The sequence below is a fragment of the Salmo trutta genome, chromosome 39, assembly GCF_901001165.1.
Source record: "Salmo trutta chromosome 39, fSalTru1.1, whole genome shotgun sequence".
NCBI lineage: Eukaryota > Metazoa > Chordata > Actinopteri > Salmoniformes > Salmonidae > Salmo > Salmo trutta.
The window spans coordinates 5,184,257-5,328,435 of record NC_042995.1 but is presented as its reverse complement, the minus strand read 5'-3'; the positions used below and the strand labels follow the sequence as shown (position 1 = coordinate 5,328,435).

The window sequence follows — 144,179 nt, the reverse complement described above, 5'->3', positions numbered from 1 at the left end:
TGGGTCGTACATCAAGCGTTAAAAGCAAACCCTTTGGCATCTGAAACCTGAAATTTCAGGACTCTTCCCCCCCAAACAACCCAGCATAGAGTTGGCCTCAGCCACCTATTGTCTTCACTATATCTGTGGGGGCGACTTGACAAGGGAGATGGAATCTGCAGATCTACTTATTTTGCTTCTACGTCAGGCTTCGATCCTCACAGTTTTGATGTGTTATCAACATCTATATACTATATTTATATCTGCTGTGTTTGTGTTATCTACATACTGTATATCTATCTGCTTTGTTTGTGTTATCTACATCCTGTATATCTATCTGCTGTGTTTGTGTTGTCTATATACCGTATATCTATCTGCTGTGTTTGATACTATGACTATGGAGGACTAAGGAGGACAGGGCTGCTGAACCATTTGAACATGGACCTTGAAAAATGAAAATAGTTAATTCTCATCATGCTGTGTTTGAGAGCACATTCGCACATGTTTCTCATTATAGATGTTTTATAGCACGTGTCAAGTCATGAACCACCAGAGATGTCAGTACACATCCAAAACGACATCGGAAAAAGTGACGCAATCCACTTCGATCAATCGATGAAGACCACATTATGACTTCATCCACTAACTGGCCTTCAATAAGCGACCTCAGCTGGCTATAACAGCCTTACGTCACATGTTATAATAGACCGGCCCAGTTCACAGGCCCCTTCCATACACAGTGATCTCAGCTAGAGAAACCCATGATCTACATGCCAGCCCTGGCCTGGCTGGGTGCCAGCATATGGGGCTGCTGGGTGATGAATGTGCAGCGCTCCGCCATTTGACATTTCCCATTAAAACCAAGCAGTGCCTGATTTCCATTCCACGTGCACAGTCACAGGCCTCATCACTTTCTGTCCATGCATTATTATTGGCTGGAGCAGAATGGATCGCCTCATCACTTCTGCTGTCCGAGTGTTATCATTGGCTACTGGGAGATAGATTGCCTCGTCAGAGAGTATTCAGCATTGAGAGTTCTGCATCTCAGAGAGAGAGGGGGGGAAGGAGGGGGGAGGTAGAACAAGGGGGAGAGGCAGAGAGAGAGAGAGAGCGTGAGAGAGAGAGAAAGAGAGAGAGAGTGTATGTGAGGCTGAGTTTCTATGACGACAACAAATGAAGCTAGATTTTTACTTAATGGTATTGACCCAGTAGTGTATGTTATATTCTGTGATCAGGCCTAGGCGATGCGGACACAAATCCATAGGACGATAATTCAAGCAATGATCAGGATAACGATAGGCTATGAAAGACTATATGACATGAGGATTTCTATTGGAAAACTGCCATTTGAATAAGACTGCTCCTCTGATACAGGTAAAGTAGCTAGCATTTAGATACAGTACCAGTCAAAAGTTTCCACACACCTACTCATTCAAGGGTTTTTCTTTATTTTGACTATTTTCTACATTGTAGAATAATAGTGCAGACATCAAAACTATGAAATAACACATATGGAATCATGTAGTAACCAAAAAAGTGTTAAATATATTTTAGATTTTAGATTCCTCAAAGTAGCGTTGATGACAGCTTTGCACACTCCTGGCATTCTCTCAACCAGCTTCATGAGGTAGTCACCCAGAATGCTTTTCCAACAGTCTTGAAGGAGTTCCCACATATGCTGAACACTTGTTGGCTGCTTTTCCTTCACTCTGAGGTCCAACTCATCCCAAACCATCTCAATTGGGTTAAAGTCGGGTGATTGTGGAGGCCAGGTCATCTGATGCAGCACTTCATCACTGTCCTTCTTGGTCAAATAACCCTTACACAGCCTGGAGGTGTGTTTTCGGTCATTGTCCTGTTGAAAAACAAATGATAGTCCCACTAAGCGCAAACCAGATGGGATAGTGTATCGCTGCAGAATGCTGTGTTAGCCATGCTGGTTAAGTTTGCCTTGAATTCTAAATAAATCACTGACAGTGTCAACAGCAAAGCATCCCCACACCATTACACCTCCTCCTCCATGCTTCCCGGTGGGAACCACACATGTGGAGATCCTCCATTCACCTACTCTGTGTCTCACAAAGACACGGCGGATGGAACCAAAAATCTCACATTTGGACTCATCAAACCAACGGACAGATTTCACCGGTCTAATGTTCATTGCTCGTGTTTCTTGGTCCAAGCAAGTCTCTTCTTCTAATTGGGGTCCTTTAGTAGTGGTTTCTTTGCAGCAATTCGACCATGAAGGCCTGATTTACGCAGTTTCCTCTGAACAGTTGATGTTGAGATGTGTCTGTTACTTGAACTCTGTGAAGCATTTATTTGGGCTGCAATCTGAGGTGCCGTTAATTGCCAATTTCTGATGCTGGTAACTCTAATGAACTTATCCTCTGCAACAGAGGAAACTCTGGGTCTTCCTTTCCTGTGGCGGTCCTCATGAGAGCCAGTTTCATCATAGCGCTTGATGGTTTTTGCAACTGGACTTGAAGAAACTATACTATTTCTTGAAATGTTCTGCATTGACTGACCTTCATGTCTTGAAGTAATGATGGACTATCATTTCTCTTTGCTTATTTGAGCTGTTCTTGCCATAATATGGACTTGGTCTTTTACCAAATAGAGTTATCTTCTGTAAACCAATGCTACCTTGTCACACCACAACACAACTGATTGGCTCAAATGCATTAAGAAGGAAAGAAATTCCACAAATGAACTTTTAACAAGGCACACCTGTTAATTGAAATGCATTCCAGGTGACTCCCTCATGAAGTTGTTTGAGAGAATGCCAAGAGTGTGCAAAGCTATCATCAAGGCAAAGGGTTCAGTTGACATACCACACACAGGAGCTTTTGTAGACTTTTCTCAGTGTGTTTTGGATGCCATATCTTAGGAAAGCTAATGGGTGTAAGTACTGGATCTGATAGAGCTCGGCCTGCAAACTCCACAAACATTATCCCAGGGCTTATGTTCCAGCTAATACAAACAGGGAACATTCAGTTAAGAGGGAACAGACAGGGGGACTTTTTCTGAACAAACTGAAGCTTTTCTCCTAAAGAGATGATACCAGAGACTCTGCACGTCATACCACTACATCATCCTAATAGAAGGAAACATACAATATGTATCATATAACGTTGGGTACATTATAACATAATTGGGAAAACCCCACGTCTGTTTACAGATGAATCCTATAGTCTTAGTCCTGGGATCAACTGGGATATCAATCCCCAGTATTAGATTACTGTAAACAAACCACACAATGAGAAAACTCTGATTGTGACGTCATCTCAGATATCCCACAGAATCTGTGTGGCTGGTCTGATCCAGGACCAACTGATCCTATACCCCTGACACTAACATGGTAGAAATATAATTACTATCCATAGAAATAGAATTACTAGAATGGGTCACCCATAGTAATTATATTTCTAAGAAGATAGTAACCAATAGCAAAACTGACCTTAGATCAGGCCTTAGGGCTGGAATTTATCCTGTGGCACCATAACATGCCTTCTCTTGCCAGACGCCAGACAACAGATTTTCATTTAAAGAGGAATGTTGTGGCATCTACTGTTACATGCAGTGGTGGGATACAGTACAGATGAAGGACCTTCATTTGATCACCCTGTTGAAGGAGAACTTTCCTGCAATGAAGGAAATGTTACATTTGTAGTGTATTTGAGGTTTAAAAAGGCTTCTGAAATTTGTAATATCTACTTTTAAACTTTTACCTTACGCAAAATGTATCACCCCCTACAAAAACATCCATTCATTATAATCCACATGATAATTCACATTTCCTGTTGCTGCAGGATTATTTTCCTGCTGTAGTAAACTGGCTCAAACTAAGATTCTACATCTGTATGTGGCGGGGGGTTAAAATATGAAATACACCAAATGTTTAGTGACCAGTGGGAACCTCCAACACCCGGACAGCTGAAGTGCTGAGGCAATCCATGGCTCCAGGGTTATAATGTGACACCGTTTCAGGTTGTAGCATGTTTGTTTGGATGGATTAGTGTACGCTAAGGCCTCACTTTCACACTACGTATTTTAGATAGCTCTCCCATAGACAATGCATTGGCGGTCGGCAGAGTCATACAGTACATGCAGAAAATGGGAAAATGTCTAACCTGCATGTTGGCACCAAGTGGAATTAGACAGAGCTCAAGCTCACACTAATCCAAAATGTCTCCAAGGTGGATAGGGGATGGATTTAGGATTGGGTGTGTTTATCTCGGTCTCATCACAAATGGCACCCTATTCCCTTTTAGAGTGCACTACTTTTTACCAGGGCCCATTTGGGACAAACCCTATAGAAGTAGGATCTTAATTTGATCACCCTTTTGTTGCTGAGAATTTCCCTGCAAAGCAGGAAATGCAAACATGTAGTGGTTTTGAGTTTTAAGGGGCTTCTAAAGTTTGTAAATTCAGTCTTGCCCTAACGAAAAATGTATCAACTCCATTAATTATAATCCACATAATAATTCACATTTCCTGTTGCTGCAGGATTATTTTCCTGCTGTTGCAAACTGGCTCAAATTAAGATCCTATATCTGTATAGCTCTGGAGGCAGGTCCCCTCAGCCACCTCTGAATGGACGGAGTCACCGTGTCTGTTCCACCAATCCCAGTCCCCGCCACTGACACATGACATTCCATTCAGAGCACCTAGGCAACAGCATGCCCAGGGGAAATATGTGGAAAATATGGAAACCTTTCTTTAGCTAAAAAACACAACAACAGAAGAGCTAGAATTAGCACAGACTCCAGTCATTTGTCCTCGCCAGTTAGGAGGAAAAGAACAAAATTGAGGTTTTTCTCTGTGTTTATTCAAGGTAAATGGGGCATGTAAAAGAGGGATTTAACAACCTTCTTGAGTGAACACTTCCAGTCCAGTCATGAAAGCATGATTACAGGACAAATAACCCCATAGGCCTGCTAGCACTCTAATCTTCCAAAAGAACCAGAAAAGGACATGGGAAAAGAGCCCACAGACAACAACGACATGTTATGTAGTAATCAGACTGAGATAGCCTGAAGACAAATGTCCATTTATGACAAAGATAATTAATAAATTATTATATTCTAGCTTGTTACTAAATAAAGGAGGTGCCATTGAAATAGGGGTGTAATTACAATATACTTTCAGTTTCTTTACCTTCATCATGTAATTAATTACCCACTTATCCCGAGCGGTAAAGTGCGCTGTGACTTAATCCAACATCTTAACGTTGACTTTGATGGGATGGGGATTATGGAATGAAATGGGCAGGAGCATTGGGAATTCCATGTGGAAGATGATCCCTCAAATCGGCTGTATTCACACAACCCTCTTTAAGATGATGGGGTGGAAACCTACGCTATTGTACTAGCTTTCATTTGAGCTTTCCGTCCGTCTCAATGAGAGGTTTAAAGCATTCTCTCTGACCCACTGACAGATAGGCCAGCTGGATGTAACTACAGTAGAAAGCTCTTCAGAATGCGTATCATGTATCTGCCATTGTTTCATCTAGAGACCTGTGTGTAACAGTGAAACAATGGGACCTCAGCCCAGGCACAAACAACACACACACACACACACACACACACACACATTAGTGTGAGTGTGATTGTGTGTGCTCACATTGTGTGTGTGTGCGTGTGTGTGTGTGTGTGTGTGTGTGTGTCAGGTAAGAGTGAGGCAGGGGTTGCCGTGGTAACACAGCACAGAAGACACTGTGTTTCCCTGTAGAGCTAGCAAGTGAGAGGAATGTGGCACGGCATTGTGGGAGAACGGGAGAGCAACACTCGTACGCATACCTTATCAGATAATTACACAACCGCTGTGTGTGTGTGTGTGTGTGTGTGTGTGTGTGTGTGTGTGTGTGTGTGTGTGTGTATGCTTATGTGACCCTCTCAGGGAGGAGCTGTCAGTTTGTATGATAATGTTAAAAAAATGAGTCAGAGAGATAAAGTCAGTGAAAATGTGTGTACACGTGGTTCTACATAAACATTACTCTGGATGTCTATAGTGTCCAGCTTGCTTTGTCAGCCTTCTCTTTCTCCTGTATTGATATGACTCTTTCTCCTGTATTGATATGACTCTTTCTCCTGTATTGATATTAGAGGTCGACCGATTAATGGGAATGGCCGATTAATTAGGGCCGATTTCAAGTTTTCTTAACAATCGGAAATCGGTATTTTTGGACGCCGATTTGGCCGATTCTTTTATTTATTTATTTTTTACCTTTATTTAACTAGGCAAGTCAGTTAAAAACACATTCTTATTTTCAATGACGGCCTAGGAACAGTGGGTTAACTGCCTTGTTCAGGGGCAGAACGACAGATGTTTACCTTGTCAGCTCGGGGATTCAATCTTGCAACCTTACGGTTAACTAATCCAACGCTCTAACCACCTGCTTTACATTGCACTCCACGAGGAGCCTGCCTGTTACGCGAATGCAGTAAGAAGCCAAGGTAAGTTGCTAGCTAGCATTAAACTTATCTTATAAAAAACAATCAATCAATCATAATCACTAGTTAACTACACATGGTTGATGATATTACTAGTTTATCTAGCCTGTCCTGCGTTGCATATAATTGCTTAGGTACACGTTGCTCCAACCATAAACATCAATGCCTTTCTTAAAATCAATACACAAGTATATATTTTTAAACCTGCATATTTAGTTAATATTGCCTGCTAACATGAATTTCTTTTAACTAGGGAAAATGTGTCACTTCTCTTGCAAACAGAGTCAGGGTATATGCAGCAGTTTGGGCCGCCTGGCTCGTTGCGAACAGTTAAGACTATTTCTTCCTAACAAAGACAGCCGACTTCGCCAAACAGGGATGATTTAACAAAAGCGCATTTGCGAAAAAAGCACAATCGTTGCACAACTGTACCTAACCATAAACATCAATGCCTTTCTTAAAATCAATACACAGAAGTATATATTTTTAAACCTGCATATTTGAATAAAAGAAATCCAGGTTAGCTGGCAATATTAACCAGGTGAAATTGTGTCATTTTGCTTTCATTGCACGCAGTCAGGGTATATGCAACAGTTTGGGCCGCCTGGCTCGATGCAAACTAATTTGCCAGAATTTTACATAATTATGACATAACATTGAAGGTTGTGCAATGTAACAGGAATATTTAGACTTAGGGATGCCACCCGTTAGATAAAATACGGAACAGTTCCATATTTCACTGACAGGAAAAACGTTTTGTTTTCGAGATGATAGTTTCCAGATTCGACGATATGAATGACCTAAGGCTCGTATTTCTGTGTGTTATTATGTTATAATTAAGTCTATGATTTGATAGAGCAGTCTGACTGAGTGATGGTAGGCAGCAGCAGGCTCGTAAGCATTCTTTCAAACAGCCCTTCGCAATGCATTGCGCTGTTTATGACTTCAAGCCTGTCAACTCCCAAGATTAGGCTGGTGTAACCGATGTGAAATGGCTAGCTAGTTAGCCGGGTGCGCGCTAATAGCGTTTCAAACGTCACTCGCTCTGAGACTTGGAGTAGTTGTTTCCCTTGCTCTACATGGGTAACGCTGCTTCGAGGGTGGCTGTTGTCGATGTGTTCCTGGTTCGAGCCCAGGTAGGAGCGAGGAGAGGGACGGAAGCTATACTGTTACACTGGCAATACTAAAGTGCCTAAAATAAGGGGGGAGGTGGAGGAAGACGCCTTCCGTCCCGACAAATATTCCCATAGTCCAATAGTCAAAGGTATATGAAATACAAATCGTATAGAGAGAAATAGTCCAATAATTCCTATAATAACTACAACCTAAAACATCTTACCTGGGAATATTGAAGACTCATGTTAAAAGGAACCACCAGCTTCATATGTTCGCATGTTCTGAGCAAGGAACTTAAACGTTAGCTTTTTTACATGGCACATATTGCACTTTTACTTTCTTCTCCAACACTGCATTATTTAAACCAAATTGAACATGTTTCATTATTTATTTGAGGCTAAATTGATTTTATTGATGTATTATATTAAGTTAAAATAAGTGTTCATTCAGTATTGTTGTAATTGTCATTATGACAAATAAAAAAATATTTTAAAAAAATCGGCTGATTAATCGGTATCGGCTTTTTTGGCCCGCCAATAATCGGTATCGGCGTTGGAAAATCATAATCGGCCGACCTCTAATTGATATGACTCTTCCTCCTGTATTGATATGACTCCTTCTCCTGTATTGATATGACTCTTTCTCCTGTATTGATATGACTCTTCCTCCTGTATTGATATGACTCCTTCTCCTGTATTGATATGACTCCCTCTCCTGTATTGATATGACTCTTTCTCCTGTATTGATATGACTCTTTCTCCTGTATTGATATGACTCTTTCTCCTGTATTGATATGACTCTTTCTCCTGTATTGATATGACTCTTTCTCCTGTAGTAATATGACTCTTTCTCCTGTATTGATATGACTCCCACTCCTGTATTGATATGACTCTTTCTCCTGTATTGATATGACTCCCACTCCTGTATTGATATGACTCTTTCTCCTGTATTGATATGACTCTTTCTCCTGTATTGATATGACTATTTCTCCTGTATTGATGACTATTTCTCCTGTATTGATATGACTCCCTCTCCTGTATTGATATGACTCTTCCTCCTGTATTGATATGACTCCCTCTCCTGTATTGATATGACTCTTTCTCCTGTATTGATATGTCTCCTTCTCCTGTATTGGTATGACTCTTTCTCCTGTATTGATATGACTCCCTCTCCTGTATTGATATGACTCTTTCTCCTGTATTGATATGTCTCCTTCTCCTGTATTGGTATGACTCTTTCTCCTGTATTGATATGACTCCCACTCCTGTATTGATACGACTCCCTCTCCTGTATTGATATGACCCTTTCTCCTGTATTGATATGACTCTTTCTCCTGTATTGATATGAATCTTCCTCCTGTATTGATATGAATCTTTTTCAGTGTGAGGAGCTCTGGTCATAAGCTACTGTTCGTCTCCAGCCAAACATGGACTGACACCCTGTGTCTAACACTGGCCTGTGGTCTGCCACTGAGCTGACAGACGGAGAGAAAGAGAGAGCAGCCTGTACACAGCCAGATCCCTTCTGCATCCCAAATGACACCCTATTCCCTGGGTAGTGCACTACTTTTGACCCACAAGGCCCTGGTCAAAGGTAGTGCACTATAAAGGGAATAGGGTAGTTTGGGGATGTAACCTATCTCTCACTCAATCTCTTTAAGAGATAAAGTAGGAGGATTCCTGTAGGAGACACAATAGCATAGACATGTAATAAACAGTGTGTGTGTGCATTTTATAAAAAGAGTAGGTTTTATTTTATTTTATTTCACCTTTATTTAAGCAGGTAGGCTAGTTGAGAACAAGTTCTCATTTGGAACTGCGACCTGGCCAAGATAAAGCGTAGCAATTCGACACATACAACAACACAGAGTTACACATGGAATAAACAAAACATACAGTCAATAATACAGTAGAACATAAGAAAACAAAAAGTCTATATACAGTGAGTGAAATGAGGTAAGATAAGGCAATAAATAGGCCATGGTGGCAAAGTAATTTCAATATAGCAATTAAACACTGGAATGGTAGATGTGCAGAAGATGAATGTGCAAGTAGAGATACTGGGGTGCAAAGGAGCAAGATAAATAAATAAATACAGTATGGGGATGAGGTAGGTAGATGGGCTGTTTACAGATGGGCTATGTACAGGTGCAGTGATCTGTGAGCTGCTCTGACAGCTGGTGCTTAAAGCTGGTGAGGGAGATATGAATCTCCAGCTTCAGTGATTTTTGCAGTTCGTTCCAGTCATTGGCAGCAGAGAACTGGAAGGAAAGGCGGCCAAAGGAGGAATTGGCTTTGGGGGTGACCAGTGAGATATACCTGCTGGAGCGCGTGCTACGAGTGGGTGCTGCTATGGTGACCAGTGAGCTGAGATAAGGCGGGGCTTTACCTAGCAGGGTCTTGTAGATGACCTGTAGCCAGTGGGTTTGGCGACGATTATGAAGCGAGGGCCAACCAACGAGAGCGTACAGGTCGCAATGGTGGGTAGATATGGGGCTTTGGTGACAAAACGGATGGCACTGTGATAGGTAACCTAGAGGTTAAGAGTGTTGGGCCTGTATTTTTTATTTAACCTTTATTTAACTAGGCAAGTCAGTTAAGAACAAATTCTTATTTACAATGACGTTCTACCACGGCCAAGCCTTAACCCGGACGACTCTAGGCCAATTGTACGCCGCCCTATGGGACTCGCAATCACGGCCAGTTGTGATACAGCTTTGAATCGAACCAGGTCTGTAGTGACGCCTCTAGCACTTAGATGCAGTGCTATAGACCGCTGCGCCACTTGGGAGCCCAAGTGTAACGAAAGGTTGCTGGTTCAAATCCCTGAGCCAACTTGGTGAAAAAGTTGTTGATGTGCCCTTGAGCAAGGTACTTAACCCTAATTGGTCCTGTAAGTAGCTCTGGATAAGAGTGTCTGATAAAATGTATATGATGATGTGTTTATGTTTTTATCCTCACAACATTCCACTGGGCAAAAACTGGTTGAATCAAGGTTCTTTCCACATCATTTCAACAACAAAAATGTAATTTGAAAACGTTGAATCAACATGGAAAACTGATTGGATTTGAAAAAAGTCATCAACGTCAGGGAATTTCGGCTTTTTTTCACCCAACTTTTTACCTAAATCCAATAACATTATGACATTTTTAGATGATTTCAGGTTGAATTCACGTTAGTTGACAACTCAACCAAATGTAAATCCAAACTAGACGTTGAACTGATGTCTGTGCCCAGTGGGATGTGAAGGGATGAAACTCAGTAAATCATTTTTAAGGCCCTGCCCACTTCTGCCATGTCATGACATACCTGGACCACCTATTGAGATGTGCCTTTTGTTTAGTAAATCAGTTGTCAAATAAGGTGATAAGGAGACTGGACGAGGACTTTAAATCAATGAATTCATCGATGTAAATGAAATGAGCACTTGACTTGACTGATGTGAAGGGTGTGCTGTTAGCCTTGAGTCCATCTGTCAACCATACTATTACACAGCACCTTGGCCAGCTCTCCCCAACCCACTCCACACACACACACACACACACACACACACACACACACACACACACCTGAAGCCCAGGTGCAAAGGAGTTTTTTTGGTATGAAGACCAAAGAGGTCTCCCTCTCACACACACACACACTTCATAAACCCCAGTTAGGAGGTGGAGGGTGGTTGAAAGGTAGCTTTTGATCTGACAGGCCAGGGTGTAAGGTGGAGAGGAGGAGAAGAGGAGGAGGAGCCACTGTCCAGGAATGACATCTAAAAATGTAATTAACTCACAACATGAACCTCATGAGTAAGGACCTGTGTCACAATTAAGTCACTTCCTTTATATATCTCCTTTCCTTGTCTACTCTCCTTCCCATAGAGACTTTGACGATTATAACACTGTCCATTCCACCAAAACAAAGCAGCATCTTGTTACCCCAGCTGTACCTCCCCTTCCCCTCTTCATGTTATCAAGCCAAAGACCAGACACCCCAAACCAGACCACCCCAGTCCAGCACAGCCAGCAACGCCCACACCGCTAGTGGAGTTGTTCTGCCAACTTGGATGTCTGCCGAGTTCTACACATAGGTTTTGAAAACAGCTTGACTGTTTGGGGTTTGAACTACTTTCACAAAAATATGCAGGTAATTGGCATAGACTATTTATAGTCGCCATATGCCAACCTGAAAATGCGTCATATTGCCTGATTTGCCTCTTGTCTCAGCGCATGACAGAAATGATAGAGTCCAGTAGCCTACCAGTGTAAACAAGGAGGGTGGATTTTATCTTGAGTTTCAAGCTAAGGTAAACCTTTCTAAACAAATGGAGGCTAACAAGGAAAGTTGCGTGGGTGATAGGAAGACTGCGTGACAGTGACGTCGACGGTGTTATAAGAAACGATGGTTGACAGGTAAACAAACAGACGTCAAAGCAAATGTGCCCAGAAGCCAAACATACAGACCTCCCTTTGATCCATTGTCAAGTCAGATCGTGTACTCGAACTACCTATTTTTACTTAAACGACTCAAGAATATCATCCAAAATCAGGCCAAATTCGTTATTTTTCTTACCTTTGATAAGATTGTGGATTCTTCTTTCTCTTTCTCATCATAGCGACCGAGGGGCACCAACAACTCGTCCTCACAACAGATCAAACTCACAGTACATCCCATATAGACGAATTCAGCGCACAATGATCCATTCAATTCAAATCAATGTCCCGATATATCGTGTTGCGGCTCTGCTCTATTTTTTCAAATCAAAGCTTACGGTCGCAGTTTCCAAAAGACACACTGAAAAGTCACGCAGGTGAGACAGGCGCGAGTAGGCTACAACTCGTGCTCCAGTCAGTCTCCTCAATAAGTCTCGCATTGAGAAAATACTCCGTTTTCCCGCTGAGATTTGGTGGATAAAATCCGTCGCCTACCTTTACCTAACCCACGCTGGTATGGAGTGGAGCAAAGGCACCCGAAAATGTGTTTGTAATTCAACTCTGCTCATTCCTCCCTCCCTCAGCCTCTCATAACCTCCCCAATACTACACCTTCCAAAGACTGGTCCCCGTGTGGAATATAGGCATGCTTTCTTCAAATCGATGGGTGTTAAAATATGTTTAGCCTTGAAACGTGTGTTTATTAATGATGATGACGATGAATATTATTATTGACCTAATATTTAACTATCGATGAACTACAGTACTTCATCCCCATACTGTATTTATTTATTTATGTTGCTCATTTGCACCCCAGTGTCTCTACTTGCAAATTCATCTTCTGCACATCTATCACTCCAGTGTTTTATTGCTATATTGTATTTCGCCACTATGGCCTATTCATTGCCTTACCCCCCTTTTCCTATCTCCTTTGCACACACTGCATATATACACTTTTTCTATTGTATTATTGACTGTATGTTTGTTTATTCCATGTGTAACTCTGTGTTGTTGTTTGTGTCGCACTGCTTTGCTTTATCTTGGACAGGTCGCAGTTGTAAATGATTGTAAGGGGTGGTAACTGGTGGAAGGGAAGTCAGACGCAGGAGAGCAGAACTAGGTAATAGCCGGAGCAGTTTAATTGCAAAACCAACGGCATAAAGAATAACAAACATGGGTACAAAACCCGTCACGCACCAGTAAGCATGTGCACAAGCACTTACAACAAACAATTCCACACAAAGACATGGGGGGAACAGAGGGTTAAATACACAACAATTAATGAGGGAAATGAAAACCAGATGTGTAGGAAAACAAGACAAAACAAATGGAAAATGAAAAGTGGATCGACAATGGCTAGAAGATCGGCGATGCCGACCGCCGAACGCCGCCGGAACAAGGAGAGGAACCAACTTCGGTGGAAGTCGTGACAATGATAACTTGTTCTCAACTAGCCTACCTGGTTAAATAAAGGTGAAAAAAATATATCTAATTATAAACCCTAGGCAATCGCCATATTTCTATTGTCCTTTGTAGCTTTCCAAGTTGTGTGATAAGAGATTAACAACCACCTGCAACATTATTCTATGATTCCATGTCTGCGTCTGAAATGTTTCATCTCCATTTTAGTCATTTAGCCGACACTCTTATCCAGAGTAACGTACAATTGGTCCAGGTCAAAAGTAGTGCACTATATAGTAGGGTGCCATTTCAGACTAATCCCATGTTTGCCTAGTTTACCTGACTTGCCGAGTTAAATAAAGGTTAAATAAAAATGAATACAAAAATGTGTTGTTTATACTGCAACAGCCAGATAATACTGAGACTGTTGGAGCCATCTGAACAGGGGTGTGGGGTAATTCTGTCCCCACACCCAGTTATGACGACTTAGGGAGAGTGCTTTACTGTGAGCTCATGACAGTAAAACAGAAACTCTCAGATTTTTCAGGAATGAAAAATGGGACACTGAGTGTGTGTATGTTTTCCTTTATATGTGGTGTGTGTGTTTATGTGTGTGTGTACATGGTTGTGTGAGCGTTTGCATGCGTGTCTGTGTGTGTTTTCCTTTATGTGGTGTGTATGTGTGTGTACTGTATGTGAGCATATGCCTACATCATGTGTGTGTTTGACCTACTCTGCTGGCTTCCTCGTGCTGATTGGTTCAAGGTTGGTAAGGAAGTCCTTAAATAAAGACTTCCTCTAATTTAGTTTATTTATATTCCCATATTATTTGAACTGCGGTTCTCTACTCTGGCTTTCCTATCATGGCATATCAGCTACCCTTTCTAGGAGTCAGAAATGACCTGGTATGTACTAAGAAACAACATGGTCAAATTATAATTGCACAGTAATAACACATGCCCTACTTGTTTGTTTCTTTGGGATTCATCCCCAGTGCATGTTTGATTGAATTCCACCCATGGTTGTTTTGCAGGTTGGAGGAGGGGGTTGCAGTTGCATCAAAGTGACCTCATCACGTTGCTGGGTTGGATAATACCTCTCTGGGGGGAGAAGTTAAGGATAGAGTGTTCTGTTGGGAACCGAGCCTTCTCCTATACATAGGCTGAAGGACCCTCGCTGCTCCTGCTTAAAACTTTTCATGTTTACAGCTCATTGGTCAAGCCTGACCAGTAACAGAATCAAAACATTATATCACATACAGTCACACATATGCTCTCTCTCTCTCTCTCTCTCTCTCTTTCTCTCTTTCTCTCTCTCTCGCTCTCGCTTTCTCTCTCTCTTTCTCTCACACAGGGGTGTGGGGGAATTCTGTCCCCACACCCAGTTATGATGACTTAGAGAGAGTGCTTTACTGTGAGGTCATGACAGAAAAACAGAAACTGGAATAACAGTGTTTGGAATGAGGCCTATAAAACACATCTGTCCAATCCCCGGAGTAAGATCAGGTTCATAATGAGGTTGCTATGCAGTGGTTATGGAGTAGTATATCTGTAGGTCTTTCAGTCTCTCTGGGGGACTGGTTCAATGCCAGAACACCACTCATACAGAGAAGAACCAACTTTTCTCTCATGTTTATTTGCTCTAACGTTTAATGTGATAATCACTGATAATGAAACTGTACGTTGACTACAGTAGCTGAGAACAAGCATCTGTGCTAGTTGAAGAGGAATATGGAGCATCTGGCAGAGTGTACCATGTGTGAAATGGGTGTCTCACACACACCTTCTCATGTTTATACACACACACACACACACACACACACACACACACACACACACACACACACACACACACACACACACACACACACACACACACACACAGAGAGAGAGAGAGAGAGAGAGAGACACAGAGAGACATCTACTCATGTTCAGCCACACACCTCTCATGTTTATCTGACACCCTGTTGTGCTGGGAGCATGTCCGGTGCATCAGCAGGGTGCCACACATACACGCACGCACACACACACATCTGACACTCCGTAGAGCACAAAAAAAAGTTTGGGACATAAAAGACTGTAAAAACACCATCAAATCTGCTGAAGTGATTTACATTGTTAAAATCCGTTCCTATGTATTCCCACTCATAATAGATGTGATCATATACAAATTTAAGCAAGGTTTTAAATGACTATGTTTTAGTCAAATATGATATCTGTTTGGGTCCATTTGCAGTCTACAAATGATTTGTAATTATGTTCTGGCCCCCTGACCATCCGCTCAAGAACAAATTGTCCCGCAGCTGTATTTAGTTGGTGATCCTGCCCTAGAGGCCAGAGTGTGTTTGGTCTGTCAGCAGACTGTCCAGGGCTGATGACATGCTTGAGGCCACCCAAAGACCTTGGCACCTTGGGAAAGAACATGGCGGGTTCATATTTCTGTGTTTTTTTAGGTGTGTTTGTGAGTGTGTGTAAAATTAGTACGGCTTGCGTCATGGACAAATCTTTTCATGGCCTAATTCTGAATTTCCAATTAGTTCATTAATTGAAAATGTGTCAAAGTAAATTTTGGCACTGCTCAATTGTATTGTCCATCTTTTGCAGCCATAAGCAAGTGAAATGGCCACAGAAACAGACTTTCCTTCCAGGCTGTTAGTTTAACATCTTCCTAATGCACCCTTAAAGCAACGATATGTACCTTTTGAGGCAACCCAACCGTAATTCACATAGAAATGTTAGTTATAGATCTGTCATTATCATTGAAAGTAAGTTTAAGAAGCGGTAGGTCTGTTCTATGTGCGCTACTTTCAATGCTTCCCATTCTTAAGTTTTGTTATTTGCGTCTTTTAATTTCAGTTTTGTACAATAACTTGAAAAATATTTTTGGTTCTGGAAAATCTATTAGGTGAACTATTAAAATTTTAGCAACCAGGAAATGGCAGAGCATCTCTAAAGCCCTTGGGGAGCATTTAGGTGATGAGTGCTGCGTCGTTGTGTTGGGGTTAGGAACCTCTCTGTCAGTGGGAATCATCCCTCCCCCAGGGGGCCCCTATCTGATAATTATATTGGTCAGAGGTCAGGCCCAGGAATTTGTCTTGGATGTATTACACAACGGCCGCTACAGGACTGTGTGTGAGGTAGAGGTGGAATACTCCGGAATACACAGCGGAAACTGTGGCCACCTGCTCCAAACCTGTAGTGTTGGACTAGAAGTCTTGTACAGGGGATGAGAGAGATACAGATTAGTTTTAAAGGACGACAAAAGAACTTTTGTTTTGTCTCCCTCCCCCCTCTGTCTCTCTCTGTCTCTCGTACTCTCTCGCGTGTTTCTCACTCTGAGATGTTTTGATAGATGTGCAAGGTGGAGAATAAGGCTGTGCTTTCTCTACAAATCCCCTTTTATTCAATATACACACACCGCTGTTCTGGAGTAAAGCTAGAGGATATGCCTTTGTTGTTATTGAAAGCCCACCACAGGAGGTTGGTGGCACCTTAATTGGGGAGGACGGGCTCGTGCTAATGACTGGAGCGGAATAGGTGGAATGGTATCAAATACATCAAACACATGGTTTCCAGGTGTTTGATGCCATTCCATTAGCTCTGTTCCGGTCATTATTATGATCCGTTCTCCCCTCTGCAGCCTCCAATGAAGGCCACCTCTCCATTTGATTTGTCACAGACATTTGTTTTGTTTGTTTCCAATTTCATCTGCAGTCCTGAAGTTATTCCTGACACTCCGAAAGAAACTGTAACATTTTAGTTTTTAACAACTTTAGAAGTTAGTTCCAGATCAAGAACTGAAAGACAAGGCATTCTTCCCCGAGGACAGACCCTCAACTCCATACCCAAAACAGTTCTTTAACTGTGCTAAGGTTACCTTTCTGAGTTTGTGTAAACACTGAAAACCATTCAGCCAAGACCTTATAGAGGTACAAGTACTTTCAGTCCTAGTGCACTATGACCCTAAGGTCAAACTAAACTGATCATATCTGCACCTTGGGGTTAGCTACGGCTAACCTGAGCCATGACCTGGGTGTGTGGGAAGGTCATAGGTGAGGGTCAAGCTAGTGTTACAAGTGGACATTTGAGGACAGCGGAGATTGACATGGGGATATCCTGTGGTGGCTCGGGGCTTTGTGATCATCCCAAGGGGAGAAGAGTGAGAAAAGAAAGAGCATGAAAGAGAGAGAGAGTAGAAGAGATGGGTGAAGAAGGACAGGAATAGGGTGCACTGAGGAAGAAGGGAAAGGTGTAGCCAATAAAGAAAGTGAAGGAGAGACAGGAAGAGGGATGAGGAGATAGAGAAGGAGAGACAGGAAGAGAGAGGAGGTCATGTGAAGAGGGATGAGGAGAAAGAAGGAGAGACAGGAAGAGAGAGGAGGTCATGTGAAGAGGGATGAGGAGATAAAAAAGGAGAGTCAGGAAGAGAGAGGAGGTCATGTGAAGAGGGATGAGGAGAAAGAGAAGGAGAGACAGGAAGAGAGAGGAGGTCATGTGAAGAGGGATGAGGAGAAAGAGAAGGAGAGACAGGAAGAGAGAGGAGGTCATGTGAAGAGGGATAAGGAGATAGAGAAACAGATGAAAGTAGGGAGGATTTAGTGATAAAGAGATACAGGAGAGAGAGATTGTGTGAGGGTGAGGTAGAGAGTGATACAGGAGAGAGTGTGTAAGGGTGAGGTAGAGAGTGATACAGGAGAGAGAGATTGTGTAAGGGTGAGGTAGAGAGAGATACAGGAGAGAGATTGTGTAAGGGTGAGGTAGAGAGTGATAAAGGAGAGAGAGATTGTGTAAGGGTGAGGTAGAGAGAGATACAGGAGAGAGAGATTGTGTAAGGGTGAGGTAGAGAGTGATAAAGGAGAGAGAGATTGTGTAAGGGTGAGGTAGAGAGAGATACAGGAGAGAGAGATTGTGTGAGGGTGAGGTAGAGAGAGATACAGGAGAGAGAGATTGTGTAAGGGTGAGGTAGAGAGAGATACAGGAGAGAGAGATTGTGTAAGGGTGAGGTAGAGAGAGATACAGCAGAGAGAGATTGTGTAAGGGTGAGGTCGAGAGAGATACAGGAGAGAGAGATTGTGTAAGGGTGAGGTAGAGAGTGATAAAGGAGAGAGAAATTGTGTAAGGGTGAGGTAGAGAGAGATACAGGAGAGAGAGATTGTGTAAGGGTGAGGTAGAGAGTGATAAAGGTGAGAGAAATTGTGTAAGGGTGAGGTAGAGAGAGATACAGGAGAGAGAGATTGTGTAAGGGTGAGGTAGAGAGTGATAAAGGAGAGAGAGATTGTGTAAGGGTGAGGTAGAGAGAGATACAGGAGAGAGAGATTGTGTAAGGGTGAGGTAGAGAGTGATAAAGGAGAGAGAGATTGTGTAAGGGTGAGGTAGAGAGAGATACAGGAGAGAGAGATTGTGTGAGGGTGAGGTAGAGAGAGATACAGGAGAGAGAGATTGTGTAAGGGTGAGGTAGAGAGAGATACAGGAGAGAGAGATTGTGTGAGGGTGAGGTAGAGAGTGATACAGGAGAGAGAGATTGTGTGAGGGTGAGGTCGAGAGAGATACAGGAGAGAGAGATTGTGTGAGGGTGAGGTAGAGAAAGATACAGGAGAGAGAGATTGTGTGAGGGTGAGGTAGAGAGAGATACAGGAGAGAGAGATTGTGTGAGGGTGAGGTAGAGAGAGATACAGGAGAGAGAGATTGTGTGAGGGTGAGGTCGAGAGAGATACAGGGAGTGAGGACAGGAGGGACAGAGTTCCTTGGCTGTCTTTTTTTTGTCATTAGCCCACTGTTGATACAGTCCCAACATGTTTTCCTGTCAGCAGTCAAGTTTTCAAAATATCAAATCAAATCAAATGTATTTGTCACATACACATGGTTAGCAGGTGTCAATGCAGGTGTTTTAATGCAAGTGTAGCGAAATGCTTGTGCTTCTTGTTCCGACCAAGCAGTAATATCTAACAAGTAATCGACCAATTCCACAACAACTACCTTGTACACACAAGTGTAAAGGAATGAATATGAATATGTACATAAAATATGTTTGGTTGATGAGATGCAAAACATTTTGGGACTGTATCAACAGTGGAGTAATGATTAAAATAATATCGCTTTGATTGGATTATTCCTTCAACGCTCACACAACACACTGACTCACAATGACAATGATGCCCCGAAAAGGAATCTCCTTCCTTCCTTCCTTCCTTCCTTCCTTCCTTCCTTACTTCCTTCCCTCTCACCACTCCCTATCCACATCATCCAAACAGAAGACCGGTCCAATACCATAACTGTGACATACTCTGGGCAGCTTTCAAATAGTAGTGACCTCATTATGGCTGTCTTCACCAGCTAGCTAATCAGGAGGCCTATGGTGCAGAGTCAGAGCTGGCATCGCCATTCAGACCCATGTAATGACTGCCCTCTGCTGGTGAATGGGGGTAAAAGTTGTTTGGTAATAACAGATAGAACATATGGGTAATAAACCGGCTGTAGGGCCTTCTTAATACCAAACACTAGAAGGGAGCCAAATATAGCCTTTTGAACTATGTATGGTGAGATAGCTTGCCTGAGACCTAAAATACATCTGCTGGCCCCTGACTGGAAGGTAAATTCTGTTGTTTTTTGACTCTGGAGTGTTGAAAGATTTAGAGTTGAGTTTATTGTCATTATTCCCTTTGAGGAAATGTGTCTTGTGTCTTATCAAGCAGCTTTGGACAAACAACAACAGCACAGGGGATTTATTACCAAATACAACAGACAACAGAGGGCATTATATACATGTACAGACACCAGGGGCATTAGCATATGGAGGGACATTAAAGAACACATACATACAGGATCTGAGTCTGCAGCTGGATAGTGCCAGCACATATTCAATGTCAGGCAAGGAATGTTAGGCTACAATATGTTACAAAGGGACAATCTTGTACGTTATTCAAAGCAGGGTTGGAGTTAATACCATTTCAATTCCAGTCAGTTCAGAAAGTGAACCAAACTCCAATTTAGATTTTAAAAATGTCCTCATTGAAAAGCATTGAAGAGAATTGGAATTGGAATTTAGAGTACTTCCTGAATTGAGTGGAATTGAAATGGAAATGACCCCAACCCTGATTCAAAGTAATGTGGGGACAACCTGCCAGATCAATCATAACAGTCCATTCCCTTCTGAGGTCTGGGATGTGGACCTGCTAAATCGAGACGACGACCCCCTCTCTGGTCCCCGTGACTTCCTGACCAGGGCACCCAGGTTCCCCCTGAACTTCTCCCCTACGAAGGCATACAGCACTGGGTTAACAAAGCTGTGGACCAGGGCCAGGCTGTGGGTGACCTGGAGGGCCAGGTCCACCCTGTTCCTCTCAGCACAGTCGAAGCGCACCAGCTTGGCCCTCATCAGGGTGTCGACGATCACCGTCATGTGGAACGGCGTCCAGCACAGGAGGAAGGCGAACACCACGGCAATGATGACCCGCATGGCCCTGTGCTTCTGGAAGCCGCTCGTCTGCAGCAACCGGGCCACGGTGATGCTGTAGCACGCCACCATGATTACTAGTGGGAGCAGGAATCCTAGGATGTGGCGTCGGCCGCGAGTAACGAGCCTCCAGTGGGTGGCGCTGTCGAGGTCGAAGCGCTCAGCACACCTCGTCGGCCCACCGCCGAGAGGCTTGAAGGCGTCGTTGAAGAGGGCAGGGAGAGAGAGGGCGCCCCCCAGAGCCCAGGTGAAGGTGCAGGCAACCCAGCTGCAGGCCCTTCGGCGGCCCTTACGGGACTTGGCAGAGCGAACGATCACCAGGTAGCGGTCGACACTGATACACACCAGGAACAGGATGCTGGTGTAGAAGCTAGCCTCCATAACCAGGCTGAGGAACTTACACAGGAAGTCACCAAAGATCCAGCCGTGGAGCGTGGCAGCAGCCCAGAAGGGCAGGGTCAGAGCCAGCAGCCCGTCGGCTACAGTCAGGTGAAACAGGAAGACGTCGGATGGGGTCAGGGACTGTTGACTGAAGCCAATCACGAGACCCACAAGTAGGTTACCAGGAACAGCCAACAGGAAGATGGCGATGTGAAGGACACACAGGAATATGACGGCACTGGGACCCAGGGGCTTAGCTGCACAGAACAAGGTGTTAGAGTTCAGGTCAAAGGAGGTGATGTTGAAGTAATAGGAGTCGTTGGTTGAATTGTAATCATAGTCCAGGACGTATGATTGTTCTAGCTCTGTTGGAGATGGGGAAAACAGTAGTCAGTGGGGATCTTTTTATGATATGATCACTTAGTCTTATACTGTTATTCTATCTAAACTTCTTATTCAGTCAACAGATATTCTGTACATTTATTTCTATAGATCTATCCATCCCGTCCTCCATCCACCCAAACCCATCCATCCATCCATCAACCCACTCAAACCCATCCATCCATCCACCCACCCACCCAAACCCATCCATCCATCCATCAACCCACCCAAACCCATCCATCCATCCATCCACCCACCCAAACCCATCCATCCATCCATCCACCCACCCAAACCCATCCATCCATCCACCCACACCCATCCATCCATCCACCCACCCAAACCCATCCATCCACCCACCCACCCACCCAAACCCATCCATCCATCCACCCAAACCCATCCATCCACCCATCCACCCACCCACCCTCAAACCCATCCATCCACCCACCCTCAAACCCATCCATCCACCCACTCAAATCCATCCACCATAACCCATCCATCCATCCACCATAACCCATCCATCCATCCACCATAACCCATCCTTTCATCCATTCATCCACCCAAACCCATCAACCCAAATTCATCCATCCTTCCACCCAAACTCATCCATCCATCCACCCACCCAAATCCATCCCTCCATCCAAATTTCGACAAACTATATAGGTTCTCACCTGTCATCTTTGCATCCAGCTCTATGATAATGAAGAGGGAATTGCCACTGTTTTGAAGACATCACAGCTGGGATGGAAGTGTCAAGACATCCTGTTTAGAGAACAATATTGTGTCACTGTACATGCGTCATTTGTCAGCCTCAAATTCTGCTTCCTCAATGATCAAAAATGAAAGTTATACACTCCACTTTTTCATTGAATTATCAAAAAGATAAGTTTTACAGCAGTTTGGAACTTTTTAGCCAGTTACCTTTTCTGTCAGCTGTTGGTGGATCTGAGAGCACATTACTAAATATATTACGGTAAGATAGAGACAGACAGAGAAAGACTAGCCTTTAACTTCTGATGCTCTTGTCTTTGTAGAGACATCTTCACTTAAAGACATCCTCCAGTGATTTTTGAACTTTTACTGTTTTTAAAGCAATATCCCAAGTATAAATAAATGGCGCCGGAAGAAATGGCAGCAGTTTTACGGGCTGCAAACCAATTGTGCTGTTATGTGTTTTTTTTGTTGCGTTATTTGTAACTTATTTTGTATATGTTTCTGCAACCGTATCTTACGGCAAAAAAATGAGCTTCTGGATATCAGAACAGCGATCACTCACCTCGGATTAGACGAAGATTTTTTCTACAAGGAGGGTGCACAACACATTATCCGAACACCCCCGTTATTTGCAAGAGGAAGCGAAGCAGGTGCAGAGGACAAAGAGCCGGATGCCTGGTCAGGACCCGGATAAGGCGAGTGAGAAAGCTTACGTTACCGTCAATACTACTCGCCAACGTGCAATCATTGGACAATAAATTAGACGACGTACAAACACGAATATCCTACCAACGGGACATCAAAAACTGTAATATCCTATGTTTCACGGAATCGTGGCTGAATGACGACATGGATATTCAGCTAGCAGGATATACTCTGCACTGGCAAGTTAGAACAGCACACTCCGGTAAAACGAGGGGGGGGGCGGTCTGTGCATATTTGTAAGCAACAGCTGGTGCACGAAATCTAAGGAAGTCTCTAGATTTTGCTCGCCTGAAGTAGAGTATATTGTGATAAATTGCAGGCCACACTACTTGCCTAGAGACTTTTCAGCTATAGTTTTCGTGGCTGTTTATTTACCACCACAGACAGATGCAGGCACTAAGACCGCACTCAGTCAGCTGTATAAGGAAATAAGCAAACAGGAAACCTCTCACCCCGAGGCGACGCTCCTAGTGGCCAGATACTTTTTAATGCAGGGAAACTTAAATCAGTTCTACCAAATATCTATCAACATGTTAAATGTGCAACCAGAGGGGAAAAAATTCTAGATCACCTGTACTCCACACACAGAGACGCATACAAAGCTCTCCCTCGCCCTCCATTTGGTAAATCTGACCACAACTCTATCCTCCTGATACCTGCTTACAAGCAAATATTAAAGCAGGAAGCACCAGTGACTCGGTCTATAAAAAAGTGGTCAGATGAAGCAGATGCTAAACTACAGGACTGTTTTGCTATCACAGACTGGAACATGTTCCGGGATTCTTCCGATGGCATTGAGGAGTACACCACATCAGTCACTGGCTTTATCAATAAGTGCATCGAGAACGTCCCCCCCACAGTGACTGTACGTACATACCCCAACCAGAAGCCATGGATTACAGGCAAAATTCGCACTGAGCTAAAGGGTAGAGCTGCCGCTTTTAAGGTGCGGGAATCTAACCCGGAAGTTTACAAGAAATCCTGCTATGCCCTGCGACGAACCATCAAACAGGCAAAGCGTCAACACAGGGCTAAGATTGAATCATACTACACCGGCTCCAACACTCGTCTTATGTGGCAGGGCTTGCAAACTATTACAGACTACAAAGGGAAGCACAGCCACGAGCTGCCCAGTGACACAAGCCTACCAGACGAGCTAAACCACTTCTATGCTCGCTTCGAGGCAAGCAACACTGAGGCATGCATGAGAGCATCAGCTGTTCCGGACAACTGTGTGATCATGCTCTCCGTAGCCGACATGAGTAAGACCTTTAAACAGGGCAACATACACAAGGCTGCGGGGCCAGACGGATTACCAGGACGTGTGCTCCGGGCATGTGCTGACCAACTGGCAGGTGTCTTCACTGACATTTTCAACATGTCCCTGATTGAGTCTGTAATACCAACATGTTTCAAGCAGAACACCATGGTCCCTGTGCCCAAGAACAGAAAGGCAACCTGCCTAAATGACTACAGACCCTTAGCACTCATGTCCGTAGCCATGAAGTGCTTTGAAAGGTTGGTAATGGCTCACATCAACACCATTATCCCAGAAACCCTAGACCCACTCCAATTTGCATACCGCACAAACAGATCACAGATGATGCAATCTCTATTGCACTCCACACTGCCCTTTCCCACCTGGACAAAAGGAACACTTTTGTGAGAATGCTATTCATTGACTACAGCTCAGCGTTTAACACCATAGTACCCTCAAAGCTCATCACTAAGCTAAGGATCCTGGGACTAACCACCTCCCTCTGCAACTGGATCCTGGACTTCCTGACGGGCCGCCCCAAGGTGGTGAGGGTAGGTAGCAACACATCTGCCACACTGATCCTCAACACTGGAGCTCCCCAAGGGTGCGTGCTCAGTTCCCTCCTGTACTCCCTGTTCACCCACGACTGCATGGCCAGGCACGACTCCAACACCATCATTAAGTTTGCAGACGACACAACAGTGGTAGGCCTGATCACCGACAACGACGAGACAGCCTATAGGGAGGAGGTCAGAGACCTGGCCGGATGGTGCCAGAATAAAAACCTATCCCTCAACGTAACCAAGACTAAGGAGATGATTGTGGACTACAGGAAAAGGAGGACTGAGCATGCCCCCATTCTCATCGACGGGGCTGTAGTGGAGCAGGTTGAGAGCTTCAAGTTCCTTGGTATCCTGTGGCGGAAGAATCAGAATTAGTTGTGTAACATAGATAATTAAGATGTCTTATCTACATAATATGCTTATGTGATATACTTTTTATTAGAATGTATCCCTTCGGACTCTGGTGCTGGCAGTTGCACTTCTTCCCTCAGCTGGGGCTCAGTTACCTGGGGCCCAGAGAGGGGAGAGGTCAGGCTTGTCTTTCACATGTCCCTGGTGCTATGCAGAATATCAGAAAGGGAAGAGGACAGGAGGGAACATTGTCTTCATATGTGAATGTGTCTTTACCTATTCTTAAACCATGTGAAGGGATGGCGTGATTAATGGGGAACCAATTACTTGTCTCCACAATGTCTGTGCGCCAGTCACTCCCTCCTTTGGCATTGGGGGATGTGTGTGGTAGTGTCTGGAACCATTGTATGTCATCTCTGATGTTGCACTTATCCTGGGATAGTGTATGACCTAGAGGCTCACTCCCCTCAGTGAGCTTGTCCAGGAGAGTGGTCAAGAATGGGTTTTACTTGAGATGGGAGTATCTGGAGTTGACAATTGATTTATGCAATGGTCAAGTTAATGTTTCTGTTCTATACCGTTCTATACCGAGGGCCAGACACTGGTCTATACAATGAAAACTGTTGACACAGCAGATACGGTCTGCTATGTATTATAGGTATCTTTCATACAGATCTTAACCTTGTGACCCATTCTATATATCTGTTGTTCGTCATGTAGGTTGAAAGGGGTGTATCTTGGCTATAAAATACTTTTGTATTGCCGCTCTCAACGGATCATCAGAAACAGTGATTCGTCGACCAGCCATCGATATTGCAAAGCTCTCACTATTAAAGATTTAGTTTAAGTATAACTCTGACTTGTGTGATAAGTTTGTCTCTCCTCATTTGATAGTAAAGAAATTAACCACCACATTTGGCGACGAGGATGTGATGTGAATCTTCACTTGGTGACCGCTCCTGACGACATGGGTAAATCGTGCACGAGGGATCCCTCAAACTTGGGATCTCAGGGAAACCACACTTCGGGAACGGAGCAAATGGACCCACCTTTGATCTGAGATGCAGCGAGCCAAGTGGATACCACATCTCGAACTTAGTATTTTTTTTTAAGAAAGAGGTGAGCGAACCACACTTAAAGTTGAGTTTTTGAGAAAAGCCTCTGTTACTTAGGCTCTGAGTGTGTATTCCTGTGTGAGGGAGGCACCTTGGAGGCGTAAACAGGGCTAAGTCAGTGGAGGATGATCTGAGAGTTAGTCGACTCAAAGACACCTATCATTGGTCGGTTGCGGGCGACCGAGAGCCGTCCTGACACTGACTTGATCACAGTGGGGATTGGTGCGGTTTGTAGGGGTGAGGGGCCAGGGTGACTGGGTTCTGTGTGAAGCACGGTAACTGGTGAAACCCTATTGGAAGAATAGGGTCTGTGTGACTGTCTAAGTGACCCTCAGAAGTGGTGAATTCCAATTATTTTAAATGTGCTAGCCAGGTATGCCCTGGGTTTGGTAATTTAGTGTTAAATATCTAGAATCTGTGTGAACTAGTTTTGGCCATTTAATGTTAAAACATCCGGAATCTGTGTGAATTAGTTAAGACCATTTATGATATAGTATAAGATAGTAAGGTGCACCTGTACTTGTTTTAGACCTGTACTTGTTTGAAACCTGTAATTGTTTTAAACCTATACTCCATTTTAGAAGTATTGAAAGATGCAAATGTATGAGTTGCATTATCCTAGGAACTAATCATGAGATAGAAATTAGAAAATATTCCTGCAGGTTAAAATATTGTTGAAAAACAACTAATTGATTAGGTATGTTTGAGAATAGCATTGTGTGAATGTGATATGAGAGTTGTGTGAATATGGAAATGAGTCTTAATCTGACGTTTGGATAGTAACATATAGAAACACAACAATTAATGAGGGAAATGAAAACCAGGTGTGTAGGAAAACAAGACAAAACAAATGGAAAATGAAAAGTGGATCGACGATGGCTAGAAGACCGGCGATGCCGACCGCCGAACGCCGCCGGAACAAGGAGAGGAACCAACTTCGGTGGAAGTCGTGACAATGATAACTTGTTCTCAACTAGCCTACCTGGTTAAATAAAGGTGAAAAAAATATATCTAATTATAAACCCTAGGCAATCGCCATATTTCTATTGTCCTTTGTAGCTTTCCAAGTTGTGTGATAAGAGATTAACAACCACCTGCAACATTATTCTATGATTCCATGTCTGCGTCTGAAATGTTTCATCTCCATTTTAGTAATTTAGCCGACACTCTTATCCAGAGTAACGTACAATTGGTCCAGGTCAAAAGTAGTGCACTATATAGTAGGGTGCCATTTCAGACTAATCCCATGTTTGCCTAGTTTACCTGACTTGCCTAGTTAAATAAAGGTTAAATAAAAATGAATACAAAAATGTGTTGTTTATACTGCAACAGCCAGATAATACTGAGACTGTTGGAGCCATCTGAACAGGGGTGTGGGGGAATTCTGTCCCCACACCCAGTTATGACGACTTAGGGAGAGTGCTTTACTGTGAGCTCATGACAGTAAAACAGAAACTCTCAGATTTTTCAGGAATGAAAAATGGGACACTGAGTGTGTGTATGTTTTCCTTTATATGTGGTGTGTGTGTTTATGTGTGTGTGTACATGGTTGTGTGAGCGTTTGCATGCGTGTCTGTGTGTGTTTTCCTTTATGTGGTGTGTATGTGTGTGTACTGTATGTGAGCATATGCCTACATCATGTGTGTGTTTGACCTACTCTGCTGGCTTCCTCGTGCTGATTGGTTCAAGGTTGGTAAGGAAGTCCTTAAATAAAGACTTCCTCTAATTTAGTTTATTTATATTCCCATATTATTTGAACTGCGGTTCTCTACTCTGGCTTTCCTATCATGGCATATCAGCTACCCTTTCTAGGAGTCAGAAATGACCTGGTATGTACTAAGAAACAACATGGTGAAATTATAATTCCACAGTAATAACACATGCCCTACTTGTTTGTTTCTTTGGGATTCATCCCCAGTGCATGTTTGATTGAATTCCACCCATGGTTGTTTTGCAGGTTGGAGGAGGGGGTTGCAGTTGCATCAGAGTGACCTCATCACGTTGCTGGGTTGGATAATACCTCTCTGGGGGGAGAAGTTAAGGATAGAGTGTTCTGTTGGGAACCGAGCCTTCTCCTATACATAGGCTGAAGGACCCTCGCTGCTCCTGCTTAAAACCACACTTTTCATGTTTACAGCTCATTGGTCAAGCCTGACCAGTAACAGAATCAAAACATTATATCACATACAGTCACACATATGCTCTCTCTTTCTCTCTCTTTTCTCTCTCTCTCTCTCTCTCTCTCGCTTTCTCTCTCTCTTTCTCTCACACAGGGGTGTGGGGGAATTCTGTCCCCACACCCAGTTATGACGACTTAGAGAGAGTGCTTTACTGTGAAGTCATGACAGAAAAACAGAAACTGGAATAACAGTGTTTGGAATGAGGCCTATAAAACACATCTGTCCAATCCCCGGAGTAAGATCAGGTTCATAATGAGGTTGCTATGCAGTGGTTATGGAGTAGTATATCTGTAGGTCTTTCAGTCTCTCTGGGGGACTGGTTCAATGCCAGAACACCACTCATACAGAGAAGAACCAACTTTTCTCTCATGTTTATTTGCTCTAACGTTTAATGTGATAATCACTGATAATGAAACTGTACGTTGACTACAGTAGCTGCGAACAAGCATCTGTGCTAGTTGAAGAGGAATATGGAGCATCTGGCAGAGTGTACCATGTGTGAAATGGGTGTCTCACACACACCTTCTCATGCTTATACACACACACACACACACACACACACACACACACACACACACACACACACACACACACACACACACACACACACACACACACACACACACACACACACACACACAGAGAGAGAGAGAGAGAGAGAGAGACACAGAGAGACATCTACTCATGTTCAGCCACACACCTCTCATGTTTATCTGACACCCTGTTGTGCTGGGAGCATGTCCGGTGCATCAGCAGGGTGCCACACATACACGCACGCACACACACACATCTGACACTCCGTAGAGCACAAAAAAAAGTTTGGGACATAAAAGACTGTAAAAACACCATCAAATCTGCTGAAGTGATTTACATTGTTAAAATCCGTTCCTATTTATTCCCACTCATAATAGATGTGATCATATACAAATTTAAGCAAGGTTTTAAATGACTATGTTTTAGTCAAATATGATATCTGTTTGGGTCCATTTGCAGTCTACAAATGATTTGTAATTATGTTCTGGCCCCCTGACCATCCGCTCAAGAACAAATTGTCCCGCAGTCAGATCGGGGTCCCCAGTTCACGTCGAGGGTCTGGGGGACGTTCGTGGAACATCTGGGGGTCTCGGTCAGCCTTACCTCAGGTTTTCACCCCGAGAGTAACGGGCAGGTGGAGAGAGTTAACCATGATGTGGGTAGGTTTCTGAGGTCTTATTGCCAGGACCGGCCGGGGGAGTGGGCAGCGTTCGTGCCCTGGGCAGAGATGGCCCAGAACTCGCTCCACTACTCCTCCACTAACCTCTGCTCTTCCAGTGTGTATTGGGGTATCAGCCGGTTCTGGCTCCTTGGCATCAGAGTCAGACCTAGTTTCTTCTGCAGTGGACGACTGGTTCCGGCGTGCGGAGGAAACATGGGACGCCGCCCGTGTCCACCTTCAGCGCGCCGTTTTGGCGCAGACCGTCATCGTAGTGAGGCCCCGGGGACCGGGTCTGGCTTTCGACCCGAAACCTGCACCTCCGCCTGCCCTGTTGGAAGCTGGGTCCGCGGTTTATGGGGCCATTTAAAGTCCTGAGGAGACTGAACGAGGTTTGTTATAGGTTACAGCTTCCCCCCGATTACCGTATTAACCCCTCGTTCCATGTGTCTCTCCTCAGGCCGGTGGTGACTGGCCCGCTCCAGGAGTCTGAGGTGCGGGAGGTTCTTCCGCCCCCTCTGGACATCGAGGGGGCCCCAGCGTACTTCGTTCGTTCCATACTGGATTCGAGACGTCGGGCGAGGGGCCTTCAGTACCTCGTGGACTGGGAGGGGTATGGTCCGGAGGAAAGGTGCTGGGTTCCGGTGGAGGACGTGTTGGATCCTTCATATTTCTGTGTTTTTTTTTAGGTGTGTTTGTGAGTGTGTGTAAAATTAGTACGGCTTGCGTCATGGACAAATCTTTTCATGGCCTAATTCTGAATTTCCAATTAGTTCATTAATTGAAAATGTGTCAAAGTAAATTTTGGCACTGCTCAATTGTATTGTCCATCTTTTGCAGCCATAAGCAAGTGAAATGGCCACAGAAACAGACTATCCTTCCAGGCTGTTAGTTTAACATCTTCCTAATGCACCCTTAAAGCAACGATATGTACCTTTTGAGGCAACCCAACCGTAATTCACATAGAAATGTTAGTTATAGATCTGTAATTATCATTGAAAGTAAGTTTCAGAAGCGGTAGGTCTGTTCTATGTGCGCTACTTTCAATGCTTCCCATTCTTAAGTTTTGTTATTTGCGTCTTTTAATTTCAGTTTTGTACAATAACTTGAAAAATATTTTTGGTTCTGGAAAATCTATTAGGTGAACTATTAAAATTTTAGCAACAAGGAAATGGCAGAGCATCTCTAAAGCCCTTGGGGAGCATTTAGGTGATGAGTGCTGCGTCGTTGTGTTGGGGTTAGGAACCTCTCTGTCAGTGGGAATCATCCCTCCCCCAGGGGGCCCCTATCTGATAATTATATTGGTCAGGGGTCAGGCCCAGGAATTTGTCTTGGATGTATTACACAACGGCCGCTACAGGACTGTGTGTGAGGTAGAGGTGGAATACTCCGGAATACACAGCGGAAACTTTGGCCACCTGCTCCAAACCTGTAGTGTTGGACTAGAAGTCTTGTACAGGGGATGAGAGAGATACAGATTAGTTTTAAAGGACGACAAGAGAACTTTTGTTTTGTCTCCCTCCCTCCCCCCTCTGTCTCTCTCTGTCTCTCGTACTCTCTCGCGTGTTTCTCACTCTGAGATGTTTTGATAGATGTGCAAGGTGGAGAATAAGGCTGTGCTTTCTCTACAAATCCCCTTTTATTCAATATACACACACTGCTGTTCTGGAGTAAAGCTAGAGAATATGCCTTTGTTGTTATTGAAAGCCCACCACAGGAGGTTGGTGGCACCTTAATTGGGGAGGACGGGCTCGTGCTAATGACTGGAGCGGAATAGGTGGAATGGTATCAAATACATCAAACACATGGTTTCCAGGTGTTTGATGCCATTCCATTAGCTCTGTTCCGGTCATTATTATGATCCGTTCTCCCCTCTGCAGCCTCCAATGAAGGCCACCTCTCCATTTGATTTGTCACAGACATTTGTTTTGTTTGTTTCCAATTTCATCTGCAGTCCTGAAGTTATTCCTGACACTCCGAAAGAAACTGTAACATTTTAGTTTTTAACAACTTTAGAAGTTAGTTCCAGATCAAGAACTGAAAGACAAGGCATTCTTCCCCGAGGACAGACCCTCAACTCCATACCCAAAACAGTTCTTTAACTGTGCTAAGGTTACCTTTCTGAGTTTGTGTAAACACTGAAAACCATTCAGCCAAGACCTTATAGAGGTACAAGTACTTTCAGTCCTAGTGCACTATGACCCTAAGGTCAAACTAAACTGTCTTTAGGATCATATCTGCACCTTGGGGTTAGCTACGGCTAACCTGAGCCATGACCTGGGTGTGTGGGAAGGTCATAGGTGAGGGTCAAGCTAGTGTTACAAGTGGACATTTGAGGACAGCGGAGATTGACATGGGGATATCCTGTGGTGGCTCGGGGCTTTGTGATCATCCCAAGGGGAGAAGAGTGAGAAAAGAAAGAGCATGAAAGAGAGAGAGAGTAGAAGAGATGGGTGAAGAAGGACAGGAATAGGGTGCACTGAGGAAGAAGGGAAAGGTGTAGCCAATAAAGAAAGTGAAGGAGAGACAGGAAGAGGGATGAGGAGATAGAGGAGAGACAGGAAGAGAGAGGTCATGTGAAGAGCGATGAGGAGAAAGAAGGAGAGACAGGAAGAGAGAGGAGGTCATGTGAAGAGGGATGAGGAGAAAGAGAAGGAGAGACAGGAAGAGAGAGGAGGTCATGTGAAGAGGGATGAGGAGAAAGAAGGAGAGACAGGAAGAGAGAGGAGGTCATGTGAAGAGCGATGAGGAGAAAGAAGGAGAGACAGGAAGAGAGAGGAGGTCATGTGAAGAGGGATGAGGAGAAAGAGAAGGAGAGACAGGAAGAGAGAGGAGGTCATGTGAAGAGAGATGAGGAGAAAGAGAAGGAGAGACAGGAAGAGAGAGGAGGTCATGTGAAGAGGGATGAGGAGAAAGAAGGAGAGACAGGAAGAGAGAGGTCATGTGAAGAGGGATGAGGAGAAAGAGAAGGAGAGACAGGAAGAGAGAGGAGGTCATGTGAAGAGGGATGAGGAGAAAGAGAAGGAGAGACAGGAAGAGAGAGGTCATGTGAAGAGGGATGAGGAGAAAGAAGGAGAGACAGGAAGAGAGAGGAGGTCATGTGAAGAGGGATGAGGAGATAAAAAAGGAGAGTCAGGAAGAGAGAGGAGGTCATGTGAAGAGGGATGAGGAGAAAGAGAAGGAGAAACAGGAAGAGAGAGGAGGTCATGTGAAGAGGGATAAGGAGATAGAGAAACAGATGAAAGTAGGGAGGATTTAGTGATAAAGAGATACAGGAGAGAGAGATTGTGTGAGGGTGAGGTAGAGAGTGATACAGGAGAGAGTGTGTAAGGGTGAGGTAGAGAGTGATACAGGAGAGAGAGATTGTGTAAGGGTGAGGTAGAGGTAGAGAGAGATACAGGAGAGAGAGATTGTGTGAGGGTGAGGTAGAGAGAGATACAGGAGAGAGAGATTGTGTAAGGGTGAGGTAGAGAGTGATAAAGGAGAGAGAGATTGTGTAAGGGTGAGGTAGAGAGAGATACAGGAGAGAGAGATTGTGTAAGGGTGAGGTAGAGAGTGATAAAGGAGAGAGAGATTGTGTAAGGGTGAGGTAGAGAGAGATACAGGAGAGAGAGATTGTGTGAGGGTGAGGTAGAGAGAGATACAGGAGAGAGAGATTGTGTAAGGGTGAGGTAGAGAGAGATACAGGAGAGAGAGATTGTGTAAGGGTGAGGTAGAGAGAGATACAGGAGAGAGAGATTGTGTAAGGGTGAGGTAGAGAGTGATAAAGGAGAGAGAGATTGTGTAAGGGTGAGGTAGAGAGAGATACAGGAGAGAGAGATTGTGTAAGGGTAAGGTAGAGAGAGATACAGGAGAGAGAGATTATGTAAGGGTGAGGTAGAGAGAGATACAGGAGAGAGAGATTGTCTAAGGGTGAGGTAGAGAGTGATAAAGGAGAGAGAGATTGTGTAAGGGTAAGGTAGAGAGAGATACAGGAGAGAGAGATTATGTAAGGGTGAGGTAGAGAGAGATACAGGAGAGAGAGATTGTGTAAGGGTGAGGTAGAGAGAGATACAGGAGAGAGAGATTGTGTAAGGGTGAGGTAGAGAGAGATACAGGAGAGAGAGATTATGTAAGGGTGAGGTAGAGAAAGATACAGGAGAGAGAGATTGTGTAAGGGTGAGGTAGAGAGAGATACAGGAGAGAGAGATTGTGTAAGGGTGAGGTAGAGAAAGATACAGGAGAGAAAGATTGTGTAAGGGTGAGGTAGAGAGAGATACAGGAGAGAGAGATTGTGTAATGGTGAGGTAGAGAGAGATACAGGAGAGAGAGATTGTGTAATGGTGAGGTAGAGAGAGATACAGGGAGTGAGGACAGGGGGGACAGAGTTCCTTGGCTGTCTTTTTTTGTCATTAGTCCACTGTTGATACAGTCCCAACATGTTTTCCTGTCAGCAGTCAAGTTTTCAAGATATCAAATCAAATCAAATGTATTTGTCACATACACATGGTTAGCAGGTGTCAATGCAGGTGTTTTAATGCAAGTGTAGCGAAATGCTTGTGCTTCTTGTTCCGACCAAGCAGTAATATCTAACAAGTAATCGACCAATTCCACAACAACTACCTTGTACACACAAGTGTAAAGGAATGAATATGAATATGTACATAAAAATATGTTTGGTTGATGAGATGCAAAACATTTTGGGACTGTATCAACAGTGGAGTAATGATTAAAATAATATCGCTTTGATTGGATTATTCCTTCAACGCTCACACAACACACTGACTCACAATGACAATGATGCCCCGAAAAGGAATCTCCTTCCTTCCTTCCTTCCTTCCTTCCTTCCTTCCTTCCTTCCTTCCTTCCTTCCTTCCTTCCTTCCTTCCTTCCTTCCTTCCTTCCTTCCTTCCTTCCTTACTTACTTACTTACTTCCTTACTTCCTTCCTTACTTCCTTCCCTCTCACCACTCCCTATCCACATCATCCAAACAGAAGACCGGTCCAATACCATAACTGTGACATACTCTGGGCAGCTTTCAAATAGTAGTGACCTCATTATGGCTGTCTTCACCAGCTAGCTAATCAGGAGGCCTATGGTGCAGAGTCAGAGCTGGCATCCCCATTCAGACCCATGTAATGACTGCCCTCTGCTGGTGAATGGGGGTAAAAGTTGTTTGGTAATAACAGATAGAACATATGGGTAATAAACCGGCTGTAGGGCCTTCTTAATACCAAACACTAGAAGGGAGCCAAATATAGCCTTTTGAACTATGTATGGTGAGATAGCTTGCCTGAGACCTAAAATACATCTGCTGGCCCCTGACTGGAAGGTAACTTCTGTTGTTTTTTGACTCTGGAGTGTTGAAAGATTTAGAGTTGAGTTTATTGTCATTATTCCCTTTGAGGAAATGTGTCTTGTGTCTTATCAAGCAGCTTTGGACAAACAACAACAGCACAGGGGATTTATTACCAAATACAACAGACAACAGAGGGCATTATATACATGTACAGACACCAGGGGCATTAGCATATGGAGGGACATTAAAGAACACATACATACAGGATCTGAGTCTGCAGCTGGATAGTGCCAGCACATATTCAATGTCAGGCAAGGAATGTTAGGCTACAATATGTTACAAAGGGACAATCTTGTACGTTATTCAAAGCAGGGTTGGAGTTAATACCATTTCAATTCCAGTCAGTTCAGAAAGTGAACCAAACTCCAATTTAGATTTTAAAAATGTCCTCATTGAAAAGCATTGAAGAGAATTGGAATTGGAATTTAGAGTACTTCCTGAATTGAGTGGAATTGAAATGGAAATGACCCCAACCCTGATTCAAAGTAATGTGGGGACAACCTGCCAGATCAATCATAACAGTCCATTCCCTTCTGAGGTCTGGGATGTGGACCTGCTAAATCGAGACGACGACCCCCTCTCTGGTCCCCGTGACTTCCTGACCAGGGCACCCAGGTTCCCCCTGAACTTCTCCCCCACGAAGGCATACAGCACTGGGTTAACAAAGCTGTGGACCAGGGCCAGGCTGTGGGTGACCTGGAGGGCCAGGTCCACCCTGTTCCTCTCAGCACAGTCGAAGCGCACCAGCTTGGCCCTCATCAGGGTGTCGACGATCACCGTCATGTGGAACGGCGTCCAGCACAGGAGGAAGGCGAACACCACGGCAATGATGACCCGCATGGCCCTGTGCTTTTGGAAGCCGCTCGTCTGCAGCAACCGGGCCACGGTGATGCTGTAGCACGCCACCATGATTACTAGTGGGAGCAGGAACCCTAGGATGTGGCGTAGGCCGCGAGTAGCGAGCCTCCAGTGGGTGGCACTGTCGAGGTCGAAGCGCTCAGCACACCTCGTCGGCCCACCGCCGCGAGGCTTGAAGGCGTCGTTGAAGAGGGCAGGGAGAGAGAGGGCGCCCCCCAGAGCCCAGATGAAGGTGCAGGCGTACCATCTGCAGGCCCTTCGGCGGCCCTTACGGGACTTGGCGGGGCGAACGATCACCAGGTAGCGGTCGACACTGATACACACCAGGAACAGGATGCTGGTGTAGAAGCTAGCCTCCATAACCAGGCTGAGGAACTTACACAGGAAGTCACCAAAGATCCAGCCGTGGAGCGTGGCAGCAGCCCAGAAGGGCAGGGTCAGAGCCAGCAGCCCGTCGGCTACAGTCAGGTGAAACAGGAAGACGTCGGATGGGGTCAGGGACTGTTGACTGAAGCCAATCACGAGCCCCACAAGTAGGTTACCAGGAACAGCCAACAGGAAGATGGCGATGTGAAGGACACACAGGAATATGACGGCACTGGGACCCAGGGGCTGAGCTGCACAGGACAAGGTGTTAGAGTTCAGGTCAAAGGAGGTGATGTTGAAGTAATAGGAGTCGTTGGTTGAATTGTAATCATAGTCCAGGACGTATGATTGTTCTAGCTCTGTTGGAGATGGGGAAAACAGTAGTCAGTGGGGATCTTTTTATGATATGATCACTTAGTCTTATACTGTTATTCTATCTAAACTTCTTATTCAGTCAACAGATATTCTGTACATTTATTTCTATAGATCTATCCATCCCGTCCTCCATCCACCCAAACCCATCCATCCATCCATCCACCCACCCACCCACCCAAACCCATCCATCCATCCACCCACCCAAACCCATCCATCCATCCATCAACCCACTCAAACCCATCCATCCATCCACCCACCCACCCAAACCCATCCATCCATCCATCCATCAACCCACCCAAACCCATCCATCCATCCATCCACCCACCCACCCAAACCCATCCATCCATCCATCAACCCACCCAAACACATCCATCCACCCACCCACCCACCCAAACCCATCCATCCATCCATCAACCCACCCAAACCCATCCATCCATCCACCCACCCACCCACCCAAACCCATCCATCCATCCACCCACCCACCCACCCACACCCACCCACCCACCCATCCATCCATCCACCCACCCTCAAACCCATACCCATACCCATCCATCTATCCATCCATCCACTCACCCAAACCCATCCACCCACCCAAACCCATCCATCCACCCACCCAAACTCACCCATCCACCCACCCAAACCCATCCATCCAACCAACCACCCACCCAAACCCATCTATCCACCCACCCAAACCCACCCATCCTTCCACCCACCCAACCAAACCCATCCATCCACCCATTCACCCAAACCCATCCATCCATCCACCCACTCAAACCTTCCTTCCATCCATCCACCCAAACCCATCCATCCACCCACTCAAGCCCATCCATCCATCCAAACCATCCATCCATCCACCCAAACCCATCCATCCATCCATCCATCAACCCACCCAAACCCATCCATCCATCCACCCATCCACCCACCCAATCCCACCCATCCATCCATCAACCCACCCAAACACATCCATCCATCCACCCACCCACCCAAACCCATCCATCCATCCACCCACCCACCCACCCAAACCCATCCACCCACCCACCCACTCACCCAAACCCATCCACCCACCCAAACCCATCCATCCACCCACCCAAACCCACCCACCCATCCACCCACCCAAACCCATCCATCCAACCAACCACCCACCCAAACCCATCTATCCACCCACCCAAACCCACCCATCCTTCCACCCACCCACCCAAACCCATCCATCCACCCATTCACCCAAAACCATCCATCCATCCACCCACTCAAACCCATCCATCCATCCACCCAAACCCATCCATCCACCCACTCAAGCCCATCCATCCAAACCCATCCATCCATCCACCCAAACCCATCCATTCCACCCAAACCCATCCCTCATCCACTCAAACCCATCCATCCAAACCCATCCCTTCATCCCTTCATCCACCCAAATTCATCCATCCATCCATCCATCCACCCACACCCATCCAACCATCAACCCAAACTCATCCATCCGCCAAAACTCATCCATCAATCCACCCAAACTCACCCATCCATCCACCCAAACCCATCCATCCACCCAAACTCATCCATCCATCCACCCAAACCCATCCATCCAAACCATTCCTTCATCATCCGGCGCCGACAGAGATGGCTGCCTCGCTTCGCGTTCCTAGGAAACTATGCAGTATTTTGTTTTTTTATGTGTTATTTCTTACAATGTTACCCCAGAAAATCGTAGGTTTTATTACATACAGTTGGGAGGAACTATTGGATAGAAGAGCAACGTCAACTCACCAACATTACGACCAGGAATATGACTTTCCCGAAGTGGATCCTCTGTTTGGTCCACCACCCAGGACAATGGATGGGATCCCAGCCGGCAACCCAAAACAACGGCGCCGTAGAAGGGGCAGACGGAGCGGTCTTCTGGTCAGGCTCCGTAGATGGGCACATTGCGCACCGCTCCCGAGCATACTACTCGCCAATGTCCAGTCGCTTGACAACAAGGTAGACGAAATCCGAGCAAGGGTAGCATTCCAGAGAGACATCAGAGACTGTAACGTTCTTTGTTTCACGGAAACATGGCTCACTCGAGACACGCTATCTGAGTCGGTACAGCCACCTGGTTTCTTCACGCATCACGCCGACAGAAACAAGCATCTCTCTGGTAAGAAGAAGGGCGGGGGTGTATGCCTTATGATTAACGAGACGTGGTGTGATCATAACAACATACAGGAACTCAAGTCCTTTTGTTCACCTGACTTAGAATTCCTCACAATCAAATGCCGACCCCATTATCTACCAAGAGAATTCTCTTCGATCATAATCACAGTCGTGTATATTCCCCCCCAAGCAGACACATCGACGGCCCTGAAAGAACATTCGACTCTATGTGAACTGGAAACCACATATCCTGAGGCTGCATATATTGTAGCTGGGGATTTTAACAAGGCTAATCTGAAAACAAGGCTCCCCAAATTCTATCAGCATATCAATTGTGCTACCAGGGCTGGCAAAACCCTAGATCACTGTTATTCTAACTTTCACAACGCTTATAAGGCGCTCCCCCGCCCTCCCTTCGGAAAAGCTGACCACGACTCCATTTTGTTGCTCCCAGCCTATAGACAGAAACTAAAACAGGAAGCACCCGCGCTCAGGTCTGTTCAACGCTGGTCCGACCAATCGGATTCCACGCTTCAAGACTGCTTCAATCACATGGACTGGGATATGTTCCGCATAACGTCGAACAACAACATTGACGAATACGCTGATTCGGTGAGCGAGTTTATTAGCAAGTGCATCGGTGATGTTGTACCCACAGCGTCTATTAATTAAAACATTCCCCAACCAGAAACCGTGGATTGATGGCAGCATTCGGGCAAAACTAAAAGCACGAACCACTGCTTTTAATCAGGGCAAGGTGACCGGAAACATGACCGAATACAAACAGTGTAGCTATTCCCTCCGCAAGGCAATCAAACAAGCTAAGTGTCAGTATAGAGACAAAGTGGAGTCGCAATTCAACGGCTCAGACACGAGAGGTATGTGGCAGGGTCTACAGTCAATCACGGACTACAAAAGAAAAACCAGCCCCGTCACGGACCAGGATGTCTTGCTCCCAGACAGACTAAACAACTTCTTTGCTCTCTTTGAGGACAATACAGTGCCACTGACACGGCCCGTTACCAAAACCTGCGGGCTCTCCTTCACTGTAGCCAATGTGAGTAAAACATTTAAACGTGTTAACCCTCGCAAGGCTGCAGGCCCAGACGGCATCCCCAGCCGCGTCCTCAGAGCATGCGCAGACCAGCTGGCTGGTGTGTTTACAGACATATTCAATCAATCCTTATCCCAGTCTGCTGTTCCCACATGCTTCAAGAGGGCCACCATTGTTCCTGTTCCCAAGAAAGCTAAGGTAACTGAGCTAAATGACTACTGCCCTGTAGCACTTACTTCCGTCATCATGAAGTGCTTTGAGAGACGAGTCAAGGACCATATCACCTCCACCCGACACCCTAGACCCACTCCAATTTGCTTACCGCCCCAATAGGTCCACAGACGACGCAATCGCCATCACACTGCACACTGCCCTAACACATCTGGACAAGAGGAATACCTATGTAAGAATGCTGTTCGTCGATTACAGCTCAGCATTTAACACCATAGTACCCTCCAAACTCGTCATTAAGCTTGAGACCCTGGGTCTCGACCCTGCCCTGTGCAACTGGGTCCTGGACTTTCTGACGGGCCGCCCCCAGGTGGTGAGGGTAGGTAACAACATCTCCACCCCGTTGATCCTCAACACTGGGTCCCCACAAGGGTGCGTTCTCAGCCCTCTCCTGTACTCCCTGTTCACCCACGACTGCGTGGCCATGCACGCCTCCAACTCAATCATCAAGTTTGCAGACGACACTACAGTGGTAGGCTTGATTACCAACAATGACAAGACGGCCTACAGGGAGGAGGTGAGGGCCCTCGGAGTGTGGTGTCAGGAAAATAACCTCACACTCAAAACAAAACAAAGGAGATGATCGTGGACTTCAGTAAACAGCAGAGGGAGCAGCCCCCATCTACATTGATGGGACAGTAGTGGAGAGGGTGGAAAGTTTTAAGTTCCTCAGCGTACACATCACAGACAAACTGAAATGGCCCACCCACACAGACAGCGTGGTGAAGAAGGCGCAGCAGCGCCTCTTCAACCTCAGGAGGCTGAAGAAATTCGGCTTGTCACCAAAAACACTCACAAACTTTTACAGATGCACAATCGAGAGCATCCTGTCGGGCTGTATCACCACCTGGTATGGCAGCTGCTCCGCCCTCAATCGTCAGGCTCTCCAGAGGGTAGTGAGTTCTGCACAACGCATCACCGGGTGTAAACTACCTGCCCTCCAGGACACCTACACCACCCGATGTCACAGGAAGGCCAAAAAGATCATCAAGGACAACAACCACCCGAGCCACTGCCTGTTCACCCCGCTATCATCCAGAAGGCGAGGTCAGTACAGGTGCACCAAAGCAGGGACCGAGAGACTGAAAAACAGCTTCTATCTCAAGGCCATCAGACTGTTAAACAGCCATCACTAACATTGAGTGGCTGCTGCCAACATACTGACTCAACTCTTGCCACTTTAATAATGTAAAAAATTATGTAATCAATTTATCACTAGCCACTTTATATAATGCTTACATACCCTACATTACTCATCTCATATGTATATACTGTACGCTATACCATCTACTGCATCTTGCCATCTTGATGTAATTAAATGTATCACTAGCCACTTTAAACAATGCCACTTTATATAATGTTTTCATACCCTACATTACTCATCTCATATGTATATACTGTACTCTATACCATCTACTGCATCTTGCCTATGCCGTTCGGGCATCACTCATTCATATATTTATATGTACATATTCTTATTCATTCCTTTACACTTGTGTGTATAAGGTAGTTGTTGTGAAATTGTTAGGTTGAATTACTTGTTAAATATTACTGCATGGTAGGAACTAGAAGCACAAGCATTTCGCTACACTCGCATTAACATCTGCTAACCATGTGTATGTGACAAATACATTTGATTTGATTTGATTCATCCACCCGAACTCATCCATCCATCCACCCACACCCATCAATCCACCCGAACTCATCCATCCGCCCAAACTCATCCATCAAACCACCCAAACTCATCCATCCATCCACCCAAACCCATTCACCCACCCAAACTCATCCATCCACCCAAACCCATCCATCCAAACCCATCCATCCATCCACCCATCCAAATCCATCCACCGATCCATCGACTCAAACCCATCCATCCATCCCAACCCATCCATCATCTACCAAACCCATCCACCCACCCATCCACTCAAACCCATCCATCCATCCATCCATCCAAACCCATCCATCATCTACCAAACCCATCCATTGACCCACCCACCCATCCATCTATCCATCCACCAGAACCCATCCATCCATCCATCCACCCACCCACTCAAACCCACCCATCCATCCACCCAAACCTATCCATCCACCCACTCAAACCCATCCATCATCCACCCAAACCCATCCATCCATCCACCCAAACCCATCCATCCATCCATCCACCCATCCAAACCCATCCAGCCATCTACCAAACCTATCCACCCATCCATCCACACAAACCCATCAATCCACCCAAACCCATCCACCCCTCCATCCACCCAAGCCCATCCATCCATCCACCCAAATTCATCCACCCAAACCCATCCACCCATCCATCAACCCAAACCCATCCATCCATCCATCCATCCACCCAAACCCATCAATCCACCCAAACCCATCCACGCACCCATCCATACATCCACCCAAACCCATCCATCCATCCACCCAAACCCATCCACCCAAAGTCATCTATCCACCCAAACCCATCAATCCATCCACCCAAACACATCCATCCACCCAAACCCATCCATCCAAACCCATCCCTTCACCCATTCATCCACCCAAACCCATCCACCCCTCCATCCACCCAAGCCCATCCATCCATCCACCCAAATTCATCAACCCAAACCCACCCATCCATCCACCCAAACCCATCCACGCACCCATCCATACATCCACCCATACCCATCCATCCATCCACCCAAACTCACCCATCCACCCAAACCCATCAATCCATCCACCCAAACTCATCCATCCAACCAAACCCATCCATCCATCCAAACCCATCCCTTCATCCATTCATCCACCCAAACCCATCCATCCACCCAAACCCATCCATCCACCCACACTCATCCATCCATCCACCCAAACTCATCCATCAATCCACCCAAATCCATCCATCCATCCACCCAAACTCATCCATCAATCCACCCAAATCCATCCATCCATCCACTCAAACCCATCCATCCACCCATCCATCCGTCCACTCAAACCACTCCATCCATCCCAACCCATCTATCATCTACCAAACCCATCCACCCACCCATCCACTCAAACCCATCCATCCATCCAAACCCATCCACCCACTCATCCATCCATCAATCCATCCACCAAAACCCATCTACCCACCCACTCAAACCCATCCATCCATCCATCCACCCAAACCTATCCATCCACCCACTCAAACCCATCCAAACGTATCCCTTCATCTATCCAAACCCATCCATCATCCATCATCCACCCAAACCCATCAATCCACCCAAACCATCCCTTCATCCACCCAAACTCATCCATCCATCCACTCAAACCCATCCATCCATCCATCCATCCATTCAAACCCATTCATCCAGCCATCCATCCATCCACTCAAACCTATCCATCCATCCATCCATCCATTCAAACCCATTCATCCAGCCATCCATCCATATATCCACCCAAACCCATCGATCCACTCAAACCCATCCACCCATTCATTCATCCATCCATACACCCAAACCATCCATCTATCCATCCACCCAAACCCATACACCCACCCACCCACCCATCCATCCATCCACCCAAACCCATCCTCTATCCATCCACCCAAACCCATCCATCTATCCACCCAAACCCATCCATCCACCCAAACCCATCCACCCAAACCCATCCATCCACCCACCCATCCATCCATCCATCCATCCATCTATCCACCCAAACCCATCCATCCATCCACCCACCCAAACCCATCCACCCACCCACCCAAACCCATCCATCCATCCACCCAAATCCATCCCTCCATCCGAATTTAATGAGTATTCTACAAACTATATAGGTTCTCACCTGTCATCTTTGCATCCAGCTCTATGATAATGAAGAGGGAATTGCCACTGTTTTGAAGACATCACAGCTGGGATGGAAGTGTCAAGACATCCTGTTTAGAGAACAATATTGTGTCACTGCACATGCGTCATTTGTCAGCCTCAAATTCTGCTTCCTCAATGATCAAAAATGAAAGTTATACACTCCACTTTTTCATTGAATTATCAAAAAGATAAGTTTTACAGCTTTTTGGAACTTTTTAGCCAGTTACCTTTTCTGTCAGCTGTTGGTGGATCTGAGAGCACATTACTAAATATATTACGGTAAGATAGAGACAGACAGAGAAAGACTAGCCTTTAACTTCTGATGCTCTTGTCTTTGAGACATCTTCACTTAAAGACATCCTCCAGTGATTTTTGAACTTTTACCGTTTTTAAAGCAATATCCCAAGTATAAACACAGTCAAATACACACACTAAAGGGTACAAAAATATGCTTTAAGCAAAATAGTGTTTTATAGGCTGCAAACTTGAAGGAGTTGGTCTGATGAGAATGTGTTATGCCATCCTCATGACATGTGACATGCCTGGACCATCTATTTAGGTGTGCCTTTTGTTAAGTAAATCAGGTGTTAAATGAGATGAAAATGAGACTGGAGTACCACTTTAAGATGAGCACCAATGGGACTAATAGTTACACACACGTTAGTCCAGTACAACTGCGGCTATGATCCATTGCTCCTCTGCTTGGCCTAACATGTCACGCTCTGATCTGTTTCAGCTGTCCTTGTGCTTGTCTCCACCCCCTTTATACCTGTGTTTTCTGTCTCTCTGTGCCAGTTCGTCTTGTTTGTTCAAACCAACCAGCATTTTGTGTCTCAGCTCCTGCTTTTTCCAGTTTCTCTTTTCTCGCCCTCCTGGTTTTGACCCTTGCCTGTCCTGACTCCGAGCACGCCTGCCTGACCACTCTGCCTGCCCCTGCCAACCTGTACCTTTGCCCCTCTCTGGATTACTGAACTCTGCCTGACCCTGAGCCTGCCTGCCGTCCTGTACCTTTGCTCCTACTATGGATTATCGACCCCTGCCTGCCTTGACCTGTCGTTTGCCTGCCCCTGTTGTTACATTAAACATTGTTACTTCACACAGTCTGCACTTGGGTCTTACCTTAATACATGATATAACCAAACAAAATATTCACCAGAGAACATTTCAACTACTTCCTAAACAAGTAACTGAGGCTGCGAACTACCACCTGTACAGAGAAAATTCCCCCCAGCCACAAAGTGGCAATAAATGTGGGCATTCACACACACAAACACACAAACGATCACAAATAAACAAAACATAGAGTTTGTCAGTAAGTGATATCTATTGTTAAGGTGTCAGAGAATAATGGTAATCTTGGGTAGAGCTGCTGTGGGATGAGAGGGTCTACATGTCTGTCATTAACATCCCTGTGACCTACATTACACCATGTCAAGGTCCTGTCCACTAAGTGTCACTTACGTGATATGCTCAAATTGCATGAACGTCAATTACTGTCATATTGCAGAAGACACTGTGGTCTTTGGTCAGTGTTGCAAACTCTTTGTACAGGGAAGGATGTGAGGTAAGATGGCTGGGTACCTTACAACATTATGCTCCTCAGGTCCATCAAGTGTAAAGCTTCTTAGAATGTGGAAATATTTTGTTCTCAAGCAATGAGCACACACAAAAAAGTAGACAAGAATATTGCAGATATCAATGGTCAACAAACACATTTGCGACAACAATATATCTTCAATTGATAAAATACATGCCATGATCTTGGTGATACTGTGTATCTTGTTTAAAATACAACTCCCTAGTTGTTCAGAAACATAATCAGTTACCAAGAGAACTTTGGCTAGAGTGTTCTGAACTGCCTCTTTTCCCCTTTACTCTACAAAGCATTCTATGAGTTTCACTATCTGAGAGGGCACTGCCCTGAGTACATTGTGATGTATGTTTTTGGCCAGGCCAAGTTGTCACCCTATCATCTTCCTATTTGTCAAATACACACACACACACAAACACACCATTGTCGTGTCTTTGGCATCATTAAAACTGAAGACTCATTTATCAAATAACTCTCTGTAATTATTATTACGCAATTAAACTGATTAATCGTGTAACTGTAATTAACTAAGAAGTCAGGGCACCAAGGAAAATATTCAGATTACAAAGTTATAATTATCCTAATATAACTTTCAGATATTTTAATATCTTATCAATTAGTCTTCTGATTAATGACGTATTCTTTACCTCACGTCAGTCTCATTCCAAACGTCGTAAATTGTTGGTTATCTGCACGAACCCAGTCTTCACTATGATTCATCCATACATCAATTGTCTTAAAATCCTTTATTTACTAACTAAGTAATTCACAGAAATGCATAACAAACAGTAGATATGGTTACAAGGAAATCATAGGGGAATGTTCCCTAGTGGGCTACCTTACAACTCATAGTGAAGACTGGGTTCGTGCAGATAACCAACAATTTACGACTTTTGGAATGAGACTGACGAGGTAAAGAATACATCATTAATCCGAAGACTAATAGATCAGATATTATGATATCTGAAAGTTATATTAGGAAAATTATAACTTTGTAATCGGAATATTTTCCTTGGTGCCCCGACCTCCTAGTTAATTACAGTTACACGATTAATCAGTTTAATCGCGTAATAATAATTACAGAGAGTTATTTGATAAACATGTCTTCCATTTCAATGATGCCAAAGACACAACACATCCCACCATCTCACAAATAGCTTCATCCTTATTCATTCATTTTATACAACCATTAGATGTAAGTCTCATACCTGAGACTCTTCTATAAACATGGTTATGGTAATGTAGCGGTATTGTCTCTCATAAGTTTCACAAAATTGTACCAAACGGACCAGTTCGTAGCTGGATTCTTCACCGATCTTTTATACCTTCTCCAGAACATAAATGTCGTTCGGTTCTCCAGTTCTGTGAGGTGGAAGAAATTCCTTTGTCTTCTCTATGAAAACTCACTCTCTCTCTCTATACTGTGGCCATGAGGAGAGGGTCTCCTCATAGGAATTTACGACCTCTCTTACAGAGCCTGGTGAAGGGGGTATAGAGAGGGAGAGGGGGATGGTGCTCGCTGTACCCAAAGAGGGCAACGTCATGACACCATTCTCACAGTCAATGAGGTGCTCCCCCAAGAGGTCCTAGAGAGGAATCATTCATTATGTATACATCTTGTCTTGAGAAAGGCCACTAGCCCAAAACGTTGACCAAAGTACCATGTCCACCATTATTAACAATGAATATTACACCTTTGTGAACAATAAGATACACCTTTGTGAACAATAAGATACAGATCTCGAGCATTTTTGTCTCTCAGCCTGTCATTTTTATAGGACGCTACAGGACAGCATCTTCAAATGTAGTCTACTAGCTGTAGTCTGTTGTAGGCCTACTGTAGTCTACTCATCAACTTTTTATGGAATTATGTAATGATTGTTATCTTCAATGGGAAACGTGGGACGTCAGCGTCCCACTCTATTCAACAGCCAGTGGAATCGCGTGGCGCGAAATACAAATACCTCAAAAATGCTATAACTTCAATTTCTCAAACATATGACTATTTTACACCATTTGAAAGATAAGACTCTCGTTAATCCAACCATGTTGTCCGATTTCAAAACGGCTTTACAGCGAAAGCAAAACATTAGATTATGTCAGGAGAGTACCCTGCCAAAAATAATCACACAGCCATTTTCAAAGCAAGCATATATGTCACAGAAACCAAAACCACAGCTAAATGCAGCACTAACCTTTGATGATCTTCATCAGATGACACTCCTAGGACATTATGTTATACAATACATGCATGTTTTGTTCAATCAAGTTCATATTTATATCAAAAAACAGCTTTTTACATTAGCATGTGATGTTCAGAACTAGCATACACACAGAAAACTTCCGGTGAATTTACTAAATTACTCAGCATAAACGTTCACAAAATACATAACAATTATTTTAAGAATTATAGATACAGAACTCCTTTATGAAATCACGGTGTCAGATTTTAAAATAGCTTTTCGGCAAAAGCACATTTTGCAATATTCTGAGTACATAGCTCGGCCATCACTGCTAGCTATTCAGACACTCGCCAACGTCGAGGCTCAGTAAACTCAGAATTACTATTACAAAAATTGGATTACCTTTGCTGTTCTTCGTCAGAATGCACTCCCAGGACTTCTACTTCAACAACAAATGTTGTTTTGGTTCCAAATAATCCATAGTTATTATCCAAATACCTCCGTTTTGTTTGTGCGTTCAGGTCACTATCTGAAGGGTGACGCGCGGGTGCATTTCGTGACAAAAAAAATTCAAAATGTTCCTTTACCGTACTTAGAAGCATGTCAAACACTGTTTAAAATGAATTTTTATGCAATTTTCCTCGTAAAATAGCGATAATATTCCAACCGGACAACCTTGTATTCATTCAAACAGGTGAAGAAAAAAATGGAGTAGTCTCGTGCCCGCGCATCTCCTGTCTCTGAGCCACTAGGCTGACTACTCACAAACAGAGCTCCTGAACCTTGCCCAGAGACAGCAGACACCCCAATCCACTTTTTGGCGCCTTCCGATAGCCAATGGAAGCCTTAGAAAGTGTCACGTAACAGCAGAGATACTGTATATTTGATAGAGAGGCAACAGAAGGCCCAGAAATTGTCAGACAGGCCACTTCCTGTATGGAATCTTCTCAGGTTTTGGCCTGCCATATGAGTTCTGTTATACTCACAGACACCATTCAAACAGTTTTAGAAACTTTAGAGTGTTTTCTATGCAAATATATGAATTATATGCATATTCTCGTTTCTGGAAAAGAGTAGTAACCAGTTTAAATCGGGTACGTTTTTTATCCGGCCGTGAAAATACTGCCCCCTAGCCCCAACAGGATATTATCCAAGGAAATTGTGAACAAAAGCATGCTCCTGTGTTGTTAGATTTGAGGAACATTTGCTAGCTATAGAATGTGGAGCCTACATATTTGGCGTGTTTGCGTGAGGAAGAGAGTGTACATGTGTGAGAGAGAAAACATGTCCAAGTCTTGAGAAAATAAGAGAAGAACTGAATTCTGTACTATTGAGTCTAGGGCCGATTGGCTTTATAATCAAACGCTTAGCGTGTCATACCTGTGGGACCACAGACCAGGTAACCACCAATAAGCAATAATAAAACACCTGTTCTTTCAATGACATCACCTCAATCATTAAACTAATTGTCACATCTGCCCCTGCAACGCCCTCTACTGCTCATCCTGTGTCTCCTTGACCTGCCACCACTCCCCCAGTACTCTCTCCCTCTCTCTCTCTCTCTCTCTCTCCCTGTGTGTGTGATTGTGTGGGAGGAGACAGGTGTGCTGGAGTCAGAGCAGATCCCCACCAGCTTCAATCTGTTCCATAATCAAGACCTCTACAAATACTCAGTCCTGCCACTTCCACACTGCCAGATCGTAATCTCTGCTCAGTCAGTGTACGCTTTTAGCCGTTTGTTACGATTAGATCATGGTGTGCCTGTTTTCCTTGCCTGACAGTGTTTTCCTCTCCACTATAGTTCTGCCCGCTCTGACTCTAGTCCCTGTCTCCAGTTCCACGTCTCGTCATCCTGCTACTCTGTCCTGGAAATCCCCACTCTACTACTTGTAATGAATCCCGCTTCCTGAGTCTGTTTTCTGCCTAAGCTGACTGTTTTCTGTTTTGGAGTCTGTTTTCTGAGGTTCCTGAATGCACCCTGTCTGGTTGCCAGGCGACGAAGCTAGGCGGGAGATCTCTCGATTACCCGCACCTGCATCTCATCAGCTATCTGCACACCTGGTCCTGATCATCACCTCTTCACTTTATAAGCTCTGACCTGACATCCATTCCCTGCCGGATCATTAGCAATGAACAGTATGTTGTGTCAGCGTATCAGCCTCAAGTCACTAGAGTTAGTTTTGTTGTTCTGTACTTTTTACCAGTTACTCACCTTCGTTTACTCTGTCTACAGTCATTCTCCCGGAACATTCACCCCCCCCTGCCTGGTCGTCGGTGGCTTCTGTGACATCACCTATTCACTCTCATCAACTCACCTCCGCTGCCGCTCCGTCTCCTGGATTATTCTGCTTTCACCTTGACTCTGTAAATAAATACTCACCTTCATTTTACTCACCTTGTCCTGGTCGGCTTCTGGGTTCTGCTTTAGAGAATCATGACACTACTCCCTTGGATTCTCCTCCGGACCTGCTTACCCTGTCCCAACCCCTCTCGCTCCAGCCTCAGCCTCCGCACCTGGTTTCCTGCAACCCACCCAAACTTCCCCTGGCCTGCACTCCATCTTCCCCCGTGTTTAAATAAATACCTTGGTTACTTCATCCCAGTCCCCTTGTCTGAGTCTGTTCTTGGGTTCCACTCTGCGTAACACTAATGCCCTGTCTGTCTCAGTGGCTCAAGGAATCCATTATCAAAGGACAATATAGCAGTAAAGAATTGTTTTGAGAACAAAAATAAACTGACCTGTTTGATAGGTGGCTATCCCAAAATAGAGGCTGTTCACAAACAAATTACAGTTCAAATATGCATGTTTGACAGACAGCTACTGCTTGAGAGGAATTCTCTACAGTCTCTGACTTGGATACTCTCATGCAAAAGTGGTAAGAAGCTTCTTGAAGTGTAGCCTACCAGTCTAGGAGGTCATGGTCCATACGGGGTAATGGGTCTCTTTCCCCTGCTGTGCTAAAACACAGGCCCGTGGTGCAGCGGTCTAAGGCACTGCATAGCGGGGCTAGAGGCGTTACTACAGAACCGGGTTCGTTCCCGGGCTGTGCCACAACCGGCCGGGAGTCCAATAGGACGGCGCACAACTGGCCCAGCGTCGTGCGGGTGAGGGGAGGGTTTGGCCGGTGGGGCTGTACTTGGCTCATCGTGCCCTAGTGACTCCTTGTGGTGGGCCGGGTACCAGCAGGCTGACCCCGGTCCCCAATTGAACAGTGCTTCCTACGACACATTGGTGCAGCTGGCTTCCGGGTTAAGCTGGCGGGTGTTAAGGAGCGCGGTTAGGCGGGTCATGTTTCGGAGGATACATTCGCCTCTCCCGAGCATGTTGGGCAGTTGCAGCGATGAGACAAGATCAAAATTGGGGAGAATACAAATAAATAACACATAGGCCCTAATCCAAGGACTATGTATATATTATCTAATCCCTAACCAGGAGAATAAAGGGAATTGAAAGCAGTTAACACCTACAACAGATTGTAATCCCTGGATGGTTCCCCTCTCCACTAGGATTCTCTGCCTCTGACCCTATTACAGGGACTGAGTCACTGACTTATTAGTGCTCTTTCATGCAGTCCCTAGGAGGGGTGCGTCACTTGAGTGGGTTGAGTCACTGACCTGATCTTCCTGTCTGGGTTGGCGCCCCCTTCGGGTTCGTGCCGTGGAGGAGATCTTCGTGGGCTATACTCAGCCTTGTCTCAGTGTAGTAAGTTGGTGGTTTGCGGATATCCCTCTAGTGGAATAGGGACTGTGCTTTGGCAAAGTGGATGGGGTTATATCCTGCCTGGTTGGCACAGTCTGGGGGTATCGTCGGACGGGGCCACAGTATTTCCCGACCCCTCCTCTCTCAGCCTCCAGTATCTATGCTGCAATAGTTTATGTGTCGGGGGGCTAGGGTCAGTCTGTTATATCTGGTGTAATTCTCTTGTCTTATCCGGTGTCCTGTGTGAATTTAAGTATGCTCCCTATAATTCTCTATCTCTCCCTCTCCCTCCCCTCCCCTCCCAGAGGACCCGAGCCCTAGGACCATGCATCAGGACTACCTGGCCTGATGACTCCTTGCTGTCCCCAGTCAACCTGGTCGTGCTGCTGCTCCAGTTTCAACTGTTCTGCCTGCGGCTATGGAACCCTGACCTTTTCACTGGACGTGCTACCTTGTCCCGGACCTGCTGTTTTCTAACTCTCTCTCTCTCTCTCTCTATAGCACCTGCTGTCTCAAGCTCTGAATGCTCAGCTATGAAAAGCCAACTGACATTTACTCCTGAGGTGCTGACCTGTTGCACCCTCTACAACCACAGTGATTCTTATTATTATTTAACCCTGATGGTCATCTATGAACGTTTGAACATCTTGGCCATGTACTGTTATAATCTCCACCCGGCACAGCCAGAAGAGGACTTGCCACCCCTCAGAGCCTGGTTCCTCTTTAGGTTTCATCCTAGGTTCCTGCCTTTTTAGGGAGTTTTCCCTAGTCACCGTTCTTCTACATCTGCATTGCTTGCTGTTTGGGTTTTAGGCTGAGTTTCTCTATAGCACTTTGTGACATCGGCTGATGTAAAAAGGGCTTTACAAATGCATTTCATTGATTGATTGATAAACATTCTGAGTGGACCCTGTGGTTTTCCTTACCTGCAATGGGTTTAAGTGAAGATAGACTTTTGTTTACTGTTTTTCACTTTCTTGGGCCTCATTTTATATTCCTTCTCACCTTCTTGAGCGGTAGGCCTGTCCCTACTTGAATTGAGATTCCTCTGGTCTGCCCAACAGTGAGGACTTGAGGGAGGGGAGATGAGGGGAGATAGATGGGGAAGGAAAATGATTGGATCCATAGCCCACACCCAAGAATCCAATTCAATTCTCTGTAATTATTATTACGTGATTAACTAATCAGGTAGATGTAATTAACTAGGAAGTCGGGGCACCAAGGAAAATATTCAGATTACAGAGTTATAATTTTCCTAATATAACTTTCAGATATTTTAATATCTGATCAATTAGTTTTCTAATTAATGATGAATTATTCTTTACCTCACGTTAGTCTCATTCCAAACGTTGTAAATTGTTGGTTATCTGCATGAACCCAGTCTTCACTATGAGTCATCCATACATCAATTGTCTTAAATCATTTATTTATTAACTAACTAAATAATCACAGAAATGCACAAACAAACAAGTAGATATGGTTACAGGAAATTATAGGGGAATGTGCCCTAGTGGGATAAACCGGCATGGCGGCTTGGTGGACAAAAGGGAAGTGGGGGTCGACTGAGATAAAAGACACTACAAAGTTGATAATTATAACAATTGAAATGCTAATCCTTTGCACATGAACGCTCACTCATTCGGGAATAATGGCAATCAATGTATATATTTACGCTCAGTTTGTCGTCTTGATCTCTATTGGAAAGTTCATTTCTGTTGGAGAGTTTGTCCGCCCTCTCTCTCTCTGCCGTGGTTAGAATGGATAGTTCAGAGTAACATTCAGCAATGTTGTTATAGAATAGATTTGTTCTTATTCTGTCGGTTAGATAGTCTCAGAGTTTAACCACGTGGTATGGTTAAGAATTCAGCAATGGGTTCAAACCTTAGCCCTCTCATAATTGAGGTAAGCATGGTCTCTACTCAAACCTTAGCCCTCTCGTAATTGAGAGAAGCATAGTCTCTACTCAAACCTTAGCCCTCTCGTAATTGAGAGAAGCATGGTCTCTACTCAAACCTTAGCCCTCTCGTAATTGAGAGAAGCATGGTCTCTACTCAAACCTTAGCCCTCTCGTAATTGAGAGAAGCATGGTCTCTACTCAAACCTTAGCCCTCTCGTAATTGAGAGAAGCATGGTCTCTAGTGGGAAACCCCGGGTGGGGGTTTTATTCGGAACATAGAAAAGGGCTGTCCCATGACGCCAGGTCCTGTCTGTGCTCCTGGGGGCGTGCCAATGACTTAGTGAAACTTTAAACAGAAATACAATTCTCTCACATTAACATCATTACATAGCATCACATCATTTCAGAAATAGTTTCATCTTTACTCATTCATTTTATACCACAATTAGATGCAAGCCTCACAACTGAGACTCTTGTATAAACAGGGTTATGGTAATGTGGCTGTATTGTCTCTCATGAGTTTCACAAAATTGTACCGAACGGACCAGATCATAGCTGGCTACTTCACCGACCTTTTATACATTCTCCAGAAAATGAATATTGTTCAGTTCTCAAGTTCTGTTGTTCATTTGTTCTCTCTATGAAAACTCACTCTCTCTTTATACTGTCTGGCCATGAGGAAGAATCTCCTCCAGGAATTTACGGCCTGCCTAACAGCAGCCTGGGTGTAGGAGAGAGAGAGAGAGAGGGGGATGGTGCAGAGAGAGGGGATGGTGCTCGCTGTACCCAAAGAGGGCAACGTCATGACAGTAGGAAATAATGTCATGTAATTAATTACTTGAAATAAAACGTTGTGTCTCCTCATTAAACGTAACCATTACACTCAGTCTATATTATCAATCAATCAAATGTATTTATGAAGCCCTTTTTACATCAGCAGATGTCACAAAGTGCTATACAGAAACACAACCTAAAACCCCAAACAGCAAGCAATGCAGATGTGGACTGAGTTATAGTGGATTGAGTTAGTCGTGAGTTGATTGAGACGGGGTTGCTGTTTTAAATGATAGCAAGTATATGACTTGACTGTAAGATATTTATGAGGGAATCAGCTGAACTATAAGAATGTTCGGATAATTGTATTCTGAAACCAGTCTTCCAAATCTTACAAATATCTAGACAAGGCATGTCACAGCTGTCTTCAGAAATGGACCAAAATGCAGCAGAGTTAATATTCATCCTTCAATTTAATTAGAACGACCACTATACAAAAACAAGGAAACTCACAGCCAGCAGTCCTGTCAGGTGCAACCACACTAAACAAGAAACAATTACCCACAACCCCAAAGAAAAACACACACTACTATATAGGACTCCCAATCAAAGGCAACTCAACACACCTGCCTTCAATTGGGAGTCCAATCACCAACACAACACTTAACACACACAAAAACCCTGCCACATCCTGACCAAAACTAACACAATTAAGCCCTCTGCTGGTCAGGACGTGACAAGGCATTTCTGGATTGTGGGTCGGCTGCAGTGATGTGCACATAGAGAGAGGACAACAAGGTGTCACAGCAGTATCTGGCAGGCACATATTTATAGTTATGATCTGATGGGAAGCATCATTTAATGGAACAGTTTTTTTCACCTTTATTTAACCAGGTAGGCCAGTTGAGAACAAGTTCTCACTTACAACTGGGCCCTGGCCAAGATAAAGCAAAGCAGTGCGACACAAACAACGCAGAGTTACACATGGGATAAAAAAAGTACAGTCAATAACACAATAGAAAAATCTATATACAGTGTGTGCAAATGTAATAAGATTAAGGAGGTAAGGCAATAAATAGGCCACAGTGGTGAAATAATTACAATTTAGCAATTAAACACTGGAGTGATAGATGTGCAGAAGATGAATGTGCAAGTAGAGACACTGGGGTGCAAAGGAGCAAAAAAACAAAAAACAATTAAGGGATGAGGTAGTTGGGTGGGCTATTTACAGATGTGTACAGGTGCAATGATCGGTAAGCTGCTCTGACAGCTGATGCTTAAAGTTAGTTAGGGAGATATAAGACTCCAGCTTCAGTGATTTTTGCAATTCGTTCCAGTCATTGGCAGCAGAGAACTGGAAGGAAAGGCGGCCAAAGGAGGAATTGGCTTTGGGGGTGACCAGTGAAATATACCTGCTGGAGCGCGTGCTACGGGTGGGTGCTGCTATGGTGACCAGTGAGATGAGATAAGGCGGGGCTTTACCTAGCAAAGACTTATAGATGACCTGGAGCCAGTGGGTTTGGCGACGAATATGAAGCGAGGGTCAGCCAACGAGAGCATACAGGTCACAGTGGTGGGTAGTATATGGGGCTTTGGTGACAAAACGGATGGCACTGTGATAGACTACATCAATTTGCTGAGTAGAGTGTTGGAGGCTATTTTGTAAATGACATTGCCGAAGTCAAGGATCGGTAGGATAGTCAGTTTTACAAGGATATGTTCGGCAGCATGAGTGAAGGATGCTTTGTTGCGAAATAGGAAGCTGATTCTAGATTTAATTTTGGATTGGAGATGCTTAATGTGAGTCTGGAAGGAGAGTTTACAGTCTAACTAGACATCTAGGTATTTGTAGTTATCCACATATTCTAAGTCAGAACCGTCCAGAGTAGTGATGCTAGTCAGGCGGGCGGGTGCGGGCAGCAATCGGTTGAAGAGCATGCATTTAGTTTTACTTGCATTTAAGAGCAGTTGGAGGCCACGGAAGGGGAGTTGTATGGCATTGAAGCTCATCTGGAGGTTAGTTAACACAGTGTCCAACGAAGGGCCAGAAGTATACAGAATGGTGTCGTCTGCGTAGAGGTGGATCAGAGAATCACCAGCAGCAAGAGCGACATCATTGATGTATACAGAGGGAAGAGTCGACCCGAGAATTGAACCCTGTGGCACCCCCATAGAGACTGACAGAAGTCCGGACAACAGGCCCTCCGATTTGACACGCTGAACTCTATCTGAGAAGTAGTTGGTGAACCAGGCGAGGCAGTCATTTGAGAAACCAAGGCTGTTGAGTCTGCCAATAAGAATTGATTGACAGAGTTGAAAGCCTTGGCCAGGTCGATGAAGACGGCTGCACAGTATTGTCTTTTATCGATGGTGGTTATGATATCGTTTAGGACCTTGAGCGTGGCTGAGGTGCACCCATGACCCGCTCTGAAACCAGATTGCATAGCGGAGAAGGTACGGTGGGATTCAAAATGGTCGGTGATCTGTTTGTTAACTTGGCTTTCGAAGACTTTAGAAAGGCAGTGTAGGATAGAAATAGGTCTGTAATAGTTTGGGTCCAGAGTGTCTCCCCCTTTGAAGAGGGGGATGACCGCGGCAGCTTTCCAATCTTTAGGGATCTCGGACGATACAAAAGAGAGGTTGAACAGGCTAGTAATAGAGGTTGCAACAATTGTGGCGGACTGTACCATCAGAAGATCCTTGCCCATAAAATTATGTTTAATGTGGGGGTAGTATTGGCTACACATGACTCCTCATTCTAGCTAGGCCATGCTACTCGGATTGTCGTATTTTCAAATCAACCATATGAACCCCTACTATTGACTGTTACATTTTATAACTGTTTCCTCAGTTATAAAATATGGCAGTCATCAACCAGATGGCTGTCCTCAACCAAAAATGTCTGTTTATCTTTATTAATTTTGTTTGAGATAGACACTTGGATACATGAAGTTGCATTCATTTGCATAAGCCTACATATAGCATGCATTCATTTTATATACTGTATACAGTACCAGTCCTACATTGTAGAATAATAGTGAAGACATTAAAACTATGAAATAGCACATCATGTAGAATCATGTAGTAACCATAAGTGTTAAACAAATCAAAATATATTTTATATTTGTAACGTCAGCTTCCAACTCACACCCTCAAACACGTAGATCCCCTGAAAGCAGCTCACTTTCCAGCTCACACTCCAGATCCCAATCACCTGAATTCTAATCACCTTTTCACACGCCTGAATGTCATTATCACACACTATTTAGTTCAGTTCTTTGCACCCCATCACTGTGAGGTATTGTTTGTTTTGTGACACATGTCTTTCAGAGCGCACTGTGTATGATAGTTTTTGCCTATTCCCTGCCTGTACTTTAGCCTATTGGATTTCCTGTTATCTACCTATTGCCTGATCTCCCAGACTACGTTACTAGCCTTTTCCCTGCCTGTACTGTTGCCCTTTTGGACACCCTGTGTATGACCTGCCTGCCCCTGGACACAGCTACCTGCCTCCTCCTGTGGTCTTTTGCAATAAACACCTTCTGCACCCGGCGAATGAAACTAGCACTCTGTCTCCCCTTGTGTTCATTACAATATTTTAGATTCTTCAAAGTAGCCACCCTTTGCCTTGGTGACAGCTTTGCCCACTCTTGGCGTTCTCACAACCAGCTTCATGAGGAATACTTTTACAATCTTGAAGGAGTTCCCACATATGCTGAGCACTTGTTGGCTGCTTTTCCATCTCTCCCCGGTCCAACTCATCCAAAACTATCTCAATTGGGTTGAGGTCGGGTGATTGTGGAGGCCAGGTCATCTGATGCAGCACTCCATCACTCTCCTTCTTGGTCAAATAGCCCTTACACAGCCTGGAGGTGTGTTTTGGGTCATAGTCTTGTTGAAAAACAAATGATAGTCCCACAAACCAGATCGGATGGCATATCGCTACAGAATGCTGTGGTAGCCATGCTGGTAAAGTGTGCCTTGAATTCTAAATAAATCGCTGACAGTGTATTTGCATTTATTAGGGATCCCCATTAGCTGCTGCCAAGGCAACAGCTACTCTTCCTGGGATCCAACATTACATATAAAACAAAAGATAAAACAGTGAACTATGTTTGTAATGAATGAGCTAAAGATAAAACAGTACATCATATAACATCTCTACACCACCACATATCCACAACACAAAATGTTCAGTACCACCATACAACAATATCACAATGTGTGCATATGCATGTGTCTGTACCTTTGTGTGTGTCTTTTTACAGTCCCCGTTGTTCCATAAGGTGTATTTGTACCTGCTTTTTAAATCTGATTCTACTGCTTTGCATCATTTACCTGATGTGGAATAGAGTTCCATGTATTCATGGCTCTATGTAGTACTGTGCGCCTCCCATAGCCTGTTCTGGACTCAGGGACTGTGAAGTGACCTCTGGTGGCATGTCTTGTGGAGTATGCATAGGTGTCTGTGTGCTAGTATTTTAAACAGACAGCTCGGTACATTCAGCTTGTCAACACCTCTTACAAAAACAAGTAATGTTGAAGTCAATCTCTCTTCCACTTTGAGCCATGAAAGATTGACATGCATGTCATTAATGTTAGCTTTCCGTGTACTTTTAAGGGCCAGCCGTGCTGCCCTGTTCTGAGCCAACTGCAATTTTCCAAAGTCCCTCTTTGTGGCACCTGACCACACTACTGAACAGTAGTCTAGGTGCGACAAAACCAGGGCCTGTAGGACCTGCCTTGTTGATAGTGTTGTTAAGAAGGCAGAGCATCGCTTTATTATGGACAGACTTCTCCCCATCTTAGCTACTGTTGTATCAATATGTTTGACCGTGACAGTTTACAATCCAGGGTTACTCCAAGCAGTTTAGTCACCTCAACTTGCTCCATTTAAACATTATTCATTACGAGATGTAGTTGAGGTTTTGGGTTTAGTGAATGATTTGTCCCAAATAAAATGCTTTTAGTTTTGGAAATATTTAGGACTAACTTATTCCTTGCTACCCATTCCGAAACTAACTGCAGCTCTTTGTTAAGTGTTGCAGTCATTTCAGTCGCTGTAGTAGCTGACATGTATACTGTTGAGTCATTCGCATACATAGACACACTGGCCTTACTCAAAGCCAGTGGCATGTCGTTAGTAAAGATAGAAAAAAGCAAGGGGCCTAAACAGCTGTACTGGGGAATTCCTGATTCTACCTGAATTATGTTTGAGAGGCTTCCATTAAAGAACACCTTCTGTGTTCTTTTAGACAAGTAACTCTTCATCCACATTATAGCAGGGGGTGTAAAGCCAAAACACATATGTTTTTCCAGCAGCAAACTATGATCGATAATGTAAAAAGCTGCACTGAAGTCTAACAAGACAGCCCCCACAATAATTTAATCATCAATTTATCTCAGCCAATCATCAGTCATTTGTGTAAGTGCTGTGCTTGTTGAGTGTCCTTCCTTATATGCGTGCTGAAAGTCTGTTGTCAATTTGTTTACTGTGAAATAGCATTGTATCTGGTCAAACACAATTTTTTCCGGAAGTTTACTACGGGTTGGTAACATGCTGATTGGTCGGCTGTTTAAGCAAGTAAAGGGTCCCCAGCAAAGCATCCCCCACACCATCACACCTCCTCCTCCATGCTTCACGCTGGGAACCACACATGCGAAGATCATCCGTTCACCTACTCTGCGTCTCACAAAGACACGGCGGTTGGAACCAAAAATCTCAAATTTGGACTCATCAGGCCAAAGGACAGATTTCCACCGGTCTAATATCCATTGCTCATGTTTCTTGGCCCAAGCAAGTCTCTTCCTCTTATTGGTGTCCTTTAGTAGTGGTTTCTTTGCAGCAATTCGACCATGAAGGCCTGATTCATGCAGTCTCCTCTGAACAGTTGATGTTGAGATGTGTCTGTTACTTGAACTCTGTGAAGCATTTATTTGGACTACAATCAGAGGTGCAGTTAACTCTAATGAACTTATCCTCTGCAGCAGAGGTAACTCTGGGTCTTCCTTTCCTGTGGCGGCCCTCATGAGAGCTCGTTTCATCTTAGCGCTTGATGGTGTTTTGCGGCTGCACTTGAAGAAACGTTCAAAGTTCTTGAAATGTTTCGCATTGACTGACCTTCATGTCTTAAAGTAATGACGGACTGTCGTTTCTCTTTGCTTATTTGAGCTGTTCTTGCCATAATATGGACTTGGTCTTTTACCAATAAGGCACCTCGAGTGTTTGTGGTATATGGCCAATAAACCACAGCTATGGGCTGTATCCAGAAACTCCACGTTGTGTCGTGCATAAGAACAGCCATATACCACACCCCCTTATTGCTTAAATAAATAAGTGCTCCCCTTCCTTCTGTGTTTTTGTCAGATAACAAAACACATTTAAATCGTTCATTTTTCCTTCTTACTCCTAGTAATAGACCAACCACAAGTTTGTAATGTAGTAGGCTATGTAATGCATGTATTAAATATACTGTATATATACAGTATCAGTCAAACGTTTGGAAACACCTACTCATTCAAGGGTTTTTCTTTTTATTTACTATTTTCTACATTGTAGAATAATAGTGAAGACATTAACACTATTAAATAACACATATGGAATCATGTAGTAACCAAAAAACTGTTAAACAAATCAAATATATTTTATATTTGAGATTCTTCAAAGTAGCCACCCTTTGCCTGGATGACAGCTTTGCACACTCTTGGCATTCTCTCAACCAGCTTCATGAGGTAGTCACCTGGAATGCATTTCAATTCATTTGTGGAATTACTGCGCTTGAGCCAATCAGTTGTGTTGAGCCAATCAGGTAGGGGTGGTATACAGAAGATAGCCCTATTTGCTATTATAAACTGGTTACCAATGTCATTAGAGCATCAAAAATAAATGTTTTGTCATACTCGTTGTATACGGTCTGATATACCACGGCTTTCAGCATTCAGGGCCCGAACTGAAGCAATCAGTGTGCACATTTTATATCTAGACCAATATCAGCCACAATCTTACAGGCAGTGCTGTAAGCAACCTTGCTTTAGGGTCCGGAATGAAATAAACTGAAGAGCCGACAGGCGGAAGACTCGGCGGAAGCGGTCTGTCAGGGAAGAAATATTTGCAGAATTTGACACAAAGAAGCCTTAGGATCTAAAATACATTTTATATTTCGATTTAAACGTATTCCCCAGTCCGCTGCAATGATTCTGCTAGAAATCAACAACCGGATTATAGAAGAGACGCTGACGTTGAAATTTGACAGCGCATCCAATGGGTGAGAAATCATTGTTCCAGACTAGCTTGCTAGCTACTGAATAGCTAACAGTAGCCTTATCTTAATGCCTGGCCAGTATTATTTGTTCGACAATGAATGATGGATGGAAAATGTGTGGCTGGTGGAATTGACAGAACAGTGACTATAGATTTGACACGTACAGTAATATTCTGATTTAACTGAATCAAGTGGCACGCGCCTCTGCAGGAGACATCGTTTAGCCGGAATAACGGGGTGTGTCTGTCACTGGTTAGCTTTGGCTAGCTAGACTAGCTGGGCAGGGGAAGCGTTTCTGACAACTGTCTAGCCCCAAAAAGGGGGTAAAGCTAAGCGAACTCTAGTTCACGTGTGCTTGTCGGCATCCCCTCGTTTATTGTCCCAATGAACTGCCAATTTTTCAATTATGATGGTGGCTTTCCATAAAATATGTCCAGCCGTGTTGTTAGCTAACTATACATATCACTGGCTACTATGCTAATCACCGCAATAAAAGGGAACCTGCTTTTCTAGTTCGTGGTATAGTAGCTAGCTAACTAGTTTGCTTTCATCTCTCCTCGCTTTGAATTGAGAAAGAGAACGTATCGTTATGGGTTAACCTTGTATTAGCTAGAGTCGTTCAATTTCAAGAAATGAATAGAGAGTAATCAGACTAGATAGCTGCTAACGAGTATAGCTAGCAATATATTAGCCATCGCATTGTTGGCCTCTTCCGCATTCCAGCATCCCCAAGTTGGGTCTTGTCAGTGCAACTCTCTGGGGAGAGGAACTGCAGTTATAGACAACCTCTAAACCCCAAGGAGTGCTTTCTTGAAATACAATTGCAAGTTGCACGAATATGCCAACATGGTAACTGCTGCTGCAGAATATTATTATACTGGCAGCAAATTAAGCGTTGTCTATAGTTAAGCCTACTCAACAAAACATGGCCGAATTTGTTATATTATCATTCATTCAGTTTTATACATATTTGAAATATAATCCTCTCTATTTGTAGGACTAAACCAGAGGCAGTGGAGGTGACATTTGCAGGTGAGTTAAGGACTAGTGGTTATTAATATTTCCACGCAATACCATGCAGTTTTAACAATATTATGCTATTTTCAGGAGTGAGTTGTCCAGGTGGGTGCTTGTTTGTAACTGATGGCTTTTCTCTGAACTGTAGATTTTGATGGTGTCCTCTACCACATCTCCAACCCCGATGGGGACAAGACCAAGCTGATGGTCAGCATCTCCCTCAAGTTCTACAAGGAGCTGCAGGAGCACGGAGCTGATGAGGTGACACACACACCAGCATCTGTACCTCCCTTGCCCTCCGTTCAATCTACAGATATGTCCCGTGTAGCTCAGTTGGTGGAGCATGGCGCTTGCAACGCCAGGGTTGTGGGTTCGATTCCCACGGGGACCAGTATATGTGATCGACCAGCCCGATTTGGTCTTATGTAGCAAAATTTGAAATTGTGTTTTTTACATTGGATAAAGGAAGAGACTCAGAGCTAGAACATGGTATATCATACACTACAGCTGAGGAACTTTGGGAAAGTAATTCTGCTTTGAAAGTTGATAAACATGTAACCTCACTTTTGAGAAAATGGCCCTTACTCTATCTTACTCTAATTCCACTGATTTCAGAACTCAGTCCTCCAGAAAGAGGAGTGCAACCCTTATGCAGTTCTACTACCTGATATATATATATTTTTTAAATCAGCATTAAAAAGGATTATCTACATATACTGACCAGCTCATATTATAGACAGAAGCGTACTACATGGCAGACCAATCCGAACTCATCTCGCAGCATGTCCAGCCCACTCCTTTTCTCAGCCAATCATTGCTAGCTGGAAGGATGCTGTCTCTTTCCATGGCTAAACCAACTAGGCTCGTAATTTAACAACTTTATTTGTATTTCCATATGGCATTCAAGTCTGTTAAGGCAATGTTCCAGAATGCATTTCTTGCAAAAAAAAAATGCATTTTGATAAAAAAATAAACAAAAGTTTACGTTGAAATGGAGCTCCTGTGAAGTAGTGATGTATTTTTAAGGATGAAAATGTATGCACTCACTACTGTGAGTTGCTCTGTATAAGAGTGTCTGCTAAATTACTCAAATGTAATGCTTGAAAACTAACCCATGGCACTCATCATAGCTTCAATTGTCGTTTAAAATGTGTGTCAGAGTAGATGTTTATTTTATGTGAAAAAGGAGAAATGTCTGTAAAGCAGGATGTCAGGGCTTTGTACATCCTCACCATGTATGGAAGAAAGCAGCAGCAGCAGCAGCAGTGGTTTCTTATAGAAACAGGAAGTGCTTTCTGACTCACCCTATAAGGAGGAAGTGCTGACTGAGACAGCTAAATGTTGCCTAATGAACACCATGACTGCTTTCCTGTAGTCTACCAGTCCTTGTTTTCTTACTCTCTGAGAGCACTACTGGATCAAAGGACTGGATAGGTTTTAACAGTATTGCTTTTACCTGTCGAGCACTTTAAGATCATGGAGGAAAAGAGCTGTGGAAAGGAACACCTAACACTTGCTGCACAGTGGTGTGTTTTTTAAAGGACCAGATCATGTCCCAGTCCTGTCACCTGACCATAGAAAGTTAATGTCTGCCTTCATTGCCTTGTCTCCTACTTCAAGCTCTGTTCTTCATTGTAGTGGTATAGAAAGCTAGTTTAACTACTGCAAAAACAAAGTGGCCTTGTGAGAACATGTTCAGCTAATCAAGTCTTGTCCTTTTCAGTCACTCAATGTACATTTGGTTCACCTTGTCACCTTTCTTCACTAACCCACAACAAAACACATTTTTCGTGTAGAATGTTCCGCTTTACGTGTTACATAATAGATTTACCCAATACATAAATACATGTGTCACAATGGTGCACTCTTGCAATTTTACTGTAAAGGAAACTGAGTTGCAGTACAGCTTCTTATAATAGAAGTTGTCATCTCCTCTGTTTTGACATGTGGAAGCTGGATTTGCATATTATTGCCTTTTTTGTTCAGAACATGGGCTACATTCCAGTGATTCCACATTGACAGGTAACCGTTGTTTTAGGGGAAGGCTTATGATCTCCCCTTACCATTATCTACACTGAGACATCCATCCCTACCAGTCCACTCTAGCTCTCTGATGTTGCATAGCTGGTGTCTGACTCTGTTGGTGCCTTTGCTCTCTGGCCCTAATAACACACCAAATCCCTCCCTCCTTTCAGCTGCTGAAGCGGGTCTATGGGAACTTCCTGGTTTCACCCGAGGCGTGTAAGTATTATGTAACTACTGTCCACTCTCCCTATGTAAGTTAACACTGTCACAATGTTAATGACTCCAACTACTCAGAGAATTATCAACAGCGCGTCATATAGCCTATCCCTTACGGAGGTCCAACACCCACACTTATATTACTACCACTGACTTTGCTGGTAGCTACTTTATTCAGGAAAAATTTACTAACTATTACTGAGATACAATATGTGGTTGTGACACCACCAAGCTGTGACTGAGATAGTGTATGTGGTTGTGACACCACCTAGCTGTGACTGAGATACAGTATGTGGTTGTGACACCACCTAGCTGTGACTGAGATACAGTATGTGGTTGTGACACCACCTAGCTGTGACTGAGATACAGTATGTGGTTGTGACACCACCTAGCTGTGACTGAGATAGTGTATGTGGTTGTGACACCACCTAGCTGTGACTGAGATACAGTATGTGGTTGTGACACCACCTAGCTGTGACTGAGATACAGTATGTGGTTGTGACACCACCTAGCTGTGACTGAGATACAGTATGTGGTTGTGACACCACCTAGCTGTGACTGAGATAGTGTATGTGGTTGTGACACCACCTAGCTGTGACTGAGATACAGTACGTGGTTGTCCCACCACCTAGCTGTGACTGAGATACAGTATATGTGGTTGTGACACCACCTAGCTGTGACTGAGACAGTATGTGGTTGACACCACCTAGCTGTGACTGAGATACAGTATGTGGTTGTCCCACCACCTAGCTGTGACTGAGATACAGTATGTGGTTGTCCCACCACCTAGCTGTGACTGAGATACTGTATGTGGTTGTGACACCACCTAGCTGTGACTGAGATACTGTATGTGGTTGTCCCACCACCTAGCTGTGACTGAGATACTGTATGTGGTTGTCCCACCACCTAGCTGTGACTGAGATACAGTATGTGGTTGTGACACCACCTAGCTGTGACTGAGATACAGTATGTGGTTGTGACACCACCTAGCTGTGACTGAGATACAGTATGTGGTTGTCCCACCACCTAGCTGTGACTGAGATACAGTATGTGGTTGTCCCACCACCTAGCTGTGACTGAGATACAGTATGTGGTTGTGACACCACCTAGCTGTGACTGCGATACTGTATGTGGTTGTCCCACCACCTAGCTGTGACTGAGATACTGTATGTGGTTGTCCCACCACCTAGCTGTGACTGAGATACTGTATGTGGTTGTGACACCACCTAGCTGTGACTGAGATACTGTATGTGGTTGTGACACCACCTAGCTGTGACTGAGATACTGTATGTGGTTGTCCCACCACCTAGCTGTGACTGAGATACTGTATGTGGTTGTCCCACCACCTAGCTGTGACTGAGATACAGTATGTGGTTGTGACACCACCTAGCTGTGACTGAGATACAGTATGTGGTTGTCCCACCACCTAGCTGTGACTGAGATACAGTATGTGGTTGTGACACCACCTAGCTGTGACTGAGATACAGTATGTGGTTGTGACACCACCTAGCTGTGACTGAGATACAGTATGTGGTTGACACCACCTAGCTGTGACTGAGATACAGTATGTGGTTGTCCCACCACCTAGCTGTGACTGAGATACAGTATGTGGTTGTGACACCACCTAGCTGTGACTGAGATACAGTATGTGGTTGTGACACCACCTAGCTGTGACTGAGATACAGTATGTGGTTGTCCCACCACCTAGCTGTGACTGAGATACAGTATGTGGTTGTCCCACCACCTAGCTGTGACTGAGATACAGTATGTGGTTGACACCACCTAGCTGTGACTGAGATACAGTATGTGGTTGTCCCACCACCTAGCTGTGACTGAGATACTGTATGTGGTTGTGACACCACCTAGCTGTGACTGAGATACTGTATGTGGTTGTGACACCACCTAGCTGTGACTGAGATACAGTATGTGGTTGTGACACCACCTAGCTGTGACTGAGATACAGTATGTGGTTGTGACACCACCTAGCTGTGACTGAGATACAGTATATGGTTGTGACACCACCTAGCTGTGACTGAGATACAGTATGTGGTTGTGACACCACCTAGCTGTGACTGAGATACAGTATGTGGTTGTGACACCACCTAGCTGTGACTGAGATACAGTATGTGGTTGACACCACCTAGCTGTGACTGAGATACAGTATGTGGTTGTGACACCACCTAGCTGTGACTGAGATACAGTATGTGGTTGTGACACCACCTAGCTGTGACTGAGATACAGTATGTGGTTGTGACACCACCTAGCTGTGACTGAGATACAGTATGTGGTTGTGACACCACCTAGCTGTGACTGAGATACAGTATGTGGTTGTGACACCACCTAGCTGTGACTGAGATACAGTATGTGGTTGTGACACCACCTAGCTGTGACTGAGATACAGTATGTGGTTGTGACACCACCTAGCTGTGACTGAGATACAGTATGTGGTTGTGACACCACCTAGCTGTGACTGAGATACAGTATGTGGTTGTCCCACCACCTAGCTGTGACTGAGATACAGTATGTGGTTGTGACACCACCTAGCTGTGACTGAGATACAGTATGTGGTTGTGACACCACCTAGCTGTGACTGAGATACAGTATGTGGTTGTGACACCACCTAGCTGTGACTGAGATACAGTATGTGGTTGTGACACCACCTAGCTGTGACTGAGATACAGTATGTGGTTGTGACACCACCTAGCTGTGACTGAGATACAGTATGTGGTTGTGACACCACCTAGCTGTGACTGAGATACAGTATGTGGTTGTGACACCACCTAGCTGTGACTGAGATACAGTATGTGGTTGTGACACCACCTAGCTGTGACTGAGATACAGTATGTGGTTGTGACACCACCTAGCTGTGACTGAGATACAGTATGTGGTTGTGACACCACCTAGCTGTGACTGAGATACAGTATGTGGTTGTGACACCACCTAGCTGTGACTGAGATACAGTATGTGGTTGTCCCACCACCTAGCTGTGACTGAGATACAGTATGTGGTTGTGACACCACCTAGCTGTGACTGAGATACAGTATGTGGTTGTGACACCACCTAGCTGTGACTGAGATACAGTATGTGGTTGTGACACCACCTAGCTGTGACTGAGATACAGTATGTGGTTGTGACACCACCTAGCTGTGACTGAGATACAGTATGTGGTTGTGACACCACCTAGCTGTGACTGAGATACAGTATGTGGTTGTCCCACCACCTAGCTGTGACTGAGATACAGTATGTGGTTGTGACACCACCTAGCTGTGACTGAGATACAGTATGTGGTTGTGACACCACCTAGCTGTGACTGAGATACAGTATGTGGTTGTGACACCACCTAGCTGTGACTGAGATACAGTATGTGGTTGTGACACCACCTAGCTGTGACTGAGATACAGTATGTGGTTGTGACACCACCTAGCTGTGACTGAGATACAGTATGTGGTTGTGACACCACCTAGCTGTGACTGAGATACAGTATGTGGTTGTCCCACCACCTAGCTGTGACTGTAAATCACTATAAATGACTCAAATGTAAAAAAGAAACAACTGCTTCTTGTTTTCCTGCTTTAGTTTTTTCCACAGCCTGAAGTGTAGACACATTCAGTTAAAATAACACCATGCACCCATGTCCTCCTCCGGGATTGAAACTATGGATAGTGTTTACTGGGTGATACGCTGTCTTTGGTTGGCACCAGGTCTAACGCTTTGCATTTAGGCCAACACGTTGTTCGTTTTTTTTTGCTTAATAGTTTACTTTGCTGGCAAGTCAACGCAGAATTTGGGTTTTATTAGCATTTGTCATTTGCTATAGGCTGGTTTTGACCCCCATTCCCATCAGAGATTGACACACGATTGACACCATGTCATAGTTAGTAAACCTCTTACAAAGAAGTTTTCTAGTGAGTGAATAATTATATCGAACAATAGCTGATCTTGTCTGTGATTGGCCTTCTCTTAGGCTACAACGTGTCCCTGCTCTTTGACCTGGATGCGGTCCCGGCCAACAAGGAGGAAGTGATCCACCAGGCGGGCATGCTGAAGAGGAACTGCTTTGCCTCGGTGTTCGAGAAGTACTTCAAGTTCCAGGAGGAGGGCAAGGAGGGGGAGAAGAGGGCCGTGGTCCACTACAGAGATGACGAGTCCATGTAGGTGGCCACTGCACTGCCTGGATGAAAATGTATAGAAGTAACCATAGACAAAAACAAGGATGCTATTTGTTGTTGACCACTAAAAGTCTGAGGCTTTGGGTGGGGGGGTTCTACTAAAACATATGGAATTGTTTTAAGGTGGTCATGACATGGATCGTTTAGCTATTTGATTTGGAATTTTAGGACCTCTGTAGGTATCAAAACAATTACTTGTTAAAATTTAGAATTTTGCCTTTACTGCTATAGCCCATAGAAACACATTGAATAACACATTCATAAATGGCAAAACAGTCAAAAATAAATCATACGGTTTTGAAGTGTGTCTCTGTCTCACACACTACCGGTCAAAAGTTTTAGAACACCTACTCAAGGGTTTTTCTTTATTTGTACTATTTTCTACATTGTAGAATAATAGTGAAGATATCAAAACAAATCAAAACAAAAAGCACCTATGGAATCGTGTAGTAACCAAAAAAGTGTTACACAAATTATATATTTGAGATTCTTCAAATGGCTACCATTTGCCTTGATGACAGCTTTGCACACTCTTGGCATTCTGTGAACCAGGTTCATGAGGTAGTCACCTGGAATGGATTTCAATTAACAGGTGTACCTTCTTAAAAGTTATTTAGTGGAATTTCATTCCGTAATGCATTTGAGCCAATCAGTTGTGTTGTGACAAGGTAGGAGTGGTATACAGAATATAGCCATATTTGGTAAAAGACCAAGTCCATATTATGGTAAGAACAGCTCAAATAAGCAAAGAGAAATGACAGTCCATCATTACTTTAAGACATGAATGTCAGTCTATCGCTCGTTTTTCTTGGCTCAAATAAGTCTCTTCTTATTGGTGTCCTTTAGTAGTGGTTTCTTTGCAGCAATTCGACCATGAAGGCCTGATTTACGTAGTCTCCTCTGAGCAATTGGCGTTGAAATGTGTCTGTTACTTAGCACTTATTTTGGCTGGTAACTAATGAATTTATCCTCTGCAGCAGAGGTAACTCTGGGTCTTCCTTTCCTGTGGCGGTCCTCATGAGAGACAGTTTTATCATAGCGCTTGATAGTTTTTGCGGCTGCGCTTGAAGAAACTTTCAGAGTTTAAATGTCCGTATTGACTGACCTTCATGTCTTGAAGTAATGATGGACTGTCAGTTCTCTTTGCTTATTTGAGCTGTTCTTGCCATAATATGGACTTGGTCTTTTACCAAATAGGGCTATCTTCTGTATACCACCCCTACCTTGTCACAACATAACCGATTGTCTCAAAAGCATTAAGAAGGAAAGAAATTCCACAAATAAACTTTTAATAACGCACACCTGTTAATTGAAATGCATTCCAGGTGACTACCTCATGAAGCTGGTTGAGAGAATGCCAAGAGTGTGCAAAGCTGTCATCAAGGCAAAGGGTGGCTACTTTGAAGAATCTCCAATATAGACTATATTTTGATTTAACACTTTTTTTTTTTTTTTTAGTTACTACATGATTCCATGTGTTATTTCATATTTTTGATGTCTTCACTATTCTAAAATATAGAAAATAGTACAAATTAAAAAAATTCAAAAAAACTTGAATGAGTAGGTGTCTAAACCTTTGATTGGTACTGTATATATTTTGAAATCCAAGAAACCTTCCTTTTTTTTTTTTTACTGCCAGTATTCCATGTCACTGAGGTGACTACTGGTTGTTGACATGTTTCTGTGTTTGTCCTCAGGTATCTGGAGGCCAAGAAGGACAGAGTGACAGTGGTGTTCAGCACTGTGTTCAAAGACGACGATGATGTCATCCTTGGGAAAGTGTTCATGCAGGTAAACAATATTTCTCTCAAGTAGTGATGCGCTGATACTGATATCCAATATTTTCTTTGCCAAAAAAAAACGATACCGATATTTAACATTTTAGCGGCCTTTTAAGCATTCTAGTATAGTCCCGTGTGGCTCAGTTGGTAGAGCATGGTGTTTGCAACGCCAGGGTTGTGGGTTCGATTCCCACGGGGGACAAGTATGGAGAATTTTTTTTTATGAAAGTCGCTCTGGATAAGAGCGTCTGCTAAATGACTAAAATGTAAATGTATAGTTAAATAGTTCACACACACACATGGCTGCAGCAGTCTAAGGCACTGCATCTCAGTGCAGTAGGCGTCACTACAGTCGTTGGTTCGAATCCAGGCTGTTTCACATCTGGTCGTGATTGGGAGTCCCATAGGGTGGCGCACAATTGGCCCAGTGTCGTCCGGGTTAGGCCGTCATTGTAAATAACAATTTGTTCTTAACTGACTTGCCTAGTTAAATAAAGGTTACCACACTGACGAAAAGTTATTTTGCTGGCATGTACGTATGTCCCCCATTACCAGTAAAACCTATTTCTTTCACTTACTTGCTGTTTCGTTGTTCAGTCGTTTCATTCTCAACCAGGATTTCATCATACCATGTCAAGCAGTGAAGTTTCAGGTCTGTCTGTCCGTGGCCTCTCTTCCTCGGTGCGCACTGTTATTGTGTCCGTTTCCATCTTGTCCAGCTATGTCTAACATTTCACGTAAACCCTGTTTCTTGTCTACATCGAGGTAGTGGTCCTTGTACATAGCATCGAGCATGGTGGCGACACAGTAAAGAGAATGCCACCGACTCGCTTGTTCACAGCCTGTGTTGCCAGTTTTGAGCAGGCGTTTCAATGCGGATCCCTGTGGCTCAGTTGGTAGAGCATGGTGTTTGCAACGCCAGCATGGTGTTTGCAACGCCAGCATGGTGTGTGCAACGCCAGCATGGTGTGTGCAATGCCAAGGTTCTGGGTTCGATTCCCACGGGGGGCCAGTACAAAAAAAAATGTATGAAATGTATGCATTCATTCACTACTGTAAGTCGCTCTGGATAAGAGCGTCTGCTAAATGACTAAAATGTAAATGTAATGCCATGACAGAGGGTATCATGTCTGCTGTCGATGAGCTTATTTCTCCAGTCAGTTGTTCGAATGGAGACAGCTAGTGTGTTTGTTTCAAACATGTTCTCAAATGCCATTGAAATGTCAGCAGCAGTATGACAACCAGCACATTCATGAGCATGAAATACGGTTCGACGACCCTCTGTGCTGTCAGACTCCGCATAGTCATGGAGCTGATATTGCTAGTCCAAATGTTAGTCGTGAAGCTAATAGCAGTGATGCTATTACTGTGTAACTTCGGTAGGGCAACATCTGAAAAATGGCGCACTTGGTAGTGTGTACCGGTGCTCGACCAGTCTCGAAAGCCAACATCACCCACGACAGAGAACGGTTGTCAAGGACAACGAATTCCATTATCATGGCGTAAATGGATTTGGCCTTTGAGTTGCCTCGCTGAAATATGGTTACTCTTTCAAATGACTGTTTGACTTATTGACTGATCGAGCCACACAGCAGACATTGTGGGCTAGGTTAGGAATGCTGTGTAGTGCAACATTTTACGTGGTGTCATTACATCATTATAGGTATGCGCGTCAGCTTTGACATCGGTATTGCACATCGGCGTTAAACTAGAAATATCCGGTCGGTGTTGGCATTTTTAGCTAATATCGGCCGATTCCGATATATGTTCACTGATATATTGTGCATCCCTACTCTCAAGTTTTCATTACCCTTAACAGGAACCGCCTCTCACATGATTTAAAATGAGCTTGGCAGCACTATGTACGGTACAAAATGATGTAATTACAATACAGTATGTAGTTGTCCATATGGTTGTGAAAAGGAGAAATGGTGCCAAAGTATCTTTGCACTGTTGCCTAAAGGTAGTTCACTACAGTAATGATGAAACCCCATCACCTCTCCATGTCTGTGTAAATGATTTATGAAATATGTTATTTGCTCTCTACACTATTATGTATTTGTCATGGACAACCTTAGTGTGTGTCGCTCTCTGTGTCTCACTGTCTGTCTGTGTTGCTCTCTCTGTCTCTGTGTGTAGGAGTTTAAGGAGGGTCGGCGAGCCAGTCACACTGCCCCCCAGGTTCTGTTCAGTCACCGGGAGCCGCCGCTGGAGCTGAAGGACACTGACGCCGCTGTTGGAGACAACATCGGCTACATCACCTTCGGTCTGTACCAACCTTTCCCAGGTTTTCCACAAATCCTGGCTGGAGGATTCTGGATTTCCTGCTTATTCCCTTCTGATTCCTGGAATCTTCCAAATGAGATTTTGGGCCTTCCTGGGAATTACATGGGTGTACTGTACAAGATAGTGCCTGGAGCTGAATTGTGTGACCATTAAATATATATATATATTTTAACTTAAACTAGACATGCAATTAATTAGTCCGTTTTCCAGCGCTAGTGACATGATAAAAAGTAGTCAGTGAATGATCATAAACAAACATTAGCTTGTATATCAGGTCAGTCATCAGCTTAATTCCAATGTCTTTGTGGTAATGTGTTATTTCTCCGGTTCTCTCAGTCCTGTTCCCACGTCACACCAATGCCAACGCCAGAGACAACACCATCAACCTCATCCACACCTTCAGGGACTACCTGCACTACCACATAAAGTGCTCCAAGGTGACTTCCCTAACTAGTATACTAACTAGGACCCTATTAGTCCCAACTTCTGCACTGCCCTAACTAGGACACTACTGTACCTGCACTACCCAATATAGTGCGCCAAGATGAGCACTAACTATTGGCCTTACTAGGGCCCTGCCGTACCTGCACTACCATGTAAAGGAACAGTTTTCTGGACATAGATTAAGCAAGGGTTAAGGGAATAACTTTTCCTGTCCTAACTAGGACCCTGCTTTACCTGCCCTACTTTACCGGCACTAGCATGGTAAAACGCTGCAGTCTGCAGTCTGTGATCAGCCTTCCCTGTAGCTCAGTTGGTAGAGCATGGTGTGTGCAACACCAGGGTTGTGGGTTCGATTCCCACGGGGGGCCAGCACTGGAAAAAAAATGTATGAAATTGTATGAAATGTATGCATTCACTACTGTAAGTCGCTCTGGATAAGAGCGTCTGCTAAATGACTAAAAAAAAAAAAAAAAAAATCATAAAGGTATCTGATGGGCTTTCCATCGTAAAAAGTTACTTGCGTGTAAATATGTGCTTTTCAGATTCCTGCCTGGTATGAGTTGAGGTCAGTTAGTGTGTGTCAGTGAGCTGTTGGTTCAGTAGGTGTGTATTAAGGTATGTCTCTGTCCCCCCCCCCAGGCCTACATCCACACACGTATGAGGGCTAAGACTTCCGACTTCCTCAAGGTGTTGAACCGGGCTCGACCCGACGCTGAGAAGAAGGAGATGAAGACCATGTCGTAAGTTCCTGCTGCTCCGCACTCCAGCGTTGGAGTGCTGATCTAGGATCAGTTTAGCCTTTTAGCTCACTATGGATAGTATTACATGTTTATGTGGGAGGGGATCCTAGATCAGCACACCAACTCTCAGATGCTTTTAGAATATGGTCCCATACCTGGACTGTGCTTGATTGAGCTTGCCTGGAACTAATTAAATAGTCCCAAAAGTGCAAGCCCCGCCCACCTGGCACTCCAGCCAATGCTCGAACAAAACGCTCAAAGTATTTGAAAAAATAAACATACTATTAGAACCCAGGTCTGGCTTATTCCACTGCCAGCCATTGGGTTCACTGGGATGTGGGTGACCTAACGTTGACTAGCTAGCAGCACTGCCTGTAGGACACTTCTATCCTTAAAAACAAGTCATATGGGAAATTCACCTTGCTGGAACTGTGTGCCTCTGAGTGCAGCCTGTTCTCAAAGAAATCAGTTAATCTGTTATCATTTATTGAAGCACACTGGCTACTTTCACCATGTCCCCAGATCTTATTGTCCCTGATAATGCTTTTTTAAAATGTTGTGTGAAATGTTTCCACATCCCTCGCCCACCTCGACATTAATTAAGGAAATACCAACACTGAACACACACTCATCGGTGCCTGTGTGGTGAACAGCAGTCAGACGGAGAGAGACAGCCAGGGTGGAAGTGTGTGCTCTCTCTACATCTCTGGTACTAAGTTGTAGCCTTCGCCCGAATCACAGCTGATAAATGAATGGATTGCAGAGATTCCTTAGAAGCTGATAAAAGAATAGATTCTACAGATTCCTTAGAACCCTCCTGTAATGGTCTTGTGTCTGTAGGCTTCTGTGTTTGTGAGGGGGGTCTTGTTTCAACAGTTGTGTGTTTGTTCGTTCATTGTGTGTGTCCTACTAGAACTGCTCTGACACTAGCAGCGCTGTTTGAAGTGGGCTCCGGTGGAATTTTTACAAGCTCCCCCCACTCACTCTCACACTCAGGTTGGTCCCTATTGCTGTGTGGGATCTGTGGATCTGACCAGCACTCCCCCTCTGTCTGAAACAGAAGAGCCCTTGTCTAAATATGAATATTTAACTGTGACTCCGGGGAATTCTATGCCACTGTTCCTCAGGGAGCTCTGCTCTGGGTGGAAGGAAGCAGGGGTGTACTCTTGTTTCACATTCTGGGATTTAGTCAGCGGTAGTTGACATAGTTGGGTCAACATTTAGTTGGAAGGTGTGGTATCTGTATTTATTTTACTCCTGCATGAAGGCCATATGTGCTGACCTTTTGTGTGTTGACCAAGAGTCGTTTGTCCTGTCGACCAATCGATTGGTCAACATTTTTAAACGTGTATTTTTCCATATAGACACATCGAATGTCTTAATCAAATCAACTATATATACTGAGCTTGTCTGATGCTTTAAGCGAACTGTTTGATTAAATAATTGGTAGCTGGATGGTATGGTAGCTCTCCAGGATGGTAGCTCTCCAGGAACAGGGTTGGAGAGAGAACCTATAGGATGGTAGTTCTCCAGGAACAGGATTGGAGAGGGAACCTATAGGATGGTAGTTCTCCAGGAACAGGGTTGGAGAGAGAACCTATAGGATGGTAGTTATCCGGGAACAGGGTTGGAGAGAGAACCTATAGGATGGTAGTTATCCGGGAACAGGGTTGGAAAGGACCTATAGGATGGTAGTTCTCCGGGAACAGGGTTGGAGAGAGAACCTATAGGATGGTAGTTCTCCAGGAACAGGGTTGGAGAGGGAACCTATAGGATGGTAGTTCTCCAGGAACAGGGTTGGAGAGGGAACCTATAGGATGGTAGTTCTCCAGGAACAGGGTTGGAGAGAGAACCTATAGGATGGTAGTTCTCCAGGAACAGGGTTGGAGAGAGAACCTATAGGATGGTAGTTCTCCAGGAACAGGGTTGGAGAGAGAACCTATAGGATGGTAGTTCTCCAGGAACAGGGTTGGAGAGAGAACCTATAGGATGGTAGTTCTCCAGGAACAGGGTTGGAGAGAGAACCTATAGGATGGTAGTTCTCCAGGAACAGGGTTGAAGTGAACCTATAGGATGGTAGTTAGGAAGCGCTGAGTCCATATTAGATCTATGTGTGCCACGTTTTTTTTGTAAAGCCTTTATTGCAGCAAGGACTAAACAGTCGTATTCGTGAATGCAATTTCCGAAATGGAATGGTTTAGGCCTATTTATTGTTTATGCTAATTATTCAATGGTTGCTTTATTTTATTTTTAAACTAAAATGCTTGATTGCATTTCACATCATGAATGACTCATATGCTGTGTGATGACATGAACAATACCCCATAATGTCAAAGTGGAATTATGTTTCTAATTATTTTTTACAACTGAATAAAAAAATGAAAAGCTGAAATGTGGTGAGTCAATAAGGATTCAACCTCTTTGTTATGGCAAGCCTAAAAGTTCAGGAGTAAAAATGTGCTTAGCAAGTCCCAGAATAGGTTGCATGGACTCTGTGTGCTATAATGTTTAACATGATTTTTTTAAATAACTACCTCATCTCTGTACATCCCACATGCAATTAATTATCTGTAAGGTCCCTCAGTCGTGCAGTGAATTTCAAACACGGGTTCAACCACAAAGACCAGGGAGGTTTTCCAATGCCTTGCAAAGAAGGGCGCCTATTGGTAGATGGCTAAAAATGTAAAAAGCAGACATTGAATATCTCTTTGACCATGGTGAAGTTATTAATTACACTTTGGATGGGGCGTCAATACACCGTCACTACAAAGATAGATGTTCTTCCTAACTCAGTTGCCAGAGAGGAAGGAAACTGCTCAGGGATTTTACAGTGAATCCAATGGTGACTTTAAAACAGAGTTTAATAGCTGTGATGGGAGCAAAGTGAGGATTTATCAACAACATTGTAGTTACTCCACAATACTAACCTAATTGACAGAGTGAAAAGAAGGAAGCCTGTACAGAATAAAAATATTCTAGAACATGCATCCTGTTTGCAACAAGGCACTAAAGTAATGCTTCAAAAAATGTGGCAAAGCAATTACATTTTTGTCCTGAATACAAAGTGTTATGTTTGGGGCAATACAACAGCTCAAATAAGCAAAGAGAAATGACAGTTCATCATTACTTTAAGACATGAAGGTCAGTCATTGCGGAGATCATCCATTCACCTACTCTGTCTCATAAAGACATGGCGGTTGGAAACAAGAAACTCACATTTAGACTCATCAGGCCAAAGGACAGATTTCCACCTGTCTAATGTCCGTTGCTTGTGTTTCTTGGCCCAAGCAAGTTTCTTCTTATTGGTGTCCTTCAGAAGTGGTTTCTTTGCAACAATTCAACCATGTTCACGCAGTCTCCTCAGAACAGTTGATGTTGAGATGCATCTGTTACTTGAACTCTGAAGCATTTATTTGGGCTGCAATCTGAGGCTGGTAACTTATCCTCTGCAGCAGAGTTAACTCTGGGTCTTCCTTTCCTGTGACGATCCTCATGGGAGCCAGTTTCAACATAACGCTTGATGGTTTTTTCGACTGCGCTTGAAGAAACGTTCAAAGTTCTTGTAATGTTCCACATTGACTGACCTTCATGTCTTAAAGTAATGATGGACTGTCGTTTCTCTTTGCTTATTTGAGCTGTTCTTGCCATAATAGGGCTATCTTGTGTATATCCCCCTACCTTGTCACAACACAACTGATTGGCTCAAGCGCATTAACCCTCCTGCTGTGTTCGTTTTATGTTAATGAATTCTGTGTTCCCGGTCCAAAATGACCGTCCCCATTTATAGTGGATTATGAATCCATAATACATTTATGATCACCTAATGTTGTTAGATCTTTTTATCAACTTAAGTTCTTGTGAACATTACAAGTTTTGAATTTCTATTTGCTATTCATGGCCTGTATGAGCTCAGGTCAATGAGGCCTACAACTTATTTTTGAGTGTAAAAAAAAAAGCATAATGTATGGATTATTTTGACTATAACAAATACTCAGATGAAACATATTGTGCTATTTATCACAGACTATATCGTGTCAAAGTTTAACAAGGACTCTCTCCTCCTCACCAGTGTCATGATCAAAGATATGATCAAGAGCCTCACATACAGTACATCGTTTGGTCATTGTGCTGCCACAGAATGGATTGTGAGCAAGGCCTCAAAAAAGCTTTTATATAACAGAGCTGTGAGAAGTTCTATATATTATTGAAACAATGTTGTGATTGTTTGTGAGAATGTGGTTCCCATGGGGGAAAGATATCTGTTGGGGAAAGGTTCCCGTGGGGGTTGCCATGGAAGCCAAGAAGGGGAGTGAGGTTGTGTGTGTGCTCAAACACACATGTATGTGGAGGTCTGGGAGAGGAAGTGTGTCCATCTGATGAATGGGCATGTCCCTGAACTCAATTTTATACATTAATTGTAGTCTCACCCATTCATTTCTAATGACCGGTCATTTTTGACCGGGAAACACCATAGGTGTACAAAAGTTAAATGAAACACCCAAAATGCTATGAAAATCCTCATTTATTTTGTGTGTTCAGATGCCTTGTGGAAAAAGTCATGGAACCTTATGAGAATCAGGTTAAGTGAACTACATTTTTCAGAGAGAACTTGTAAATCGGTCCAATTCGAGCAGGAACACAGCAGGAGGGTTAGGAAGGAAAGAAATTCTACAAATTAACTTTTGACAAGGCACACCTATTAATTGAAAATCATTCCAGGTGAGTACCTCATGAAACTGGTTGAGAGAATGCCAAGAGTGTGCAAAGCTGTCATCAAAGCAAATGGTGGCTACTTTGAAGAATCTCAAATATATAGAGAGAGAGAGAGAGGCGAAGGTCGAGTCATGCGTCCCCCGAAACATGCGTCCTCCGAAACATGACCCGCCAAACTGCGCTTCTTAACACCCGCCCGCTTAACCTGGAAGCCAGCTGCTCCAATGTGTTGGAGGAAGCACTGTTTAACTGACAATCAGTCAGCCTGCAGGTGCCCAGGCCGCCACAAGGAGTCGCTAGAGCGCAATGAGCCAAGTAAAGCTCCCCCGGCCAAACACTCCCCTAACCCGGCCAACACTGGGCCAATTGTGCACCGCCCTTTGGGACTCCGAGTCATGGCCGGTTGTAACACAGCCTGGGATCGAACCCGGGTCTGTAGTGACGCTTCAAACACTGCGCCACTCCAGGAGGCCCCATGTATTTCATTTTCAATAAATTTGCAAACATTTGTAAAATTAGCATGTTTTCACTTTGACATTATGGGGTATTGTGTGTAGATGGATGAGTGGGGGGGAATTATATTTGGAATTCAGTCTGTAACACAACAAATGTGGAATATGTCGAGGGGTATAAATACTTTCTAAAGGCACTATCTGCCTTCAGCTGTCAACTATATCTTTCAACTGCAACATTTCAACAAGTTTGTCACCTAGTCAGCGCCAGCGAGGAGCCTACCTTGGACCTCGTGGCGAGAGGGTTTGCCTTTAAAACATTGACGGAATAACACCTAGAAGCAGTAATGCCAAGCCCTCTGTAGAATAGGCTTTAGGGCGAGCTGCCAACAAAGTGTCTGTGGCAAGACTTTTTCATTGATTTCTGGCTAACTGTTTTTTTTATGTCTGTTTTCAGGGGCAAGACGTTCTCCCGCTGAGGCTGGTCCACACGCGCACTCTGACCCCTGGACATGCCCAATCGTGCCACACTGAGACTCGACTCCACATTGGACAGGATCACAGGCCCCTAAAGCCCCGCCCAGCGCGTGTCCATCCTGTCTTTTTTAAATAAAGTTGTCTCCTCTTTGAATAAAGTTGTTTCTTAGTAGAAATCGAGGCTTAAACAAATAAAAAGGGCATTCCTTGCTTTGCATAGTTAAAAGATAATTATTAGTCCTATATAAATATATATATATAAAAAATATGAAATGTTTTGATACGATATCTTTTACTCCATTTGGTACTCTTACCTTGCTCCCTCCCTTCCTCCCTCCCTGGTGGTGTCCATAACTTCAGAACCCCTCCTACCTCCCTGGTGGTGTCCATAACTTCAGAACCCCTCATACCTCCCTGGCGGTGTCCATAACTTCAGAACCCCTCCTACCTCCCTGGTGGTGTCCATAACTTCAGAACCCCTCCTACCTCCCTGGTGGTGTCCATAACTTCAGAACCCCTCTCTTTCTCTTTCCTCCTCTCTATGCTTCCATGTTGTCTGTACCATTGTCATTGGAAAAATAAACCAGTCTTATAAAAATCATTATTTTCTGTGTTGTGGTTTCACAGACCTTAATCTCACATTAACATTACTTTATTTGTCCAATTGTACAGGTACAAGGTCCAACGGAAATGTGACTTGCACTTTATCCCAACTCCTCCAAAAGACTAAAAGGTACACAGGGGGGCTGCCATACTACGGCGTAATTGTGGGGGTTAAGTGCCTTGTTCAAGGGAGCGACGGCATCTAGGATTTGATACCAGCTAACTTCACGCATGATTTTTCCCTTAAGACTCGGGATTTGACCTGGCAACCCTCCGGTTGCTGGCTTCTCTAACCACTAGGCTGCCTGTCGATACCTGCCATCATGTCCTAGTCACAATTCTTTACAACTTCAGTCCTTGTTTGACAGAACTTCATCTCACATCAACCAAAGTTGTTTTCTTGTTTATTTTTTTCCGTTTCATCTAGATACCGTTCCTTAGAACTTCAGACCTCATTTCCTTAGATCATTGTCAGCCATGAGTTCCTTTTCCAGGAATAGCTGCGTCTCCTTTGACAACACATTATCTTGCGATAACAAAAACATGGAATTTTACCTGTTGCTAGGGAACATGACAATGGTGGAGATTTGAGAGAGTTCAGTCAAGGGTAAAGTACCACTCGTTACAAGTTGGCACCACTGAGTGATTGGGGGATGATGGACACATTGTCAACATCTTTTCTCAGGAATGTTATGTATAGCTGTCAAACTGGTGTGGAGTAATACCGAGGAGAGTATGAGGAGGCCTGCCTACTTTATTTTACCATAGGTACAGTACAGCAGAACCGGTAGATCTGTTTGCTTGTGCTCTTGCCAACTCTGTCATGCAACACGTCTTACAATGAACCTAATCTTACACTTCAACTGTAGTTGTCATTCATGGGAGATGACATGTTTTACTGTTGCATCGTCTTTGATTTCACTTTAGCTTCTGTGAAAACAGCTCTGTTTATCCAGTGGTGTGTGGTGGAGTATGATCAGTATGTTTACCCTGGTATCGTGCAAGACGTTCATGCAGAGAGTGGTGCGTTTGTGAAAACCATGTGTTGCGTTGGCCCCAACCATTTGTTTTTGGCCAATGAGAGACGATATCATATGGTACAGACCACAACATGTGCTTGGACTTGTCCCTGAGCCCCATCCAGTGACCAAAAGGCACATGGAGCTGGATGCCTTGGTCTGGGAGGAACTTAGCTCTCTTTCTAAGTCTTAGATACACTTGGAAACTCACTATACAGTACATACAAAGCAGGGCATAAAATCATACATTTAAATAAAATGTGTAGCTCACAATTAACTCTTCCCTCTATACAGTTGAAGTCGGAAGTTTACATACACTTGGATTGGAGTCATTAAAACTTGTTTTTCAACCACTCAACAAGAAATTTGTTAAACTATAGTTTTGGCAAGTCGGTTAGGCTACTTTGTGCATGACAAGTAATTTTTCCAACAATTGTTTACAGACAGATTATTTCACTTATAATTCACTGTATCACAATTCCAGTGGGTCAGAAGTTTACATACACTAAGTTGACTGTGCCTTTAAACAGCTTGGAAAAGTCCAGAAAATGATGTCATGGCTTTAGAAGCTTCTGAAAGGCTAATTGATATCATTTGAGTCAATTGGAGATGTACCTGTGGATGTATTTCAAAGCCTACCTTCAAACTCAGTGCCTCTTGGCTTGACATCATGGGAAAATCAAAAGAAATCAGCCAAGATCTCAGAAAAACATTGTAGACCTCCACAAGTCTGGTTCATCCTTGGGAGCAATTTTCAAACGCCTGAAGGTACCACATTCATCTGTACAAACAATATTACGCAAGTATAAACACCATGGGACCACGCAGCTGTCATATCGCTCAGGAAGGAGACGTGTTCTGTCTCCTAGAGATTAATGTACTTTGGTGCGAAAAGTGCAAATCAATCCCAGAACAACAGCAAAGGACCCTGTGAAGATGCTGGAGGAAACGGGTACAAAAGTATCTATATCCACAATAAATGGAATCCTATATCGACATAACCTGAAAGGCCGCTCAGCAAGGAAGAAGCCACTGCTCCAAAACCTCCATAAAAAAGTCAGACTACGGTTTGCAACTGCACATGGGGACAAAGATCGTACGTTTTGGAGAAATGTCCTCTGGTCTGATGAAACAAAAATGGAACTGTTTGGCATAATGACCATCGTTATGTTTGGAGGAAAAAGGGGGATGTTTGCAAGCCGAAGAACACCATTCCAACCGTGAAGCACGGGGGTGGCAGCATCGTGTTGTGGGGGATGCTTTGCTGCAGGAGGGACTGGTGTACTTCACAAAATAGATGGCATCATAAGGACGGAAAATTATGTGGAAATATTGAAGCAACATCTCAAGACATCAGTCAGGAAGTTAAAGCTTGGTCACAAGTGGGTCTTCCAAATGGACAATGACCCCAAGCATACTTCCAAAGTTGTGGCAAAATGGCTTAAGGATGACAAAGTCAAGGTATTGGAGTGGCCATCACAAAGCCTTGACCTCAATCCCATAGAAAATTTGTGGGCAGAACTGAAAAAGCGTGTGCGAGCAAGGAGGCCTACTAACCTGACTGAGTTACACCAGCTCTGTGAGGTGGAATGGGCCAAAATTCACCCAAGTTATTGTGGGAAGCTTGTGGAAGGCTACACCAAATGCTTGACCCAAGTTAAACAATTTAAAGGCAATGCTACCAAATACTAATTGAGTGTATGTAAACTTCTGACCCATTGGGAATGTGAATAAAGAAATAAAAGCTGAAATAAATCAATCTATTATTATTATTCTGACGTTTCACATTCTTAAAATAAAGTGGTGGTCCTAACTGACCTAAGACATGGAATATTTACTATGATTAAATGTCAGGAATTGTGAAAAACGGAGTTTAAATGTATTTGGCTAAGGTGTATGTAAACTTCCAACTTCAACTGTATTTGTGCTAGAATTTCTATTTGTAGCATCTAAGTGTAGTCAAGGGCAACACATTGTTCTCATGTTGAAAAGGTGTTAGTTCCTGTGTTTTGGAATCTTACTTTGTCTTATATTAATGAAATGTTTACCAATGGTTGTTCAAAATGTTTGCAATAATATAGTTTTCATATGTTTTTTATTTTTACATAGATGTCATTTCCACCACACCTTGTCATTTCCATCACAACACATATTTTTCAGGTAAATGAGTATATTATGTATAATTTGCATATATTTATTTGTTTTAGATATGGAAGTCATATGGTTATCATAATCTTACAAAAAGGTTGGATGGAAATATCTTATTTTTCATGACAAATAGGCAAGTTTATACATTCAGGTGTCGTATTGAATTATTAATATTAAGAAAATCTTAAATCACTTAAAATAATATTCAATACAAGTTCATGTACAAATGTATAAGAAGTCCGTTATAAATCAATTGTATGATATTTAATTTTCAACTAAAATGGATGTTTAATGACGTGATGGAAATGACGTGTCTATGGCTGTCTGGGAAAAATGACAAAAATATATAAATTCCTGAATAGTATGATCGCAGCCATTATCAGGTATAGTTTCTAGACAAATCAAAGACAAGTACAATACTGGTAAAAGGGTGTTTGAATAAGTTTAAATTTCTGAAAGTTTGCACGGTCAAAGTGCCCGAAGTTGCAGAAACACCCTTAGATCCAATTCCTCAGAACTCCAGTCCTCACTTCCTCAGATCAGTGTCAATGTTTCTGTGGGTGAACAGTAAACACACAGCCACTGTTTTCAGTCCAACAGTTTTAGGCCCACCACTACAACACTACACTTACTACCCGGGGAATATTGCACAACTCATTGGTAATAAAAACAACATTCAATGTCTTGAAAAAGAGAACTGGAAGGCATTGATGATACAGAGTCAAGAACAATGTCTTGAACATATTTATTTTCTAGAGAAACATCTCTGAGAATGAATGCAGTGGAATAACAACACCAAATCTACTTCAAACCATACACAACATCATTAGTTATGATGAATAGAAAACATGACAGCTTTGTCTGGCCGGCCAGCCATATTGCTAGGTCCTGCCTGCTGGCCAGAGAGGCAGCTAGGTCCTGCCTGCCGGCCAGAGAGGCAGCTAGGTTCGGCCAAGTATCTAGGTCCGGCCAAGTAGGTAGGTCCGGCAGGCCAGCCAGATATCTAAGTCCAGCTGGCCAGATTGATAGGTCTGGCAGCTGGCCAGATAGTTCCTGGACAAACTGATGTTTCTTCTCCACAATGAATGTATGTAGTGATCGATAGAGCAGAAGAATTACATTCAGGGTGAGTCGTCAGGCACCCAAGGCCAAGGAATGGAGAGAGAGAGGTGACCTGGAGGGAGTTCCAGACCTCAGCTTTTTATAAGGCAGAAAAGCAGAGAGGGGTGGCTGACAAGAAACATTAAACACAAAATGCACACACACACTCTCCTATCTCTCTCACACACACACTATGTAAATATGTAAATAAATTGTAATTGTTTATTTTATGTATGCTTTTAGGATTGGAGATATCTAGTTCTACAACTCTCTACAGTGCAGTTCACAAATATACTCTTTAATAACTAACAACATTCTATAATGAATACATATTAGAATAATAATCCATAATAGAGTGACCAATAGTGATTGTTTAGAGTTTTATTTAGTACACAAGTAGTGCTTCAGGGTGGGATCCAACCGTGTCTCAAAAGCAGCAGAAAGGGTCACCAACATGTATGTTATGTCTATACACGTCTGGCTGGACTAGACTACCTGCTGATACCTGGCCTCATGCCATAGTCACAATTCCTTACAACTCCACTCCTTGTTTCACAGAATCTAATCTTACATATCATCAACCATAGTTGTCATTCATGGGAGACGACATGTTCACTGTTGCATTGTCTTTGGTTTCACTTTAGCTTCTCTGTGAAAACAGCTCTGTTTGATTTAGATCCAATTCCTCAGAACTCCAGTCCTCACTTCCTCAGATCAGTGTCAATGTTTCTGTGGGTGAACAGTAAACACATAGCCACTGTTTTCAGTCCAACAGTTTTAGGCCCACCACTACAACACTACACTTACTACCTGGGGAATATTGCACAACTCATTGGTAATAAAAACAATATTCAATGTCTCAGAGAACTGGAAGGCATTGATGATACAGAGTCAAGAACAATGTCTTGAACATATTTATTTTGTAGAGAAACATCTCTGAGAAAGAATGCAGTGGAATAACAACACCAAATCTACTTCAAACCATACACAACATCATTAGTTATGATGAATAGAAAACATGACAGCTTTGTCTGGCCGGCCAGCCATATTGCTAGGTCCTGCCTGCTGGCCAGAGAGGCAGCTAGGTCCTGCCTGCCGGCCAGAAAGCTACAGTGCCTTCGGATAGTATTCAGACCCCTTGACTTTTGGATTAAATCTACACATAATACCACATAATGAAAGAGCAAAAGTTTTTTTTAACATTTTTGAAAATATGTATAAAAACATAATTACCTTATTTACATAAGTATTCAGACCCTTTGCTATGAGACTCGAAATTGAGCTCAGGTGCATCCTGTTTCCATTGATCATCCTTGAGATGTGTATACAACTTTATTGGAGTCTACCTGTGGTAAATTCAATTGATTGGACATGATTTGGAAAGGCACACACCTGTCTATATAAGGTCCCACAGTTGACAGTGCATGTCAGAGCAAATACCAAGCCATGAGGTCGAAGGAATTGTCCGTGGAGTGTCGAGACAGGATTGTGTCGAGGCACAGATCTGGGGAAGGGTACCAAGACATTTCTGCATCATTGAAGGTCCCCAAGAACACAGTGGCCTCCATCATTCTTAAATGGAAGAAGTTTAGAACCACCAAGACTCTTCCTAGAGTTGGCCGCCCGGCCAAACTGAGCAATTAGGGGAAGGGCCTTGGTCAGGGAGGTGACCAAGAACCCGATGGTCAATCTGACAGAGCTCAAGAGTTTCTCTGAGGAGATGGGAGAACCTTCCAGAAGGACAACTATCTCTGCAGCACTCTACCAATCACGCCTTTACGGTAGAGTGGCCAATCCTCAGTAAAAGGCACATGACAGCCTGCTTGGCATTTGCCAAAAGGCACCTAAAGACTGACCATGAGAAACAAGATTCTCTGGTCTGATGAAACCAAGATTGAACTATTTGGCCTGAATGCTAAGCGTCACGTCTGGAGGAAACCTGGCACCATCCTTACGGTGAAGCATGGTGGTGGCAGCATCATGCTGTGGGAATGTTTTTCAGCGGCAGGGACTGGAGACTAGTCAGCATTGAGGCAAAGATGAATGGAGCAAAGTACAGAGAGATCCTTGATGATAACCTGCTCAGGACCTCAGACGGGGGTGAAAGTTCAACCTTCCAACAGGACAACGAACCTAAGCACACAGCCAAGACAACTCAGGAGTGGCTTCGGGACAAATCTGTCTTTGAGTGGCCCAGCCAGAGCCTGGACTTGAACCTGATCAAACATCTCCGGAGAGACCTGAAAATTGCTGTGCAGCCATGCTCCCCATCCAACCTGACAGAGCTTGAGAGGATCTGCAGAGAAGAATGGGAGAAACTACCGAAATACAGGTGTGCCAAGCTTGTAGTGCCATGCCCAAGAAGACTCGATGCTGTAGTCACTGCCAAAGGTGCTTCAACAATGTACTGAGTAAAGGGTCTGAATACTTAAGTAAATGTGATCCTTCCGTTTAAAAAATATATAAATTAGCAGAAATTCCTAAACACCTGCTTCTGCTTTTCTCATTATGGGGTATTGTGTGTAGATTGATGAGGAATAAAACAATTTAATACATTTTAGAAGAAGACTGTAACCTAACAAAATGTGGAAGAAGTCCAGGGTTCTGAATGCTTCCCGAAGGCACTGTAGACAACCAGACAACTAGTTCCTGGTTAATAGAATTCCAAGTGTGCAAAGCACTTTTTTTGGTTACTACATGATTCCATATGTGTTACTTCATAGTTAGGATGTCTTCACTATTATTCTACAATGTAGGAAATAGTAAAATTAAAGAAAACCCTTGAATGAGTAGGTGTGTCCAAACTTTTGACTGCTACTGTACATTGTCTCGCAATGATTAACAACCAGTTTGACAGAGCTTGAAGAATTTTGAAAACAAACGTTGCACAATCCAGGTATGGAAAGCTCTTGGAGACTTACCCAGAAAGATGTACAACTCTAATCACTGCCAAAGGTGATTCTAACATGTATTGACTCAGGGGTGTGAATACTTCTGTAGATCTGTATTTCATTTTCAATACATTTTCAAAAATGTCTAACAACATGTTTTCACTTTGACATTATGGGGTATTGTGTGTAGATGGGTGAGAAAAGTCAGGCTGTAACACAACAAAATGTGGAATAAGTCAAGGGAAATCAAATCAAATTGTATTGGCCGCATACACATATTTAGCAGATGTTATTACAGGTGTAGCGAAATGCTTGTGTTCCTAGCTCCAGCAGTGCAGTAATATCTAACAATTACCAACAATACACACAGATCTGAAAGTATCCATACCATAGCAGCTGCTTTGGATATGCCTTTTACTTGAGAGCTCTGCCCTCTATGCCAGGTTTCCCTTGAAAAAAGTATGTTATTGTTGACCTGGTAAAATTAGCTAAAGGTTGTGTGCATTCTCACTAGATAGAATTGTGTGGTTCAGTGGCAGATTTTCCAAAGAAAATACACATATCAGCATTTCTCAATCAGGTTAGATACACAGCTCATTTCATTCATGAATGTAGGCGCTCATTATTGTAAATATTACAGTTCTCTAGGTCCTCCATTCCCAAACCTGAAGCCCCCTGTCCCCAGCAGGAAATACCAGGAAAAAGTGTTTTGCTTAACACAAAGTGCTTATACATAAACCTAGCCTAAAACCCCAAAGAGCAAGCAATGCAGGTGTGGAAGCACAGTGGCTAGCAAAAACTCCATAGAAAGGCAGGAACTTAGGAAGACGTTTGTAACTTCTCATGATTTAGCCTATTTGTCAAACCAAATCTGAATGTTTGATATCCTTTTTACTGTTCACTGTTGATAGTAATTGTTTCCAAAGGTAAACACTCAATGTCCTACTACAAGGATGTGGTCAGGTTGACGCACTTCTGAGTCACAATAACACAGAGACACAAACAACACACCACAGATTGCCAGGGCAAGTACAAATGAGCAGTTGGGGAAATGAAGTCTACTGCGTGCTTGCCCGATATGAACAAAAACACTTCATTTAGATTAGTGTGTAGATAAGGCTTTGTCATTAAAATAATGCCTATTTTTCAGATGTGCCAAGCAGGCTAGACGTGTGACAGTTAACTGTGTCTCCACTGAGCTGTTCCAGGCCTGGAGAGCCACAATGGGACTTCCAGAGGCTTGTGGACCTGAAGCAGTGTGATGTGGTCCAGGTAAATATCACACACACTCACTCAATCACTCTTTCTGTTTTGTTGAATAATTATTTCCACTTAAGAAAATTGTGCCCCTCTCTTTTAGATCTTACACCCCTATTCGCTCAACTACAGCCCTCACAGCTGCAGTCGTCTGCCCTGCACCTGCTATACAGAGTTGCATTAACAGGAATCCCATGCAGCCTTGTTTCTAAGTCAGAGCACTGGAATGTGAGATGGGATCTACACCTCCATTAAAATGATAGAAATCCTCATTTCGTTTAATGGTTTTCAATTTGAGTTTATACTTTCTCCTTCTGAACATCTAACGCGAGTGGGACGGTGTGACTTCGTGACAATGATCACAAGAGTAGTTGCTTACCTGTTTGATGGCTGCAACGCAGTTACACCTCCGACTCCACCAAAACATCAGCTATGCAGGTGTCGAATATTACCCGTTAAGACTTGATCTGATTGAATCTTACACTCATTCACTCTGTTTAGTTATATTATCATTGTCAGTTAATAAAATTGTGCCTCTCTCTTTTAGATCTGCCACCCACTGTGCCAGCAGTCCTCTGCTGTGGTCTTTCATTTACCGGCTGCACCAGTTCCCGCTACACTGGCCGTGAAGGGAGGCACCTTGGAAGTTTCCCAGATGGATACAGGTCATTCAGAATTATATTACATACACATACGCTCACTCACTCACACCAACAGATGTACACACAAACATGTTGTTGAGCTGTATACATACTGTAACTTTGTGCGTCTCTCTTTCAGATCGGCCTTGCACTCCACCACTGCCCCTCACAGCCTCACCCGGAAGTGCATGCAGACTGACAAAGTAGAGATGGGTGGCTGACATGAAAAAATAAAACACAACCTTCACACACACACACTGTCTCGCTCTCTCTCACTCGCTCTCTTTATCTGTCAATGTAAATCAAATATAACTACTTATTATTTTGTGTTTGCTCCATTTTATTTGAAGATTTTGTGCAATAAAGTACATTCACAGATAAAGCAACGTCTTTGGTTTATTGGATATTTCTCTGATTGAAATGTGTGACCAAAAGGAAGTCGGCAGACCTGCAACCCTCTGGGAGTGTGTGCAGGATTTGTCATCTGGAGCTGTAACAGGGCCCCAACAGGCCTCACGTACAGTTGAAGTCGGAAGTTTACATACCTCAGCCAAATACATTTAAACTCAGTTTTTCACAATTCCTGACATTTAATCCTAGTAAAAATTCCCTGTCTTAGGTCAGTTAGGATCACCACTTTATTTTAAGAATGTGAAATGTCAGAATAATAGTAGAGAGAATGATTTATTTCAGCTTTTATTTCTTTATTCACATTCCCAGTGGGTCAGAAGTTTACATACACTCAATTAGTATTTGGCAGCATTGCCTTTAAATTGTTTAACTTGGGTCAAATGTTTTAGGTAGCCTTCCACAAGCTTCGCACAATAAGTTTTGGCCCATTCCTCCTGACAGAGCTGGTGTAACTCAGTCAGGTTTGTAGGCCTCCTTGCTCGCACACACTTTTTCAGTTATGCCCACAAATTGTCTATGGGATTGAGGTCAGGGCTTTATGATGGCCACTCCAATACCTTGACTTTGTTGTCCTTAAGCCATTTTGCCACAACTTTGGAAGTTGTGGTAAATTTTTTGCAACCAAGCTTTAACTTCCTGACTGATGGTCTTGAGATGTTGCTTCAATATATCCACATAATTTTCCGTCCTCATGATGCCATCTATTTTGTGAAGTGCACCAGTCCCTCCTGTAGCAAAGTACCCCCACAACATGATGCTGCCACCCCCGTGCTTCCCCCTTTTTCCACCAAACATAACAATGGTCATTATGGCCAAACAGTTCCATTTTTGTTTCATCAGACCAGAGGACATTCCTCCAAAAAATAAGATCTTTGTCCCCATGTGCAGTTGCAAACCGTAGTCTGGATTTTTTATAGAGGTTTTGGAGCAGTGGCTTCTTCCTTGCTGAGCGGCCTTTCAGGTTATGTCGAAATAGGACTCGTTTTACTGTGGATATAGATACTTGTGTACGTGTTTCCTCCAGCATCTTCACAAGGTCCTTTGCTGTTGTTCTGGGATTTGCACATTTCGCACCAAAGCACGTTCATCTCTAGGAACGTGTCTCCTTCCTGAGCGGTATGACGGCTGTGTGGTCCCATGGTGTTTATACTTGCGTAATATTGTTTGTACAGATGAACGTGGTACCTTCAGGTGTTTGGAAATTGCTCCCAAGGATGAACCAGACTTGTGGAGGTCTACAATTTTTTTTCTTAAGTCTTGGCTGATTTCTTTTGATTTTCCCATGATGTCAAGGAAAGAGGCACTGAGTTTGAAGGTAGGCCTTGAAATACATCCACAGGTACACCTCCAATTGACTCAAATTATGTCAATTAGCCTATCAGAAGCTTCTAAAGCCATGAAATCATTTTCTGGAGTTTTCCAAGCTGTTTAAAGGCACAGTCAACTTAGTGTATGTAAACTTCTGACCCAGTGGAATTGTGATACAGTGAATTATAAGTGAAATAATCTGTCTGTAAACAATTGTTGGAAATATTACTTGTGTCATGCACAAAGTAGATGTCCTAGCCGACTTGCCAAAAATATAGTTTGTTAACAAGAAATTTGAGGAGTGGTTGAAAAATGAGTTTTATTGACTCCAACCTAAGTGTATGTAAACTTCCGACTTCAACTGTATGAACAGGGTTTCCAGGAGTGGCAGGCTGATATGTTTATTGTCTTGCAGAAATGTTTTTTATGTACCAAGGCCATTCCCTGGCTAACCATCCACATTGTTCCTGGCCAAACTGATGTTTCTTCTCCACAATGAATGTATGTAGTGATCGATAGAGCAGAAGAATTACATTCAGGGTGAGTCGTCAGGCAACCAAGGCCAAGGAATGGAGAGAGAGGTGACCTGGAGGGAGTTCCAGACCTCAGCTTTTTATAAGGCAGAAAAGCAGAGAGGGGTGGCTGACAAGAAACATTAAACACAAAATGCACACACACACTCTCCTATCTCTCTCACACACACACTATGTAAATATGTAAATAAATTGTAATTGTTTATTTTATGTATGCTTTTAGGATTGGAGATATCTAGTTCTACAACTCTCTACAGTGCAGTTCACAAATATACTCTTTAATAACTAACAACATTCTATAATGAATACATATTAGAATAATAATCCATAATAGAGTGACCAATAGTGATTGTTTAGAGTTTTATTTAGTACACAAGTAGTGCTTCAGGGTGGGATCCAACCGTGTCTCAAAAGCAGCAGAAAAGGTCACCAACATGTATGTTATGTCTATACACGTCTGGCTGGACTAGACTACCTGCTGATACCTGGCCTCATGCCATAGTCACAATTCCTTACAACTCCACTCCTTGTTTCACAGAATCTAATCTTACATATCATCAACCATAGTTGTCATTCATGGGAGACGACATGTTCACTGTTGCATTGTCTTTGGTTTCACTTTAGCTTCTCTGTGAAAACAGCTCTGTTTGATTTAGATCCAATTCCTCAGAACTCCAGTCCTCACTTCCTCAGATCAGTGTCAATGTTTCTGTGGGTGAACAGTAAACACACAGCCACTGTTTTCAGTCCAACAGTTTTAGGCCCACCGCTACAACACTACACTTACTACCTGGGGAATATTGCACAACTCATTGGTAATAAAAACAACATTCAATGTCTTGAAAAAGAGACCTGGAAGGCATTGATGATACAGAGTCAAGAACAATGTCTTGAACATATTTATTTTGTAGAGAAACATCTCTGAGAATGAATGCAGTGGAATAACAACACCAAATCTACTTCAAACCATACACAACATCATTAGTTATGATGAATAGAAAACATGACAGCTTTGTCTGGCCGGCCAGCCATATTGCTAGGTCCTGCCTGCTGGCCAGAGAGGCAGCTAGGTCCTGCCTGCCGGCCAGAGAGGCAGCTAGGTTCGGCCAAGTATCTAGGTCCGGCCAAGTAGGTAGGTCCGGCAGGCCAGCCAGATATCTAAGTCCAGCTGGCCAGATTGATAGGTCTGGCAGCTGGCCAGATAGTTCCTGGACAAACTGATGTTTCTTCTCCACAATGAATGTATGTAGTGATCGATAGAGCAGAAGAATTACATTCAGGGTGAGTCGTCAGGCACCCAAGACCAAGGAATGGAGAGAGAGAGGTGACCTGGAGGGAGTTCCAGACCTCAGCTTTTTATAAGGCAGAAAAGCAGAGAGGGGTGGCTGACAAGAAACATTAAACACAAAATGCACACACACACTCTCCTATCTCTCTCACACACACACTATGTAAATATGTAAATAAATTGTAATTGTTTATTTTATGTATGCTTTTAGGATTGGAGATATCTAGTTCTACAACTCTCTACAGTGCAGTTCACAAATATACTCTTTAATAACTAACAACATTCTATAATGAATACATATTAGAATAATAATCCATAATAGAGTGACCAATAGTGATTGTTTAGAGTTTTATTTAGTACACAAGTAGTGCTTCAGGGTGGGATCCAACCGTGTCTCAAAAGCAGCAGAAAAGGTCACCAACATGTATGTTATGTCTATACACGTCTGGCTGGACTAGACTACCTGCTGATACCTGGCCTCATGCCATAGTCACAATTCCTTACAACTCCACTCCTTGTTTCACAGAATCTAATCTTACATATCATCAACCATAGTTGTCATTCATGGGAGACGACATGTTCACTGTTGCATTGTCTTTGGTTTCACTTTAGCTTCTCTGTGAAAACAGCTCTGTTTGATTTAGATCCAATTCCTCAGAACTCCAGTCCTCACTTCCTCAGATCAGTGTCAATGTTTCTGTGGGTGAACAGTAAACACATAGCCACTGTTTTCAGTCCAACAGTTTTAGGCCCACCACTACAACACTACACTTACTACCTGGGGAATATTGCACAACTCATTGGTAATAAAAACAATATTCAATGTCTCAGAGAACTGGAAGGCATTGATGATACAGAGTCAAGAACAATGTCTTGAACATATTTATTTTGTAGAGAAACATCTCTGAGAAAGAATGCAGTGGAATAACAACACCAAATCTACTTCAAACCATACACAACATCATTAGTTATGATGAATAGAAAACATGACAGCTTTGTCTGGCCGGCCAGCCATATTGCTAGGTCCTGCCTGCTGGCCAGAGAGGCAGCTAGGTCCTGCCTGCCGGCCAGAGAGGCAGCTAGGTTCGGCCAAGTATCTAGGTCCGGCCAAGTAGGTAGGTCCGGCAGGCCAGCCAGATATCTAAGTCCAGCTGGCCAGATTGATAGGTCTGGCAGCTGGCCAGATAGTTCCTGGACAAACTGATGTTTCTTCTCCACAATGAATGTATGTAGTGATCGATAGAGCAGAAGAATTACATTCAGGGTGAGTCGTCAGGCACCCAAGGCCAAGGAATGGAGAGAGAGAGGTGACCTGGAGGGAGTTCCAGACCTCAGCTTTTTATAAGGCAGAAAAGCAGAGAGGGGTGGCTGACAAGAAACATTAAACACAAAATGCACACACACACTCTCCTATCTCTCTCACACACACACTATGTAAATATGTAAATAAATTGTAATTGTTTATTTTATGTATGCTTTTAGGATTGGAGATATCTAGTTCTACAACTCTCTACAGTGCAGTTCACAAATATACTCTTTAATAACTAACAACATTCTATAATGAATACATATTAGAATAATAATCCATAATAGAGTGACCAATAGTGATTGTTTAGAGTTTTATTTAGTACACAAGTAGTGCTTCAGGGTGGGATCCAACCGTGTCTCAAAAGCAGCAGAAAAGGTCACCAACATGTATGTTATGTCTATACACGTCTGGCTGGACTAGACTACCTGCTGATACCTGGCCTCATGCCATAGTCACAATTCCTTACAACTCCACTCCTTGTTTCACAGAATCTAATCTTACATATCATCAACCATAGTTGTCATTCATGGGAGACGACATGTTCACTGTTGCATTGTCTTTGGTTTCACTTTAGCTTCTCTGTGAAAACAGCTCTGTTTGATTTAGATCCAATTCCTCAGAACTCCAGTCCTCACTTCCTCAGATCAGTGTCAATGTTTCTGTGGGTGAACAGTAAACACATAGCCACTGTTTTCAGTCCAACAGTTTTAGGCCCACCACTACAACACTACACTTACTACCTGGGGAATATTGCACAACTCATTGGTAATAAAAACAATATTCAATGTCTCAGAGAACTGGAAGGCATTGATGATACAGAGTCAAGAACAATGTCTTGAACATATTTATTTTGTAGAGAAACATCTCTGAGAAAGAATGCAGTGGAATAACAACACCAAATCTACTTCAAACCATACACAACATCATTAGTTATGATGAATAGAAAACATGACAGCTTTGTCTGGCCGGCCAGCCATATTGCTAGGTCCTGCCTGCTGGCCAGAGAGGCAGCTAGGTCCTGCCTGCCGGCCAGAGAGGCAGCTAGGTTCGGCCAAGTATCTAGGTCCGGCCAAGTATCTAGGTCCGTAATAGAGTGACCAATAGTGACTGTGTTGTGATTGTTTAGAGTTTTATTTAGTACACAAGTAGAGCCCCAAGGAGGGATCGAACCGTGTCTCAAAAGCAGCAGAAAAGGTAAAATAAGGTCATGGTGGAAAAACTACTGTATTGTCATACTTGAGTAAAAGTAAAGGTGCCTTACAGTTTTTTGCGATTGCTTACATACTTGTTGCAGAATTTGGCTCTTTGTGTCAAAACTCTACACAAAAGCCAAATAAGACACAACACTTGGAGATAAACATCTCACTTCTACTGGTCATTCAACTGAGACTGCTCTTCTCTGTGTCACGGAGGCTCTCCGCACTGCTAAAGCTAACTCTCTCTCCTCTGCTCTCATCCTTCTAGACCTATCTGCTGCCTTTGATACTGTGAACCATCAGATCCTCCTCTCCACCCTCTCCGAGTTGGGCATCTCCGGCGCGGCTCACTCTTGGATTGCGTCCTACCTGACAGGTCGCTCCTACCAGGTGGCGTGGCGAGAATCCGTCTCCGCACCACATGCTCTCACCACTGGTGTCCCCCAGGGCTCAGTTCTAGGCCCTCTCCTATTCTCGCTATACACCAAGTCACTTGGCTCTGTCATATCCTCACATGGTCTCTCCTATCATTGCTACTTAGACGACACACAATTAATCTTCTCCTTTCCCCCTTCTTATAACCAGGTGGCGAATCGCATCTCTGCATGTCTGGCAGACATATCAGTGTGGATGACGGATCACCACCTCAAGCTGAACCTCGGCAAGACGGAGCTGCTCTTCCTCCCGGGGAAGGACTGCCCGTTCCATGACCTCGCCATCACGGTTGACAACTCCATTGTGTCCTCCTCCCAGAGTGCTAAGAGCCTTGGCGTGACCCTGGACAACACCCTGTCATTCTTCGCTAACATCAAGGCGGTGACCCGATCCTGTAGGTTCATGCTCTACAACATTCACAGAGTACGACCCTGCCTCACACAGGAAGCGGCGCAGGTCCTAATCCAGGCACTTGTCATCTCCCGCCTGGATTACTGCAACTCCCTGTTGGCGGGGCTCCCTGCCTGTGCCATTAAACCCCTACAACTCCACCAGAACGCCGCAGCCCGTCTGGTGTTCAACCTTCCCAAGTTCTCTCACGTCACCCCGCTCCTCCGCACACTCCACTGGCTTCCAGTTGTAGCTCGCATCTGCTACAAGACCATGGTGCTTGCCTACGGAGCTGTGAGGGGAACGGCACCTCCGTACCTTCAGGCTCTGATCAGTCCCTACACCCAAACAAGGGCACTGCGTTCATCCACCTCTGGCCTGCTCGCCTCCCTACCTCTGCGGAAGCACAGTTCCCACTCAGCCCAGTCAAAACTGTTCGCTGCTCTGGCACCCCAATGGTGGAACAAGCTCCCTCACGACGCCAGGACAGCGGAGTCAATCACCACCTTCCGGAGACACCTGAAACCCCACCTCTTTAAGGAATACCTGGGATAGGATAAAGTAATCCTTCTACCCCCCCCCCCCCCACCCTCCCCCCCAAAAAAGATATAGATGTACTATTGTAAAGTGGTTGTTCCACTGGATATCATAAGGTGAATGCACCAATTTGTAAGTCGCTCTGGATAAGAGCGTCTGCTAAATGACGTAAATGTAAATGTAAATGTGAAATGAAACTCTGCAATCAAAACCTAACAATCCTTTTTCAAACTGGCATTTGCAACAAAATGGTACGCACATGCACCATTTGAATTACTCTAGCAACAACACATTGTTGTGCTTTATACAAAACACTGCTGTCTTTAGTACTTTGTATACCTTTTTAATTTTCTCATACAGGCTTCTGTGAAAGATTGTTCCAGTACAGTACATCTACTCACATTTCAATGAACACAAAAATATAAAGGCTTCAGAAAAATATATATACAGCTTATTTTTTGGCATTGCAGGTTTTTACAACAACAACAAAAAACACAAAGTAGAATTACAGTACAGTAATTAATACAATATGTTACTGTAAACTCACGGAAACAAAAAATGATTACAGTAAAATTACAGTGCAATGGTAAACAAAAAATAGTATTGTAAAGGATTGTTAGGGATGAGGTGGATGGCTTATGGATCCCACCTTCTGTTAGGGTCTGGCCACATCACCTCATCCACATCACAAGCAATGTCATCCCTGGCTAGGCAACAGGGAAAATAATCGCCTTGCGTGCCGTATCCAACCATGGACTGACCCCACCTCAATGTCTCCAAATGCTTCTTCCATTGCTTGCAGAAGAGGCAGGCGGGCATATGGTTAGTGGCCATATACTTTCCAACGCCAAGCCAAAAATAATTCCTCAATCGGATTGAGAAATGGGGAGTAAGGGGGCAAGTATACAACTGTGAAGTTATTGTGGTTGGTGAACCAGTCCCTGACCAGAGCAGCCCTGTGGAAACCAACATTATCCCAGATGACAACAAACCTGGGCTGCTCTGGTCCGTCCTGTACAACTGCATTATGTAGTGCATCCAGAAATATGATTATGTGTGCAGTATTGTAGGGACCTAGGGTGGCATGGTGATGGAGAACTCCTTGCAGACTAATGGCAGCACACAAGGTGATATTTCCCCCCGCGTTGCCCAGGGACATTCACAACGGCTCTTTGTCCTATAACATGTCGGCCCCGATGCCTGGTTTTAGATAGATTGAATCCAGCTTCATCAATGAAAATGAACTCACGAGGCTGTTTAGCTGCATCAAAGTCCAGGATTCTCTGTAACAGAGAATCCCCCCCCCCACACACACACACACCCAGAATGGGGGCACATACTGCTTTGTCTGAATGTATCTATACAGTGCCAATAGGACACAATCTACTGCCATTACTGTACTACATTACAGTATAGTGCAGTGACACTTACTTGCACGTAGTCATAGCGAAGGTCTTTGACTCTAACGCTGTTCCTATCAAATAGAACCCTGTACAGCTGCTTCATTGTAAGTTGGTGTTGATGCAAGATGCGGCAGTGTTGACATACTGACACGGTTGATATTATGGAATGTTGTGTGATCTGCAATGATTTGCTCTCATAGTTACAGATTTCCACAATTGTTTACACACATTTGCTGAATCTTTGGCCCATTTTCCCCAAACTCTGAACACAAAACCACAGACACAAAATGCTAAACTCTACAAATCTCTAGCAAAAGCAAACACTGCATTCAAAACTGTTTTCTTTCCTAAATGTTTTTTGCTTCAAAATGACGCACGTCATACGAATAGATCTGACTACCAACCAACAACACACTGATGTGCTCAAGACAAAACACTACTATGAATATCCCATCAGTTGGTTTATGCCTTTTGCATTTTCAATGTTACACTGTAGCTGGTTGTAAAAGATTGTTACAGTAATGTATACCTACATAAATAAACACACACAAATGCAATACAGTAACAAAAACATTGTCATTTATTTCCAAAATGCAGTATTTTGAACACTTGTGTTTTGTATGTAACACTTTCCATACCCAACAGGAGAAAACCAGGAAAAACATTCAGTGAGATAAAGGGTTTTCTGTACAAAAAATGAAAGTGGCTCATTCTTTCAAAACTCTAAACACAAAAAGACTAAAACACACGCAAAATGTAAGAAAAAAGACATTAGACTGCATCCTGCCTCCTATTTTGGTCTGGCCACAGCACCTCATCTACATCACAAGCGATGTTCTCCCTGGCTAAACAGCGGGGAAAGAATCTTCTGGAGTGACGGATCCAGTCGCCGAAAGCCCCCACATCAACTTCACCACATGCATCCTCCATTGCCTGGAGAAAAGGCATGTGCGCGAGTGATGGCGATCATACACCTTCCACCGCCATGCCGAAAAAAACTATTCAATTGGGTTTAGGAATGGTGGGAGGTATAGAATATGGTGGGAGGTATAGAACAATAAACTGTGGGTGGTCAATGAACCAGTTGTGGACCAGAGCAGCCCGGTGGAAACTCACGTTGTCCCAGATGACAACATACCTGGGCTGCTCTGGTCCACCCTCTGCCCGGCTGGAATGAGGAAGCCATGTGGTGTGTCCAGGAATGTGATGAGAAGGGCGGTGTTGTAGGGACCAAGGTTGGCATGGTGATGGAGGAAGCCTTGCTGGCTAACGGCTGCGCACATGGTGATATTCCCTCCACGCTGTCCAGGGACATTCACAGTGGCCGGTGACCAATAATGTTCCATCCCCTTCTTTTGACTAGGTTGAAGCCAGCCTCATCAATGTAAATATAAACGTACTGAATTGCAGCGGCATCCAGCTACAAGACTCTCTGAAACAGACAAGACAATATGTGACATAGACCTAGAGCAGTCAATATGGTGAGGCACAATACACTGGATTACAGTACTGTAATGTGTCTATACAGTGCTGATATGGTAGTAAATTCACAGTATAGTACTTACTTGCACATATTCATAACGCTGTTCTTTAACCCTCTCTGAGTTTCACTCAAATGGCACCCTGTAGACCTGTTTCATCCGGATTCGGTTTCGCTGTAATACACAGTCCAATGTAGACAAGCCCACCTGGTGAATGTTATTGAATATTGTGTTGTCTGCAATTATGTGGTTCTGGATTTCCTGTAGTGTAATGTTGTTGTTTGCCACCATCATGTTCACAATAGCAGTCTACTGTTCTTGTCACGCCCTGACCATAGAGAGCCCTTAGTTCTCTATGGTGTTGTAGGTCAGGGCGTGACTAGGGGGGTGTTCCAGTCTGTATTTTCTATGTTGGTGTATTAGTATGGTTCCCAATTAGAGGCAGCTGTTTATCGTTGTCTCTAATTGGGGATCATACTTAAGTTGTTCATTGTTCCCACCTGCTTTGTGGGATATTGTTTTGTGTATGTGCATGTAGCACCACTACTTTCACATTTCCTTGTTGGTTTATTGTTTTATAGAAGTTTCACTGTTTATTAAAAGATGTGGAACTCCAATCACGCTGCGCCTTGGTCCGTCTCTCATCACGTGCATGACAGAATATCCCACCAAACAAGGACCAAGCAGTGTGCAACGGAGGGAAAAGTGAGTTGGACCTGGGAGGATGCGAGACCCTTCCTTGGCGGGAGTTGCCAGGAAATCAGGAAGGACAGCGACAACGCCGGGGGCCGCGGCCACAGAAACCCCAAGATGTTTTTTTGGGGGGGGGCACGAGGGGTGGTCGGCCGAGCCAAGGAGAAAGCCAAAGCCCGCCTGGGAGTCGATGGAGCAGTGTGACGAGGGATATCGGAGAATGACTTTGGCGAGGTGTATGCTACAGCGCAGGCGTGCTGAAGACACCAGCCCGGTGCCATCTTGTGCCAGCTCCCCACACTCGCCCTGAAAAGCCAGAGACCGTCAGGGAGGCGATGGAGAAGTTAGGGGAGAGAGAGAGGAGAGAGATGTTGGTCAAGTGTGTTCTGCTCAACATTCAACCTGAAGAGCCTGTCAGCAGTCTGGTGAAGTCTGTGCCGGTTTCACGCATCTGGCCTCCAGTGCGCCTCCCCAGTTTCGTACGTCCTGTGCCAGCTCCCCGCACTCGCCCTGAAGTGCGTGTCACCAGTCCGGTGCCACCTGTGCCGACTCCACGCACCAGGCCTCCAGTGCGCCTCCCCAGTCTGGTACGTCCTGTGCCAGCTCCCCGCACTCGCCCTGAAGTGCGTGTCAACAGTCCGGTGCCACCTGTACCGGCTCCACGCACTAGGCCTCTAGTGTGTCGCTCCAGCCCGGAGCGTCCTGTGCCGGCTCCACGCACTCGACCTGAGGAGCGTGTCATCAGTCCGGTGCAACCTGCGCCGATGCCCAGTCCAGGCACGGCGTCCAGTCCCGCTCCAAGGCCGGAGCCTTCCTCTGCGCCGGTGCCCAGTCCAGGCATGGTGTCCAGTCCCGCTCCATGGCAGGAGCCTTCCTCTGCGCCGGTGCCCAGTCCAGGCACGGCGTCCAGTCCCGCTCCAAGGCCGGAGCCTTCCTCTGCGCCGATGCCCAGTCCAGGCACGGCATTCAGCCCGGCGCCATGGCCGGATCCTGGGTCTGGGCGGGGGCGACAACCTGCACCAGAGCCGCCACCGACACTAGTCACCCCCCTACCCTCCCCATTTGGTTTCAGGTTTTGCGGCCTGCACCTTTGGGGGGGGGGGGGGGGTACTGTCACGCCCTGACCATAGAGAGCCCTTGGTTCTCTATGGTGTTGTAGGTCATGGCGTGACTAGGGGGGCGTTCTAGTCTGTATTTTCTATGTTGGTGTATTAGTATGGTTCCCAATTAGAGGCAGCTGTTTATCATTGTCTCTAATTGGGGATCATACTTAAGTTGTTCATTGTTCCCACCTGCTTTGTGGGATATTGTTTTGTGTATGTGCATGTAGCACCACTACTTTCACATTTCCTTGTTGGTTTATTGTTTTGTAGAAGTTTCACTGTTTATTAAAAGATGTGGAACTCTAATCACGCTGCGCCTTGGTCCGTCTCATCGCGTGACAGTTCTAGTGTGAATAGCTGTCGTCTTCCACCATGGCCTGTCCAGCTCTGTTCTGCAGAAGATCCACAAATATATGATTGGTTACAGTAAGCTAAAATAATCTTTCAATATGAAATGACGTTACAGTAACATTGACCAACAATCACTGAGTAACATAGGCCTACTGATATGTCGGACTGCATTATACTACAAAATACATACATAAAGAGCATAGTGTAGATGGTAGGTAACTTACCGGTTGTCATTTCTGAATATACAGATGCAACCATGTAGCGGCTCAGGTTGGGCTGAACTCTGCCCAGCCTCCCTCATACTCAATCCATGGTTGAGCACATGGTCAACCAATGTGGCCCCGATCTCATCTGCGATAAGTCTTTCCTCTTCCTCCCACTCTAGCTCCACCATTGACTTCCAAAACAGGAGAGCTCACCTGCGGCCTTTTACAGTGCTAAAGCTCTGATTTCTAAGTGAACAATTCAGCAACTAGTGTTTACACCTGTGAGGAGTGGGTGTTGCCATTTCTTTCCAAAGGGACTAAAGAGATTTTAATTTTGAGTGTTTTGCCTAATGTAGAGAACTGCGTGTAGTGTTTTGCAAAAAATGTGATATAGAATTGAAAACTGAGTGTAAAGCAGGAATTGTTCTTGCAATTTTGCAGACTTGGTTTAGGGATTTGGTACATGAGTTTCAGGGATTGCGTTTCAAGTTCCCATTTGTGTGTAAACAATTGGGAAACACTAATGTAGGCGGATGGTGTTTGCCAACACTAGATTGACAAAGGCCAGTTCCTGTTCATGGGTGAACAGACATTGCCTTCCACCTTCAGGTCGTTGTGATGGGGCGGTGAGTTGGAAGCAGGTGAAAGATTTTAATAAAACAAAACCAAGAACATGACACTAACAAGGCAGAACGCCGATACACAAGAACAATACCAACTGGTGAGTGAACATGGGAGTGGTAATGGAGTCCAGGTGTGAATCATAATGACTAACAGGTGCCCATAATGACGGGTGCCAGGTGTGCGAGAAGCTGATTTCCAGGACCGGTGGTTAGTATTCTGGCGACGTCACGCATCAGAGGGGAGGAGCAGGAGTAGATGTGACAGTCATCTGGTAGTTCTGTAGAAAATCCAAGAATGTGATGTCATTGGTTAGGTTCTTTTTTACATCCTGTACACAGTAACATCAAAACTGTATTACATGTACTTCACAGCACTATGCCTATTTGTTTTTGTTCACTGAGCATAGACCTAATATTGTAGGACTACATTGTATTCTACTGCGATGCAGAATGATGTGCAACAATTATAGGTACAGTCTAGTGTAGAAAGTTGAAGACATACCTGTTCGCCAGTCTAAATGTCTGTATTATGGATGCTACTGTGTAGCAACTCAGGTTGGGCTGGACTTTCTGCCCAGCCTCCCTCATCGTCAGGCCATGATTTATGACATGGTCCGCCAAAGTGGCCCTAATGTCCTCGGAAGTATGTCTCCGTCTATTGCCTGGTCCCCTTCTTTGTTCCCTCGCTCTCACTGCCTACATGTTTGTAAAGTTCTCACAAAAGAGGTGAGCTTACCTGAGGTCTATTTGCAGTGCTAAGGCTCAGACTAATTGGTGTTCAATTACTGTAGAAGTGTTTTCATGTGTGTGTGGGTGTTGCCAATTACAGGTATGTTTTGCATTTTCAATAGAAGTGTTTTCCTAATGATTGCAAGAGATTTCGTTCTTGAACAAAGTGTCTAATGTAAGAAACAGTCTGTAGTGTTTTGAAAGTGCAAAGTGTGTTGCAGAATTTCAAAGAAAGTGCAAAGCAGAAAATGGGTTTGTACTTTTGGTACCTTTGTTTACGGCATGGTTACAAAAGTTAAGGTTTTGATGTTTTTGTCTAAGCATTCACTTTCAGTGTGGAAGCAATCGGCAAAAACTGTAATAGAAAATGACTCAAGTAAAAGTCACCCAGTAAAATACTACTTGAGTAAAAGTAAAAAAGTATTTGGTTTTAAATATACTTAAGTATCAAATGTAAAAGTATAAATCATTTCAAATGGCTTAGATTAAGCAAACCAGATGGCACTATTTTCATGTTTTCTAACACTCAGACATAATTAACAAACAAAGCATTTGTGTTAAGTGAGTCCACCAGAAGCATTTGGGATGACCAGGGATGTTTTCTTGATAAATGCATAAGTTGGACCATTTTCCTGTCCTGCTAAGCATTCAAAATGTAACGAGTAATTTTGGGTGTGAGGGAAAATGTTTTGAGTAAAAATTACCTTATTTTCTTTAGGAATGTAGTAAAGTAAAAGTTGTCAAAAATTGAAATAGTAAAGTACAGATAGCCAAAAAAACGACTTAAGTAGTACTTAAAAGTATTTTTTACTTAAGTACTTTACACCACTGAATAAGGTCATCAAAATGTCTGTTATGGCTATACACGTCTGGCTGGACTAGGCTACCTGCTGATACCTGGCCTCATGCCATAGTCACAATTCCTTACAACTCCACTCCTTGTTTCACAGAATCTAATCTTACATGTCATCAACCATAGTTGTCATTCATGGGAGACGACATGTTCACTGTTGCATTGTCTTTGGTTTCACTTTAGCTTCTCTGTGAAAACAGCTCTGTTTGATTTAGATCCAATTCCTCAGAACTCCAGTCCTCACTTCCTCAGATCAGTGTCAATGTTTCTGTGGGTGAACAGTAAACACACAGCCACTGTTTTCAGTCCAACAGTTTTAGGCCCACCGCTACAACACTACACTTACTACCTGGGGAATATTGCACAACTCATTGGTAATAAAAACAACATTCAATGTCTTGAAAAAGAGACCTGGAAGGCATTGATGATACAGAGTCAAGAACAATGTCTTGAACATATTTATTTTGTAGAGAAACATCTCTGAGAATGAATGCAGTGGAATAACAACACCAAATCTACTTCAAACCATACACAACATCATTAGTTACGATGCTGGGCTTCAAAACACGAAGAGAAAAGACTAGAGGGATGGGGGTTGAGGTGAGGAGGGGGTTTCAGGGTGGCAGACTTCTATATGGGTTTCTCTTTATGGTCATTGTTGTCTGCATCGGAGGAGGAAGAAGAAACAAGAGGAGGAATCTTTCTTTGGTTTATCCTCTTCAGCTGGTAACTGCTTTGGTTGTTGGTGTCTCAGCCTTAGCTGCCTTTGTAGGGGCCTCTGTCTTTGTAGGGAGGTTCTCTTGAGTTGCAGGGGCTTCTGTCTTCTTTGTGGGGGCCTCTTGGATTCGAGGGGGACATTTCTGAGTTGCCGGGGCTTCTGTCTTTTTGGGGACCTCCTTTCCATCAACTTCATCCTTCATCAAGGCTTTCTTAGGTGGCTGGGGCGGCTCTGATGTGGAGTCAGGAAAGAGGAAGAAGATCTCAGTCTGAAGGTTTTGTAGGATGTTTTTCAGTTGAGGAATTGAAGTAGCCTTGTGGAACCATCCTGATTGCTACGCTCCCCATTCTGTTTAAATCTGAATGTGAGCTATTGCATGATCAGGATGGTTCCACCAGACTATAATAGAAGAAGACATACAATTTGAATTGGAAATGTATAGTGTATTGGCCATGTTCAAATCAAATTGCACATCCTACTTGAATCAGATGTTTGCATGAATTGAATGGGAATAGACACCCCCTCTGCAACACATCCACATAACATTGGGATCAAATGAATCAATGTCTTACAATCGTACAAGGAACAACTCACAACACCACTGGATCTGTCTACAACATGTTAATAACATTGTCTTTGACATCATGCAGTTATACAGTGACATAGGTAGGTAGTGCAGACAGAGTGATATTAGCCATAACTGAGAATGAACAGCAATCTGGAGTGGTGTTAGAGCGCACTGTGATTGATTGGTACGTGAGACAGAGACATCTTAGATGAACAGTAATATAATGGTATGTTGGATTCCCTGGTGTCTTCTCCCCATACATCAGATCAGATGGATCAGTAGAGCCGATGTCCAGTACTTACCACAATTCACTGCCTGCTCCAAAGAAAAGTCCACGCAACTTGAAATGTAATACCAGGGTTACTGCAAATGTGTTGCAGCTACAGATCCTATAGAAACTGAATGCTGTTTGATCCTATGTATAGGTACCTCATTATAAGCCATGCGCTAACTGGGAATACCGGCTATGACAACCCACATCAAGTCATGATTACTGAGCCCCCATTCCCTCTGGGTTTGTGCATCATTAGCTCACCTGTCGTCGGGGCGATGTCGTGCATTAGGCTGCGGTAGTTCTCGATCTCGGCCTCCAGCTTCATCTTGACATGGAGCAGCTCCTGGTAGTCATCCACATGCCTCTCCACCTGCGTCCTCACCTGGACCAGCTCTCCCGTCAACTGCAGCAGGATCTTATTGAGGCGGGTCATCTCACGGTTGTACCGCCCATCCATGTCCTTCAGAGATTCCTTGTGGGAGTGGACCTGTGACAGACAAGAAAAGAGACCAATCAATTTGTGAGCAGATGTGACGGACAGGCACAGGGACCAATCAAATCCATTTGAACTCACTATTTTTATTTGTATTTCTTGACTATAAAGACAGCCAGCAAGGGATTGTGAAATGCTATCGGATGTTGGACTGTTGTATTAGTTGTTGATAAATCAAGTTCACATATGTTCCAGGTGGCGACCATGTTGATGACAGGTCATGAAGTTCAGTCTGGTTCGTAATGAGTTCAATGTAATAACCAGGTCGGCTGGTCTATATAGAGGTGTTGCATTCTTTGTAGGTCAGGGGATATGTGTGTGCATAGTTGACCCCTGTTTAGCATGGTCAGCTTTACCTTGACCCAGTTTACAGTTGACCTACACTCTTAGATAAAAAGGTGCTATTTAGGGTTATTCGGCGGTCCCCATAGGTGAACCCTTTGAAGAACCTTTTCGGTTGCAGGTAGAACCCTTTTGGTTCCATGTAGAACCCTTTCTAAAGAGGGTTCTACATTGACCACAAAATGGTTCTACCTGGAACTAATAATGGTTCTCCTATGGGAATAGCTGAACTATTTTTCTACACATGTAGGACAGTACAGGTGGTGTATGGGGGTTACCTATGTTGGGTATGGTCTGGTGTGTGTGATGTCACTGGTACTATAACATCATTTACATGGGCTACAATATGATGACATACCAAAACCAACACAGGGGGACAGAATGGAATCTTTTCAGCTGGGAATTCGTGAGTGAGTGAGTGAGTGAGTGAGAGATGTTGCAGGTAGGTATGTATTACCATGCTCATTATAGACTGTATGTCTATCTCCAGGAGGTGTCTCTGTCTGCGCAGGTCTTTGAGCTCATTCTTGCCTGAATGCAGAGCCTCAGTATTCTGAACCACCTCTACCTTGATGCTGTCAAACTGTCAGAGAGAGAGAGAGAGAGAACCAAAATCAGAACCAAAAAAGCACAGTACAACAGCAAGATGCTGACACTATTTGAGGAGTCCATAAACACAAACAACTTCTGGCAAAATTGAAAAAAAACAACAACAACAAAAAAGACAGGAATTAGCAATACAAAATGGTGACATATGGACAACCCATTTTAAAACATTCTACAACACCGTTCAAATTCATGCAAATGCAGAACAACACCAAATTCATGAGAAGTTGAATGGATTAGAAATAGCTATAAAGGACAATCAAAATCCATTGGACTCCCCAATTACTGACCAGGAGCTGTATAAGAAACTTCAGGCCCTCAAATGTAAAAAGCATGCGGACCTGATGGCATCCTAAATGAGATGCTCAAACTCACTAGTGCAAAATGTCAACTGGCTATATTAAAACTGTTTAATTTGATCCTGAGTGTAGGTTATTTCCCTGACATTTTGAATCAAGGACTCATGACCCCAATCTTTAAGACATTTGACCCTAACAATTACAGAGGCATTTGTGTGTAACAGTAACCTGGGGAAGGTTTTCTGTAGTATTATAAATGTAAGAGTTCTAAACTTCCTTAAGAAGCACAATGTCTTGAGTAAAAGCCAAATTGGATTTATACCAAAACATCGCACGACCGATCATATTTACACCCTACACACCCTGATAGATGAACATGTCTACCAAAATAATTCCAAAATGTATGCTTGCTTTATCAACTTCCAAAAAGCATTTGATTCTATTTGGCATACAGGACTGTTCTATGAAGTTATTGAAAGTGGTGTAATGGGTTAAACATATTACATAATTAGTTCAATGTATACTGGCAATACATTGAGATTAAAAATTGGCAAGAAAATAACTTAATTCTTTAAACAGGGGTGGGGCCTTCGCCAGGGTTGCAATCCGAGCCCTGCGCTCGTCAATATTTAAATAGAGGAATTGGCCACTATTCTATAAAAATCCTCAGCCCCTGGTGTTAGTCTCCACAATTCAGAGGTTAAATGCCTGCTCTTCGTAGATTACCTGTGCCTGCTGTCACCAACAGCAGGCACAGACCTGGGCCCTGGCAGTAAACCCCAAAAATACTAAAATAATGATTTTCCAGGGAAGATCCAGATCTCAGGGAATTAGACCAATGTGCAAAATGTATAGAGTACTGCACACACTACAATTACTTAGGTTTTAAAATAAACTAAACTGGAGACCTTAATAAGGCAGTGAATGAACTGAGAGAGAAAGCATGCAGGGCATTCTACGCCATTAAAAAACAAATTCAAATACCAAATATAAAATTAGGCTAAAACGAATTGAATGTGTCATTGAACCAATTGCACTTTACGGCAGTGAGGTGTGGGGTCCACTTGCAAAACAAGATTTCACCCAATGGGACAAACACCCCATTGAAACACTGCATGCAGAGTTCTGTAAAATTCTCCTACTGTCACGCCCTGACCAGGTGAACTCTTCTATTTTGGTCAGGGTGTGGCATTTCTATAGTTTATTTTCTATGTTTTTGGTATAGCCTTGCTTTGGGGCGTATTTCTATGTTGGGTCCTGTCGATTCCCAATCAGAGACAGCTGTCGCTAGTTGCCTCTGATTGGGGAATCATATTTAAGTTCCTTTTCCCCCCACAATGTTTGTGGGTTGTTGTCTCTTTTGTTTGAGCAGTAGCGATACGTTTATTCTCTGTTTTGACCGTGTTATTTCAGTCTGAAATAAATAACATGTGTTCGCTCCCAGCTGCGCCTTGGTCCACTTCTTCCTTCCTGCACGACGATCGTCACAGAACAACCCACCAAATCAGGACCAAGCAGCGGGAGGATAAGGAGCGCGAGAGATGGGCTCGCGAGGGGAAGGAGTTCTGGACCTGGGAGGAGATCATGTCGGGGAAAGGACCCTGGCGGAAGGATTCCCAGGTCGAGGAGGTGATGCCAGCCGGTGGAAGGAGTCGCAGGCGGCGGTCGAGGAGGCCCGGAAGACACCCCCAAGAAAATTTTTTGGGGGGGGCTTATGGGGTGGTCCGGAAGGGCAGAGGAAGAGCCCAGACCACTGCTCTCGTGGGGGATAACGGCGAAGGAGGAGGCAGAGATGTGGCAGGTCCTGGAGGACCTGCGTAGGGACAGCGTGGAGGAAGAGCCTTGGGTGGCAGAGGTGTGCACGGTATCGCCAGTGCGCCTGCACAGCCCAGTGCGCTCTGTGCCAGCGCCCCACATTTGCCGGGCTAGGGGGAGTGTTCAGCGAGGACGTGTTGTGCCGGCTCAGCGCTCCTGGCCTCCGGTGCCCCTTCTCGGTCCGATGTATCCTGCGCCGAGGACACGCACTGTGTCTCCGGTACGGCTGCACAGCCCAGTGCGTTCTGTGCCAGCGCTCCACACTTGCCAGGCTAAGGTGGGCGTTGAGCCAGAACGGGTGATGTCAGCTGTGCACTCCAGACCTCCAGTGCGCCTCCTCGGTCCAGGATATCCGGCGCCGCTTATGCGCACTGTGTCGCCGGTGTGCGGTCACGGTCCAGCAGTCCTGTGCCAGCACCTCGCCCTTGCCGGGCGAATGTGGTGCGTGTCCACAGTCCAGTCCGGCCCATCCCTGCTCCCCGCACCAGGTTAGTGGTGCGTGTCCCCAGTCCTGTCCGGCCCATCCCTGCTCCCCGCACCAAGTTAGTGGTGCGTGTCCACAGTCCTGTCCGGCCCATCCCTGCTCCCCGCACCAAGCCAGTGGTGCTTGTCCCCAGTCCTGTCCGGCCCATCCCTGCTCCCCGCACCAAGTTAGTGGTGCGTGTCCACAGTCCAGTCTGGCCCGTCCCTGCTCCCCGCACCAAGCCAGTGGTGCGTGTCCCCAGTCCAGTCCGGCCCGTCCCTGCTCCCCGCACCAGGTTAGTGGTGCGTGTCCCCAGTCCTGTCCGGCCCATTCCTGCTCCCCGCACCAAGCCAGTGGTGCGTGTCCCCAGTCCAGTCCGGCCCGTCCCTGCTCCCCGCACCAAGCCAGTGGTGCGTGTCCCCAGTCCAGTCCGGCCCGTCCCTGCTCCCCGCACCAAGCCAGTGGTGCGTGTCCCCAGTCCAGTCCGGCCCGTCCCTGCTCCCCGCACCAGGTTAGTGGTGCGTGTCCACAGTCCTGTCCGGCCCATCCCTGCTCCCCGCACCAAGCCAGTGGTGCGTGTCCCCAGTCCTGTCCGGCCCATCCCTGCTCCCCGCACCAAGTTAGTGGTGCGTGTCCACAGTCCAGTCTGGCCCGTCCCTGCTCCCCGCACCAAGCCAGTGGTGCGTGTCCCCAGTCCAGTCCGGCCCGTCCCTGCTCCCCGCACCAGGTTAGTGGTGCGTGTCCCCAGTCCTGTCCGGCCCATTCCTGCTCCCCGCACCAAGCCAGTGGTGCGTGTCCCCAGTCCAGTCCGGCCCGTCCCTGCTCCCCGCACCAAGCCAGTGGTGCGTGTCCCCAGTCCAGTCCGGCCCGTCCCTGCTCCCCGCACCAAGCCAGTGGTGCGTGTCCCCAGTCCAGTCCGGCCCGTCCCTGCTCCCCGCACCAGGTTAGTGGTGCGTGTCCCCAGTCCTGTCCGGCCCATTCCTGCTCCCCGCACCAGGTTAGTGGTGCGTGTCCACAGTCCTGTCCGGCCCATCCCGGCTCCCCGCACCAAGCCGGTGGTGCGTGTCCCCGGGCCAGTCCGGCCCGTCCCTGCTCCCCGCACCAGGTTGGTGGTGCGTGTCCCCGGTCCTGTCCGGCCCGTCCCTGTTCCCCGCACCAGGCCCACGGCGCGTGTCCACAGTCCGGCACGGCCTGTGTCCGGTCCACCGGTGACCAGTCCTGTTCCGGTCGGCGGCTCCGCTCCGGAGCCTGAGCATGCCGCTCCACCGTGGTCCAGTCCGGGCCAGAGGGGTAGGGCTAGGGTGGAGGCAGGGGGAGAAACACGCCCGGGGCCAGAGCCTCCAACGAGGGTGAGGCGCCCACCCGGGTCCCCCCCCTAATAGACTTTAGGTTGGTGCGCCGGGAGTACGCACCGTTGGAGGGGGGGTACTGTCACGCCCTGACCAGGTGAACTCTTCTATTTTGGTCAGGGTGTGGCATTTCTATAGTTTATTTTCTATGTTTTTGGTATAGCCTTGCTTTGGGGCGTATTTCTATGTTGGGTCCTGTTGATTCCCAATCAGAGACAGCTGTCGCTAGTTGCCTCTGATTGGGGAATCATATTTAAGTTCCTTTTCCCCCCACGATGTTTGTGGGTTGTTGTCTCTTTTTGTTTGAGCAGTAGCGATACGTTTATTCTCTGTTTTGACCGTGTTATTTCAGTCTGAAATAAATAACATGTGTTCGCTCCCAGCTGCGCCTTGGTCCACTTCTTCTTTCCTGCACGACGATCGTCACACCTACATGTCTAGAGGAAAACTACAAACAATGCATGCAGGGCAGAATTAGGCCAATATCCACTAATAATAAAAACTCAAAAAAGAGAAATTCAGTTTTGGAATTATCTAAAATACAGTTACCCATTCTCATATCATTACCAAGTCCTGTAATGCCAAGAGCTGAGCAAAGAAAAGAGTCCCCTCATCCAGCTAGTCCTGGGGCTGAGTTCACAAACCTGTTCTACTAACACACTGAAGCCTCAGAACATCCAATCAATCAGAATAAAGCAAATTACAACACAGTCAACACAAAACTACATTACTTATTGGGGAAACACAACACAAGCACAAAGCAAAATGCAGTGCTACCGGGCCCTAAATCTACAGTAGACCATGGCAAACTATTTGACCATGGTTACTGATCAAAACCTTAGAAAAACCTTGACAAAGTACAGGCTCAGTGAGCACAGCCTTGCCATCGAGAAGGGTAGACCCAGGAAAGCCTGGCTCCGTGTAGAGTAAAGGCTGTGCAACCACTGCACCACAGCAGAACCTGAGACAGAGCTGCGTTTCCTGACAAAATGTCAAAAAATATAAAACAATTAGAGAGTGTCATTTCCCCAAATTTGAAACCCTTATTCAAGGTTTCAAAGACCTCTCTGATGAGGATAGGCTGCCCCTCCTGTTGGGGGAGGACGCAGAGAGCTGTGGGTTGGCAGCGCACTACAGTACATTGCTGCCTGACATAAGATGAGTCAGTGTCTGACATACCAACCTCCCTGCACATAACATCTATGCTGTTATTGTAATTGTTCAATGTATGATTATTTTGATCCTTGATTATTGTAGTTACTGCTGTCCCATTGACAATATTGATTATTATTATTTGAATTATGTTAATATTGTAAATCTTTGGCAATATGTACATTGTTACATCATGCCAATAAAGGAAATTGAATTAAATTGAGAGAGAGACAGAGAGAGAGAGAGAGAGAGCAAGCAAGATTAATTCATTAAGGAATGAACAAACAAACAAGCAAAGGAATTAGATCATTAATGAACAAACAAACTAATATAGTGTGGTTCATTGATAAGGAAGTAAATCTTCATACCTTGCTCTGGTACCAGTCGTCGGTATCCTTGAGGTTCTTCTTGGCCAGTTTCTCATACTGGGAGCGGATCTTGTTGAGAGTATGTTAAAGGAATTGATATCTTTGAAGATAATAATCAATAATCAATTTGCCTTGACTAATGCCCAAGGTTTGCAAGACAATGTGTTAAAATAATTAGGCAAGGACTCAGCTTTCTGCAAAAGGTTTCTGTAGCTTTATTCAGAGAACGTTCTGAGGTCAGGATAACAAAACAGTCATTATATAGTTCTTGCTTTCTTACGCACATGCATTTACACACAAACTGTTGGTGACCTGCATCCCCCATAGACTTCTCACACTGTTTATCACTATCCCGAGCTCAGCCTGTTCTTTTCCCTCAAGGTTAGAAATGCTTTGAAGCTTTCACTCCCTGGACCATCTGTCTCCTGGTGTCCCTCCTAATTACATACACACATTTCTTTCCCTATCCCGTGGTTCCTGGACTTTCCAGAACTAATCAAACTAATCGATCCCTACATTGATCATTACATTGATTATTCATTAACCATGCTGTATGACTAATAATTCATCATGGTCTATTGATTCATATACCTTTAATAGATCATTCTCTTATCAATTCCACCCTTAAATGATTCAATAATTCACCATGATATGATCAGATGCTATATGAGAACCCTACTAATCACACGCTATATGTAAATGCCATAATCACTCGCTACATGGAAATACATCACATGCTATATGGAAATTAACATAATCATACACCATATGGGATAAACATAATCATACACTATATGGGATTACATAAAGATTATCACATACTATGAGTATTCACTAACAATCACATGCTATATGGAAATTAATTGTGATACCATGATTAAACAAGACTAATACATCATTATTCCTCCTATACCCATCAATGACAGTCCTAGGCCTCTTTCCAATTATGATACTTCGATTCAGGATTTTCATCATAATTTTCATTAAAGGAACAGTCTATCAAAACGTTGAAAATTGTTTCATCAAACATTGGCTCCTCGTTTTCGAAAGAGATGGAGCCATCTTCCTGGCCTGGAGGCCCGCATTCGTCATCCCACTGATCGGAGCTCGGAATTGGTCCATATCTCACCATCTGCTGCGTCATCGATCTCTCTAGAGTCCTGGTGATTAAACCTCTCACACATGGGACGAGACAACATCCACACAACACAAACACACTCATACAGGTGAAAGCAGCCCATAATACAGTTCTTACAACACTTTTCCATTTCCCAAAACATGGGATGTGTTATCAGGAATGTACGTGTAGCGCTGAACCTAATCATTCTACCTACACTATCCTCTTTTGCCAATAACATATCGAGAGTCAGTCTATTTTACCAGGTCATGAGGGAGGTGGCGGATAATTGGTCAGAGAACCTCTTTACTGCATCCCCGGTTTTATTCATGAATCTCTGTTGATTATAAAATATGTCATTAATCCCATCCACATTTTTATTTATTGTCAACCACCAAAATAATGTAGTGTTAAAGCCTTCACATATTTGATTCATAGCTTTGTATTCATCTGGAACTTCCCTGAGGATGCCAATAGCATCCATCTAGACAAAGCTACTCCCATCCTGGTCAAAACTCCTCCTGTGCCTACTTTAGCCTCCTATAACTGGCCTCTGATGACTAACTTGACTTGGTTGGACCTATAACCCCAGGGCGCAAGTTCCTAACCACCCTTTGTGGTCATTTCTGTCGTATGCGTCCTTTGCTGGTACTAGCCCACCCTTCATCAGTTATAGGTGCTGTGAGGTTAAGAATGTTCTATTCATCTCTCAAACCTAAGTCAGTAACATTACCAATTACCTTTGAGTCATTAAAATCATCTAAGTTCTCGGTGCCATTCTTGTATCTATAACACTGGTATTCATCCGGAATTTAGGTGAACCGAGGTGGGTTGGCTGAGTACTTCAATCTGGCCAACTCCAATTCCTGTACAGTTGTCTTCTTTCCCAGGAAATTGTTTAATGTTTACCTTAAATCCTACATCTTGATCTTCTTTGACTCCTTATTCTGTAAGTCACTCATCAGTGTATTATATAGTTTATCTTCTACTTCTTCTCAATGACAACGGTATCGTATGATTAGTGCCAGAAGGTGGTGGATCTGAATGTATCAGTCAGATTAGACTATGATGCAGCTCAGAGTCTCTACTCTTCCCAAAAACCGCCAACCCTCTCCTGCCCTTAGTCTCTCTGCTAGGTACCACCCCATACTCACACCTCTAGGAGCACACACAGTGATGAACGGTCGGGATAGGAAATCTTCGTTAAGGAGGTAACCCCCGGACCCTGTTGGTATCGGTTCTTCTCCTAACTCTGTGTGTGATCAGCAGTGTTCATATGTGTACATACCTCCTTGCAGTGGGTAACGTGGACCCAAGTGACTCTCTCAGCTTCTCTAATGGCAAAGGCAGTGGTTTAACAGAACCTGGTATGGGCCTTCCCAACGGTGTTGCTTCCAGTTTTTTTCTCCTCAGGGACTGGATCCACACCCAGTCTCCTGGTTGGATTGAGTGAATCACCTTCTCCTGTAATTCACCTGTTGGGCACAAAATCTTGGACATACGGGTTTGGTTAACAAACAGTCTTCTCATGTGCTCTGCTAGTATTTCTTCAACTTCTATGTCTACCTGTTCTGGTATCTCTAACTCTGTCATCCATCATTTAAAGAGATGGCTCCTAGTAAACCAACTCTAGGGATAATATCTTGACTTAATATTTTAGCTACCATAATCATGTCCACCAAGTAAGTTGGGAATGCTTCTATCCATTTGCTATACTTATCTGTTACTGTTAAACACCACTTCTTCCCCTCAATTCGGAATATTTCAATAAGTCCAATTCCAAATGAATGGAGCTTCTTACAAAAAAAATGTGTTTAAGTAATTATCCTCTAGGCCATCACTCTTTCCTAACTACTCTACTATACTTCCCTCCCCTTGATACACTGCTTAGCCTATGTATCAATATTGCTGCGTATCCATACAATGTCTTTGGTAGGATAAGTAAATTATCCTTATGTCAGACCTTCTCTTGTAGGATGCCCCATTTCATTTTCCACATGTCCAATTCTTCCTGGGGCCCTCATCCTTGGCTATCATTTAACAATCCTCTGTCAAGTGTCTTATCTTCTTTAAGATGTATCTGTGCTGTTTTGTATGGTTTTAAATGTCTATGTGCTTGTCTGTGTAAATAGTAACTTTTCTCTCCTTTCTTATTTCACCGGTTCTAGTCAATGCTACTATTTCGGCCTACTGTGCAGAATAGTGTCTGGGCAATGGTTCAGTGTCTAACACCTGAAACCAACTAAACTTTCATATCTCCTCCTAGCGAATTTACCAAACAAAAACTTAAAATCAAAACTAAAATACATGCCTGCCAATGGAGCCGATAGTCTCTCCATGAATTAATATCCTAAAGCTAAGTGAACCAAATTCTCTTCCTATCTACTCCTGCTGGCCCCCCTTCTTTCTTCCTGCTACTCCCCAACCCTCAAGGTTTCAGCCGTGCAGGGGAGAATCTCTCTGTCTGCCCTTCTATCTGTCTCCAGCTTTTTCTCATAATATGGTTGTTTCCAAATATTGACTAAATGTCTCATTGTCTCCTTGGTTGCACTCCTGAACTTTAGAAAAATCAACCTGTCTAGATATTGCATATCTACTTAAATTTATCTCGATACCCTCAATAATCCTGGATCACCTACAGATGTCATATATCCCTGTCCTGTTGACATAAGTCTACCATTATTAAACTTATTCACAACAAAATATAGTAATACTATTATATCAATTCCACAGCCTTGTTGTGTTAAATCTCTTATACTGAATTCAACAACAGCTGACTTCCTAAGGGAAAATAAACGTATCTAGATCATGTAAAAAATACCCCTGCTACTGGTCAAAATATTTTCAAATCACATAATCAGATCAAAATGACTCATCTGATTTACTCCACAAAGAAAAATTATTTTACCCTTAATGTTCTAGGAAAATAGACTTAAGGAAGCCTACCCTTAGTCTAAGGCTTTGCCCTTTTAGTCTTCTCATTGGTTCAAATTATCAATTGTGTCTAAGAACTTTAACTCCATCATAATTATCAGTTCTACAAATTCCCTTAAAATCAATATCACCAATGACCTTAAATTCACCATCCAAATGGCTTTTCAATGTGGCTGATCAGACCACACAGGAAAAGTCACCAGAGGGGTTTAAAAGTCATACCACCCTTTCAGAACCGTGTTTCTTACTACATTAAACAAAGTAAGGCTTAGAACTTCATCTACATTTTGTATCCCAGGTTCCCAGAACATTCCCTATCAAAATAATTGCATGTGTTTATTAAAACTCCGAAAACAAAACTTCCAAAATGCCATGTGTGTATACCCCTTTAAGATATCATGTCCCTAGGAATTTTTTATTTATTTATTTTTTCCAAAGAGAGCTAAGCGCTTCTTTTTCCATAAAATAACCACTTGGTCAGCGTTTCATCCTATCACACTGATCCAAAACCCCCAAAGTTGACTATAAACAAAACGTAATAATACTTAGAATTCCATTGTACTCCCCCCCATCATTAGTTTTAAACTTCCTCAATGGTTTATGTGATTGAACATGCCTTTCTGTGGGCGCCTGACCTTCTCTCTGTATTTGTCTCGACCCCCTCTCTGGCCTCTCTTACTTCCTTCAGATCTGCTAGCCCCCACCCTACGAGGTTCTGTTTGGTGGCACGATTTATCTCGGGACACATTCCACTGAGGAAAGCAATTTTTAATTGCTGATAATACGGGGCATCAAATCCATCCACTAACGGGGATTCTATTAACCCACTATTAGCGATGGACACGTCCTTTAATCTCTCTAGGTATTGGTTTATAGTCTTATGAAATGTGCAAGGGTTTAAAAAAAAATATCATGTATATCGCCACAATTCTGTCGCAATTATTAATTTCCGCTCCTTATAATTCATTAGATTTAAGTAACTGCCTTTTCCTTGATTCCGTCATTCAAATACAACTCCCATTCTCTATAAATCCTTTAAGCAGGCCATTTAGACCACAAACAACGTACTTTATCGAATTTGCCTCGCTATTATTTTGAAAGAATCTGTCTTCCTATTTAAACTAAACAAGCTATCAAAACATTTGGTTTCTATCTTAAACAAACACTAACAACCGTATCGTTCCAGTCAAAACATAACAATAATTACATTTAATTTTAGTCCCATGGTGCATGGGCTGGATCCGAACACGGGTCCCTCGCATGGCAGGCAAGAATTCTACCACTGAACCACAATGCTATTATTCATGTTTACAATTTCGGTAGTTGTGTCCTACTCGGTCACAATGTTCACAGGGTGTTGTACAGTCTCTGGCGAAATGTCCTGTTCTATCACAATTAAAACACCGCTTCTTTCTGTCTTTGTCAGCGCGTCTCCCTGTTTTTCCCCTTCTGTCTACAGAGTCTGTTCTCCTCCCCGCTATTTCCCCTAGGGTTGCTATCAGGTACTCTGCTTTTTTCTGTTCTTTTTTAATTCTGTTGTTTTTCCCATGCTGCTCATAGTGAACGGCATATCTCTTTACCTCTGCCAGAGTTGCTGTTCCCCATCCTACTAGAGTCCTTTTTATGGCACGACTTATCTCTGGGCGCATTCCACTGAGGAAAGCTATTTTCAGTTGCTGGTGGTATGCTGTATCGTTCCCCTGGGCTACCGGTGGCTCTATTAACCCACTGTTGGCATTGAATACCTCCTTTAATCGCTCTAGGTATTGACTTATAGTCTCATTGTCTTCTTGTTTACATTCGTGGACCTTAGAGAAATCTGCATGTCGGTGATAGGGGTCCCTCAGATTATTACACAGCTGTGTGATTTTCTCGACATACTGTCCATCTATCGCACAGGGCAATACCACCAAATCATTATGTCCAGGTTCCCACTGTCCCCGGACCGTTGCCCAGTCCTTCCCCACCAGCTGTCTTACTGCTCTCTCAATTTCCCCTGTGTCTAGCTTAAAGCTGGCTGCTAGACCTTCCAGATCTCTTCTGAACCCTTCTATACCTGTCTTAGGATGCACTACACCCTCTACAGCTCAGACCACATCTCTCTGTGTCCATGCCCTGTATACATCCAGAGTGGCCTGTGCCCCATCATCCCCAGCCCGTGGGTTTGGCAATGCTATCATAGGGTACTGGCCACTCTCTCCATCCTCTCTCAACTTCAGTAGCTCCTCTCTCTCCTTACCCTGTTCTTCCAGCAGCCTTCTCAGGGCTTTGACTGTCCTGTCCTCTACACTATCTACATGTCTATGTTCTACCATTAACTCTAGCTTTTCTACATCTAAACGTCCATCAAATTCATACTTATTTCTCCATTTTGGGTCAAAATAAATGTTCCTTTTATCCTTGGATTCAATATATCTCTCATATATCTCTCTTAATTCCGGGACCTCCTTTGAGGATTTACCACCCATATTATTCAATTGCTTTCCTTGTTATTATGCTTATTCTCACAATCTATGGGTGTGCTTTTATTCTATATTTTTAATAGTCCCTGACTACTTCCCATATAACCCTAATAGTCCCAGACTATTTCCCATATATTTTTAGTAGTCCCAGACTACTTCCCATATATTTTTAGCAGTCCCAGACTACTTCCCATATATTTTTAGCAGTCCCAGACTACTTCCCACATATTTTTAGCAGTCCCAGACTACTTCCCATATATTTTTAGCAGTCCCAGACTACTTCCCATATATTTTTAGTAGTCCCAGACTACATCCCATATCTTTTGAATAGTCCCAGACTATATCGATACGGGGTAGTTTATTTTTAGTAATGGCCTCAACTACTACGAGTCATTACGGACCCGTCCGTTTCCGAATAGTCCCAGACTACTTCCTATATTTAAAATCCTCCCTCACCTTTATCTTGACCAATGCTTTATAGGAATTTTTAGTAAGTTTAGAATTTAACCCCAAAATAATGAATAAAGATTACTGACCTTATCTTGCAGCTGAGAATTCAATGTTCGTAGAATCTCGCCACCACCTCTGTCGCGTACCAGTTTGCCACCGGCCTGTAAAGAACCCACAAAAAAGGGCCAGGTCTTTGATTTACGGATATTTCATCCGCCCGTGCACGGTTTCGGTGTCTCCTTGGAACGACAGCGGCAGTTTGAAATCCCGGTCGAAGGACCAATTGTTAAAGGAATTTATATCTTTGATGATAATAATCAATAATCAATTCGCCTTGACTAATGCCCAAGGTTTGTAAGACAATGGGTTAAAATAATTAGGCAAGGACTCAGCTTTCTGCAAAAGGTTTCTGTAGCTTTATTCATAGAACGTTCTGAGGTCAGGATAACAAAACAGTCATTATATAGTTCTTGCTTTCTTACGCACATGCATTTACACACAAACTGTTGGTGACCTGCATCCCCCATAGACTTCTCACACTGTTTATCACTATCCCGAGCTCAGCCTGTTCTTTTCCCTCAAGGTTAGAAATGCTTTGAAGCTTTCACTCCCTGGACCATCTGTCTCCTGGTGTCCCTCCTAATTGCATACACACATTTCTTTCCCTATCCCATGGTTCCTGGACTTTCCAGAACTAATCAAACTAATCGATCCCTACATTGATCATTACATTGATTATTCATTAACCATGCTGTATGACTAATAATTCATCATGGTCTATTGATTCATATACCTTTAATAGATAATTCTCTTATCAGTGTATCACTCAGGTTATTGTCCTGGGAGTCAAACTCCACGAGGACGTTGGAGTCCTTGATCTTCTTACGCAGCTCATCAACATCCTGCATGCAGCAGGGGAGAATACAGTAGTTATTATGGGCTATTTCAAGTAAAAGCTGTGCTAGGATCATCTCTCCCATTCCCAGCTATAAACCTAACCATTATGAGGTAAATCTCAAAACTGTTCCGGGAACAGTGGGTGAATGAGTGTGTGCCCTTACATCCTTATGGTCCTTCTTGAGGAAGGCGAGCTCTTCCTTCACAGACTCAATCTGGCTCTCCAGCTGCATGCGGTTCAGGTTGGTGTCATCAATCATCTTCTTCAGGCCAATCAAGTCCCGCTCCACAGTCTTCCTGGCCTGCTTCTCGTTGTCCAGCCTGCAGAGGAGAGGACAGGAGCATGTATCAGTCTCTCTTAGCCCCATACAATGTAAAAAGCCCCATTGGGTTTTAGCAAAGACTGCAATATGTAAATGCGCACCATTTTCATAAAAATTGTTATTATAATGACATAATAATAATAATCCAATAATATTTATTTTATTTTGTGTATTTTTTAACTATTTTTTGTATTAATTGAGGGTACTACTAAGTACATTAAATAAATCTCCAGGTCTTCTTCTATAATAAATTGATAGCATGTCATGTCTCACTTGTTTTTGAAGACATCATTGGCCAGTTTGGTGTTGTCAATTTGCAGTAACAAACGTGCATTATCCATGGTCATATCACGGAGCTGAAACCGAGAGAACATGGGCCAGTTACTGAGAATTCAATAAGCACACCAAATGATTCACAGACAGAGATCAAGTGACTATCAGGTGAATAAGCTCAGCTGACATAGACATACAGTACTGTACATTGATCATTTAAAGGGCAAAAATGCAGAATAAATCAGTCTAATTAATCATATTAAATAATTAACTGAGTGAAAAATCACCTTCTTCCTGAGGTCATTCAACGGTTTCTCAACCACATCCCAGTCGCGGCCGTTGGGGTCTCCTCTCTTGTCCAAGATGTCCTGATCTAGTCGTCCAGAACTTTGTTGGCTTCCTCCAGGTTCCTCACCCTGCCCAGGTAGCCAGACAGACGGTCGTTGAGACCCTTCATGGTCTTCTTATCATCCGGGGCGGGCCCGGGGGCAGGAGAGACCTCCTTTGAATTCTCCGGGTCAGAACGCATCGCGTTCCGTAGTCCCTCCAGACTGGCCACGGACACCCTGGAGCCTCTTCCCCCGGCCCCACCGAACATGCTAAAGGCTCTGTTCCTAGACATGGCAGTGGTTGGTTGAATGGGTGAGTTGAGAAAGAAAATAGAGAGGCAGTGTAGAACCGATAGTCACCTGTACAGGTAGTGATTGAGAGATGCGAGGGACTGTTTTTATACCGCTGCTCAACACCTGAAACCGGCCCCAAAGATACGATTGGCTGTAGTATGTCCAGCACACCCCCAGGCAAACAGGTTTAGAGTAAACATTCAAGTTTTCCTTTGTGACTTTGTTGTTTTTACTATGAAATTTAGAGTTCCACCTCAGCTGATTGGACAGAGGCGGACACCTGAGTGGTGAGGGTTGGTCCTTGCCCACCTTAAAATCCGGTGATAACCTGAGAAGATGTGCCTTTCCCTAAACTCTGATACTTGAGAACCCTTCTCTCTCTGTCATTCTGACAAGAACACAAAGACAAGATGTCCAAACCAGGCGGATTCAGCAGCCAGTCCGACACTCCTTCCGGTAACAAGCCCAAAAGCTACCCGAACGTCGTCACTAACAAGGACCTTCTAGAGCCCAACAACCCGAAGGTGGACCCGAAGGACCAGTCAGCCAAGAGCCAGGAGAAGGACCAAATGGTTGGACTCAACGACAAGTTTATAGCATTCATTGACAAGGTGTGTTATTTTATTATTCTATTATTATTATTGATTGGATTGATAATTTTACACAATCAGTACATTGATGCAATAGGTCTGTCGGAAGTCTGCTGGTAATAGAGAAACACCTGTATGGCACTCCTACATAATTATTTCAGCCATATGATATTTGATTTAATGCTTAATGTGACGCTCGTCGTAAGGAGTAGACCAAGGTGCAGCGTGTTGAGTGCTCATGATAAATATTTATTTAAACTCAGAACACTAAAGCAAAATAACAAACGGAAAATGAACGTCACTTTCTGCAGGCTTTACAGAGCTGTGCAAAAACAAGATCCCACAACTGAAAGTGAAAAAAAAAGGGCTGCCTAAGTATGATTCCTAATCAGAGACAAAGATAAACAGCTGCCTCTGATTAGGAACCATACTCAGCTCAACACAAAGAAATAGAAAAAATAGAAATGAACATAGAAATACAAAATCTAGAATGCCCACCCAAATCACATCCTGACCTAACCAAAATAAAGAAAATAAACGGCAATCTAAGGTCAGGACGTGACACTTAATTTATGCATTTTCTTCCAATTCATTGTGTAATAATTCCATTAGATAGACCCAAACACATCTTGAGATAAAACAAATGTATATTTCTAATTATCTATAGGCCTACGTTTTTATACATTCTACTTAACTGTCATTATACTTCATGACCACCTTTACATAATTAGAAGTCTACCTTCACTAAAATAAGAGGCTCTGAAATCATCCCAGCAGCGTGGTTCATGTAGCCAAAACATTCTACCCAGAGAGAGGTGTTCTAGCGGTCTCATCACCATCACTCACACCTGTAAAGAAAACCTGTCAGACATAGAGTCTCCTGCTCTCTGCTCCGCGTTCTGAGCCTCTCTCTCTTTCATTTTCTCTCTCTTTCATTCTCTCTCTCTCTGTCGATCATAGGGCGTTTTCAACTGCTAAGGTGCCACCTTGTGGCCAATAACAGAATACCATTTAAAAATGGAATTATTTTTTAATCTCTTGCAAATTTTCCAAATCTATTTTCTTATATAGATTTTTGGACTTGGATTTAGTCAGTATTATATATAATATTTTTGTTGGGTTATATTTGTGAGTGTGGGGGCCTATTTGTTGTTAACAGACCGTAATGTGAGTATGTTGTAGTGAATCACACATTAGTTCTATATTTAACGGCCATGAGAGTCTGGGTGTAAACCTAATGCATGTTGTTGCCACCAAGCAGCCAGACAGTGTGCTTGCCACACACACACACACACACACACACACACACACCCACACAGTGGAATTATAGCTGTGGGCAGATCTGGTGTTGCCCAGTTAGTGTAATGAGACCCTTCCTCACTGAGACACCACATGTGTGCACACACACGCACCAACACACACACAATGGCATCCCACAAGACTAACAGGTTGTAGAGTCACTTTTTCAATATCTGTTCAATTCCTGCTAGCAGAGAAGTGGAGGCTTACAAATCTTAACCCGCAATCCCCCAGTGACATGAATAAAAATGGATAGGAGTTTTTTCCTTCTTTAACTCATTGTTGTTTACTCTGACTGGTTTCAGATGCAACAACCGTGATTGAGTTTCTCTCTTTCTCCCTCTCCTTCTCCCTTTAGGTACAAAACCTGGAGCAGCAGAACAAGGTCCGGGACACGCATCTGAAGATCCTGAAGGAGCACGAGGACTACAAAGGCAACGTGGACGCTGTGGTCCAACAGCTGGCCAACGAGTTGCAGCGGCAGATCGAGAAGCTGGCCCGGGACAAACAGAAACTGAAGCAGGAGCTGGCCCACTGCCAGGACCAAGTGGACCAGACACGCAACAAGTCAGTGACTTCACAGAGCCTTTTCTAGTTAACAGTTAATAGAATCGAATAGAACAGAATACAATACAATACAAAATAATACAGTGCAATACAATAGAATGGCATTGAATTGGACAACATGCACTGCAAAAGATAGATCTAAATTATGAATGTATTTACCATTTCAGAAAGCCCTAAGAAACCACCCAACACCTGATTCCTGTGAAGCAGGCCTAGGGACAAAACTAGGACAGTCAATGGTATAATATAAATCATAGTTTAGATATTGTACAGGTCACCAGGCCTCCAGGAAATGCCACAGTCCACAACAGGAACCTCATCAGTGTAAAGTGACAAACAGCGTTTTCTCACGCTAGGCTAGGAGCATTTTTCCACCTGGGTCCCCAGGCCTCAAGAGTCGGAGGTGCTAATTCTTTATCCTTACATAAGCCTCTGTCCACTGGGTTGAGTTAAGTATGTACAGGGAGGCTCTGGTGTGCCCTGCACTATGTCTGTGGGGAGAGGTCAGTGTAGACTCCCCAGCCCCTCTACTCCACTCTACCTCCTAACCATGGACCTCTGTGTTGCACAGTACCCACAGACATGGCTCTGAGAGTGGAGAAAATGTGGAACCCTTAGGGACCTGGGCCCATTCATCCCATCCATCCTGGGCTCTTACCCAGTCTGGATCAGCTCAATACAAGCACGCTATGCTAGGGTGTCTGTCTGACTTGGGGGGGGGGGAGAGGGGAACAAAGCTGCAGATGGTCTGACAGTAGGATGATAAATTGAAAGGGGTTTGGGATGTGTCGTGGTGTGTCGTGGTGTGTCGTGTCGTGGTGTGGTGTGTCGTGGTGTGGTGTGTCGTGCTGTGGTGTGTGGTGTGTCGTGGTGTGTCGTGTGGTGTGTCGTGGTGTGGTGTGGTGTGTCGTGCTTGCAGGTGTGTGCGCTTACCTGAGCTCCCATCTCAGTCATATCATACCTGGGCGGCAGGTAGCCTAGAGGTTAAGAGCATTGGTCCTGTAACCAAAGGTTGCTGGTTTGAATCTCCAAGCCAATTAGGTGAAGAATCTGTCTGTGCCATTGAGCAAGGCACTTAACCCTAATTTCTCCTGTAAGTCGCTCTGGATAAGAGCGTCTGCTAAATGACTAAAATGTAAAATATCAAAACAACAACGTCCTCTTCATTATCCACTCTGTGGTCCTCCAGGTACCAGGATGAGATCCAGAAGAAGTCAGATCTGGAGAATGACTTTGTGATCAACAAGAAGGATGTGGATGAGGGCCACCTGGCAGCCGTGGCTCTGGCTCTGGAACTGGAGGACCTGATGGGAGAACTGGACTTCCTGAGGCGGGGCTATGATGAGGTAGGCTGACTGACACACCCATCGGCCAATCAGAGGCTAGGTGGAACCAGAACCATATATAGCTAACATGGCGTCCAGTGTAAAAGTTTGCCAAACTCTCTTTATTGCATGGCGCTGAGTGGAACTATTGCAACTTACACCTACCCAGTGCACAAACCACCTCAAATCTGCCAACTAGGGCAGAGCGAAGGAGGCAGTTACCTGGAATGAGACACAGCCCAGATCTCCTTCTCTTTACCCCTTTTTCTCCCCAATTTCGTGGTTTCCAATTGGTAGTTACAGTCTTGTCCCATCGCTGCAACTCCCGTACGGACTCGGGAGAGGCGAAGGTTGAGAGCCGTGCGTCCTCCGAATACGACCCTGCCAAGCCGCACTGCTTCTTGACACACTGCCCACTTAACCCGGAAGCCAGCCACACCAATATGTCGGAGGAAACACCGTACACCTGGCGACAGTGTCAGCGTGCATTGTGCCCAGCCCGCCACAAGACTTGCTAGTGCGCGATGGGACAAGAACATCCCTGCCAGCCAAACCCTCCCCTAATTGTGCGCCACCCCATGGCTCTACCGATCCCGGCCGGCTGCGACAGAGCCTGGACTCGAGCCAGGATCTCTAGAGGCACAGCTAGCATTGCAATGCAGTGCCTTAGACCAGTGTGCCACTCGGGAGGCCCAGATCTCCTTCTCTAATGTAGTATTGTTGTCCTGGCTGTTGTCCGTGACAGGAGCTGAAGGAGCTGGAGTCTCATATCCAGAATAAGACGGTGGTCGTGAAGGAGAGCAACAAGAGATCTCTAGACATGGACGAGATCATCGACAGCGTCAAGAAACAGTACGCGGACATGACCTCCCGTGCCAGAGAGGAGGCAGAGCTGTGGAACCAGAAAAAGGTGAGGATTTTTTTTTTTTTAGTTCATTTAGCAGACACTCTAATTCAGAGAGACTTACAGGAGCAATTAAGGTTAAATGCCTTGCTCAAGGGCACATTGACAGATTTTTCACCTGGTCGGCTCTGGGATTTGAACCAGTGACCTTTCGGTAACTGGGCTAATGCTCTCAACCGCTGTGGTGGTAGTGGTGAGGGGTGGTGGGGGTGATTGTTGAGGGGTGATGGGGGTGGTGAGGGGTGGTGGGGGTGAGTGGTGGTGGGAGTGGTGAGTGGTGGTGAGGTGACTGGTGGTTGTGGTGGTGGGAGTGGTAAGTGGTGAGGGGTGGTGGTGGTGGGGTGAGCGGTGGTGGTGGTGGGAGTGGTGAGGGGTGAGTGGTGAGTGGTGGTGGGGATGAGTGGTGTGGTGGTGAGGAGTGGGTGGTGGTGGGAGTGGTGAGTGGTGGTGGGGATGAGTGGTGTGGTGGTGAGGAGTGGGTGGTGAGTGGTGAGGGGTGGTGGGGGTGAGTGGGTGTGAGTGGTGAGGAGTGGTGAGTGGTGGGGGTGAGGGGTGGTGGTGGTGGGGATGAGTGGTGTGGGGGTGGTGGTGGGGGTGAGTGGTGAGTGGTGAGTGGTGGTGGGGGTGAGTGGTTGGGGTGGTGGTTGGGGTGAGTGGTGGTGTTGGGGTGAGTGGTGGTGGTGGTGGTTGGGGTGAGTGGTGAGTGGTGGTTGGGGTGAGTGGTGGTGTTGGGGTGAGTGGTGGTGGTGGTGAGTGGTGGTGGGGGTGAGTGGTGGTGGTTGGGGTGAGTGGTGGTTGGAGTGAGTGGTGAGTGGTGGTGGTTGGGGTGAGTGGTGGTGGTTGGGGTGAGTGGTGAGTGGTGGTTGGAGTGAGTGGTGAGTGGTGGTTGGGGTGAGTGGTGTTGTTGGGGTGAGTGGTGGTGGTGAGTGGTGGTGTTGGGGTGAGTGGTGAGGGTGAGTGGTATCTATTGTCCGTCAAGAATAACTTTTGTTTAGCAACTTAATCACAGTTACACATCAGAGCCACACACACCAACATTATGTATCACAGTAAATGATGTTGACGATGTAACAAGAGTGATGACTATCCTAAATATATTCACTGATTCCCCTCTATCCTTTCTCCCCCTCTCTTTTTCTCCCTCCCTCCCTCCCTCCCTCCCTCCCTCCCTCCCTCCCTCCCTCTCTCAGATGGATGACATAGTGCTGACAGCAGGACAGTATGAGCAGGATGTACGTAATGTGAAGAAGGAGATTGCTGACATGCTCCGTCTAACACAGAGACTGAAGGCAGAGCTGGAGACCCTCAAGAAGCAGGTGAAACGCTCTTGCACGCACACACACTGTTTCCTATATTTCTATATCCTTCTCCACTTCCGTTATCCCTCTGACCCTCTCTCCCTCTGACCCTCTCCCTGCCTCCTTTTGACCCTCTACCTCCTCCCTCCCTTTGACCCTCTCCCTCCCCCTCTCTCTCTGACCCTCTCTCCCTCTCCCCTCCCTCTGACCCTCTCCCTCCCCCCTCTCTCCCTCTGACACTCTCCCTCCCTCTCTCTCCCTCTGACACTCTCCCTTTGACCCTCTTCCCCACCTCCCTTTTACCCCTCTCTCTCCCCCTCTCCCCCTCTCTCTCTGACCCTCTCTCCCTCTCCCTCCGACCCTCCTTCCCTTTCTTCCCCTGTTCAGAAAATAGTTCTTGAGAAGGACATTGAGGATGTGGAGGTGGACGGGCAGAATGCGTTGGAGCAGGCCAGGGATAACATTGTTGCGCTGGAAGATGCTCTCCGCAGGGCCAAGCAGGACATGGCCCGTCAGGTCAGGGAGTACCAGGAACTGATGAACCTCAAACTGGCCCTGGACATCGAGATCGCCACCTACAGGAAGCTACTGGAGGGAGAGGAGATGAGGTGAGTGGCACAGTGGAGTGGGGGGGGACCGGGGAAGAGAAGTGTGGTGACGGGGGATGTAGGGGGGTTATGTGTGAATGGGTGGGGTTAGTGGTGTGTTTGTGTCTGTGTGTGTGTGAGAGAGAGAGAGAGAGAGAGATTGAAATGGAGAAATACTGTAGTATCCTGCCTATACTTAGCCCGTATTCTCTCTGTCATTTCAGAATGAAGTACCATATACGTCAGCAAGGTAAGAGCTCTTCTTATTCCCTCCAGTGATTCACTCTCTTCTTCATTAGTTTATTTAACCTTGAGCCTCTAGGTGGCATCTACATGATACTTTCCACTTCAGAGTAGCAGTGGAGGAAAAAGTACCCAATTTTCATACTTGAGTAAAAGTAAAGATACCTTAAAAGAAGATAACTAAAGTAAAAGTCACCCAGTAAAATACTGCTTGAGTAAAAGTCTAAAAGTATTTGGTTTTAAATGTACTTAAGTATCAATAGTAAAAGTATAAATCATTTCAAATTCCTTATATTAAGCAAACCAGACAACACGATTTTCTTGTTTTTAAAATTTACGGATAGCCAGACACACACTCCAACACTCAGACATAATTTACAAACAAAACATTTGTGTTTAGTGAGTCCGCCAGATCAGAGGCAGTAGAGATGACCAGGGATGTTCTCTGTTTAGTGAGTCTACCAGATCAGAGGCAGTAAGGATGACCAGGGATGTTCTCTGTTTAGTCAGTCCACCAGATCAGAGGCAGTAGGGATGACCAGGGATGTTCTCTGTTTAGTGAGTCTACCAGATCAGAGGCAGTAGGGATGACCAGGGATGTTCTCTGTTTAGTGAGTCCACCAGATCAGAGGCAGTAGGGATGACCAGGGATGTTCTCTGTTTAGTGAGTCCGCCAGATCAGAGGCAGTAGGGATGACCAGGGATGTTCTCTGTTTAGTGAGTCCGCCAGATCAGAGGCAGTAGGGATGACCAGGGATGTTCTCTGTTTAGTCAGTCCACCAGATCAGAGGCAGTAGGGATGACCAGGGAGGTTCTCTGTTTAGTGAGTCCTCCAGATCAGAGGCAGTAGGGATGACCAAGGATGTTCTCTGTTTGGTGAGTCCACCAGAACAGAGGCAGTAGCGATGCCCAGGGATGTTCTCTGTTTAGTGAGTCCACCAGATCAGAGGCAGTAGGGATGCCCATGGATGTTCTCTTGATAAGTGTGTGAATTAGACAATGTTCCTGTCCTGCTAAGCATTAAACACGTAACAAGTACTTTTGGCTGTCAGGGAAAATGTAAGGAGTAAAAAATACATTATTTTCTTTAGGAATGTAGATGAGTAAATGTAAAAGTTGTAAAAAAATATAAATAGTAAAGTACAGATACCCCCAAACAACTACTTAAGTTGTACTTAAAAGTATTTTTACTTAAGTACTTTACACCACTGCCGAGTAGTTCTTTCCCATCCTCAGTAAATGTGTAGAAGGTGAGTAAGAAGAGAAAGATCCGATAGGAAGACCTGTGTTGTGTCATGATCTGTGTGTCCTACTAAAATCAAATCATCTCTCTTTTGCTCAGATTACTAAAACAAACCAACCAATCCCAGTCCTTGATTGCACGCAGACATTGATTTGCCGTCGAAGCCCCTCCTGACTCTGAAGCCCCTCCCATTAGATGCCGTTGCCCCCCCAACGAGCCCCAGGAAGCCCCTCCTGACTCTGAAGCCCCTCCCATTAGATGCCGTTGCCCCCCCAACCAGCCCCAGGAAGCCCCTCCTGACTCTGAAGCCCCACCCATTAGATGCCGTTGCCCCCCCAACCAGCCCCAGGAAGCGTCTGCTGATCAGAATTGAGGTGGAGGCGGGCAGGGTCATGTCCAAGAGCTTACACTACTCCGACAATTAACCAAGCCCACCGTCACTCTGCTGTCGCTATAGTAACACTGTGTTGTACCTCTTTCTCTCACTTTTCCATCTGAAAACATTGCGGAGTCTTTTGTTTTACGTTAAGGTCATTGTTTAATAAGCTAAGGTGTTAAACTTTGTTTTCAACTGCAGTTTGGAAGACCATGTGTAACAGGAGCTCTTACAAAATGTGTCCTCTGCTCTTTTTCATTACGTTTGTGGTGGGAGAATTTATCCGTGTTCTCTTGTGCTCGTGTGACTGGGAAGACCATGTCCTCCAAAGCTTGAATGTCACTGAACCAGGTCCAAAATAAAAAGAGAAAATATTAAGGTACCAAATATGTGTATGGTTTGTTTAAGGAGTATGTCTGTCACCCTATACATCTCAGCCCTGAACTCAAGGTATACATGGGCCTATCGTTACCACACAGACAGAGATATACTTCCTAGAACCCGGGGCCACCAGTGTCGTCATATAACTACTTACATTCAGTATCTCCTTTTGATGAAAACAACTGTCTAATTTGACAACAGTAATGTTAAACACAACTGTCTGATTTGACAACGGTAATGTTAAACACAACTGTCTAATTTGACAACAGTAATGTTAAACACAACTGTCTGATTTGACAACGGTAATGTTAAACACAACTGTCTAATTTGACAACAGTAATGTTAAACACAACTGTCTGATTTGACAACGGTAATGTTAAACACAACTGTCTGATTTGACAACAGTAATGTTAAACACAACTGACTAATTTGACAACGGTAATGTTAAACACAACTGTCTGATTTGACAACGGTAATGTTAAACACAACTGTCTGATTTGACAAGGGTAATGTTAAACACAACTGTCTAATTTGACAAGGGTAATGTTAAACACAACTGTCTAATTTGACAAGGGTAATGTTAAACACAACTGTCTGATTTGACAACGGTAATGTTAAACACAACTGTCTGATTTGACAACGGTAATGTTAAACACAACTGTCTGATTTGACAACGGTAATGGTAAACACAACTGTCTGATTTGACAACGGTAATGTTAAACACAACTGTCTAATTTGACATGGGTAATGTTAAACACAACTGTCTGATTTGACAAGGGTAATGTTAAACACAACTGTCTGATTTGACAACGGTAATGTTAAACACAACTGTCTGATTTGACAATGGTAATGTTAAACACAACTGTCTGATTTGACAATGGTAATGTTAAACACAACTGTCTGATTTGACAACGGTAATGTTAAACACAACTGTCTAATTTGACAACGGTAATGTTAAACACAACTGTCTGATTTGACAACGGTAATGTTAAACACAACTGTCTAATTTGACAACAGTAATGTTAAACACTGCATGAGGACCTTTTCTCATTTAGTGTTCAATGTGGAGACTGTAGTTCCTTGTGGTATACAGACTGTTCTGGGTGGATGGAGATAAGAGAGCGAAAGAGAGACAGAGAGAGAGAGAGAAACACAGAGAGAGAGAGAGATACGGAGAGAGAGACAGAGAGAGAGACATAGAGAGAGAGAGCGATACGGAGAGAGAGACAGAGAGACAGAGAGAGAGAGCGACACACAGGGAGAGACACACAGAGAGAGACAGACAGAGAGAGACACTCCTCCCTCTCGCACACACACTCAGACAAAGGCAACACACACACTAACAAAAAGGCTTACACACACACAGTATAGGACATAAAAAATTCTGACCCCATGTTAATAATCTGTCTCTCTTAACGTCATGTAAAAATTCAGACCTTTTATAGTTACACATGGCTGGCTCTTACCCGGACTTAACTCTCGCTCTCTAGTCTATTTGAGAATATGTTTACATGTCAAATAGTTAGTGTGAATAGTCACACTAAAGTTCTCTTGTTTTCCCCATATGCACGAGTTATAGTTTCAACAAAGACATAGAAAATGTATACTTGATTTGACGAGTAGGCAATAAAGAAGCGTTATAAAGTTTACACATTAAACTGTGAATATGACCAACCCTGTTTGAGGGCTATTAGAAATCAGTAGATAAAACAGTCTTGCTTCAAGGATTCTTAGCACACTGATACAGACTTACAAATAGGCAGACAATGAAAGAACCATTCTTGTTTTCACTTCAATTTTGGAAAGATAATTTACATTTTGGAAAGATGATTATCTTCCCGGATATGGTGTATCCTAAAGAACTTCAGTTCCTGTCTGGCTCTTTTCAAATGTGATCTAAATGTTAGAATCTCAGAGTTCTAATCACTCCCCTGTGTTCCAGATGTATTTTGGACTGCGGAGGAGCACAGAGCACACCCCTCTCTCCCCTGTTCAGAGCACATACCAGCACCAGATAAAGACTAGGGAGGGAGAGAAAGTGTGTGAGAGAGAGAGAGAAAGGAGACAGAGATGGGAAAGAGAGAAAGGAGACAGAGATGGGAGAGAGAGAGAAAGGAGACAGAGATGGGAGAGAGAGAGAAAGGAGACAGAGATGGGAGAGAGAGAGAGAGAGAGAGAGAGAGAGAGAGAGATAGGAAGAGGGAGAGAAAGAGAAAGAGAGAGGGGGAGGGAGAGAGAAAGAGGGAGAGAGAGAAAGAGAGAGAGAAAGAGGGAGAGAGAGAAAGAGAGGGGGAGGAGATGAGATGCTGTAGTGATTGATGGAGTAGTCAATTAGATCCATCTTAATTCGACCCATCTGCTCTTTCATATCCAAATGAGCCCAGGTCATCATAATAGAGGTCTCTGTTGATAATTCATAACATTATGTTTATCTCTAATGGATTGAATCAAAATAAAAAGATTGGTGACTTTTACAGTGATTGTTTTGAATTTATTATGACTACCCAAATAGTGTACACATGTATACTGATGGCTTTAAACATAACGCGCTCAATGGCCCCAATGGCAAGAGTCACACATGCTTTCAATGCTGTGACTATAAGTTGACAGACATGGGAGAGGTGGGGCAACCCTACCAGTCCTGCACATCGAATGGGGTCTTTCTGCAACTTCTCCCTTACAGGGTCCACAGACTCGGGGCGCCACTGCACTCAAACATCATCCAGGAGTAGAGGATGCTTCATCATCCATATGCTATAATCCCCATTTATAATCCCACATGTCCATCCCCAAAGTGAGAGCAGTCCTGTCCTGGCTACTCAGAGAGCCATATCCTCAGAGTCCTGTCTCCTCCTCCATCTGTCTCGGAGTTTATGGAGGAGTTTCCTCACCGGGTCCGTATACTGCCTGTTGGCCAGCCCCAGGACCAGCGGCATCACTGCCATGCTCCCGATCCCCGTGCACGACAGCACGATGTGTGTGGTGGAGTTCCCGCGCGTCTCCTTGCTGAGCAGAAACGTCACACAGACGTGTGTGTAGATGATGTAGGGCACCCAGCAGGCCAGGAAGGTCAGCGACACGGCGGCAACGCAGCGCGTGTAGCGGAGGTTGAGCCTCTGCTCCGGTTCCGAGGTCTGACCACCACCCCTGGTCGCCACGGAGCGGTGCAGCCGGCAGATGTCCTTCATCTGGCCCCGGGTGATCCACAGCACACGTCCCGTCATGCCCGCGATGGACAGGATGGCAGGCGCCAGCAGCCCGTACACCTCCAGGTAGATGAAGGCGTTGGGGAAGACCCGTCTGTAAGAGCAGCACTCGGAGCCGACCGGCGCCGCTCCCGCTGTCACCACGGTCGAACAGTTCACCGGCGCACCCGGCGCGCCCGTGTCGTTAAACGAGCAGCAGCCGTTCCACCCTGGGCCGGCCCGGTTGTTCCAACCGAAGGCGGGCAGGGAGGCGTAGAGCAGTGGCGGCGCCCACACGGCGAGCAGCGCCAGCGGGAAGCGGCGGTGAACCCAGAAGCTACTATAATGTAACGGACTCACGATGAACATGTACCTCTCATAATGAACTATCACCAGGTTAAACAGGAATGCCAGAAACAAGAAATTCGGAAAAATATGAACCAGGAGACAGGAGCTAAAACTCAGCGGGCGGTTGAGTCCCATCCAGGGGATGAACGGCAGGGCCACGCCCGTACACAGGTCAGCCACTAGCAGGCTCAGGAAGAAGTAGTTTGGGGTGTTGTAGAGCTGACGGTTACAGGAGATGCTCAGGATGATGACCAGGTTGGCCAGGATGATAGCGGTGGACAGGGGCACGGTGATGGCGTAGATGAGACGTGCCTCCGACAGCAGCGGCCGCACAGCAGAGTCATTGGCCAGGTCGTCCATGGCTGCGGTGGTTGTGTTCCTCCACAGTTGTCTTAGTGTGCCAGACCTGCGCCCCCACTGCTACGGAGACTTCCACAGCTCCCATTAAACTGCAGGAAGCCTGGGTGAAGACAGACAGACAGAATACAGTGAGACCAGAGGTCATGGAGCATGATGTATTCAGAGCTCAAAAACAAACTGCCTGTTAGTCGTTCTGGATAAGAATGTTGGCTAAATGACCGACATGTAAATGTAAACGCAAACTACTCTCTAGTCTAGAGACCATATGATGCTGTAAACCCAGTGTCAAGCAAGACAGGCTTGGACCCCTGAAATAGCCTCTATCTCTAGCATCACGTATCAATGGTATTAATTGATCAACAAATCAGGCAGAAAAGATTCCCAGCAGTTCATCAGGGCTTGAGGGTCTGTAATTGAATAACCCTAGTTTATTGGTTAAATGGCCTATTTAGGTAAAACACAGTGTCTTCGTGTTCTGTCTCTCCACTTGTAGATAGATGCACGTAGATGTTATCTCTTTAAACACAATTACAACAGTCATCATGGCCGCAGGATTGCCGTTTCCTCTCCATTGCCCCAGCGTAAGAGAGAGGAATGTTTAAAAGACGAGTGTCTTTGTTTTCTTCCTGTAGACTGCTGCGGTTCACGTAGATTGATCCCAAAGGAAATGTAATATCAAGCCATTGGTCTGAATAGGCAGGAAGAGAGAAGGACAACGACTGGGGGGGTGGGGGTGGGGGGGGGTGGAGTTGACAAAATGAAAGCAATCATATTTGGGGGGGGGGGGGTAGAGTTGACAAAATGAAAGCCCTATATTACTGTATATGACAGCCAATCATATTTGGGGGGGGGTAGAGTTGACAAAATGAAAGCCCTATATTACTGTATATGACAGCCAATCATATTTGGGGGGGGGGTAGAGTTCACAAAATGAAAGCCTTATATTACTGGATATGACAGGCAATCATATTTGGGGGGGGGGTAGAGTTGACAAAATGAAAGCCCTATATTACTGTATATGACAGGCAATCATATTTTGGGGGGGTAGAGTTGACAAAATGAAAGCCCTATATTACTGTATATGCTATACATTTCTATCTGAATGTTTTGATAGAAATATAATGGATATATTCTATATTCTATATGACAAGCAATTGCATATAATCTATCTAAATGTATTTGTTTTGTAAGCTTGGGCACTTCACTCTTAGAAAGAAATGTGCTATCTAGAACCTAAAATGGTTATTGGACTGTCCCCATAGGAGAACCCTTTGAAGAACCCTTTTTGGTTCCCTTTTGAGTTCCATGTAGGACCCTTTCCACAGAGGGTTCTACATGGAACCCAAAAGGGTTCTCCTATGAGGACAACCAAATAACCCTTTTGGAACCCTTTTTTCCAAGAGTGTACTGAACAGACCCCATCAGGTCAGACTCTGTGGTTTGTTACTATACACCTTTTATGTTTCTGTAATTTCTGGTCCCAGCTGGCTGAGGGTTCAGTATCTAGACTAGCACAACTAATGCAGGGTTGTAGAAAGTGACACCACACTGGAAAAAGCTAAGCGTTCCTAGACACATTTCTATGTGAGATACAGTAACACCCTCATGTACAGATGTAGGATCTTAATTTGATCACGCTTTGTTTGCTGAGAATTTTCTTGAAAAGCAGGAAATGCAAATCTGTAGTGTATTCAAGGTTTATAACAGCTTCTAAAGTATGTAATTTCCACTTTAAAATGCCAGACTTGATTTGAACAGATTTGAACAGATGGCTCTCTAAAAAGACCACATATGTAGCTAAAGTGAAGGACTAAATTGAAACTTTAGCGGGGAGAAAACTTAATTTGTAGCTCATTTATGAGCTGAATGGCCCGGCTGCTATGGTGAAAACAGTGGTTGAAGCCTTAGCTGGAAGAACCGTTGCTTTTCCATTGTTGTTTTTTCGTTGCACTTGCATTCAGTAGCATCTATGAATCATATTGTACACGGATGGTTTCTAATGTTGTGAGATTCTCGCTAGTGTTTACAGAACAACTGGTTCTGAGAGATTAGGATCAGGAGCTGCAGTTGTAACATCAAGCAACTGTAACAAAATGGATGACTGCAGCGTAGCCGCTATTGTGTGTACATGGATTGCTAAGGCATAATAATATGAGTGTGTATTCTTATTTTAAACATGTAGCTCTGTACCTGTCTATTAATGCTATGTATTGTCATTTTATGTAGCTCTGTCCTTCAGCTGTAATTGTCTGTTGGTGTTCTGTATTATGTTATGTTTTATGCTTTGTGTGGACCCCAGAAAGAGCAGCTGCAGCTTTAACATGGACCCTAATAAAATACTAACAAAAAACGTACTAACCTCTACAATTATTATTTTTTTTCATTAAATTATAGTCCACATAATTCACATTTCCTGTTGCTGCAGGATTATCCTCCTGCTGTAGAAAATTGTGTCAGATTAAGATCCTACATCTGTAGCCCTATTTTACAAGTTGAAGCTGTTCTTAATGATGTGCTAATGTGCCTAAAGGTAATAAACCAACATGCCAGAATACATGTTGATTCTCAGGACCACCCGTGAGTAATATGTCTACATGCATGACTAAGTCGCTTTGGATGAAAGCATCTGCTTAATGTCATATACTATTATCATTACTACTAGTCACTTTAATAATACTCCTTTAAGAATGTTTACATATCTCGCATTACTCATCTCATATGTATATACTGTGTCCTTCACTATCTATTCTTTACTATCTATTACATCTTAGCCGCTCTGTCACTGCTCATCCATATATTTTATACTTATATGTTGTCATCCCATTCCTTCACTAGATTGTGTGTATTAGGTTTTGTTGTGGAAATGATAGATATTACCTGTTAGATACTGCTGCACTGTTGGATGTAGAAGCATTTCGCTACACTCGCAATAACATCTGCTAACCATGTGTATGTGACCAATACAATTTGATTTGATTTGTACAAAGCCAACCTTTTGACTCCTTGTCTTAAAGGAACCAGTAAAAAACTGTTTTAGAACACAGACAGAGAAAAGACTCCATGCAGTTTGACAGTGGCGTGGTAACAGATGTCCTTGTTAGAGACACAGGTGGGTTAATGTCCTTTTATGGCTGAACTGTAACATACAGGATTCTCCCATGGACTAACGCATAACCTGTGCTCCCTTGTTAACCCGTTACATCCTGTCAACCCTTTACAAAGGGGTTAAATGAATGGCTTCCATTCTTTCAAAATGGAGTGTTCATTTAGATCAGGGATGGGCAAGTCCAGTCCTCGGGGGCCTGATTGGTGTCACACTTTTGCCCCATCTAACACACCTGACTCCAATAATCACCTAATCATGATCTTCAGTTTAGAATTCAATGAGTTTAAATCAGCTGTGTTTGCTAGGGATGTGGATAAAGTGTGACACTACTCCGACCCCCGAGGACTGGAGTTGCCCATCCCTGAATAAGATGCATTGCTCAGAGAAATGGTAGGTTAGAGAGGAGTATTTCTTAATCCTGGTCCTGGGGATCCAAAGGAGTGCCCATTTTAGTTTATGCCTTAGCACTAACACACCTGATTAAAATCACCAAAGCTTGATGATGAGTTGATCGTTTGAATCAGGTGTGTAGTGCTAAAACAGGACCAGGATGTACATTTTAATTTTACAGTAATTTGATAATTATAATTAAGGTTTAGTCAAGTCTACTTTTAACTGAGCTCCAACTCCTCAGAGGTTGAAGAACCCTAAATGCTCATGTGATTCATATGTCTTGATTCATATGTCCATTACAAGAAAATGGTGTTGAAGACAAAGCTCACCTTTGTAGGACAAGAGATTCAGTCGTCGGTTCCCTGTGAAGGAGAAACACCTTATCATTTGATCAGAGAACAGGTGTATGCCACAGACAGGTATTGCTTATATCAACAGCCTTCAGATCCCAAATAACAACCTTTCTCCTCTGTGACCTTCCACACTCTCTAAATGACTTGCCACACTACACACACTCCCTGTGGTGAATCTAGCCAACGCTACAGAGAACTGTCCTGCTACCCCTCAGAAAGACCTTGTGGTGAGGCAGAGAGGAGCTGAGTGCAGGGGCTTCCTAACAGATGCTGGGTCTTAAAGGGGAAGTACACTCAGAGAGGGGAAGTGGGAGCAGTGCCTGTAAGCAGTGAGTTGCTGTCAGAGTCAGGTGCCACAACAGAGATAAAGGGAGTATTCACATTATCCATTTGAGAAATGGGTGGACTGCGGATGTGTATATGAAATGATGCCTTATTGGCCATCTTAAATGAAGAAATGATTGGCCATTATGAATGAAGATCATGTGATGAACTACATGTCTACAACTATTTTTTTTTTAATTTTTATTTCACCTTTATTTAACCAGGTAGGCAAGTTGAGAACAAGTTCTCATTTACAATTGCGACCTGGCCAAGATAAAGCAAAGCAGTTCGACAACATACAAAAACACAGAGTTACACATGGAGTAAAACAACATACAATCAATGATGCAGTAGAAAAAAATAAGACTATATACAATGTGAGCAAATGATGTGAGATAATGGAGGTAAAGGCAAAAAATGCCATGGTGGCAAAGTAAATAAAGTATGGCAAGAAAAAAAAACACTGGAATGGTAGATTTGTAGTTTGAAGAAAGTTAAAGTTAAAATATAAATAATATGGTGCAAAGGAGCAAAATAAATAAATACAGTAGGGGAAAAGGTAGTAGTTTGGGCTCAATTAAAGATGGGCTATGTACAGGTGCAGAGATCTGTGAGCTGCTCTGACAGCTGGTGCTTAAAGCTAGTGAGGGAGATAAGTGTTTCCAGTTTTAGAGATTTTTGTAGTTCGTTCCAATCATTGGCAGCTGGGAACTGGAAGGAGAGACGACCAAAGGAGGAGTTGGCTTTAGGGGTGACCAGAGAGATATACCTGCTGGAGCGCGTGCTACAGGTGGGTGCTGCTATGGTGACCAGTGAGCGGAGATAAGGGGGGACTTTACCTAGCAGGGTCTTGTAGATGACCTGGAGCCAATGTGTTTGGCGACGATGATGAAGTGAAGGCCAGCCAACGAGAGCATACAGGTCGCAGTGGTGGGTTGTATATGGGGCTTTGGTGACAAAACGGATGGCACTGTGATAGACTGCATCCAGCTTGTTGAGTAGGGTATTGGAGGCTATTTTGTAAATGACATCGCCGAAGTCGAGGATTGGTAGGATGGTCAGTTTTACGAGGGTATGTTTGGCAGCATGAGTGAAGGATGCTTTGTTGCGAAATAGGAAGCCAATTCTAGATTTCACTTTGGATTGGAGATGATTGATGTGAGTCTGGAAGGAGAGTTTACAGTCTAACCAGACACCTAGGTATTTGTAGTTGTCCACAAATTCTAAGTTAGAACCGTCCAGAGAAGTGATGCTGGATGGGCGGGCAGGTGGAGGCAGCGATCGGTTGAAGAGCATACATTTAGTTTTACTTGTGTTTAGGAGCAGTTGGAGACCACGGAAGGAGAGTTGAATGGCATTGAAGCTCGTCTGGAGGGTTGTTAACACAGTGTCCAAAGAAGGGCCAGAAGTATACAGAATGGTGTCGTCTGCGTAGAGGTGGATCAGAGATTCACCAGCAGCAAGAGCGACATCATTTATGTATACAGAGAAAAGAGTTGGCCCAAGAATTGAACCCTGTGGTACCCCCATAGAGACTGCCAGAGGTCCAGACAGTAGGCCCTCCGATTTGACACACTGAACTCTGTCAGAGAAGTAGTTGGTGAACCAGGCGACGCAATCGTTTGAGAAACCAAGGCTACTAAGTCTGCCGATGAGGATGTGGTGATTAACAGAGTCAAAAGCTTTGGCCAGGTCAATGAATACGGCAGCACAGTAATGTTTCTTATCGATGGCGGTTCCGATGTCGTTTAGGACCTTGAGCGTGGCTGAGGTGCACCCATGACCAGCTCTGAAACCAGATTGCATAGCGGAGAGGGTGCGGTGGGATTCAAAATAGTCGGTAATCTGTTTGTTGACTTGGCTTTCGAAGACCTTAGAAAGGCAGGGTAGGATGGATATAGGTCTGTAGCAACTTGGGTCAAGAGTGTCACCTCCTTTGAAGAGGGGGATGACAGCAGCTGCTTTCCAATCTATGGGAATCTCAGACGACACGAAAGAGAGGTTGAACAGGCTAGTAATAGGGGTTGCAATAATTTCGGCAGATAATTTTAGAAAGAAAGGGTCCAGATTGTCAAGCCCAGCTGATTTGTAGGGGTCCAGATTTTGCAGCTCTTTCAGAACATCAGCTGAATGGATTTGGGAGAAGGAGAAATGGGGGAGGCTTGGGCGAGTAGCTGTGGGGGGTGCAGTGCTGTTGAATGCAGTAGGGGTAGTTAGGTGGAAAGCATGGCCAGCCGTAGAAAAATGCTTATTGAAATTCTCAATTATAGTGGGCTTATCGGTGGTGACAGAGTTTCCTATCCTCAGTGCAGTGGGCAGTTGGGAGGAGGTGTTCTTATTCTCCATGGACTTTACAATGTCCCAGAACTTTTTAGAGTTGGAGTTGCACGAAGCAAATTTCTGTTTGAAAAAGCTAGCCTTGGCGTTTCTAACTGCCTGTGTGTATTGGTTTCTAACTTCCCTAAAAAGTTGCATATCGCGGGGGCAGTTCGATGCTAATGCAGAACGCCACAGGATATTTTTGTGTTGGTTAAGGGCAGTCAGGTCTGGGGAGAACCAAGGGCTATATCTGTTCCTGGTTCTAAATTTCTTGAAAGGGGCATGCTTATTTAAGATGGAGAGGAAGGCATTTTTAAAAAATAACCAGGCATCCTCTACTGACGGGATGAGGTCAATATCCTTCCAGGATACCAGGGCCAGGTCGATTAGAAAGGCTTGCTCGTTGAAATGTTTCAGGGAGCGTTTGACAGTGATGAGTGGAGGTCGTTTGACCGCTGACCCATTACGGGTGCAGGCAATGAGGCAGTGATCGCTGAGATCTTGGTTGAAAACAGCAGAGGTGTAATTAGAGGGCATATTGGTTAGGATGATGTCTATGAGGGTGCCAGTGTTTGCGGCTTTGGGGTTGTACCTGGTGGGTTCATTAATAATTTGTGTGAGATTGAGGGCATCAAGCTTGGATTGCAGAATGGCTGGGGTGTTAAGCATGTCCCAGTTTAGGTCGCCTAGTAGCACAAGCTCTGAAGATAGATGGGGGGCAATCAGTTCACATATGGTGTCCAGAGCACAGCTAGGGGCCGAGGGGGGTCTATAGCAGGCGGCAACGGTGAGAGACTTGTTTTTGGAGAGGTGGATTTTTAAAAGAAGAAGTTCAAATTGTTTGGGTACAGACCTGGATAGCAGGACAGAACTCTGCAAGCTATCTCTGCAGTAGATTGCAACACCGCCCCCTTTGGTCGTTCTATCTTGTCTGAAAACGTTGTAGTTAGGGATGAAGATTTCACAGTTTTTGGTGGACTTCCTAAGCCAAGATTCAGACACAGCCAGGACATCCGGGTTGGCAGAGTGTGCTAAAGCAGTGAATAAAACAAACTTAGGGAGGAGGCTTCTAATGTTAACATGCATGAAACCAAGGCTATTACGGTTACAGAAGTCATCAAAAGAGAGCGCCTGGGGAGTAGGTGTGGAGCCAGGCACTGAAGGGCCTGGATTCACCTCTACATCCCCAGCGGAGCAGAGAAGGATAAGTATGAGGGTACGGCTAAAAGCTATAAGAATTGGTCGTCTGTGACGTCCAGAATAGAGAGAAAAAGGAGCAGGTATCTGGGGGCGATAAAATAGCTTCAAGGTATAATGTACAGACAAAGGTATGGTGGGATGTGAGTACAGAGGAGGTAAACCTAGGCATTTAGTGATTATGAGAGAGATATTGTCTCTAGAAATATCATTGAAACCAGAAGATGTCATAGCATGTGTGGGTGGAGGAACTGAGAGGTTGGATAAGGTATAATGAGCAGGGCTAGAGGCTCTACAGTGAAATAAGCCAATAAACACTAACCAGAACAGCAATGGACAAGGCATATTGACATTAAGGAGAGGCATGCTTAGCCGAGTGATCAGAGGGTCCAGTGAGATTCAGACAGCTAGCTGGGCCATAGGTAGCAAGCTGGTGGAAGATGGGAGGGAGGTCTGTTTTTAACTATCCTCTTCGGTATGTTCCTTTTCCACCCGGCCCCCAACGCACACATTCCTTACTTCTCAATACACAACCCCAGATGCTCCTGTATCCAACACAAGATTCCTATGAATGTATGTCCTTTTCAAACATTTACACCTAACGCTATATACAGTATACTAATACATAGAGCTGGTCAAATAAGCATCATCTTTAAACATGTCTGTAGTTGGACGGCCGGGCTTCCAGTCGGCCAGTTATGCTGTATAAACACAGAGACTCCCTCAGCAATAGTTTGGACGTGGCAATGAGACGGATTGGTCCGTAGCACTGGGGGCCCGTAGCTTCCAATGTGATAACGCTTTTAAACACAACTCTTCTCCGAAGCCTGCTAGCTAACGAGACATTGTGCTGGGACGACACACACACCCACAATACCCCCCCCCCCCCCCACACACACACACAATTCCCCCCCCCCCCCCCCCACACACACACACACACACAATACAAACATGCACAAGCAGACACACACACAATACTAACATGTGCGCACACACATATCATACAATATGGAGGGTTATCAGTCAGTTGAAGGAGGAAGATGACAGAGAACACTCAGACATAAACCAAAGGCTCCCTCACTTTTAGGATTTCTGTCTTCTAGGAAATACAAGAGCAAAAAACAAAAATAGTAGAAAGGATTCTCCTTTTATCTAGTTCTCTAGAAACTTCTAGAAATAATATGGTTCTGCAAAGCTATTTATAGGGAACAGCAAAAAGACAATTGAAATGATTCTCCTTTTATCTCGTTCTCTAGAATCTTCTATAAATAATATGGTTCTCCAAAGCTATTTGGAGAATCTCAGCTACAACTCTCCCCATATCTCCCACGAATCAATGTGTTCTCAGTCAACTGACTTAGTAAAGGGTAATAAACACCATGTAATATAACCACCTCTTTCTCACTGAATCGGTTTGCTACAGTAGCCTATACTCTCTTTGTGGTCGACCCCTATTGAATTCCACTAACTACCTCTCACAGGCTGTAAATCCTTAGAGACAGGCTGTTGCTAAATCCCTGGGCAGCTCCTTTTGTGATAAACACACACACACATTAACCTTTGAGGCCAAAAACACTAACGTTAGCAGTGGCACTGCGACAGACAAACATAAAACCCTCATATCGCTCTAAGACCAATTACACGCATCGCAGGGGTTACTTTTGCCAGGTCGCCAGGCCAGCTCCAACCAACCCCAGCCATGCCCATAAGCTGAGGTAACGTTGAGAGGATGTTGTGTGAACATTTGTATGTATGTAGCAAAAGGGATCTCTGTTGTGTGACTGACATGAAATATGAAGGTCATGCCACACTAGGTATTTAAAGCGCATTGGCACACGGCGCGTGCAGGTGCACACAGAACGAGTGGGTCAGCAGCATCACAGTTGGGCTGGTTTGAGAAATCCACATGTAGGAAATAAGCTCTTGGGCCCACTGTCCTGGGAGACAGTTGTTTTGTTTCCCCTCAGATGGAGCTGAGAAATGGAGGTGTGGAAGAGGGGGAATAGAGAAAGGAGAGGAGGACGGTGATGGATGGAATAGAGAGAAAAGAAAGCAGGTGAGTGGTAAAAGGAGGGATTGGGGAGGAGTGGATTGATGGAAGGAGGAGGGGGAGAATTCAGACACGAGAAGAGGAGGGAGTGATGGCAGCAATAGCGAGGAATAGACAGATAAAATGGGAGGATTG

The 144,179-nt window shown here is 44.3% G+C and overlaps 7 protein-coding genes and 2 long non-coding RNA genes across 15 annotated transcripts in view; 3 read left to right on the top strand and 6 right to left on the bottom strand.

Annotated features, from left to right (window-relative positions):
- LOC115179645 (tensin) overlaps positions 1-12,539 on the bottom strand; it is a 210,765-nt gene extending 198,226 nt beyond the window's left edge. For 2 of the 5 annotated variants that reach the window (XM_029741293.1, XM_029741294.1), the window contains exon 1: positions 12,111-12,538. In XM_029741293.1, coding sequence (XP_029597153.1) covers positions 12,111-12,212 — 102 coding nt within the window. In that variant the 5' untranslated portion in view covers positions 12,213-12,538. Of the gene's footprint in view, positions 1-12,110 lie in introns of all 5 variants that reach the window. The other 3 variants (XM_029741295.1, XM_029741296.1, XM_029741292.1) reach the window with 2 other exon arrangements.
- Positions 12,540-20,077: 7,538 nt separating this feature from the next.
- On the bottom strand, positions 20,078-23,229 carry LOC115179419 (C-X-C chemokine receptor type 1). 2 transcript variants are annotated; one of them, XM_029740921.1, is made up of 3 exons: positions 22,859-23,229; positions 22,254-22,344; positions 20,078-21,461 (listed from the first exon to the last, which is right to left on the bottom strand). In XM_029740921.1, exons 2-3 carry the CDS (start codon positions 22,258-22,260, stop codon positions 20,500-20,502), a joined length of 969 nt encoding a protein of 322 aa, XP_029596781.1. In that variant the 5' UTR covers positions 22,261-22,344; positions 22,859-23,229; the 3' UTR covers positions 20,078-20,499. The 2 variants fall into 2 exon arrangements, with proteins under 2 accessions (XP_029596781.1, XP_029596780.1); XM_029740920.1 differs by having other exon boundaries at positions 20,078-21,569; positions 22,859-23,225.
- An 11,861-nt stretch (positions 23,230-35,090) lies between these two features.
- Positions 35,091-43,960, bottom strand: LOC115179486 (C-X-C chemokine receptor type 1-like). Its single transcript, XM_029741032.1, has 2 exons — positions 43,812-43,960; positions 35,091-36,582 (listed from the first exon to the last, which is right to left on the bottom strand). Exons 1-2 carry the CDS (start codon positions 43,816-43,818, stop codon positions 35,513-35,515), a joined length of 1,077 nt encoding a protein of 358 aa, XP_029596892.1. The 5' UTR covers positions 43,819-43,960; the 3' UTR covers positions 35,091-35,512.
- Positions 43,961-61,011: 17,051 nt separating this feature from the next.
- LOC115179808 (actin-related protein 2/3 complex subunit 2-A) lies at positions 61,012-80,162 on the top strand. Its single transcript, XM_029741604.1, has 10 exons — positions 61,012-61,244; positions 62,239-62,273; positions 62,407-62,519; positions 64,454-64,499; positions 68,464-68,650; positions 70,366-70,459; positions 72,589-72,715; positions 73,072-73,172; positions 73,819-73,919; positions 79,542-80,162. The coding sequence occupies exons 1-10, from the start codon at positions 61,171-61,173 to the stop codon at positions 79,561-79,563; spliced, it is 900 nt and encodes a 299-aa protein (XP_029597464.1). The 5' UTR covers positions 61,012-61,170; the 3' UTR covers positions 79,564-80,162.
- Positions 80,163-80,207: 45 nt separating this feature from the next.
- LOC115179809 (uncharacterized) lies at positions 80,208-89,603 on the top strand. Of its 2 annotated transcripts, XR_003873000.1 has the most exons (4): positions 80,208-80,294; positions 88,474-88,595; positions 89,128-89,245; positions 89,361-89,603. It is a non-coding gene; the product is annotated as an uncharacterized LOC115179809 (long non-coding RNA). The 2 variants fall into 2 exon arrangements; XR_003873001.1 differs by lacking the exons at positions 80,208-80,294; positions 88,474-88,595 and adding an exon at positions 88,606-88,808.
- Positions 89,604-101,512: 11,909 nt separating this feature from the next.
- On the bottom strand, positions 101,513-103,425 carry LOC115179785 (uncharacterized). The gene is made up of 3 exons (XR_003872998.1): positions 102,991-103,425; positions 101,884-102,766; positions 101,513-101,700 (listed from the first exon to the last, which is right to left on the bottom strand). It is a non-coding gene; the product is annotated as an uncharacterized LOC115179785 (long non-coding RNA).
- Positions 103,426-104,491: 1,066 nt separating this feature from the next.
- On the bottom strand, positions 104,492-121,685 carry LOC115179784 (keratin, type I cytoskeletal 18-like). Its single transcript, XM_029741546.1, is given in 9 exon segments — positions 104,492-105,019; positions 105,892-106,117; positions 106,923-107,048; positions 112,518-112,600; positions 120,304-120,382; positions 120,542-120,698; positions 120,974-121,056; positions 121,261-121,343; positions 121,346-121,685. Coding segments are annotated over 9 exon segments (1,317 nt in total). The 5' UTR covers positions 121,596-121,685; the 3' UTR covers positions 104,492-104,789.
- A 232-nt stretch (positions 121,686-121,917) lies between these two features.
- On the top strand, positions 121,918-130,415 carry LOC115179708 (intermediate filament protein ON3). Its single transcript, XM_029741392.1, has 8 exons — positions 121,918-122,207; positions 123,844-124,052; positions 125,242-125,398; positions 126,123-126,287; positions 127,472-127,597; positions 127,967-128,187; positions 128,391-128,416; positions 129,752-130,415. Exons 1-8 carry the CDS (start codon positions 122,007-122,009, stop codon positions 129,757-129,759), a joined length of 1,113 nt encoding a protein of 370 aa, XP_029597252.1. The 5' UTR covers positions 121,918-122,006; the 3' UTR covers positions 129,760-130,415.
- A 2,813-nt stretch (positions 130,416-133,228) lies between these two features.
- LOC115179228 (G-protein coupled bile acid receptor 1) lies at positions 133,229-138,246 on the bottom strand. Its single transcript, XM_029740619.1, has 2 exons — positions 138,131-138,246; positions 133,229-134,402 (listed from the first exon to the last, which is right to left on the bottom strand). The coding sequence occupies exon 2, from the start codon at positions 134,300-134,302 to the stop codon at positions 133,229-133,231; it is 1,074 nt and encodes a 357-aa protein (XP_029596479.1). The 5' UTR covers positions 134,303-134,402; positions 138,131-138,246.
- Positions 138,247-144,179: the final 5,933 nt, after the last annotated feature.

What these genes read in the sequence shown, in the direction of transcription:
- LOC115179808 (XM_029741604.1), top strand. Translation starts at nt 61,171, where the DNA reads ATGATTCTGCTAGAAATCAACAACCGGATTATAGAAGAGACGCTGACG. An exon ending in CCTGGTTTCACCCGAGGCGT is followed by an intron (nt 64,500 to 68,463) that starts GTAAGTATTATG and finishes GCCTTCTCTTAG; the next exon opens with GCTACAACGTGTCCCTGCTC. An exon ending in CATCGGCTACATCACCTTCG is followed by an intron (nt 72,716 to 73,071) that starts GTCTGTACCAAC and finishes CGGTTCTCTCAG; the next exon opens with TCCTGTTCCCACGTCACACC.
- LOC115179708 (XM_029741392.1), top strand. Translation starts at nt 122,007, where the DNA reads ATGTCCAAACCAGGCGGATTCAGCAGCCAGTCCGACACTCCTTCCGGT. An exon ending in TGAGGCGGGGCTATGATGAG is followed by an intron (nt 125,399 to 126,122) that starts GTAGGCTGACTG and finishes TGTCCGTGACAG; the next exon opens with GAGCTGAAGGAGCTGGAGTC. An exon ending in CTGGAGGGAGAGGAGATGAG is followed by an intron (nt 128,188 to 128,390) that starts GTGAGTGGCACA and finishes CTGTCATTTCAG; the next exon opens with AATGAAGTACCATATACGTC.
- LOC115179228 (XM_029740619.1), bottom strand. Translation starts at nt 134,302, where the DNA reads ATGGACGACCTGGCCAATGACTCTGCTGTGCGGCCGCTGCTGTCGGAG.